Source organism: Protomyctophum parallelum (genome assembly GCF_964188405.1).
Source record: "Protomyctophum parallelum genome assembly, chromosome: 23".
Lineage (NCBI taxonomy): Eukaryota > Metazoa > Chordata > Actinopteri > Myctophiformes > Myctophidae > Protomyctophum > Protomyctophum parallelum.
This window is the reverse complement of record NC_139715.1, coordinates 11,311,888-11,446,723: the sequence shown is the minus strand read 5'-3', so window position 1 is coordinate 11,446,723 and position 134,836 is coordinate 11,311,888. Positions and strand designations below refer to the sequence as shown.

The 134,836-nt window shown below is 43.1% G+C and overlaps 5 protein-coding genes across 19 annotated transcripts; 2 read left to right on the top strand and 3 right to left on the bottom strand.

Moving 5' to 3' along the window:
* Positions 1-2,939: 2,939 nt before the first annotated feature.
* smim11 (small integral membrane protein 11) lies at positions 2,940-9,354 on the bottom strand. Of its 2 annotated transcripts, none has more exons than XM_083758643.1 (3): positions 9,235-9,354; positions 4,998-5,240; positions 2,940-3,576 (listed from the first exon to the last, which is right to left on the bottom strand). In XM_083758643.1, the coding sequence occupies exons 1-2, from the start codon at positions 9,247-9,249 to the stop codon at positions 5,031-5,033; spliced, it is 225 nt and encodes a 74-aa protein (XP_083614769.1). In that variant the 5' UTR covers positions 9,250-9,354; the 3' UTR covers positions 2,940-3,576; positions 4,998-5,030. The 2 variants fall into 2 exon arrangements, with proteins under 2 accessions (XP_083614769.1, XP_083614770.1); XM_083758644.1 differs by lacking the exon at positions 9,235-9,354 and adding an exon at positions 6,564-6,678.
* A 3,944-nt stretch (positions 9,355-13,298) lies between these two features.
* On the bottom strand, positions 13,299-62,429 carry rcan1b (regulator of calcineurin 1b). 5 transcript variants are annotated; one of them, XM_083759013.1, is made up of 7 exons: positions 59,810-59,890; positions 59,344-59,427; positions 46,708-46,961; positions 44,758-44,896; positions 19,503-19,676; positions 17,074-17,233; positions 13,299-16,342 (listed from the first exon to the last, which is right to left on the bottom strand). In XM_083759013.1, exons 3-7 carry the CDS (start codon positions 46,920-46,922, stop codon positions 16,155-16,157), a joined length of 876 nt encoding a protein of 291 aa, XP_083615139.1. In that variant the 5' UTR covers positions 46,923-46,961; positions 59,344-59,427; positions 59,810-59,890; the 3' UTR covers positions 13,299-16,154. The 5 variants fall into 5 exon arrangements, with proteins under 5 accessions (XP_083615139.1, XP_083615141.1, XP_083615142.1 ...); XM_083759015.1 differs by having other exon boundaries at positions 46,522-46,961; positions 59,810-59,887; XM_083759016.1 differs by lacking the exons at positions 46,708-46,961; positions 59,810-59,890 and adding an exon at positions 62,303-62,429.
* On the top strand, positions 59,460-113,619 carry LOC310854396 (chloride intracellular channel protein 4). Of its 2 annotated transcripts, XR_014568906.1 has the most exons (7): positions 59,460-59,989; positions 62,509-62,618; positions 62,920-63,045; positions 64,750-64,856; positions 65,062-65,243; positions 66,054-67,660; positions 113,581-113,619. XR_014568906.1 is itself a non-coding variant. In XM_083759021.1 (6 exons), exons 1-6 carry the CDS (start codon positions 59,927-59,929, stop codon positions 66,213-66,215), a joined length of 750 nt encoding a protein of 249 aa, XP_083615147.1. In that variant the 5' UTR covers positions 59,460-59,926; the 3' UTR covers positions 66,216-69,290. The 2 variants fall into 2 exon arrangements, 1 of the variants encoding a protein (XP_083615147.1); XM_083759021.1 differs by lacking the exon at positions 113,581-113,619 and having other exon boundaries at positions 66,054-69,290.
* Positions 64,779-81,154, bottom strand: LOC310854392 (uncharacterized protein). Of its 9 annotated transcripts, XR_014568902.1 has the most exons (13): positions 80,371-80,577; positions 79,394-79,494; positions 78,623-78,816; positions 77,980-78,124; positions 77,369-77,514; positions 76,776-76,912; positions 76,183-76,262; positions 74,603-74,782; positions 74,158-74,223; positions 70,686-72,857; positions 69,787-69,941; positions 69,587-69,686; positions 64,779-64,870 (listed from the first exon to the last, which is right to left on the bottom strand). XR_014568902.1 is itself a non-coding variant. In XM_083759009.1 (11 exons), the coding sequence occupies exons 3-11, from the start codon at positions 79,452-79,454 to the stop codon at positions 72,739-72,741; spliced, it is 1,128 nt and encodes a 375-aa protein (XP_083615135.1). In that variant the 5' UTR covers positions 79,455-79,494; positions 80,371-80,492; positions 81,073-81,154; the 3' UTR covers positions 70,202-72,738. The 9 variants fall into 9 exon arrangements, 5 of the variants coding, with proteins under 5 accessions (XP_083615135.1, XP_083615134.1, XP_083615138.1 ...); XR_014568903.1 differs by lacking the exon at positions 64,779-64,870 and having other exon boundaries at positions 69,667-69,686; positions 69,845-69,941; XR_014568904.1 differs by lacking the exons at positions 64,779-64,870; positions 69,587-69,686; positions 69,787-69,941 and having other exon boundaries at positions 70,202-71,481; positions 71,522-72,857.
* On the top strand, positions 95,080-122,121 carry LOC310854388 (structural maintenance of chromosomes protein 3-like; the record flags this gene model as incomplete). The annotated part of the gene is made up of 29 exons (XM_083758996.1): positions 95,080-95,112; positions 96,621-96,696; positions 96,831-96,869; positions 97,075-97,142; positions 97,525-97,596; positions 98,702-98,781; positions 98,894-98,972; positions 99,501-99,618; positions 101,376-101,551; positions 102,856-102,936; positions 103,745-103,909; positions 104,607-104,728; positions 105,761-105,974; positions 106,354-106,457; positions 106,941-107,040; positions 107,287-107,447; positions 109,111-109,252; positions 111,565-111,715; positions 112,198-112,350; positions 112,831-112,982; positions 115,425-115,583; positions 115,710-115,817; positions 116,630-116,738; positions 118,305-118,552; positions 119,665-119,877; positions 120,030-120,203; positions 120,405-120,582; positions 121,586-121,692; positions 122,050-122,121. Exons 1-29 carry the CDS (start codon positions 95,098-95,100, stop codon positions 122,119-122,121), a joined length of 3,636 nt encoding a protein of 1,211 aa, XP_083615122.1. The 5' UTR covers positions 95,080-95,097.
* Positions 122,122-134,836: the final 12,715 nt, after the last annotated feature.

Here is a 134,836-nt window from a genome sequence, read left to right as displayed (position 1 = left end):
TAAGATTAGCATATTTACGTACCACAATATGACATAAGAATATTTATAAAATGAACTGTGTAATTTATGGGTGCCGTGGATGAAAAAAATAGTTTTTATATTACTGTAAGACGTTTAAATTTGTACATTGATATGAACGTGCCTGGAAAAAGTGCTGCATTTTTAATTTCCAATGAGTTTTAGCTATATTGACAAAATGTTTCCAGGTGCATTCTTGTTTGACAGTGTAAACAGACACTAGAAAATGAAGCAATTTGGGGGGAAATGGAGGTTTAAATAATGTAAACTATGTGTCGACACAATGACAAATGGTCCTTCCAATGGTTTACCAACCAACAAATTATTATTTGAACAGTTTGCTCTCCATATTAGAAATAGCTACATTTGCATGAACATTTGAACAGTTTGCTCTCCATATTAGAAATATAGCTACATTTGCACGTTACATCCTTTATCAGGTGTTATCAATAACCCTAATGAAGGTTGCATTACATAGCCCATATAATATTATATATCAGACAGACAGACACACTGTCACAACACAGTAGGCTAAATGCTATAGGCTACCTGTGTGCATGCATCGTCCATTCGTCCTCCTCTTCCACAACACACACAACTGACCACTTCATCTTCATGACTTCATCAACGGATTCAACGCTACTACTTCATTCTTCTGTACCACTCTTTATTATTATTATTTGAGCACAGGAGCCATGCTGTAGTGTAAATACACATCCTGACAACAGGAGAGATTCATGTGGCCCGCGCATAAGGTAAAGGTAAACCCCAGAAACAGAGTCGGCAGACGCTGATTAGTGATGATAAATAAAAGCAAAAAAGTCACTCACACAAGTTCTAAAATGAGTAAAATAGGCCCATTTTCTTGTATTCCTCAAGTTGAGGAATTAAAAAAATAACGTTTTTACATGAATAACGCCCCCCCCCCCCTTGCAGAATTATAACTGCCACTTTCGTCAAACGTGTGCGAGGGTCCTGGGCTATCCCTGGTCGGCTGGTCCAGCAGAGCTAACTAGGGCCCATCCCTCCTTTTATTGCGCCCTGGTCCATCCATGATGAGTGTAGTTTTAACTTCCCTACCTGCTGAATGCTGCTCTGCTGCTAGTGGTGAACTCTCCTCTCCTCTTCCTTCATGGGTTGGGTTACGTATATCGACCTACTTTTCTTTTGATTAGAGTTTTCGATATGTTGTTGTCTAATTTAGTTTGGATAACATCGCGAAGCGGGCTCTCTGTCTTTGCTTGACTGCTAGAGGAAAGTTAGCAAATGTGACCAAATCTTGGGCAGTGAGTGGGCACTTGCTGCCACCTAGTGGCGATATGGGCAACAAGCAGCTGGCTTTCATGGAACTTCAACTGTAGGCTACATTATACTTTCCCCATTTTCAACAGTTTTTATTACATTTTGACACTTGCTTTGGTAATGTAAACGAATGCTTTCTCATGCCAATAAAGCCAATTTGAATTTCATTGCAAATTGGAATTACTGGTAGACACAAACCATACATTCATTTTGACTCCTTCATTTTATGATTTAAGACTCCTTATGTTATTATTTAAAGCTTTTTCATTTCATGATTTAAGACTCCTTATTTTATTATTTAAGACTTCCTTCATTTCATGATTTAAACCTCTGCCCGGCTCACACAAAGGAATATAATATAGATTTTACAAGACATAACACATTAGGCTACTCGTTCAGTATGAATAATAAATGTACAATGTACCAAATGCTTGCTGAATCATGATGGGTCGTATCCCAGGGCAAATTAAAAATATTTTATGCAGAATGTATTTCGTTATGATTCTTAGTCCCCAAAATCATGTCAACTCTGCATTGAAACTGGCCAGATGTATGGAAAACCTGGATGACAGGAAGCCACGATGGAGAGCTCATCTGAGGACGACCTAGAGAGTAGAATATTGATCTAGCAGTAGCAGCTGCCATTGTTGTTGTCAGCTTATATTCATTATATTGTGACAATATATACATACAACAAAATACATACATAAATGGATGCACCTGGGACGTATCCTCAGTGATGTATCCCAAGGTCATCAGGGTTTCGGGTCTCGCAACATCATACCCCTCACTCAGGTGACCCAGCCGGGAGTGATCAAGTCCCGACTTACGTCCCAGTAGCTACCCTCGATAAGTCCCATTAGGGAAAAAACCAGGGCCACACAATCCGTTCCTCCTGAACTACTCTGCCGGGACTGGGAGGTACCATTCTGGCACATGGAAGGACTAGGCTCTGTGGTTTGACACCTGTCGGGGCCCCTCCTACGTCTCACCAGGTCCACTCCTGCTCTCACCAGGTCAGGCCCTGTGCGTTGCACCAGACTCCCAGCACCAGGCACTTTATTCAGGAATGGTGGATTCTCAAGCCGCAACGGTTCCGCAGGCTCCACCTTGCCCTTGGTGGTGCCGCAGGCTCCGCTTGAGGCTTGCATGGCCCTCCTAAAGGCCTCACCGTGGGTTTGTTGGGCTTCTTCCTCACGGAAGACTCAGGCTGGGGCGCTAACCCATACTGCTCCCGGGTGCCGTCTAATTTCCGGCTGCCACCCGTCTCTCCGGTGGTCACCAGACTATTCCTGGTTGTCATTGTCACTTAGTCTATTCCTATGAGTCACTATAAATAGAATATATAGTATGGCGATGGCAAACTTTTAAAACAGGACACCACTTACGAGTGCAAAAACACCTTTAAGTACCAGTTGTGTCAGTAGTCTTGCATTACAATATTTAATATAAACATTACAAGAACTGAACCACCCTTTTCCTCAAACTATATAAATTGGAAGAGAAATGTTTCTCATTGTTCAAAAAGGAAATATTTAACTTACTATACATTTGATTTGAGTATCAGACAAAATATAATACCCATTCTGTTCCGTAAGCCAGCGTTTTACTTTTTGTAAAAAAAAAGAAATCTGTTCCTGGCCTCCATTCTCGAAACTAGGTCAAGTAATCCAATCAGACATTTTCCACAATATGAAAGTTTTATTTATTTCACCACCAGTGCGGCAGAACAGACTTGTGACAATATTACTGTAGGATACCCATTTAAAAACAGATAAAAGACTAAACATCATGTGAGCTTGTTTGCCAAGATGCTGTATTACTTGAGCCTAAAAATATATATATTTACAGTACATAGTTAGAGAACTTGTCAGGTGAGGTAGCAAATGATGGCAAATGTGGTTTTACATAACCAGATAAACCATTATCGAACCCTTGACCTTAGCTTTGCTAGATTAACTATTTTCAGGAGCAGCCCCTTGTGTTTTCTTTCAAGACATTCAGTTCTTGTAAAAGCCCTTCTCACCCAAACCCTGTGTTTTGTGCAAAAAAATATCTTTTCAAACCTCACAAAAATAAAAGTGATTCGCCCGACACTTGGGCAGGTAGCAAACATTCATCACAGAACCGTGGACAACTTCCCGAACGCACAGCGCTTCCTCCCGGAGCTTCCTCCCAGAGCGGCCAGTGAGATTTCTTCCTCATCTCTGGAGGGGTGTGTCCTTCCTAGTCCTCAGGGAAATGACCACAGATTACCTGGAAAAAACAGAATCCACCATTGAGAATAGTTATCCAAAGAGAACTTGGATCAGAATCCACTGGTTGAGAATAGTTGTACAAAGATAACTCGGATCATAATCCACTGGTGAGAATAGTAATTATTACTGGTAATGATGATTTTTGGTGGCATTTTCTTAAAGGTATATTCAGTGATTTCACTCAAAAAACCTTAGGTTTCGTTTTTGGCTGTGGGACCCAGCCTTTCGTCCAATCAGGATAGAGAGTCAAAAACGAAACCTAAGGTTTTTTGACCCCCAGGGGTTAACTGGGGACAGGGAGGAACTCCTTATATGGTCAGCACACTCTATAGTAGGGAGGATTATCACAACAAAACAAAAAAATAAGTGATATTTGAATGAAGTGAAATCACTGAATATACCTTTAAAGCCTAGAGAGGATGTGCTCTGGTCAATGTGGTCCTTAACACCTTTTGTAATGGTCAGGAAACGGAAGTGGAGGTGGTCCAAACAGCTGACAGAATAACCATTATTTTGGTCAGCTGTTGCTTCGCAACAATTACATTATAGAAAAAGAACTCACAGGAAACCCCTGGCAGATGGCACCCATTTCATGGCAAATGCCGAGTGTCAGCTCCACAGACCAAGGTGTGTTGCTAAACACACTTCAGCAGCGTGTCACCGCCACAAAAGACAGAGGCGTGTTGCTAAAAACACCTCAGCAGCAAATTCTTTGGCAAAGCACACCTGGCATTTGTTCGTCTCTTGCACCATGTGGTGCGTTTGTTTTGTAGTAGTAGTTAGATGCGCATTCAAGAGAGAGAGAAAGAAATTCCATAAATAAAATAGTAAGAAGTAGTGAAAATAAATGATCTACAAGCTTGTAGTCTAGCCAGACAACTATTCCACAATCTCCGAATGCTATATAGAGTCTGGACCTATAGCCCCCCATGAGCTGAGTAACGGAAGCTGCCATTTCCGTTCACGAAAATATATTTTTTATTTCCTTTTCTGCTAAGCAACAAGCTATATATGCTTAGATGTTTTCCATTTATATTAGGATAAATGTGCGCGACTGTAAAGACGAAACGGAAGTGGCGAGGAGGCTCCAGTTCCGCTTTATCGCGTACTCATGAGACCTCTTCCGTTGGCACAGACCATATGATGGAGCGTTTGGAAATCGCGGAGGCAACAGTCTGGTAACGCCAGACTAACAAGCTTGGAACGCAGCGTGAAGCGAGGCGTTGTGTGTGTAGATCTGCTTTTTTCACTAGTTTGGTTCCCAGGGAGACATAACATTTTCTCTTTTGGGTCACGGGCAACCACTGCTGCTGGAGAAACCTTTTCATGACATACAACTTGCAAGTGTCCCAAGTTCAAAAGGCCGGTGGCTTTGACAATTGTCCACTAAACCCAAACGCACTTCCTCCGCTTCCTCACCTCCTTCACTCCTCTCCTCTCTCCTCCTCGTCGTCAGTCGTCCTTCTTGTTCGCAAGCTCGTCAAAGAGCGTTTGGGTCTGCTCTGCCAGTAGCTTCTTCTCGCGCTCCTTCTCGTCCCGTTCTTTCTTCAAGGCCGCCTCTATCTTCCTGCCCTGGTAGATCTTCACGCCGGCGAACCCCAGACACAGAATCAGTGTCTTCAGGGCCAGGATGTAGAGGAGCAGCGGGACGTTGTCCAGGGCCTGAAGACACACACACACACTGCATTATATACATATAGAGTACACTACACTTTAGGGTCATCCTAGGCTACAGCCGTTTCCTCAGCGATAGGAAGGACCTGTGGTCCGACCGCCCATAACTACATACTGTAGTTAATGGAACAACATTACTCAGATATATTAATAATAATAATTCGAGATAATGATTGTGCACTGACACACCTGTTGACTACTTGCTTAGGTCAGTCTTATGCAGAATTTGGAGCGAAGCATTATGTTCGCTGCAGAGAACACTCCAGAAGCTCACATACCACTGGCACTAACAGGGGAATGTTATGTCCCCATGATCTGTCCAGTAGAGTCTCCTTTTCTAGAAGAATCCATGACAGCTGCTGATATGGTAGAGTGAAGTGTGTGTGTGTGTGTGTGTGTGTGTGTGTGTGTGTGTGTGTGTGTGTGTGGAGGGGGTCTTTCAGTCACAGAGGCTTGTGTTCACGTCACTCACATTGTACTTTTATCTACCCACTAAAGACCCCAAAGTTAAATGCAACAACAATTATATCTCTGATAAGTTGCATTTTGTATTGTGTACGTTCCTCTCTTCCTCTTAAATCTCCATTAAGAAACCCAGGCGTAACCTTTGAAGCATTCACTTTCACAGTCAACACCATCGGAATTGGTTTGATACAAATAATCATGACAGTTGAATGAATGGCATTGGTAGTCTTAAATATATAGATTAGTAGTTATCGAGGTGGGGGACAGTCACAAAATTAGGAAGTTTAACTATTTCAGCAGCGAAAATGTAAACCCAATAAGAGAATAACTATTCAGATTAAAGGTTTCTCTCTCTCTCCGAGAGATAACAACTAAAAAAACCTTCTTATAATATTTTCAAATGAGGGTCGGCAGCCTTAAATATTTACTTAATTTCTGGGTCCTTGACACTGTCTTGACAGACGTGAAAATGTTCTTTCGGAACACCACTGATGATGCTGTGCATTTAGCTCTGTTCCATAGCTCTAATGCCGTTGGCCAAGCTATGGACCAGAGCTACTGTGCATTATAAAACAGTCCGACAACAACAAAGGTGAGACAGAGATCTGTTCAACTTCAAATGTTACATTTAGCAGCAAACGCGTAACATTGGTTTGATTACAAGTCAATTCTGCCTGCGTAGAGAGGCCTTCAACTTCAGTGTGCCAACTTCACAAACCTCGAGAGCAGAGCCAGAGAAGTGTAGTATATGCTACAAGACCTAGAAGTAAAAGTAACTAATACTTAAATAAAATAAACACGCATGCTTTCAACAGTCAATCCATATAGAATCCAGCCATTATTTACCAAATAGTTCATCATGGTTGCGAATTTTGCGATGTATGGTTCTGTAGCAGAGCAGCAGCTGGTTCTGTAGCAGTCAGAGCAGCAGCTGATAGATAACACTACACTGACCAAGGCCAGGAAAGCTTTGAAAGAAGGCGGGACCTAGCAGAATGGACCAATAGCGGTGCGCGTTCACAGAGGCTACGAACTACTTTCTCCATTTATTTATTTACTATAGTAGTATTCATTTGTCACTGAATTAGTTACATTAAAAACCTTCATTCACTGTCTGGTGGCTGGTTTGATTGCTGTTGGGATGTTGCTTGTTTTACGAGGTCAAAACACACTAAGTGTGCTGTTCTCTACCAGAGGCGTAGTGGTGGCAACCGCTGGTATAAATCTCTAAGGCTGACAAAAGCCCTGAGTTCACCATCAACTCACAGCCCATACGTGTGTATGACCTACATGAGTCATACAACTACCTAGGGCATAGATTTAATATCGCAGGGGAATGGAAAGAACAGGTTGAATACATAACATCTGAGTTTACAGCTAGGCTGAACCTGATTGACACTTCACCACTACCACTGCTGATGAAGTTGGAGGCTATTAGGCAGGTTGCCCTGACTAGAGTACAACACCTCTTCTCCAACGTTCATCTAGCATGTAAAACACTTAGTGATTTAAATGATAATGTAGTTCACTTTGTGAGGAAGTGGTTCGGGCTTCACACCCACACCACCAGAGAGATTATTGCCGAACGTGGAGTGGATATATAACGCCACAAGGCTGGCTCACTTGATAAACATGCTAAACAGTGATGACACGACTGTCAGGGAACTTGCTAGATCTTCTCTGTTTCTAGAGGCGTAAAGTGCCACTGGCAGCAGAGGGCCCAACCTTAAAATGGACTCACATGCTACTGGGTTTGGGGTGTCGTCAGATTGGCCTGACCTCAATGACCTCTGTGTGAGAACTGGAGTATCTCTGTGCTGGGTTCGACCTGACTCTGAATCTGTAGCAGTTTCTGAGGACATTATTACCAACGGTTTGATCTCAGTAAGGAGTACTGTAATTGATACGGAACACCATATATCACCAGTCAATGTACGGAGGTACCTTATAATGTTACAACAGCAAAAACAACAACAACACTGGACTGGTTTAAAACTACAGGGGAAGCTAGCTTGCCTTCCCGATGCAGACCACACCATATCATACGATATTTAAAAATGATGCAGTTGATGAGGATATAGTCACCTTTACAGTCAAAGCCAGATTACAGGTCCTTCCAACCAGACTCAATCTCTCTCTGTGGTACCCTAACACGTTTCCTCCTCATTGTCTGCACCATGACCACACTCCAGTTACAGAAACACTGTCACATATTCTTAATGGTTGCTATGTATATAAGGGAATGTACAGGCACGACAGAATTGTTGACCTATTAGCTAAGGACATAAATTCATATGTTTCATCATCTGCCAAAATGTATAAGCACTCACGTGTTTCAACTGCCATGTTCATGCACAATAATGAAAATGATGCCTTTTCAGATGTCACAGCTAATACACCAGATCTTGTTGTTGTTGATGAGGACAGTAGAGAAGTGACCATTTTGGAAGTGGCATGTACATTTGACCAGTCTGGAAGAGGCATTCCTTACCAAGGTGCGTAAGTACCAGCGTCTTAAGGATGCTATAATACAGCTTGGCTACAAATGTAAACTACTTTTGTTCATATTTGGAAGCCTCAGTAATGTCCATAAATCAGTCGTGAGGGGCCTGCAGATTGCAGACATGCCCAAGCCGAGAGCTAAGGCATCGGCAAAATTCTGTTCAGTGTCTGCAATAATTGGCAGTCGCCATATATGGAGAAGGCGATGCTTTCTGTACCCGGGCCGTGATCTGTATCCTGAAGCACTTGTTGTAGAGTTTCTTTCAAGCTTGCGCATCCACTATTGTTTGTGTTCAAGAAATTCCTTGTAAAATGTGAATGCAAATAAAATGTGTGTGTGTGTGTGTGTGTGTGTGTGTGTGGAGGGGGGTCATTCAGTCACAGAGGCTTGTGTTCACGTCACTCACATTGTACTTTTATCTACCCACTAAAGACCCCAAAGTTAAATGCAACAACAATTATATCTCTGATAAGTTGCATTTTGTATTGTGTACGTTCCTCTCTTCCTCTTAAGTCTCCATTAAGAAACCCAGGCGTAACCTTTGAAGCATTCACTTTCACAGTCAACACCATAGGAATTGGTTTGATACAAATAATCATGACAGTTGAATGAATGGCATTGCATTGGTAGTCTTAAATATATAGATTAGTAGTTATCGAGGTCGGGGACAGTGACAAAATTAGGAAGTTTAACTATTCCAGCAGCGAAAATGTGAACCCAATAAGAGAAGGTATAAGAATAACTATTCAAATTATAGGTTTCTCTCTCTCAAGCAAAACGTAACATTGGTTTGATTATAAGTAAATTCTGTGTGCGTAGAGAGGCCTTCAACTTCAACTGTGTGCCAACTTCACGAACCTCGATAGAAGAGCCAGAGAAGTGTAGTATAATGCTACAACCGAAGCATGCACTGCAGTGAGACAAGACCTAGAAGTAAAAGTAACTAAATACCTAAATAAAATAAACACGCATGCTTACAAAAGTCAATCCATATAGAATCCAGCCATTATTTACCTTATAGTTCATCATGGTTGCGAATTTTGCGATGTAAGGACGTTCTTTCTATGGTTCTGAAGCAGAGCAGCAGCTGGTTCTGTAGCAGAGCAGCAGCTGATAGACACACTATAGTAGACTAGTACACTGACCAAGGCTAGGAAAGAATCATGTGAACATGCTTTGAAAGAAGGCGGCACTTAACAGAATGGACCAATAGCGGTGCGCGTTCACAGAGGCTACGAACTACTTTCTCTATTTATTTATTTACTATAGTAGTATTTATTAATTTGTCACTGAACCATTTACATTAAAAACCTTCATGCACTGTCTGGTGGCTGGTTTGATTGCTGTTGGGATGTTGCTTGTTGCTTGGGTCAGTAAATTATTTTAAACTAATTTGGGGGAGGGGCTGATATGCTAATACGTGCATGCAATGCATGATGGGTGCAGGATTCTAATTAAAAAAACCGTATACTAGTCAAAAAATGTAGCATACTTCTTCCAAACGTCAACCAACTGTTATGTTACAACGATGTCGACTATTGAAATTAAAATCGTAGTAGCATTTATGTTGTAGTAACCAACTAACCATCAGTTCTACTGCTACGTCTGTGAATGACTTTCTCCAGACTGGCATGTACAACTCATACTTACCTGGCAGGGGAGACACCATGATCATGAAGGTGGTTCACCTAGGTTGAGGCTTGGCCATTGCACTCCGGTCGAGCTGATATACTTACGAATTCCCCAAATGTGGGAATCTCGACTGCATAATTTGTGGTAGTGGGGGACTGCGTTCGCGCTCTCCCCTGATAAACTGTTAAACGGAAAACCCAAAACTGTATTCCCATATCTCGCCGTCAAACCCTGGTACAACATGTGTTGTGTCGGTGGCCAATCTAAATACAATATCAATCTGGTGGTCCTCGATATGAAAATATTTGATCAATCATAACTCTATGGTTAGGTTATGAGCCTGTATTTTATTCTCGCAGTTTTTTTCTGTTTTCTACTTTAACTGTCACCAAGTTGGTTTTCCATTCACGTGTAGAAATGGAGCGGAGCATTACAGTATGTCCTCTGCAGAGAACACTCCAGAAGCTCACAGACCACAGACGAATGTTATGTCCCCATGTCCTGTCCAGTGGAGTCTCCTTTTCTAGAAGAATCCATGACAGCTGCTGAGATGGTAGAGTGTGTGTGTGTGTGTGTGTGTGTGTGTGTGTGTGTGTGTGTGTGTGTGTGTGTGTGTGTGTGTGTGTGTGTGTGTGTGTGTGTGTGTGTGTGTGTGTGTGTGTGTATTTTACCAATATAACATGACCAAAACAGGATTTTAAAGTTGATGGAAAGCAATCACCTCAAACTAGTCTCTCGAGACAGACTGTTGACCCCTTAAAGTCAAAGAGGGCCCTGTTTTTCCTTTATTGTTTTACGATGGGTTCTCAGATTGCCTCTAAACAGACTAGGCCCCATTCCCAGGAGTGGTCTTTAGTGCCCTCCAGTGGGGAAACTACTGGAGGGCAGGCATCTGCAGCAGCAGCCTGGTTTGGTTTGTCAATACAGAGTGCAACAATGCACTTTAAAAATAAATATAGAATATAATAGATACAATTAAAAGGAGCATATAAATCTGAACAAATACTCCCACATTTGATAAAATAAATAAAAAGTGACAGCACAGACCGGTAAAGAAGCTGTGGCATTTTAGATTTTTAGCTATACTAGACTTGTGCACGGCTGTAGAGTAACGATTGAGAAATGATTTTAAACTAATTTGGGGGAGGGGCTGATATGCTAATACGTGCATGCAATGCATGATGGGTGCAGGATTCTAATTAAAAAAACCGTATACTAGTCAAGAAATGTAGCATACTTCTTACAAACGTCAACCAACTGTTATGTTACAACGATGTCGACTATTGAAATTAAAATCGTAGTAGCAGTTATGTTGTAGTAACCAACTAACCATCAATTCTACTGTTACGTCTGTGAATGACTTTCTCCAGACTGGCATGTACAACTCATACTTACCTGGCAGGGGAGACACCATGATCATGAAGGTGGTTCACCTAGGTTGAGGCTTGGCCATTGCACTCCGGTCGAGCTGATATACTTACGAATTCCCCAAATGTGGGAATCTCGACTGCATAATTTGTGGTAGTGGGGGACTGCGTTCGCGCTCTCCCCTGATAAACTGTTAAACGGAAAACCCAAAACTGTATTCCCATATCTCGCCGTCAAACCCTGGTACAACATGTGGTGTGTCGGTGGCCAATCTAAATACAATATCAATCTGGTGGTCCTCGATATGAAAATATTTGATCAATCATAACTATGGTTAGGTTATGAGCCTGTATTTTATTCTCACAGTTTTTTTCTGTTTTCAACTTTAACTGTCACCAAGTTGGTTTTCCATTCACGTGTAGAAATGGAGCGGAGCATTACAGTATGTCCTCTGCAGAGAACACTCCAGAAGCTCACAGACCACAGACGAATGTTATGTCCCCATGTCCTGTCCAGTGGAGTCTCCTTTTCTAGAAGAATCCATGACAGCTGCTGAGATGGTAGAGTGTGTGTGTGTGTGTGTGTGTGTGTGTGTGTGTGTGTGTGTGTGTGTGTGTGTGTGTGTGTGTGTGTATTTTACCAATATAACATGACCAACACAGGATTTTAAAGTTGATGGAAAGCAACCACCTCAAACTAGTCTCTCGAGACAGACTGTTGACCCCTTAAAGTCAAAGAGGGCCCTGTTTTTCCTTTATTGTTTTACGATGGGTTCTCAGATTGCCTCTAAACAGACTAGGCCCCATTCCCAGGAGTGGTCTTTAGTGCCCTCCAGCGGGGAAACTACTGGAGGGCAGGCATCTGCAGCAGCAGCCTGGTTTGGTTTGTCAATACAGAGTGCAACAATGCACTTTAAAAATAAATATAGAATATAATAGATACAATTAAAAGGAGCATATAAATCTGAACAAATACTCCCACCTTTGATAAAATAAATAAAAAGTGACAGCACAGACCGGTAAAGGAGCTGTGGCATTTTAGATTTTTAGCTATACTAGACTTGTGCACGGCTGTAGAGTAACGATTGAGGTTGGATATCCTGCCCCACTCGGCTACGCAGTACCCGTCGTCAGGTTACATCTGTCCGTGTCACTTCTATACCCATATATGGAGATTTCCTTATGTCTATCTGTGTCCCTTTATTCCTAATATGGAGTTCTGTGTCAGGCATGCCCAAATATGGAGTGTCATGCTGTCAGAACAGGCCAGCTCCCTATATGGAGCCTGGGCGGGGGCCCTGTCCAGATCCCGGGCAGAGGCTTTTTGTGGCGTTTCTGGAACACCGTGGGTCAGATGACTCGACACCGGCCACAGCAGTCCCTGTGGGTGTGTGAATTTGTTGAATTTGAAGTTGTTTATTTGCACTGTTGACTACCCACTTAAACCACACTTTTTTTTACTTGAGCTACATTCAATCAGAAAATATTATCCCATTGCTGCGCTGGCGTTATATAAGACAAATCTTAAAAAAAAAATACAACTTTGTAATGCTAATGATATTTGTGCACAACACTATTAAAACAAAGTATTACATTGTGTTTTTGTGTGTTTTGATGTCAATCAAGTCACCTTAATTCATTAATATTTAAATTATACAGTATATATCTTTAGGGTCATGTGGTCTGCCTGCACAGCCTTTGTGGTCTACTGGTAGATCACAATCTACCTTTGGGCACCCCTGACTTAACCCATTCTGACCTGAGATCAGATTCATACGAGGTTTCCACTGGACACACACTGGGTCTGATGAACCCATTCTGACCTGAGATCAGATTCTAGAAATGTCAGTCGCTCTTCGATTTTTCAAAAATAGCAGACCTACAAGCTCGTATCGCGCCACTCGGTGGCGCGATATGAGCTTGTAGATCTGCTATTTTTCAATAGCTAAAGCATAACATGATGCTGACACCAAAATGGGTGCCAGAGACATTCTGTTCAGCTATAGCTGCGCCAGGGGAAGGGCCTAGGAGGGGCATCGCCTTCATTGCATTTTCCAAGAAATAAAATAAACACATCCGTTGATGGTCAAGTCAAGTTTATTTAATGACAAATTCATGGTTATTGGTTCCAGATATATGAACTTCAAATAACGGGAGTAAAAAACAAAAACAGCTAAAGTTTTCTAAAGCATATGATGCCAACCTCCAGTCATGTAGTGGTGAATAGGTGAGTGCACGCCTTTTCACAGTGCTGCTATGACACAGACCCTCTGGCTCTGAGGACAAGATGGGTCGACAAACCGCCCCAGGGACCACCGACCCCATCCCGCTCGGGTAAGCAACAACACTCCGCCTCTTAAGAGCAAACAACCGTGAAAATAATATCTTTCCTTTCTCGAGCATCTCAGAGCTCTTAAATGTAGGTCGTGATCGGGTGAGGCGTCAAGTGGCAGGTGTCATAGTTTTCCATAGCAGAGATCGATGACAAGACAATACTGGCCAGAGGAGAGGGAAGGAGAGACAGAGAGAGAGCATGCAACATGTCCTGGTTTGCTAGGCAGTGAGGACGCCACAGGTTCTGGGGGGTGGAGGGCAGCGTTGACATAAATGACAATTCAGAAAGTTTCATCCCTGGACACAGATCATAGCTTGTGCTCACAAAAAGACGTGTTCGCTCCTAGAAATAAAACGGACCAGATGAACCCCTTTGACAACAGTTTTCCTTCATGGATTCAACATGAAGTCAGTCGTGTTTCTCTCTCTCACACACACACACACACACACACACACACACACACACACACACACACACACACACACACACGCGCAGTCCTGTGACGGGACTGTGTGCTTGGGCCCGCGACATGCCGAGGCAGCAACATAAACATTAGTCGCAAGTTCGCAACACGACAATGCTGCTACACATACAGAGACCCCGTAACGATGATGTGCTGTATGTCACAGTGGCGCTAAGACAATCTACTGACATCCTGATGTGAATGAAGCACGGAGGCAGTCCCACTGCATGGCTGCTTATTCTCAGTGGCTGTGGAGGGTGAAGTACTGGCAGGGGCACTAGCAGGGCAGGGGCACTAGCAGGGCCATTCGCTCGCACGGGCAAACACGCATACAGTACGTACCTCTCTATGCACAGTGATAGTACTGGTTTCCCTTAAACACAGTGGTGTGTGATACAAACATCTTGTATAAATACAATATACATACAGCTACCGAATAGTTACAGTATTAAGCCGTAGTTGAACTCTGTTGCGTGCAGGTGTCGCACAACGAAAATTGGCATATTTACAAGCTCTCGTCTCAACGTGTTGCTGCTGTGAGCTTGTAAATCTGCCATTTTCGGTATATTCTGCATTTGTTTTGTAGATTAGCTATTTTCTGTGCATGACACCCACGCACAAAATTTTTATAAATCAGCTTTTACATTAGGCTTGTGAAATATTTCAGGCCAATTTAACGAAGTGAATTAGGTCTCGCCTTGCAACAATGAGTGGGTTTTATAAATGTTTTACCCCTCAACCAAAGAACGTTTTGACCTTTTCTCAGTCATAGCTTCTACAATCTGCTTTGAATACTTTGTTGTGAGTAGCCTGAAACACGATCATAAAACTAAAACATTAGCCCTGTTTTACTGAAACTGTGGTTGAGTTAAATCCTATAGTACATTCAAGAATGGAAATAGTGGTAGAATAGATGGAGCATTTCTGTTTGTACTGATTAAGGACACTGCAGCAGGAACGCTACCACAGCTCAGATAAATGGGCGGAAAATATATATTTACATATATTATGAATAAGCTAAATTTACACCAAAAAACTAAAACAACTCTTGTATAGTGCTAATATTGTTGTAATAAACCTAGGTAGAATAGTTTCACTGCAATCAAAATAGACTGACAGAGGATACATCAAGCCACTGCTAGGAGACAATATTATACACTCTTGTGGGTATAACGCTAGCAGTGGAAAATGACACTTTTTAGACAATGTTTCAACTCTTTCTTTGCAACCACCTGGAGTAATTTAAACTGGCAGGTGGCGGTCAAAAATGAATGTGAGGTTTGACTCTCCAAAGTATGCAAGCTATCAATTAAAGTCAGAATGGCTGCTAGACTCCACGAGACACACCAGGGAGTTTGCTGTGACATCAAATCAAAGCACAAGGACAGCAGAAAGAAAGAAAAAAATCCTCTACATTCTGCGCCCCGGAAGAGAAACAGGACAAACGGGAAGTGACGCTACGTGCCCACACAGGAAATGGCTCTGAAACAAAGTACTGTAGTTCTGGTCACAGATGTGAAAAGACCCCAGTGTGACAAGAGTGATCTTCGTACATGATAAAGGCCGGGTTTTAAACCAATATGTTTACAATCCGGAGGATTCCATAACCTTCCATAACCCACTGATATAAATATAGCACCCTAGCAAGACCAGAAAAAAGTAATGTTAAAAATAAAAAATAAAAAAAACATTTAAAGAAAGGGAATCAGCTATTTAACCAACCACTTTCTGCTTTTGCTTTTCATTCGCTCACTTTTCGTCCATCCGAGTCCACGCACTAGATGCGAGGGGCGGAAAGAGAACGCAAACGTGACTATGCCATAATCAGATGTTACGCCCTCCCTCCTCCCCCCACCCACGCGTTTTCTATCCGCTATGAAATGCACGTCTGTGAGACGACGACACAGCCTCCCCCTCTCCAAGTGTTTGACCGGCGTGGGGAGGAGTGGGGGAGGAGGGGTAGTGCTTTTAACAAGTCCCCCCCCCCAAAAAACGTCCTTCCATCGATTAGGTCCAAAGCTTGTTATCTCGCTGTGGAGAGACCGAACCGTTGATAAAATCTTCTTTGTTTTAAACGAGTTGCGAGCGAAGCGGGGGCAGACGTCCCCGTCCCCTCTCTTCTCTCTTCCCCCGTCTCTCACTGCGTGACGTTCGGGGTGAAGTCGGGCCGGCGCGTCTGGATGATTTTGGGACGCGGCGGGCGGGGCGAGTTCTCCTGGTCGCTGTCGTCCGGGCCCGAGCTGTCGCCGGCACGCTCGTCATCGCACACGTGCACGACCACGCTGGGCGTGGTGGGTGTGGCCGTGTGCAGCTCGTACTTGTCGCCTGGGGGGGGGGGGGGGGAGGGGGGGGGGGGGGGGAGCACAGACAAGACACGGAATCACACACACATGCTGTTTTTAAGAAAATTTTTATTAAAGCACAGAAGGTTTGGTGCGGCCGCTTTGGGAATTGGAAGGTTCCCGGCCGGTTCAAGCCCTGGCTCCCCTTTGAGTTTGAGTGGAAGTGTTGTTGTCCTTGAGCAAGGCACTGAAGCCCCAATGGCTCCAAACTATAATGCGGTAGTCAACGGGTGTCAGATCCGGCTGACCATGCCTGATCTACCGGGCTAGTAGAACGTCAGAAATGTGATACTGAGGATAAGCCACATGAAGTCTGAGATCCACAATGTTTAGCTGGGTAAAGTAATTGATACATTTTGGTTAAAACAAACCTTTTTTTTTATTATTATTATTATTATCATTAAAAGGCTAAAGCACTATTTTCATTGTTATTCAGTAACAGGGATCTCCCCATCTCTCCAACTCTTTGATGAACAGAAAATGCATTTCCAGGTGGGTTGCAAGAGTTCTGAAAATGCATTTTTCTGTTTAAGAAGCTCTTTAGCTCTCTATGGAGACTATAGCAATGAGTACTATCAGAATATAGAGCTACTTATTTTAACCAAAGAAAATCACTTACCCTACCTTTAACCTAACTAGTAACATTACAGGTGCAGCATCAAAATGTCCATTGTGTGTGTGTGTGTGTGTGTGTGTGTGTGTGTGGCGCGTTACCTGGTCCCAGCTTAGAGATGGCACACAGCAGGTCATAGTTGATGACGGGCATGGCGTCCGCGGACTGAGACCAGCCCACCGGGGGGGAGGCGGGGGGCGAGATCAGGAACTGTTTGTCGGGCTTGGGAGGCTCCAGGTGGGGACTGCCTATGTGGACGGACTGACCGGAACAACAACAGCAATGTTTCAGTAGTAATTGAGGATATATCACCATCATCATCATCATCATATATCACCATCATCATCATCATCATCATATATCACCATCATCATCATCATCATCATCATCATAAATAATCGAGTTAAAAACGTTTGCTCTGAAAAAAAAAAGAAATATATTTATAAGATTTGCGCCACATTTTCACAATTCCTCAAAAATAGCAGATCTACAAGCTCGAGCTATGAGCTTGTACCGTAGATCTGCTATTTTTCAATAGATAAAGTATAACATAATGCTTAATTCAACAAAAGGGGTTCCCGTCTAGAATGGGTTAAGTAAAAGTACTGGAATATAGAACTACTCTGTTACAAGTAAAAGTCCAGAATTTAAAAGGTACTTGGGTACAAAGTACAAAAATATTGGCATCAAAATGTACCTTAAAGTACCAAAAGTAGAAAAGTACTCACTATGCAGAATGTCCCATTTCAAGTTTCAAATGTATACAAATATTTTGAAATAATTATAGCAGATCTAGCAGAAGCGACGCATTGTGAGCTTGTAGATCGGTGATTTTCAAATGTTCGAAATGTATATAGGGCTGGGGTGTTTAATGTATGTTTTGTAATGATAATCAAATGTAGTAATCTAATGTAAAAGTACAACATTTACCTCTGAGATGTAGTGGAGTATAAGTAAAAGTATTGGAAATTGGAATTACTCAAGTAAAATACAATCACCTCCAAATGTTAAGTACAGTTAAATGATGTACTTAGTCACCTTCCACCACTGGTAGTGGTATTAGTCTTATCAGAATTAGTACATTTACTACTACTACTACTATTGTGTTGAGGCTGTTCTATGTGTGTACAATTTGTCCACCAGAGGGTGCTACAGGCAAGGGTTCCCACACATTTATTTTTTAAACCAAAAACCTTTCCAGATTATTTAACCCAATTTCCATTATTATAACAATCATTCAGCACAATAATGAGTCTCAATGCCCAAAGACACAGGCAGTGGAGCAACAATACAGCATAGCATATAGAATGGTATAATTCCAATCCAAATCCCGGGGCATAGGATCACATCTTGTAGATCTGTTCTTTTTGTCACATCCGGTACACATTGGGCGGCAATCACGCAGCCCATTACATATTTCAAGAAATGTTATTGGATAAAAAATATTTAGATTTTTTTAATATAACCAACTCACTCACTCACAAAATTCCAAACCTTTCCTGGACTGGATTTCTTTTTTTTCCTAATTTCAAAATATTTCCAGGATTTCTTTTTTTTCAGGAAAATGTTCGGCTATAATGAACACTTGAAAAGTGGTTAATATTATTTGTGTCAGTACTATTGGTAGTACTAGTCACCATATGGTGGAAAATGAATGGTGGGGAGAGTGTGCACTTTTGTTCAATTCTTAGAGCGGATGTGTGTGCTTTTAGTATTAGTACCAGCAGCAGGAGTATATAATAAGAGTATGTAGACATTCTATAGTGTTTACTTATAGTTTATTCGTTTCATTGTACAGATATTCTACTTTTTTGTGGTTTTCGCCTTTTATTTTATTTTATTTCGCCTTTTATTTAATATTTTTTATGGAGGGACAGACAGTAGGCTGACAGGAAATGGGGAGAGAGATGGGGGGAGTGACATGCAGTAAAGGCCGTCGGGATCGCGAGTCGAACCCGCGGCACACTGCCAGACCGGATTACCAGCCAAGGTGCCTGGACCGCTGAGCCACGGCCCAGGCCCTTGATGACTATTTCTATGCATTAGCTGTGTTACCATGTGTTGTTCTTGCTTACTGTAAAGGCCAATTCATACTCCAGTTTTAGGTGATAAGGTGACCACCGCTACAACTCACCGCTCACCCAAACACATCTCTCACTAACGACCGTTTAAAACTGTATGTATATAGGTCTTAAATCGCTCTGGATTAAGAGCATCTGCTAAATGCCTAAATTGTAATTGAGTTAACACTAGCCCATTCTGAACAGCAACCCCTTTTGGTGTTTTAAGCATTATGTTATACTTTAGCTATTGGAAAATAGCAGATCTACAAGCTCATAGCGCGGCACTCGGTGCCGCGCTATGAGCTTGTAGATCTGCTATTTTTGGAACAACATACTTTGGAACAACATACTTTGGGGTCCTTGACATGAAATAGTTTGATATACTGATATAGAAACACAGGTTTTTCCTGGAAACATTTGTAGAATCGTTCTCAGGTCTAAATGGACGAGTAGTGTGAAAGTTGTACCTGTGCGAAGTAGAGTCTCATCTCCTTGCCGTTGAAGTCGCTCTTGTGCAGCCTCAGTCTGGCCTCGGCCGCCGCCAGGGCGTCGCTGAAGCTGACTCGCACGCGACGGAACGACTTGAAGTACTGGAACTGCACCTCCGGGTCGAAGGAGCGGAACAGCGACTCGAAACTCCCCTGGACAGACAGACAGAGAGAATGAGAGAGAGGGGGGTGGAGGGAAGAGAGGGGGAGAGATTAATTAATGCAATACAAAATAAACACAATAGGACACTAAACCATTCTGACCTGAGATCAGATTCTAAAAATGTCTTCTACATCCTGACAGTTTTCTGAAAGAGCCATGTTTCTATGTCAGTCGTTCTTCGATTCTTTTTAAAATAGCAGACCTACAAGCTCGTAGCGCGCCACTCGGTGGCACGCTGTGAAGAAATAATATGTCAACATTTTAATGACCTTTTTTGGGGGGTATTCAGACAGCCAGCAATGACTAAAACGCTTCCAAAAGAAAATGTAGAAAAAAGGTTGAGCACCACAGACATAGAAACATAGGTTTTTCAGAAAACTTAGGATTTAGAAGCAATTCTTTATAAATCGCCCTCAGGTCTAAATGGGTTCAAAAAAGAAATCAACAGAATACCGGTAGTCTCCATTAAAATACTGACACAGCTTGCACTATACTATTATAGGTAGGTATCAGTTTAACTGTAAAGTGGACCACTTGGCCCCATTTCACGTTTCTGTGTCATATCTCTGTCTATAAATACCAAGCTCTGCTCTGAATAATACTATGAGCGCCGCATGAGCTACGAATAAAATCGAATGGAAAAAAAAACGGGGATAAAAAAACATCGCCTCCATTAACACAGACTATATCTGTCCCTCTTCTCTTGTCAAGGGAGTCTGCAGCTTGTGTGTGTTGTGTGTGTGTGTTTTCTTACTTGTATTACTATACTAGCGGGGACCAAATGTCCCCACAGTACAGTATAAGTTGAGAAACAGACCTGACCGGATCATCTTGCACCTAAAATAGAAGATCTATAAGCTCACAGTGCATCCTGCGCTGCGACGCGCTGTGAGCTTGAAGATCGGTTATTTTCGGTTTTCGGGGTTATGGTTTAAAACAGTGGTTTTCAACCAGTGGTCCTTGAGGGGGTTAAAGGTGGTCCCCAGCTAAATGGAGAGTTTGTGACCAAATGGACCCTTATTAGTCATTTAAATTTTGAGAGCTCTCAAGAGTTAAATCATTGTTAAACATCGGCATTACTAAATTTACAAGAAGTCTACATAATTGGAGAATTGTGGACAAAATCCTATCCAACGATAACAAAATGTGTTCGACTTGGGCCAGCAAGTCTAAATGTCATCAAATGGTGGTCCGTGGCTCAAAATGCTGAAAAGAATAATGGCTAATGGGCCTTGATATGAAAAAGGTTGAAAACCACTGGTTTAAAATATGAACACTGTAACACTAATGTGTCTACTGTATATGTTGTTCAGTTTAGTGCATATTTCTCTCTTGGTATTTCAGTATTCTTTGCTAACGAGTGTAGAGAGTGTACTGCACTATGCTTCAACACTGTTGTTGTGCTCTATAAATGGGTTGGATAAAAATATCATCCATAAAATCATCATCCCAAAATATTGATGTCCTCGCAAGTATCCTAACGCCAATATGTGTGTGCGTGTGTGTGCGTATGCTGCTTGCGTCAAAGCCGATGAGATCGGTGCCCAACTGGAGATGACAAACTATTATTGGAACAAGCTAATTAACAAATCAAGCAGGGAAGCGACCTTGTGTGTACGTGTTTTGGCTGAGAGCATGCACACAAAAAAACGCTCCCAAACACCAGTGTCTAAACGGCAGGCTATTTAAACACACGCACATCCACAGTTTTAAAATAGCATGCCTCTGAGTGACTCAAGAGGCCGCGCACGCACGCACACACACGCACGCGCACGCACACGCACACAGTCTGCTTGCATATTTTGGTTTGCATTATTATTTTCACCTACTATGACGTGCCCGGAGGGAGACAGAAGGCATGCTTGGGGTTCATGTGGTTCAAAATGAAACAGAGTCTAGCCTCGTTTCTAACGCTTTTTTGGACGATCGCCATGGCAACACGTGATTGGTCTCGCTCTCGTGTAAACGCACGGGCTGGTGGGCTTAAGGAGGCGCACATGACAGAAGAGACACTCGCTCACAGACACCTCGTGTCGCGTTCACGCGACAAACGTTTTAACTCAAATATTTGCTTCTGGGGGGACCCGGGAACTACATTTTGAGATGGGAGTCCGCGGCCAAGTACAGATAATTCTGGGGGTCCTTGACATGAAAAAGGTCGAGCACCGTCATGATTTAGAAGGCATTTGTAGAATCAGTTCTCAGGTCTAAATGGGTTAAACTCAAGCCATCACTGATCATTTGATTTTTTAGCATCTGCCGATACCGACTTTTCCCGATCCAATATTTATATTTTATCCCATTCTGAACGGGAACCCATTTTGGTGTTAGCATCATGTCGTGCTTTAGCTATTTAAAAATAGCAGATCTACAAGCTCATATCGCGCCACCGAGTGGCGCGATACGAGCTTGTAGGTCTGCTATTTTTGAAAAATCGAAGAACGACTGACATTTTTTAGAATCTGATCTCAGGTCAGAATGGGGTAATCAGACCAGTGTGTGTGTCCAGTGGAAACCTCGTATGAATCTGATCTCAGGTCAGAATGGGTTAAAGAACACGTTTATGACATATCACACACAATAGTACAATATCCAAAATCACAGACAATATCATGATATCATGACACTTTGGAGATGCTACGGATGTCCCGATAACGTTTTTTTGGCTACCGATCCGATTCCGATCATTTGAGAATGACGTGATTGACTGGCCCCGCTTTTTCCGATCACCAGATCCAAGTATTTTTTTGGTTTTGCAGGGTTTGAAACCAATTATTCATATGTTGTTACAAATGGAACCAGACGGAGCCACATGATTTCTCCACAACAACCGAGCCATTCTTCAGGCAGCCAAAGCTCTCACAATCCATTTCATTGTTCCTCTGATCCTCATCTCTCTCTCTCTGCCAGTTTGTTTGAACATGTACAATTGTGGTTGTCGGTCGGTGTTACTTTTCAGGAAATGGAAAAAAAATTAATAACCTGTGTTTTCAATGTAGCAGCTTAGTCAGTCACAAGCTCTTGTTAATACTTTTCATCGGTTCCATCATGTATAAAACACACACACACACACACTTAACCACCTTAACCCATTTCGACCCGAGGACGATTCTACAAATGTCTTCTAAATCATGACAGTTCCCTGAAAAACCCCATGTTTCTATGTCAGTCGTTCTCAAACATTTTCATGTCAAGGATCACCAAGATTATATGTAATTGGCCGCCGACCCCCATCTGAAAATATGTTGTTCCATCTGGGGGGAGATCCCCCCCAGGAGCAAAGATTTGAGTTAAAAACTTTGGCTCTGAAAGAATTTATATTCAAAGATTCTTTGCCACATTTTCACCATTTCTCAAAAATAGCAGACCTACAAGCTTGTAGATCTGCTATTTTTCAATAGCTAAAGTATAACATAATGCTTAAAACATCATAAGGGGTTCCCGTTCAGATTGGGGCTACTGTGGCTCAGGAGGTAGAGCGGGTCGGCCAATGATCCGTGGGTCGGCGGTTCGAATCCCGGCTCCTCCTGTCTACATGTCGAAGTGTCCTTGGGCAAAGACACTGAACCCCAAATTGCTCCCGATGTGCTGGTTGGTACCTTGCATGGCTTCCGTCGCAATCGGCGTGTGAATGGGTGAATGTAATGCACAATCTCTGTAAAGCGCCTTGGATAAAAGGCGCTATATAAATGAACCATTTACCATTTAACCCATTCTGACCGGGCACCCATTTTGGTGTCTGCATCATGTCATGCTTTAGCTATTTAAAAATAGCAGATCTACAAGCTCATATCGCGCCACCGAGTGGCGCGCTACGAGCTTGTAGGTCTGCTATTTTTGAAAAATCGAGCGACTGACATTTTTAGGATCTGATCTCAGGTCAGAATGGGTTCATCAGACCAGTGTGTGTCCGGCGGAAACCTCGTATGAATCTGATCTCAGGTCAGAATGGGTTAACCTTCAAAACCCCATCTCTACGTCCCTCCCCGTTTCCATTGTAAAGGTCTAACAACACACACACGCCATGGGGAAAGGTCAAAGGAAAACCCTGCTGGTGGTTGGTTTGAAACGTCAGAGACGGTTCTTATATAAAACACACCAATGTCACACAATGTCAGCGACGTCCTTATATAAAACACCTTCTGTGAACCACCTCCATTCACACAATGTGACACCACTTAGCCCATGATGTCACATTACATCATTCATCATATTTACTGTATAGACATTTTTTTCTTCCTTTCCCGGTGTGAGTGTGTGTGTGTGTGTGTGTGTGCGTGCGTGCGTGTGCGTGTGTGTGTGTGTGTGTGTGACTGTGTGAGAGAGATACTGAGTGACTGAGTGAGTGCGTGTGTGCGTGCGTGAGTGGTGTGCGTGCGTGAGTGGTGTGAGTGTGTGCGTGCTAGAGACCATAGAAGGCTGAAGGACAGCTGGAATCAAACCAGGGAAGTTATACTGGGGCGGCAGTGGTTCAGCGGTTGAGTGGCCGGTAGAGCGGCCGGATGGCAACTACGAGGTTCCCAGTTCACTCTCACAGAGTTATGCTTATTGCTTAAACAATGAACACACACACACACACACACACACACACACACACACACACACACACACACACACACACACACACACACACACACACACACACACACACACACACACACACACACACACAGAGATATTGCTGCAGTCATGCACGTGTAGGCATGAGTGCCGGTGTCATTAGCTTGCCTCAGCCAATCACAGTGCAGGGTCTGAACGAGCTGTGGTATAAATCAGCGTTCGGGATCCAGGAATCCGGAGGAACGGGATCCAACATTGAGGAACCGGAATCAGTTCCATCACATTTTGGAACCGTTTCCAGAACCGATTTCATCACACTGTCAGAGCTGGCTATGTGGACTTCACTTCTGCTATACAAATTACAATACCAGGGGTTCTTCAAGGACCACCAGAACTATAAGGCCATCAAGCAACCCAGAGATACTGTACGTCATAATAATGTATGATTTTTCTTTTTTTTGTAAGATTTTTTTTTGCGGCTTACGCCTTTTATTGATTTTTTAAGGGACAGACAGTAGGCCGACAGGAAACGGGAGAGAGATGGGGGATGACATGCGGTAAAGGCCGTGTCGGGCTCGGGAGTCGAACCCGCGGCACACTGCGACTGGATCACCAGTCCGGTGCCCAGACCGTTACGCTACGGCCTGGGCATAATAATGTATGATTGAATTTGTTTCTAAAATATAATAATGAAGGCCAAAATGTAACATATCTTAACCCATTCCGACCTGAGATCAGATTCATACGAGGTTTCCACTGGACACACACTGGTCTGATTAACCCATTCTGACCTGAGATCAGATTCTAAAAAATGTCAGTCGTTCTTCGATCTTTCGAAAATAGCAGACCTACAAGCTCGTAGCGCGCCACTCGGTGGCGCGCTATGAGCTTGTAGATCTGCTATTTTTCAATAGCTAAAGCATAACATGATGCCAACACCAAAATGTTAAAGAATGGGTTAAAATGGGTTAAAAAATAAAGACATAAAAACATCGTTAAAGGGAAGCGTTCAGGAATGGGACCGTTAAGAGGTAATCGTTAAGGAACAGGAATCGTTAACCCATTTAGGGCCGACGTCGACTTTAAAAAAAAAAGTCTTTAAAATCCAGACCTTATGTTTCTGTATCAGTGGTGCTCAATATTTCATGTCAAGCACCCCAAACAGTATATGTAATATGCCTCCGCCCCCCATCTGAAGATATGTTGTTCCAGAGACACCCCCAGAAGCAAAGATTTGAGTTAAAATGTTCACTCTGTAATAATATATATTTAAAGATTTGAGGCACATTTTCACGACTTTTCTAAAATAGCAGACCTACAAGTTCATAGCACAGCACCGAGCTTGTAGATCTGCTTTTTTTCCAATATCTAAATTATAACATAATGTTTGAAACACCAAAAGGGGTTCCCGCCCAGAATGGGTTAACCCATTCTGAACGGGCACCCATTTTGGTGTTGGCATCATGTTATGCTTTAGCTATTGAAAAATAGCAGATCTACAAGCTCATATCGCGCCACCGAGTGGCGCGATACGAGCTTGTAGGTCTGCTATTTTTTGAAAAATCGAAGAGCGACTGACATTTTTAGAATCTGATCTCAGGTCAGAATGGGTTCATCAGACCAGTGTGTGTCCAGCGGAAACCTCGTATGAATCTGATCTCAGGTCAGAATGGGTTAAGAGGTAATCGTTAAGGAACAGGAATCGTTAAAATCCTAAAGGATCCAAATCCTGGGTATAATTTAGGTAGTATGTTATGCAGACAGATGCCAGGTCATTACTGATCTGGCCTCCTATAGTGTTTATTGCGACGGTAGTTCATAGTAGATCACTATGAAAACCTGCAAAAACCCGTCTGTCAGTCGGTCACACCTTCATATATGGTTGTCAGTCCGTCACGCCTCGTGACACGCTCCATATATGAAGATCACGACATGGAGAAGACTGGATCATCACCTACATATCTGCAGATATGGAGCCAGCCAGCAGAGCTGACCTCACCGACACCAGATTAATAGTTTAACACAGTGCAATCTCAACTGTGCCGCATTAAGAAGCTTCGTTGTTTCAGGCCTGAAAACGTCAATTAAAAATAGGAGGAAAAAAACAAATGGGAAAAAAATATATATGGGCATTCACAGACTAATACAATCCCTGTTATATATGGAGATCCCTGATGTTATCAATGTTAAGCCCATATATGGGAAAGTCAATATATGGCCATATTGTGATAGTCTCATGACAACTCTACCTCGGACATCACTGACACCAGATTAATAGTTTAACACCGTGCTTCTCAACTGTGCCGCATTAAGAAGCTTCGTTGTTTCAGGCCTGAAAACGTCAATAATATATGGGCATTCACAGACTAATACAATCCCTGTTATATATGGAGATCCCTGATGTTATCAATGTTAAGCCCATATATGGGAAAGTCAATATATGGCCATATTGTGACAGTCTCATGACAACTCTACCTCGGACATCACTGACACCAGATTGTTCGTATGTTCTCTCTCTCTCTCTTACCCGTGCATCGGGGCGGTCAAACACTTCCTGGTTGGTGACCGAGGCGACCAGGCAGAAGCGGTTGCACTTGGTGGTCTTGATGTGCATGGTGGCGACGGCGGGCAACAACCAGGGCAGGCAGAGCCTCTTCCACCGGAGCGCGCGAGAGGTCAAAGGGCGGCAGGGGGCGGAGGCGGAGCTCAGCGGCGACGGCGGCAAGGAAGGGGAGGAGGGATGTCGGGGGGCTCGGGGGGGCTTTGCCTTCCCCAGGGTGACGGGTCGACCCGGAAGTACTAGCCACTCCCAAACAGGAAATAGCACAGCAGCTTTTATTAAACCCCCACGACCGGGCGTTTTGCTTCCAGGACGAAGTCACTTCCCTGCTTTCCGTTTCTCTGGAGTCTTCTTGGCGTTCCGGGTTTTCTCGCGACGCTTTTCCTGCGGTTTCCCTCCTTTTTATTTTATCTCTGTTTTGTCAGTCTTTCTCTCGCGTGTATTTCCTCTGCAAGTCACGCAAACCAAACGCCAACAAGCTGGGTCTAAGCGAGCAAGTCTGAGCTCAATGCGAAGCCAGTTTACCCGACTGGGCCGACTCAACTCAAAGACTGAAGAATTCCACACACACACACACACACAACAGTGTTCCTCCCGGGCTACCGTCCGTCCACCACGCGTGGCCGTTTTATTTCTCAATACTTCTCTGCACTCGCCGCTCTAAAAATGCATCAAACTTCCCTGTGTGTGTGTTATACGAGACAGGACTGCGTAATGTAGCCCTCTCTCTCTCTCTCTTGTTCCTGCTGTGTCTCGCTTTCTGCTCCTCCACGGCTGTTTATAAGTGCTAGGCAGCAGCCAGGCACTGAGTGACGCACACCTCCCCTGCCCTCCCCCCTCCCCTCCCCTCTGCCCATTCACTTGTTCATTCACTCCCGGCCAATGGCTCCAGAAAGAGGCGGAGAGTTACTTTATATATTTTTTTCTATCTCTGCCGTCAGACGGTCCATCCCTCCTCCTCTCCTTCTGTGTGTGTGTGTGTGTGTCTGTGCTATCACCCCCTTGCACCAATGCTGACTAATCATCAGAGAAAGACGGAGAGAGAGAGAGAGAGAGAGAGAGAGAGAGAGATGAGACAATGTGAGTGACAGACAGAATGAGACCGAGAGAACGCGACTGGAAAATAGTGACGTTGCTGCTCAGCAAACTGACATGTGAATACCTTTCTCTCTCTCTCTCTCTCTCTTTGGAGCTGTGACAAAGACCCTCTCTCTCTCCTTGAAGCGGTGACCAAGAAAAGACCATCTCTGTTTTTTGAGTGGAAATAATGTGACAACAAACCCGCCATTGCCCTTGACTTGACCCAAGTACACAGGCATGCGTGCACGCAAGCAGACACACAACGCATGCACGCACGCACCCGCGCGCACACACACACACACACACACACACACACACGCAAAGAAAGGCTTATCGAGCGGCACACTTGACTAGTCTCGGGCGGCTGCGCGCACGTCACACGTGCACACAAATATCGACACAATAACGGGAGAGGACAAAAACACGCACACACGCACGCCAGGGGAAACGGAAATAGTCTCGGGAAGAGAGAGAGAGAGAGAGAGAGCTGTAAAAGGGACAATTAACCCATTCTGACCTGAGATCAGATTCATACAAGGTTTCCGCCGGACACACACTGGTCTGATTAACCCATTCTGACCTGAGATCAGATTCTAAAAATGTCAGTCGTTCTTCGATTTTTAAAAAAATAGCAGACCTACAAGCTCGTATCGCGCCACTCGGTGGCGCGATATGAGCTTGTAGATCTGCTATTTTTCAATAGCTAAAGCATAACATGATGCCGACACCAAAATGGGTGCCCGGTCAGAATGGGTTTTAAAGAGAGGGACCAAAAGGAGAGGAGGGGTCGACAGAGAGCTCTGGGTCATAAAACAATGTAGGCTGGAGAGGGAGAGGGTAGGCTAGGACGCATGGAAAGTATGTACTGTGATAACAGCCTTTTATGAGGTATTAATAGCAGAGAGAAGGGTGTGGGGGAACAATGTGTGTGTGTGTGTGTGTGTGTGTGTGTGTGTGTGTGTGTGTGTGCTCGCGCACGCTTTAAGCCTTACAGTTGGAAAAAAACACCCCCAACTCCCCTTCAAGACTAGACTCTGTGCGTGTGTGCGTGCGTGCATACATACATATAGGACAGGTGTGCAGACAACAAAGGCTTGCACAGTGGGACATGGAACCACTCAGGCCCTGCCTGTGTATACTTGCGGAAAACATGCAGGTCTGCATTGTATTAAGCTCACAATGCATCTGTGACTGATGTTGAGAGCTTGTAGATCATGTAATTTATTTTTGCTAAAAAAAAAAAGGTAAATAATTTGAAATATTTAGACTGTAATTAGGCCTGTGCCAATTATTAAATGGCCTAATTACATCACCTAATCGCCATTATTTGAGATTATTGCAATATCGTTTTGCATAAAAATTTATAAAAAATTACTTAAATATAAATATGCAAGCTATTTGTCACAATCTGCACCTTTAGTTTACGAAAGCTAAAAAAAACCAAACAGAAATATAATTTCTATTCAACAGAAACCCACGCACTGACAGAAACCTAGCATCTCTTTCCCTGTCTGTCTACATGCAAGCGTCTGCAAAGCCTCTCTGCCTGTCGTCATGTGTGCAGAAGGAAGGTAGGATGTGGTTTTTCCGAGGAGGAGAGCACAGCATTACGGCATGCTTGGCGGTCAAGCGGAACACACAATACTCAACGCTCAAATGACAGGTCATGGTGGGTAAGCGGGGAAAATGCATCCATGCAGGTCAACGTGAGAGGTGGCGGCATTGAAAGCACATGCTTATTCTGACCTGAGATCAGATTAAAAAAATGTCTTCTGAATCCTGACAGTTTTCTGAAAAAGCTATGTTTCTATGTCAGTCGTTCTTCGATTTAAAAAAAATAGCAGACCTACAAGCTCGTAGCGCGCCACTCGCTCTAGCAGAGATTCTCAACCCGCTTTATTTCAAGGACCCCCCAGTTTGACACACATTAGTCTACGGGCCCCCATTTAATGGCATTTCCATATCTGGGACCCCCAATTTATATTGGAAAATCACTGTTAGTCTGAGAGTGTACAAATGGAACCTAACTAACAAGTCCATTTGGTTCCATTTGTACACTCTCAGAGTTACAGACCCATAAGGGTCTATTTGATTGCAAACTATCATTTAGACTGGGGACCCCCTGGAACTCCCTCAGGGACCCCTGGGGGTCCCAAGACCCCACTTTGGGAACCACTGCTCTAGTCTTAGTCAAATGGAGTTACTATACTGTACATTAAATCTCTTGGCCAAGAATATTAATAACATTAACCCATTCTGTACGGGAACCAATTTTGGTGTCGGCATCATGTTATGCTTTAGCTATTGAAAAATAGCAGATCTACAAGCTCATATCGCGCCACCGAGTGGCGCGATATGAGCTTGTAGGTCTGCTATTTTTGAAAAATCAAAGAACGACTGACATTTTTAGAATCTGATCTCAGGTCAGAATGGGTTAATCAGACCCAGTGTGTGTCCAGTGGAAACCTCGTATGAATCTGATCTCAGGTCAGAATGGATTAAGAAAAAAAGGAACGTTGGTATATGCATCGCCATAAATAATACACCCATCAATATTCCAAACGAGAGGCATGTTGAAGTCAGAAATGAAGACAGAAGTGTGCCCCTCTGGTCACAACCATGGAGATCTCCCTAGATTAGGAGAGACGAGCCATTCTTTCTGAGCCGTAAACAAGGAAGTGAATGGCAGCGCGCATGCGCAAAACAGCAAGGAGTATGGTGCAGAAGGAGAGGCCAACCCCCCAAAAAAAGAACAAAATAAATGTTTTATTTTTCGTTTGACATCAATGAAAAAGCGCTAGGTCTGAATGTGTTAATCGAGCTTAGTTTTTGCACCACGGATGGGTTATAGCCAGGCGTACCAATCATACCAGTGCACCAACCAAACAAGCAACAAACAAAATGTACTGTATATTTTTAATAGTCCCAAAATAAAAGAAACTGAACTGTGTGCGCCTGTTCGCCTGCGGATATAATACCAACACAACTCCCATTAATGATGAACTTGTGTCGGTCGATCAGTACCTCAATGCCGGGCCATTAACTTGTAGGTTACCTACTGCAGGAGCACATTTGAGATTGCATTATGTTTTGCAGCGTTCAGAGCAAATGCTACATATTTTGCAATATGGCAGAGGTCAAAGCAATTGGTGTCCTATAGTTTGTTTGCTGTGGGTCACTGGAAATTGAGCCAAATTATCGTTGATGAACTATTTTGGTGGCGTGTGTGCGTGCGTGCGTGTGTGCGCGTGGTCTAATCCAGCGTTGCTTGCTTTCGTCGTATTTTCACCTCTACTTTGGTAGACTTTGGAGTTACATCATTCTTGCATTTATTTATTTGCAGCGTTTGCATTCATACTACCCGTGTCCACCGCAGCAGTGAACTTTATCAATGTGTTCTATGGTGTTAAAATTGAGTAATAGTTAACCCATTCTGACCTGAGATCAGATTCACACGAGGTTTCCGCCGGACACACACTGGTCTGATGAACCCATTCTGACCCGAGATCAGATTCTAAAAATGTCAGTCGTTCTTTTTTTGATTTTTCAAAAATGGCAGACCTACAAGCTCGTATCGCGCCACTCGGTGGCGCGATATGAGCTTGTAGATCTGCTATTTTTAAATAGCTAAAGCATGGGTGCCCGGTCAGAATGGGTTAATAGGAGTAGCCTACACTTTTATCTGACTCTAGATCAGCGGAACGCCCGTCACGATTCCCGATCCAGGTCTGTACTGCGAGCGCATGCAAAATTGTGCAAATGTGCAATGGAACCCAATCGCCTCCAATATTCTCTCACTATATATATATCCTGTACACTGCATTGTTCTTGTGTGTAACCTTCAGCATATTTGATCGTCTGGCCATATTGCAGTTAGGGCTTCTAGCTCTTCATTAGTCTGTCCATGGGACGTCTTCATGCGTCGCTGCGTAATAATGCCTTCTCCTTCCTCATTGTGTGCCAAATACCAACAAGTATGGCACATTCATCCCCTGTATTTAATGCGATTGCATTCACACCATGTTGTTGATGACCAAAATTATGACTAAATATAATACTGACAATTTCATCAACAAATAAAAACTAGACTAAAATATTAGGGAGGGACTAATGGAGAAGATATCCAGTAGAACTAACAGATACGTCATTTTAGGTTTGGCTGCGCTCGGGCGTTAAGCTCTGAAAATAGCAGATCTACAAGCTCACAACAGGGGGTGTTCCTACAAGTGACCAGGGCACTGGGCCATTAAGGTCACAGTTTTCCACTCATCAAAGTGCATGTTATCAGTAATTATACCCAAACTGTCAAGTCACCGCTGACAAAGGGGAACATTATCATTCTTGTGGCTTGGTCAGCCAATAAAGGTAAATGTTTGAGAACTTGACGTTTGCGAAAATGTGGTTTTACTAATGCAGGCCCGACAGTGAGTTCAGGGTTCAATTCCCAAGCCTGACGACCTTTGCCCTGTCTCTCACTACCCCCATTTCCTGCCACTCTTCACTATACTATCCAACAGTGGTTTAGTTTCTTCCAAAGACTAAATCTCATTAATATTCAAATGTCCTCCTGTCAAAATTCAAACCACCTGAATAATACATGGAAAAACATGAAGCCAGACAGTATGAGAATCTTTGTCCGGAAACCAAAAAGGGATCCCAGAATCATCTCCCTGTTGACAAGTAGTGCTGCCTGGAGCTCATGAGCACATCATCTCCCCTGGATAAGAGGCCGTTCTATCTTAGCTCAGCAGTATAGAAATGTGTTCTCTCATGCAGGAGACCTGGGTTTGAATAAAGATACGTATTTCAGTATTATAAGCATTTCATGTCTCACTTAATATTGTGCAGCGCGGCCTGACCGGGCAAACACACAGCCATCACTTGAGGAGGAGGCTTTAGGGGCTAAAAATAGCAGTTTGTTTTTGCAGAGACGTGTCTGAGAGACGTAGATATTATTGACCCCGGGCGGCGGGGAGGGGGGAGACGCTTGTGGGCAGGATTCTAAGAAGAAGAGCACCATCAGGACGAACCGACCCGACCAGTGACAGCATTTGATCTCGACGGCAAATTTTTATTTAGTTTCAGTCATAGGAATAGAATGCTATTTAGTTTTAACCCATTCTGACCGGGCACCCATTTTGGTGTTGGCATCATGTTATGCTTTAGCTATTGAAAAATAACAGATCTACAAGCTCATATCGCGCCACCGAGTGGTGCGATACGAGCTTGTAGGTCTGCTATTTTTTGAAAAATCGAAGAACGACTGACATTTTTTTAATCTGATCTCAGGTCAGAATGGGTTAATCAGACCAGTGTGTGTCCAGTGGAAAACCTCGTATGAATCTGATCTCAGGTCAGAATGGGTTAAGTCATATTTTAGTCATCCGAGAGGTTTTAGTGTTGTAGATTTCGTCGAGTAAATATCATGAGATTTTAGTCGACTAATTATTATTTATTTTGGCTCTATGTCATAATGATGATGTAGATTTTTACACTTGCATGCTGAAAATATACAATCTTGTAGATAGATCTGCAATTTTCAGAGCTCCACTAGTCCCTCCCGAACATTTGAGTCTAGTTTTTATTTGTTGACGAAATGTTCAATACATTTATTCTCAGTTTTAGCGAACGTGCCCCTGGAGAGGAACGCAGCCATCTGATTGGTCACGTGACTTCTCCTGCATACAGAGAGCAGGTGTTACTGTATACAGAAAATGACTAATGGTATAGCGCTGTTTGTGTGTGTGTGCATGCGCATGTGTCATGTCGTGTGCATGCGCGTGTGTCCTGTTTGTGTGTGTGTGCGTGCTCGTGTGTCACTCTGATGGAAACTTGTGTGTGTGGAAAAATGAGTTGTGTAATAGTGGTGAGCTCTCAACTAAGTGTTGTTTGTTGATGTTAAACATTACCGTGTGTGTGTGCGACAGAGAGAGAGAGAGAGAGAGAGAGAGAGAGGAGGTGCAAATCATCCCCAGACCTCAATCCCATCCCACTGCGGTCTATGTGGGTGGGTGTGAGAGAGAGAGAGAGAGAGAGAGAGAGCACTCAGCCCTGCATTTTTTCCATGCTCATGTTTTGGTTTCATCTTCCCATTTTTTCCATTCTCTCACTTGGTGTACACACACACGCACGCACGCACGGACACACGCACGGACGGACGGACGGACGGACGCACGCACGCACGCACGCACGCACGCACGCACGCACACACACACACACACAGGCCCTGCCACAAGGTACATGATGGAACCATGGGAAGTGGAAGCACTGAGCATTCGAAGGTTCGTGTTAAATAACACCATAAAACTCACGTCACGCTCCCCCTAGAGGGCGTTCGCGCGCCACAGCGTGGGGACCAGAACGTCTCGCTTTTTATTTATTTTTTATTCATTGTTTTTCTTTTACATGAACAATATATATCAGAATGTCCAGCCCGGTCCTGCTAAAGCCCGACAAGGCTCTGCAATACAATAATCCAGAGTCCAACACCATATTAATGCAATATCTCTCTCTGACATTCAATTTCTCTGACGCGTGCACAGTCGCAGCACACAACTATACGGTGCTCTTTCGCGCAGATAGCCAACCCGGCATGCAAACAAACCACGTAGATACATTCTTGTAGTTTGATTAAACATAACGTGCAACCGAAAAAGCTCCATTAATACCTTTTTTCCTGACCTACTGTCCCTCTTCACTATTATATTACAGAGAGACTATACTTGCAGGAATAGATAGAATGAGACATTATTCAGCAGCAAATAATAAACTAGAAAAAGTGCCCTTCTGGGCACAGGTCTCCACCAGGATGAGCAGATGTGAAAAATTCCAGGCAAAGGTTTTTCCTTGGCCTCTAGGGAGTTGGCATACAAAGTTATCCACAGATCCGTGCAGTTAGAGGTAAAAACACTTTTCGGCCAGTTATAGCGCCACCTTGAGGCTGAGTTGAAATTGTTCATGTGGCATTTCGTCCTCGGCCTAGTGGGAATGTGGGTGCACAATTTCACGGAAATCACGCGATGTGTTCATGATTTGCAGCATTTTGTTTGAAACTGAGCACTCCTGTGAACTTTGGAAGCCAATCTTAACCAATCAGGATGGAGTCTGATAAATCTGAAAGACCCGTTTCGTTGAATGGCTCTAGAGAGACTGTGTACCAATTTGCGCGATGTTTGGACAAAATCTGTAGGTGTACTGTGCAAAAACTTGTTTTGCACAAAGCGGCCTCCTGGTGGCGCTATAACAGGCCGTTCTGGAAAGTTTGGGGCAGAGGTTCATCGTTGGCATCCAGGGAGTGTGTGTGCAAAATATGGCATCGACCGGGTTAACGGTGGCCGAGATTAGCTGTTCACGGACACACGGACGGACGGACACACACACGGACGGACGGACCCACGGACGGACGGAGTGCAAAACATACTCTCCCCACATGCCTTCGGCCTGGTGGAGACAATAAGTTGTTGGCAACAACAATGCTGCTGATTTTTGGTCTACCTTGCTTTCTTTGGGGTGAACTGTGAAGAATGATCTTACAAACATTTTCCCCCAAATAAATATCCATGAGACCTAGCTCTCATGTGGGCCTCATAATTAACCGTTTATATTTGCATCTGGAAGCGCTGTGTCGCCTCGTCCAACAAACGTAGATCTCCCAGGGTAAAGCTTGATTTAGTTTGGTCGTACCACGTGTTGCATCATGCTGAAAATAGCATGCCATATCCCATTCTGACCTGAGATCAGATTCATACGAGGTTTTCCACTGGACACACACTGGTCTGATGAACCCATTCTGACCTGAGATCAGATTCTAAAAATGTCAGTCGTTCTTCGATTTTTCAAAAATGGCAGACCTACAAGCTCGTATCGCGCCACTCGGTGGTGGTGTCGACAACAGTGTCTCTTTCTTGTCAATATGTCGACACCAGTGTCTCTTTCTTGTCAATATGTCGACACACCAGTGTCTCTTTCTTGTCAATATGTCGACACCACCAGTGTCTTTTGTTGAGATTCTGTTCTTAACTCCCCCGAGTCCCCATCTTTAAACCACTCCAGTGAATTTGATTGGTGCAGGGCTGAGCAGATAGTATCCATAACCCTCATAATAAACCCTCACATTCAATGAATTCTTTCAATGGACTAAAATTGTTTTATTTGATGGCCTTCCTGCCCTGGCATTTGGCCCTCAAAACACCAAAGGCCGCCTTGCCCCTAAACATGACAAACTTCCAGGCCTGGCAGCATGTGTCAAATATGAGAAGGAAGCGTTCTGTTGAATCCAGTATGAGAACAGCCACATGTCACTGAAAACACCACGAGACTCTTATTCAACATTCTTACTAAATATGTTATGTGAATGTGAATTACTCCTAAATGGATAGTCATTTATTTAAATCTACACAGTAAACCGTTTAAATGTTCCAACCAGGATAATGGAGGAACCTACAGTAGGTGAAAACATGACACTAATATAGTATTAGGTTAGGTCAGTGGTTCCCAAAGTGGGGTCCGGGGACCCCTATCTGGGTCCTTGAGAGTTCCAGGGGGTACCCAGCTAAATGATAATTAGGAAACAAATGGACACTTATAGTCAGGGAATATTAACAGTATAATCAGTCTAATCTGGGAATACATTTCTTACAAAGACTTTTCTTCACCAATGTGTTGGTAAGGGTGTCTACTAACATATCCCACATTGGTTTATATTCAACCACCCTAGGGGAATTTTTGACAACTGCTGAAAGTTGGGGTACCATCAACAGCCAATATATGGCTGGCAAAATGTTCTAAATTTCATTATGCTTTAAATATCATGTCAAACTAGGGGGTTTTCATCATTCTGAATCCAGGCCAAAAATCGGCCATAGACACTTGCCCAAATGTGCTGACCTAATCACATTTGTGATGACGGCTATGGCCTTTTTAAGCCCAAGGAGTGTTTTTGTGCAAAACTAATGCTTGGAATGGATTCAGAATCATGAAAACCCCCTAGTTTGACCCCTAGTTTGGCCATAGACCCCCTAGTTTGGCCATAGACCCCCTAGTTTGGCCATAGACCCCCTAGTTTGGCCATAGACCCCCTAGTTTGGCCATAGCCACTTGCCCAAATATGCCCAAATGTTCTGACTTCATCACATTTGTCATGACGGCTATGGCCATGTTTATCCCAAGGAGTGTTTTTGATGCAAAACTAATGCTTGGAACGGATTCAGAATCATGAAAACACACTAGTTTGACACGTCACATGCTACTTAACCCATTTAGGCCTGACATCGAAATAAATAGTCTGAAAGAATATATATTCAAAGATTTGTGCCACATTTTCACGATTTATCAAAAATAGCAGACCTACAAGCTTGTAGCACTAGATCTGCTATTTTTCAATAGCTAAAGTATAACATAATGCTTATTTAAACACCAAAAGGGGTTCCCGCCCAAAATGGGTTAAAGCATAATGAAATTTAGAACATTTTGCCTTATAATGGTTGTATGGTACCCCATAAATTCCCATAGGAATGTGGAATGTGGGATATGTTAGTAGACGCCTTTACGAAACACATTGGTGAAGAAAATTCTTGGTAAGAAATGTATTCCCAGATTTTATTATATACCCTGACTATTATGGGTCTGTAACTCCGAGAGTGTACAAATGGAACCAAATGGACCCGCTCTCAGAGTTAAATTAAAGGTATATTCAGTGATTTCACTTAATTCAAATATCACTTATGTTTTTTGTTTTGTTGTGATAATCCTCCCTACTATAGAGTGTGCTGACCATATAAGGAGTTCCTTCCTGTCCCCAGTTAACCCCTGGGGGTCAAAAAACCTTAGGTTTCGTTTTTGACTCTCTATCCTGATTGGACGAAAGGCTGGGTCCCACAGCCAAAAACGAAACCTAAGGTTTTTTGAGTGAAATCACTGAATATACCTTTAACTATGATTTATACGTTGGGGTCCCAGAGATAGAAATGCCATTACATGGGGGACTGTACTGTAGCCTAATTCATGTCAAACTGGGGGTCTATTAAACTTCTTCTCTCATGGGGGTCCTTGACATATCTTTTCAAATGGGGGTCTGCAGGCTAGTATCATTTTGGGGGTCCTTGCCATGAAAACGTTTGGGAACCACAGACCACTGGGTTAGGTACAATGAATATCAGTATTTTCATTTTCATATTTTCCATATCCATGAATCCATTGAATACCACGATAATAGTCTGCCACTGCAATGGCATTGCAACACATTGTGAGCTGGTACTGTACATTGGCTCCATAGAGTGTCGCAGTCCCGCCCCCTTTCATGACGACGCCAGGCCCAGGAAATGAATCCGATTCCCAATGCATTTTTCCCATAGACATTTCAAAAAGTATTTATTTAAAGACATTTTAAGCGTCGTATGAAGCCAACTCGAGTCGTGACAAATCATGACAACAAACACAATATTTTAGACCAAACAAATAATTACAAACAACAAAAAAGTGTTTTTTTCTACTTTCTTTGGCCCAAAACATTGTGTTTATTGTCATGAGAGTTGGCTTTGTCCGCGGCGTAAACGTCTTTAAATAAATACTTTCTGAAAAGTCTATGAGGAAAATGAACGGGGATTTCTTTTCGAGGGGGGTGGGACTGCGACGCTCTATACTTTCTCGTACAACGGATAGTGACATTCCCTGAATGTTCGTGCTCAAAAGAGCACGAACTAAGAACTAAGAAAGAGACTAAGAACTGGAAACGAGGCAAACAGGACATGGTGAATGAAACCTCATAGTGTCAGACTGTTGATCTGTGCAGGCGTGACGGCGGCGTGCACGTCGTCAGAATGAGGAACAGTGAATGGTTCCCATCCAGCGTGTGTACAGTAGTCAGCAATGACTCAGTGGATACAGTGTGTATCGACAGGTCACACTTTCCATTGGCCCACGCTATGGCCGAGTCTCTGTGTGTGTGTGTGTGTGTGTGTGTGTGTGTGTGTGTGTGTGTGTGTGTGACAATGACTGGTCATTTTACTGGGAGAGCTGGGTTTAAGAGATAAACGTCCAACTTCATGAAGCAGGTGCTGGTCACTCTCTCACTCTCTCCACTGTGCTTAGTAATAAAACAGGAATGCACTGACTGTCTCATAAATAATTCACAGAATGTCCAATACTGTATGTATGTATGTATGTATGATGTACAAGGGCTTGCATGCTGAGTGTATTGATGTGGTACTATAGGAGGTAACAGGAAAACGATCAAAATAACAATTCTGCTACATTCTCTAATTGCCTAGACTTCTTGTAAATTAAGTAATGCAGATGCTTGACAATATTGCAACTCTTGAGAGCGTAAAATGAAACCAAATGGACCCCCCACATTGATTTCAATTGCGCTCTCAAGAGTTGAAGCTCTACAAGGGTCCATTTAGTTTCCATTACCAACTCTCCATCATTTAGTTGGGGACCACCTGGAACCCACTCAAGGACCAAAATACAGACAATCTTCTATGACTTCAGTTTAACTGAGTCAGCAACTCAGCATCTACCAACACCTTATCAGAATGAAAACAGGTGCTCATGTGAACACTTGCTGCACACGCACGCGCACACACACACACACACACACACACAGTGGAATTTTTGGTCATTTGATCTCGTCAGCTGACCCACCAGAATTCCTTGCAGACGAGCGGTGGAAAAACAGTAGGATGAATGGGAGGAGGGCGAGAGAGAAAACAAGTCATCTTTTCACCCAGGGAGTCTCTTTGTCTCTTGGCTGTTTTCTATTCCACTGTCGTCAGCAGCCTGGCCGCTACAGCACGCCCCCAAACACTGACTGCTTTGTCCGTTTGTTTGCTTGTCTCTCTCTCTCTGTGTGTGTGTGTGTGTGTGTGTGTGTGTGTCATTGTTGAATTGACAATTTTTTTTTATTTACTTTGTCAGTGTTTTGAATAAAAAATTATTTAGATTTAGTCATATTTTAGTCAAGTAAAACTAGTGTTAGTCTAGTTTAGGTTTCTTTTGTATCACCTGACATGGGGGAGTTTCCCCGGTTGGACGTAGCGCGTGGAAGGAACACGTTATTCCAACCAGTTCCTTTCCCCTCCATCAGGTGCCCTCGGCTGACCAAGGGGAGGCAGTATAGATACCAGGATTACAGGTTTTTGTGAGGTTACCTACCCTAGGGGACACGTGGAAAACATGCCAACTCGACACAGAAAGGCCCTTTCGACTATAGTTGTAGTCTGATGCTACATTTTCCGATGGCGAATTCGTCACAAAATATAACCTCACGACTCAAAGTCCAATTATGAGATTTCATGCAGCCTGGAGAGTGACAAGCTGCAGTTTGAAATACGTTTTCAACGAGGGCGGTGCAAACATCAGCACTTTTAGGCACGTGTGCAACATGACAACTGTTCATTATTAACTATTGTACAGTGACACAACATAGAAGACATGCTGACTTCTATGGAATCCAAAGGACTGAAATCAGTTTGTGGCGTCTGATAACTTTAATCCATGCATCCATGCACCAGCTACCATTTAGGACTATATACTCTATTTGCTAATTTATTTAGAGAATTCTTGCTTCTGGAGTGAACGAGTGAATCAGCCTTTCCCTACATATATATATACACACATATTCACTGCACTTACTGGTAGACATTGTCTCACCCAACTCTTTTGTTTCCGATGTTGCTGATGGTATGAATGGATTGTAACACCCAGTCCAATTCAGGTATGGGGCACAAGTTTGGCTCAGGGAGGACGACGCCCCTGCCAAGGCACTTTGGAGAATAACATCATATCCTGTGTTTGTAAAACTATTTGCAGATATATTTAGAGAATTCTTGCTTCTGGAGTGAACGAGTGGATCAGCCTTTCCCTACATCATTATGAGTTTACGAGTGAATCACTGATCTAATCTTGGCTGTTATTGACTGCATGCGTTCAGATTCAGAATAGACTGGAAAGCAGCACAGCGCAGATGGACGGTACAGAAACGGTACAGAAAACACTACACTACAGATGGATGGTAGTCTTCATAAACAACTACAACCTCTTAAGACCCATATACTTTGTCATAAGTCAAATAATAACAAAAACTGTCTGATCGAACTCATAACATGTGTGACGCCACGTATAGCTTTTTAGTAGAAGGCTAGTGACAGGTCCGTAGGGCAATAAAGCATACTTAAAAAGGTTATCTTTGAAAAACAAAGAAGGGGGGCACGGTGGCACAGTTGGTAGTGCTGTCGCCTCACAGCTAGAAGGTCCTGGGTTCGATTCCCGCTCGGGGCGCTGTGGGTGCTGGCGGCGTGTTTCCTCCTCCGCGTCATCAGTGCCCATACCCGAAGGCGGGGTTGGCGAAAGGGACTTTCTGTGTGGAGTTTGCATGTTCTCCCCGTGTCCCCTAGGGTAGGTACCCTCACAAAAACATGCAGTAATCCTGGTCTCTAAACTGCCTCCCCCTGGCCAGCCGGGACGCCTGATGGAGGGGAAAGGAACTGGTTGTGCTCCTTCCACGCGCTACGTCCAACCAGGAAAACTCCCCCCTGTCAGGTGTAAAGGAGCAACTTGGACACTCAAGCATGAAGGAAGCATGAGTTAAGTCCGTTGCACTGCCAGAAACTTGCCAAAAATGTTGCTCTTTATTGGTCAACGTTTCGGTCTATTCGACCTTCATCAGGACAGACAATACAGGGCACAATAGCCACCAAACATTTATAGACCACACCCCCAGTGTTTGTATTTATCTTCTTTTTTTACCATTTCCCACCAATAATAACCAATGCCCAAAATAAGGACTCCAACGTGGCTGAAATCTGATCAAACTCACCACACGTGTGACGCGTAGATGGGCTATTGGATTGAATGGTAGCTGAAACCCTTGTTCCTGCAAAACTTTTGAAATGCAATGAAAATTGAAAATGGCCACAGATCTCAGAGTAAAATGGGTTATTCGTCGTGTAAAATGTCATTAATTCGTCTTTGTGGTCCCATAGCTGTGACAGAAAATGAAGTCACACAAAGACGAACTGGAAGTTACAGTGTGAGGTCAGACTGGAGTCAACAACACTGGTGGCATGGTATTCCTCCACAAATTAACCTGAACCAGCCCCGCCACCCAAACCACCAATTCCTTTTAATGACCTTAATGGGTTTTTACTAGAGCGAAGAGCTTTGTCAGCATCTGACAAATGACAAACTCTTTTCCATCCAGTCTGTCTTTTCCACTGCAGAAACACCTGCACAAGACTCCCCATCACATTGCACACGCACGCACGCAGTACGCACGCAGTACGCACGAACACACACATAATGACAGGGCTGTAATGAATGATTGCTAGGCTAGCGGTCCCATTCTGCCACACCCGTTTGGTGAGGAGACAGTCTGACTCAAGTCTTCCACTGTGGAATTCCACTGCTTTTTCCACTCAAAAACACACTCTCATTGCTTATCAGTGTTGATTTTGTCAACTAAAACTAGGGTATGATGAAAAATGTTCATCGACTACCTTTTTTTTATTACGAAAACGAAACTAAAACTAGATAAAAACTAACCTATGGTGACTAAAGTTGAGAATAGTTGAGAAAGTAGAATAAAATGTTAGGGGACTACTAGTGGAGAAGAGATCCAGTAGAACATTTTATGTTTGGTTGCGCTCCAGTGTTGCACTCTGAAAATAGCAGATCTATAACCTCACAACACATCGCAGTGCAACACGTTGTGAGCTTGTAGATCGGCTATTTTCAGCATGCAACCAAGTCAAAAATCAGGCATTGCAATGCCATCAAGGCCTGCCAAAATACATTTTTGCTGACAAAACTGTAGATTTACCTTACAGGTCTGTAACTCTGAGAGTGTACAACCAAATAAGACCCTTACAGGTCTGTAACTCCAAGAGTGTACAAATGGAACAAAATGGACCCTTACAGGTCCGTGACTTTGAGACTGTTACAAATGGAACCAACTCTGAGAGTTGAACCACTCATCTAGAATACATAAAAATGCCATCAACAAGTTAAAGTGCAGCTGCAAGTTAGTAAAATAATAATATATAAATAGTGCAGTAAGAGTACAAAACATCAGTCGTGCAACATCAACTGAAGCATTCAAAAGTATTACTGTATGCTAAATGAAAAATCATGGGACAAAGTACGTGGTCGTGGTATAGGATCGGCATACTGGCATATTGGAATGTGCTAATAAATCAAAACACATTCAACATCATCAACTTGTGACAGCAGTTGTCACTATTTTTTTTTTTTTTCCAAGATATTTTTTTGCGGCTTACGCCTTTTATTGATTCTTGAAGGGACAGACAGTAGGCTGACAGGAAACGGGAGAGAGATGGGGGGATGACATGCAGTAAAGGCCGTGTCGGGTCCGGGAGTCGAACCCGCGGCACACTGCGACTGGATTACCAGTCCGGTGCCCAGACCGTTACGCTACGGCCTGGGCCAGCAGTTGTCACTATTGAGTGAAAGATGTGAAAAATACAAATATTTAAGGTGTTTTTATTGTGTTTTTTTTTTATTGGTGTTTTATTTTGAATGTGTTCAAGTACTCAAGTATAAGTTTACAGATATAGAACACAAGGTTCAAACGGAGGTGTCGAGGGTTGTTGAGCATAGAGATGCTCATTATCTAAATGACCCTCTAGACACAGATGAAATTTTATGGCCATTTGGAAGGTTTGAAATTGAATGACCCAGTAATGACTATGGAATGAGTGTGTGTGTGTGTGTGTGTGTGTGTGTGTGTGTGTGTGTGTGTGTGTGTGTGTGTGTGTGTGTGTGTGTGTGATTTGCTCTAGATCAGCTGTGTTGTGTAATTGGGTCAGACTTGCATAACCTTTGTGTCACAGGGTTGAGTTTGACTCCATGAATCATGGAATTTTTACACGATACATACAGTAGTAGTTACTTCACAAACACAGGCTGTGCGGACAAATGCACGTTGGTATTACTGGCCTTGTGCGGACAGCAACAATTTAGGATAGATATGCCATTTTTAACTTTTTCTTGCAATTTCCTAAACTAATACCCTAACTGATTCGAAAACCTAAAACTAGCCTAAAAAATAATCAGACCTGTCTGAAGTGAGTGGACAGACAGACAGACATAGGGATGGACGGACGGACAATCGGACATTGCTGGTTCTAGGAGTGGTTGCACCACTCAAAAGGCCCCTCCTTTTCAAACAAATAAACTGGAATGCAGTTTTTTCCATGTTTGGAACTCAAAAGTATAGGAATACCTTTACCTAGCGTCACCAGACTTTCCACCTCAGAGGAAAGCCTGGTATTTGTTCCAAACTGGCCCATATGATCTGGTCTAGGCCACCGATACTGAAAAAGATCACAACCGTGTGAACCGAGTGGTGCAACTCCGTGTGGGATCCCCTCTCAATTAGCAGGCAACAGTGCAACACTATCTCTCTGTTTCTAGCACAACAGCGCCACTTTTGCCTCTATTGGTACCCTAAACATAGGGACATACGGACATATACAGGGAGGGACGGACATTGCTGTTCCTTGGAGTGGCTGCACCACTCAGAAAACAAACAACACAACACAACACAGTGGTTTAATATTTTCGGCGCCGCTTTGTTCCCCAAACTACTAGTTTAGTCTCGCCAGTCGCTACACGTTGAAATAAAAGATGGAAATGCCAAACAAACTATTCCTATATTTGTGATGCCCTTGATCGCAGGGAATTATTTGGGGTAATTCTGGTTCCGCCTTGATGGTTCCGGCCTGGTGACTACAACATGACGCAAGTTAATTTGTATTTCCGCTCAGAAATCCTAAAATTATCCCAGGCTAGAAATACCTTGTATACTACACACGCGCACGCACGCACACAGACACAAACACACAGAGGCCTACCTTCAGAGTGGCATCATTGAACAGGTGCTCAGCCACTTTGCAGGCGATGAGGGCGTTGGGCAGCTCAGTGAACTGGACGTTGACTGTGGCCTCTTGTCCTTGGCTCTTCTCTGACCGCTGCATGGCTACTGGGACTCGACTGGGTCACAACCAAACGGGAGGAAAAAGAACAGAGCCAGAGTCAGAGAAGGCTGCGCGCGGCAGGAAATGAAATATGAAAAAAAATGAACGAAATATGAAAAATAATTATGTATACTGTATATCAGGGGTCGGCAACCTTTTTGACATTAAGTGCCACGTTTTCATTTTCTTGATTATCAGTGTGCCGTTATCAACATAAAGTTTAATTATGTCACCACATGAAAAATTATGTCACCACCCCTCAATGTCTTAATATTTCCATCTGATTTTATTTTTTATTGTCCATAGGCTGTACATAACATGTTTATGTGGACTTTTTTCTTTCACACAGACTCAGAGCCCAGAGTTTGAGTGAATGTAGAATTATGTGCAGTGAGTAAATTATATATAGATGTGAGGGGACTTCATTTCACAGACTAAACTTTTTTGGATACTTCTTAATATTAAAATAAAATATCTCTTATGCCAGTGACCACCCTCCCCTGTGCCAATGTTGGCACCCGTGCCCGAGGTTGCCTACCCCTGCTGTATATGTATGTACCAGCTTTACCGTAATTATGCCAATTACATTTAATTAATAAATAAAAAATAAACACACATCTCAACTCCACATCTCTTTAATAAGTAAATACATTTACAGGTGGGATGCCAATTTCATCCAATCAGGAGAGAGGTCCCATGTCAGCTTCTGTTTTATAGACAGACTACTAGTCCCAGTTCCAATTTTGTCTGCTGATTTGTCATCAATTCACCACATCCAATTTCACTTGATTATCCAAGTACCCTTATGAGTTGAATTGAGTACATGCGGACAGCGGACCCCAATGGAAACAAGCCAATAGGCTTTCCTTTTAGCAGACCTTGTATTGTTCAGTACATCAGTACTTCCATGTCCATGCAAACTTTTAATGAACTGAATTCAATCAAAATTCTCTCTCCTGTTTGGATAAAATTGCTGTCCCGATCTAAAACAATTTATATGTTGTTTAATAAAGAGCTCTGGACAGGGATATCCCAGTTACTGAATATTCTAAACCAATATGGGAATATAAAGCTATTTAGCAGCTCTTGCTCTCTCTACATAGTTCATAGTGTACAGTAGCCCTCCAAGCAGAACCCAATGGTACTGAAGTTTCTGACATTTTTGACGACCCAGACCATGAGGTCCTGTTCCAGCAGTACCATGCCACCTGGTACGCGGACATAAATACAACATAAACAACGTGGATAACGCCTGTCTGCGCTCTTTGACGACTAGTTTTCGTGTGAGGGCTTCTGAATCTGTGAACTATAAGTACCTATACATGCCGCTGCGAATATCTCCTGTGGCGCGGAAGCCGTAACGGCTTCCGCGCCACAGGAGATATTCGCAGCGGGATGTATAGGTACTTATAGTTCACGAATTCAGAATAACTCAAACAAAAAAAGGCCGTCAAACGCAGAAGATACGATTTACAGAGCATATTTATGTCCGCGTTCCAAAATTCCCATACGAAAATATAAATATGGACAGGGACCCTACAATTAAGCGACATCCAAATTTCAGAAAAGCTTTATGGAGGGTTCCAAGAGGGGCTAAGTGTACATTATATGCATTGTGTACAGGACAGCACAGATACATACCTGCAATAAGCCCGTAACCATTAATTCATGACAGTCCGTGTTGGAACTGGTCAGTTTGCGCCGTACTATTACAGCTTTAAAAGCAGCGTATTAGAGCTTTAAACAGAGCTCCCTACAACAATGACGTTATACTGCAGATAGCTTGCGCCTAGTAGCATCTCATGCTACCCTAATGTTCCTACTTACAAAACAAAACCGCCTAGTACAAAACACACAGTGAAATCCGCCGGTTTCTTCATCAACACAGTTCTGGGGTTTGTGTGGGTGGTTGTCTTCTCAGAGAGATCAAGGTATCGTTTTACAAATGAAGTATGAATGAAATAAATAAGAGAGATGGATGTTGTGATGATGAAGCTGCTGCTGCTGCTGCTGCTAGCTAGGGCCCGAGATGAGAAGATCATTGCTGTTGCCAGTTTTTGATAGAAGTAAGCCAACGAGGTCTATGAAAACAAGGCCAAAAGAAGCGACACATGATCAGTGAAGTAGTGAACACTGAACACTATTTGAAAATAGTAGATCTACATATATATCATACATACATACCGTATATATCATACATATATTATATATATGTATGGTATATGATATATATCATACATATAGTATTAAATATATGTATGATCACAGACATTCTAGGGCTAATCTATACAAGCAATGTGACGCCTGAACTAAAGGACCCAAATCAATGGAAACAAAGGCCATAGCTTTCTTCGGTTATGAATCATCTTAGCAGAACTTGTATTGAACTGTACCTTTCTGTGCTTTTCTGCAAACTGTTAATGTATTCAATCAATCAATCAATCAATTGATCAATGACGGGGCCAGGGGTCCCTGGCACAACATAACTTTTTCAGATGGACAAATACATATTAATTTCGTGGTCCTTGACAATGAAAATGTTTGAGAACCACAAAACAACATTTAGGAAACAAAGCCAAAATAAGCAACTATAGAAGACTTTAGAATCAAGACCCAAAAAAACAAGCCGGCTGTCGCTTATAATAAGCAGACATGGCATGGCAATGAGAATAATATGACGTCACGTCAAGTTCAACAGCTGATGTGTGCATCCGGTTGAGGAGAATTTCCATTCCCATCCTTCCTCCTCTCCATACGGAGAGAGGAGGAAGGATGGGAATGGAAACGCAGATGTTTTGTAGATCAGTTATATTATAACTGATCTACAAAACATCTGCGTCCGTCAGCGTCACTGTGGTGATTTATAAAACATGAATACTTACATGTTAATCTTCATCGTTTTATTTTTATTTTAATGGGTAAATTCAAGAACATTCCTCAAACTGAGGCATTGCTTAACAATATATATTATTAATAGAACGTAAATTTAATACAATATTATTATCACGCATTTATTAACGCCCAACCGCAAACACATTGACATTAGCATACGAATTTAACTTGCTTTGCATTGCCCTCTTGTGGACAATAACCAATAGACAAGGCATCTAATTTTTTTTTAAATATCTATGGGCTATATAACATTACATTATTTTGGGGGGTCACGCAGCCTGAAAAGCTTTAGAACCCCACTGGTCTAATTAATGCATACTAAACTGGAGGTCCTTGAAATTAAAATTAAATTTTTGAGAACCATCGACTCAGAAGGTTAGAGAGGCCTACAGTACATCATTTATATCTAAGCACTTAGAGCATCCTAACTCGTATCATGTACATCTTTTATTTGTACACAGTCAAATCATATCAGTGTTTATAAAACTCAGAGGGTGAACGAATTGAACCAAATGGATGTATGTATGTATGGATGTATTCTGAATTTCTGAGATGCTTCATAGGGAGCTTATTATATGGTTATATGGTTCTGAATGGATACAGGATTCGTGGGCACTATAGGGACATCTGGGCACCTCGATGTAAAATTGCCTTTTTTCCCCAAAATGTTGAAAAATAAAATATTTGAAAAGAATATCTTAACCCATTTTGACCTGAGATCAGATTCTAAAAATGTCTTCTACATCCTGACAGTTTTCTGAAAAAGCTATGTTTCTATGTCAGTCGTTCTTGGATTTTTCAAAAATAGCAGACCTACAAGCTTGTTGTAGATCTGCTATTTTTCAATACACCAAAAGGCCTTAAGTAAAGTATACATGATATGAACGTGCACGGTACATCATTATCCTTCAACTTCTTGTTTATGCCCCAAAATGACTGAATAACAGGTTTTATTGCAATTTGGAGCAATTGTAGAAATATTAGACCTTAATTGTCGAATGTTTAAGCATGTTGTAAGCAGACTTATAGCTCGACAGACTTATAGCTCGTTACGTAGACAGCACTAGAATTGCATTTTATGTAGTTATAGCACTTTATAGTACACATGTATATTGTATAATATATAATATAGTATAGTATGTATAGTTGACATAGATACTCCACTATTACGTTCTTAGTTTATACACGATTCATGATAACAATATATGTGATGTATGACATGCTTTTGTTTTTGCTTAAATGTAAGTCGCTCTGGATCAAGAGCGTCTGCTAAATGCCTGAATTGTAAATTGTATGTATACTTTACTTTACCTGAAAGCATTATCCATATATATTTTTACATTTTGGACAAAATAGCCAATTTAGTCAAGGTGCCCAGATGCCCAGTGCTGACCTATCCTGTTACCATTGGTTCAAATCTGGCCAACCATTGAGAGCCGATATACTTTCGACACCATTTGCTTTTAGTTTTAAGTAACCCAACCACAAGTCAGGGGAAAAGCTCCATATCTATTTTACACTCTGTGCATGTTCCTTTGTATAATTTTACAATAGCCTACTTTATTATTCAGAAACGTAAAGCATGTGGTATTGTCAGATATTTATGCTGAAAGTATAACACTAACCCTATGTATTTAATGCATCAACATATGAAACAAATAACACAATGGTACATGACATGTCATCAACAAATACAAGACACAATATGTAGGCTACAAATGTGAAAAAGGAAAAACTGCAGCAGTGAATGACACCTCCTTTTGATGGGAATTTACATTTACCTCCTCTATCTCTTTGATAGATTTTTATTTTATTTTTTTCAGGCCAGTTTTGAAAGAAACCCTATATTGGTGTCAGGTCATTCCACATGTTGGTGGCAGAGTTCTATAGAATTTGTTTTAAATTCTCTCTCTCTCTCTCGTTTTAAATTTGGTACCAGATCGTGGCCGCTCCCTCTGGTGTTGTGGGAAGCCCTCTGTGCTGAAGGCAATACGACAACAGCTCCTGTACTGCACGGTGTGAAAACCTTTTCAGATACATGTTTCTTATATAAGGTGCACAGTCAGACCCAGCAGAGTGTGCGTGCGGTCGTGCAGAACTTAAGGAACTTTAACCCGAGTGGTGCCGGTCACTGGGTGGCATAGCAGTTTAAGCCCTTGGTCATGTGGGGATCAGCCACAACTTAATCCTCTCGGGGGGGAGAGGGAGAGAGAGAGAGAGGAAATGTGCATATTATTGGCCAACTGTGCCTATAGCGCAATATGCACTTCCAGCCCTCATAGCCTTAAGTGAAAGTGGCAGCAGTTTGTGTGTTTTACTTGACACAGAGTTCCCTGCGACATCCAAACTCTACACCTAGATGCACTCCATTCTTCTTGGCACTTGAGACCCACAGACCTGGAGCTCCACCTCCACCTCTCCCTGGAACCTCAGACACACTCCAGACGTGTCGGACCTATTCAGTATAATCTCACATCTTGGAATACTGCTCCGGACTCGGCGACGTCTCTCTCTCTCTCCCCTAAGCTCTGTTTGGACCCGTGACCTTCCCAGGAATCTTGGCATCTTTTTTTAGAACCTCTGACCCAGTAAGTGTTATCATTTTCTCTAACACTTGCCGACCCTCCCCCCGCCCCAACCACATGGCACAGTCGGACTGCCAACCGAGCGCGGACCTATCGAGCAGCGCCGTGGTCCACCATCCCGTGGGACCCTGCGCCGAGCTCCCGTCTGAGAGAGGGGGAGAGGAGGGGGAAGAGGGGCAGGGCGAGGAGGTGGAGGTAGAACTGGCAGAGGAGGTAGGGGAGGATGCTTTGATAATGGGTGAGCGGGGAGAGAGGGATGAACGGACAGCGGGAGAAACTGGGCGGGCTCCGGATGGCGTCGAGGAGCGGGCGGAGGGCCGGGAGGACGGAGAGGCGAAACGAAACGACGGACGTGTGGAAGGAGAAAGCGGAGGAGAGGAGGAGAAGTCGAAAGGATCGGAGAGAGACACTGACAGTTTGTGTGGCTTAGAAACAGATTTTGGGGAAGAGACGGACAGAGAGAATGTAGATGACACCATGAGAGATGGAGAGACATGGCTGCCGGTGGTATCAGATGTGGATAGTGAGAGTACAGGTGACACGGGGGATGGAGGTGAAGAAAAGGAGGAACAGGCATTGAAGGAGAAGAGCACAGAATCACCTGTCAATGGCACAGAAACAATGGAGGCTGAACCACATGCTTTAACAGAGTGCACAGAGTCGCCTGTTGATGGCAAAGAAAAGATGGAGGCTGTTATTCCCTCCACAAGTGAGTCAAAACAAAGCGCAGAGTCTGAAGGAGTCACGGCCATGTCACCGGTCTTAGCCGCAGCGTCTGTCACAACAACAGGACAGGTCAAAGTTCAGGAGGATTCCCAGCAGTGCTCCGTTGCCGGTGATGATGTCACCGGTGAAGAAGTGGAGGACAATGAACCAATCAGCCAGTCAGCACATGAAGACGAAGTTACAGGACTCGACAAGACGGGTAACGCTGTCGACGCCACAAAGACAGACAATGACAACGAAGAGGGGAAAGCGAGCGACGAACCCGTACATGATATCCCGTCCATTTCTAATGACATCACCGTAAACAACGTGAGCCAAGAGACAGAGCAGCCTGCAGAATCGCCATCTGGGCCCAACGAGGTCGGAGAGGCAGGACGGTGTCTGGACTGTCCAGAGGCGGAGTTGACCAGGCCTGGTGCTACAGAAGAGGAGTTGAGAAGGCCCTGTGCTATAGAAGAGGAGTTGACCAGGCCTTGTGCTACAGAAGAGGAGTTGACCAGGCCTTGTGCTACAGAAGAGGAGTTGACCAGGCCCTGTGCTACAGAAGAGGAGTTGACCAGGCCTGGTGCTACAGAAGAGGAGTTGACCAGGCCTTGTGCTACAGAAGAGGAGTTGACCAGGCCTTGTGCTACAGAAGAGGAGTTGACCAGGCCCTGTGCTATAGAAGAGGAGTTGACCAGGCCTTGTGCTACAGAAGAGGAGTTGACCAGGCCCTGTGCTACAGAAGAGGAGTTGACCAGGCCTGGTGCTACAGAAGAGGAGTTGACCAGGCCCTGTGCTACAGAAGAGGAGTTGACCAGGCCTGGTGCTACAGAAGAGGAGTTGACCAGGCCTGGTGCTACAGAAGAGGAGTTGACCAGGCCCTGTGCTACAGAAGAGGAGTTGACCAGGCCTCGTGCTACAGAAGAGGAGTTGACCAGGCCTTGTGCTATAGAAGAGGAGTTGACCAGGCCCTGTGCTACAGAAGAGGAGTTGACCAGGCCTTGTGCTATAGAAGAGGAGTTGACCAGGCCTTGTGCTATAGAAGAGGAGTTGACCAGGCCTTGTGCTACAGAAGAGGAGTTGACCAGGCCTCGTGCTACAGAAGAGGAGTTGACCAGGCCTTGTGCTATAGAAGAGGAGTTGACCAGGCCTTGTGCTACAGCAGAGGAGTTGACCAGGCCCTGTGCTACAGAAGAGGAGTTGACCAGGCCTGGTGCTACAGAAGAGGAGTTGACCAGGCCCTGTGCTACAGCAGAGGAGTTGACCAGGCCTGGTGCTACAGAAGAGGAGTTGACCAGGCCTTGTGCTACAGAACAGGAGTTGAGAAGGCCTGGTGGTACAGAAGAAGGAAGCGGCAACCCAGCAGATCAGCCACTGACGAGTGAGGGAGAGGTAGAGAGAACAGGACAGGGAGGGGACGGAGATAAGGCAAAGGAGGATCAAATGCTACAGATTGGGGATAATGCTGTCACCGGGACAGACGAGACAGAGGAGGAGGGTTGTGTAGAGAACAGAAGCGAGGGCGATAACGGAGCTATGAAAGCCACACATGCAGAGGAGCACCAGGGAGACGTTAAAGCGGGAGATGGCGTAGAAACAGAGAGAGAGCCAGTGTCCGAGGCTATCGAGGCCGACAGCAGCCTATCACAGCCGCCGCCGGTGCCTCCCAGTTCAGAGGACCTTACTTTGGACTCGCAGCACGGCGCCGACAATCTGGAGGTGATGGAAGCCATCGAGATGCAGGAGGAGGGTGGAATCGAACCGGAGGGGTCAGGAGAACATATCGCCTCGGAAGAGACCCAGTCAACATCGGTCGGGGCATGCGAGTTGCGAGAGACGCTGCCCAACCATGAATCACAGTCAGAAGTTAGTTCTGAAGTGACCGCGGAGGACTTAAGCAGAGGTGGAGCAGTGGAGGACGAGGGGACGGCAGAAGAGCCCGTGACTGTTTTGGATGATGTGTTCGAGGTGTCGCAGGACGGAGGGAGTCCTGAATCCGAGATACCGAGGGCACCTGAACCTACCACCACAGAAGCTCAGGTAGGCCTGTCACAAGTATTACGTAATAATCACAATTATGTTTTCATAATAGTCAATCGTTTCCATGTTGAAAAATGTGCATAATTTTTAAAAACGTTTTCAAAAATAGCAGAAAAAGCAATCTACAAGCTTTGTAAGATTTTAGATCAACTATTTCCACTATTTTGTAAATTCTTTGGAAAGAAAAAAATATAAAACATTATTAAATGTCTCAGTGATTTTTCTATATTTAAGTCATCTGCACTGTTTGTAATTTGTGATTACAAAGCTTAAAGCCCAAACCACACCAAAGGGTTGGGTCAAAACTGTTTAAGGTAAACCACACCGGCCCAGGCGGTGGCGTAACCGTCTGGGCACCCGACTGGTAATCCAGTCACAGTGTGCCGCGGGTTCGACTCCCAAGCCCGACACAGCCTTTACTGCATGTCATCCCCCCATCTCTCTCCCGTTTCCTGTCTCTGTCCCTACTACTGTCCCTTCAAAAAACCAATAAAAGGCGTAAGCAGCAAAAAATATCTTAAAAGAAAAGTAAAATTGTCCTGACCCGTGGTGTGGTTTTGGCTTAATAGGCAAACAGAAATACAAATTGCAATGTTCCAATGTTCCATGCAAAAAACTAGTAATAGTTCATCGTAATTATTCGTGTGACAATTAATCGTCAACTTCAATGTGTAATCGTGACAGCCTTACGCTCAGGACGACGGAGGCGAGGCGAAGGACGGACATGGAGAGGGCGAGACGCCAGAAGGCCAGGACGTCAAACCAAGGGGAGAGGGCAAGGACGGAGTGAGCGAGGTCAACGGGCGAGTGAGGGAACTGAGGGACGCCATGGAGAACGGGATCACGGGGCCAGAGCCGCCGCCGTCCTCAAACGGGGGCGAGGGAGGAGGGCTGACGACGAAGCCGGAGCGCGTGACGTCCGTGAGGAGACAAGACACCGACTGGATCAAGAAAGACATAGAGGAGGAGGAGGAGGAGGAGGAGGAGGAGACGAGAGACTGGAGGAGAGACCTGAAGATGGTGAAGAAAGAGGCGCCGCCACCACCGGAGGAGAGGAGCCCTGCAGCGCCGAAGGAAGACTGGATGACGGAGCTGAAGTCCCTGATGAAGGACCAGTCTCGGATGAAACGGCGGGGCGAGCCGGGGAAGAAGAAGCGAGTGGTGCTGATGGAGGACGGCCAGTCCTACTACCCTCGCCGCGACCAGGAGAGGAGGGAGGAGGTGACGCTGCTGTCTCACAAGACGGTGCACCGCGAGGCGCGACGCAGTCCGGTGCTTCCCAGGGCGAGGAGGGGCAGCGGCGGGGGCGCCGACGACCAGGACCTCGTTGTCTCACTCTACGTCAAGGTACTTCGTCACGCATGCGCAAGTACACACACACACACACACACACACACACACACACACAGGTTATACAAGCTTGTGCATACTCAAAAGTGTGCAGAGCTCACGCTTAAGTTGGGTTTTCGCTGAAATTGTTTTTGTTTTTGAGCGGTGCATTCTGCTCAATCATTTGGGTTTGTGTGTCTAATTTGTCTATAGCAGCACGAGTGTGTGTCTATTTGTCTCAGTGACGTCATCGTCATTTCTTGGCCCCTATGTGAGATCATGTGGTTCTGTACATCATCATCATCATCATCATCATACATCATCATCATGATCCAGGAAAAATATAGACAAGCTACTTTACATATTTCAACAAAAGCTTGGACAAATCTTTACAAACCGTCTCTTATATGGGGCTCAGATGACTGCTGCTGCGGATCATAGACATTATTAAAAAAATACTTCTACAGAGCCTGGTCTGTGTCGGAGATATCAAACACTGTATGGGGTGTCAAGCTGATGTCAGCAACATCCCCAAACACATCATATGCACTCCACCTGTGCTCAAACGGTTTGTTGCATTATTAATCAGTTAAACTAAGTGAAACAAACACGCCTGATCAAGCACGAGAATCGGCATAGAGCGAGAATCTGTCACGCTCCGAGAAAAGACCCCGGAGTGGAAATAGGGGGCGTGGACAGGAATACCAGCTGTCTAGTCTATACAGTATGTATTATGCAAATCTGCACCCACTGCATTCAGGAACTTCTCAAGACTGTCCTCGAGCTGAGCGCTACAAGGGTGTTACATCATTGAGGTAGACAGACAGAGACAGAGACAGACAGACAGACAGACAGACACAGACATTAGGCTGCTGAAACTATACTTGGCAGTATATTCCGGCCATACAGTATGTATGTTAGAACTAACAGTATACTTACATACACCATATCATGCATGCAATGTGCAATACTTTAGTTTAAAATGTTCTCTCAGCATGAAGACTCTGAGGGTAAACAGTGATACCGATGTGGGTTTTCAGGACTGGAGATGGCTTTTAAAAGTCAAATAAGCCTGCATGAGCACAACAGTGACATGATCTGTTCCAAGTACATAACAATACAGACATACATACACCCATCTACAGTAATCTCTCTGTGTGTGTGTGTGTGTGTGTGTGTGTGTGCTGTAATCCACTTAGAGATTAGCCTTGGCAGGCAGGGAGATGGCGACAACATTCCAACCGTCCTTATTCTACAGTGAATTAAAGTAATTACTCAGACTCTGATGCATTCTTTACCTTGATTAAAAAAGGGCAGGATTGAAATGACACATACGCTCTAATTTAAAAACAAAAATGCATAAATAACAGATCTACAAGCCCACCGTGCATTGCATCTTCTATTTCTATAAACTTTAACTCTTGAGAGTTTAAAATGAAACCAAATGGACCCACAATATCACAGATCAAAACTAGACTAAAATGATGTTAGGGACAGACTGGTGGAGAAGAGTTCCAGACAGTTTGGTTGCACTCTGAGAATAGCTGCTCTATACTAGCTCACAATGCGGACAAACATCTCATTTCTCTTTTGAGTCATGAGCTAAAAACGTTAAGGAACCACAGCCTACCCACACAGATTGGACTTGGACAAAATAAAAATGTATTCATTAAACAAAATTATATAGGCCAACAGAGCATTAACACTCAGGATTCTGTACATGCAATACAATAACAATTTGACATAAAGTTGTCAGTTCATAAACTTTAAAGCTGTCTGTTCTCTGCTTTGTGATGAAATTCCTGACTGAATGAAGGCAACACACTGACTGAGGAGTGACCAGCTGAGACGTTTAATCCCTGGGACAAAATGTGCTAATATGTGAGAGCAACTGCATTTGCACATACATGCACGTCGCACGCACACACGCACACATGCAAACGCAAGCACGCACACATGAACGCACGCGCAAGCACACTAAACAATGCCTTCCTTTGTTGTCAAACTCTTTTGGTAGACAGACCAATATAGATGTAATTATTAGGAAAATGTTGTCCATCACTGTCTGTATGTTGTGTTTCAACACGTTGTGAGTTTATATAGATCTACTGAATTCAAATTAACCCAGATTCTAAAAACGCCGTCTAAATCCTACCTACACTTAAGTTTGCTATATATCGTCTCTGTCGGGTGGAAACCTCACTGTATGTCCAAAACCTTTCAGGATTAAAATAATAGCAGAAGTAGCAGAGCTTGTGGACCATATGCATTTTCACCCCACGAAGGAGAGAAACAGAGGGTAGAATACACAGTAGAAATCCTGAATATCAATGTAGCCTAAGTCTGAGAGTGTACGAAAGAAACTATAAGGTTTAGGTTCTGTCTGTATATACTCTCGGAGTTACATTAACACTTAAGATTGTAGATTCTTAGAGAATCCGGTGACACCCACACTGCTGACCCTGAAACAGATTGCACTGTGTTCTGACCCTCCCACACCACGCACGCACACACACACACACACACACACACACACACACACACACACACACACACACACACACACACACACACACTTGCGTTGAGTTATATTTCTGGGTTATTTTTCTGAGGGTAACCCCATTGTTGGGTCGGATAGGTCACACCCCATGGGAGTGGTTAGAGGAAGTCCATTTCCCAGCATACACTGGGGTGCCAAGGACCGTGTGTTGTTGTTCTTATATGTGTTATTATTTGAATATTAGAATGTGTATGTTATGGGTCGTTGTGTTTAGTGTTTTGTTATGGTATTAATTGGTGATATGTTGTTTTGTGATGTTTATGTGATTTGTTAGTTTGTTTGGTCAGTCTCTCTCCCCTTTTCCCATTCATATGATGTGCCAAACGGATCATTTCAGTGTGTGAGCGATTCGGTTCACGCCCACGGCAATGATCCGATTCACTGAATCGGTTCACGGTTCACGGTTCAGTGGCACTTCCCGAGTCCCTGCAAGAGCGTCAAACTTGTTCAATTCATCATAACATTTAGAGACATAACAAATATAGACTTATATATAAGTACTCATCATCATAAAGGAGGTAAAAAGGGGAAAGCAAGTAGTGTAGTGTACACTTCCATTTGTATAAAAATTTGTGGTTATATTTTTTGCACTAGTAGGCTTACTACTAACATGTAAATGTTGGATGACACACAGCCACTCGACTTAGCATACCAAGTGATCAATTGCAGCATTCGAGGCTACACCCCAGCACTATTATTAATATTTATTGTCATAGCCTATTCATACTGTTGTAGTAGGCTAGCTATTCATTCAGTTTCTCAGAAGAAACGTGTCAGCTCAGCTGAGCTACCGATCGACGATATCCGTTGTGTGTGTGTGTGTGTGTGTGTGTGTGCGTGCGTGCTGGGGGATGGGGGGGGGGGGGCGTGACCGTGAACCGACTCACTGCAAGACGTGAGCGATCCGATTCACGCACACGGCAATGAATCGGCTCTTATGAACGAGTCGCTCGTGACCGACACATCACCATATGTATAGTATCTGTTGGAAAGGGTTTGTTGTTGATGGTTGCTCCAACAAAGAGTTTTCTCATGCCTCTTGCAGGCAACTATACACAGTAAAAAACACTTGAGGTATTTATGTAACCCATCCCAGCCATATCCATTTCCTGGGATATAGAGACCCAATTCATGGGTTATAAGATTTCTGAGTTATTTTTCTGAGAGTAACCTTATTGTTGGGTCACAGAGTTGGGATTGATTGATTGATTAATTGATTGATTGATTGAACCAAAAATGCTCCATTCATAACCGACATTATGGGTAAAAATAACTTGGAAGTTGGGTTCTGAATGGGTTATTTTTATAACCCAAGTTATAACCCAAGTTATGGGCCAAAATGAATAACCCATTTTGTTGCGTCAAAATAACCCAGGGGTTGAATAGGACCCTTTGTAACCCAGGAGGGGGGTTAAAAATAACCCAAGATGGGTTATTTTGACCCAGCCATTTTTTTAGTGTGCACACACACACACACACACACACACACACACACACACACACACACACACACACACACACACACACACACACACACACACACACACACACACACACACACATCGCTACAGCTTGTTAGTGGAGGTCTTTGACAGGTCTCAAATGTTTTGGATCCTATCTGACACAAAATCGTTTTATGGAAATTGTCCAATAACAGAAATCAAAGATCTCAGGGGCAGGCATATTATGAAAAGACTGTTGTTGAGCAACACATGCCCCTCCCAGGCAAAAGAAAAAAGAAAACCTTTTCTCCCCTTCATGTCCCAATTTAATAAGTTAGCCAATTCCCAAATCCCCAGCCTCTCTACGAGCACTCCATCTTTGCTAACCCCCACAAACGACGATACAGTAAGTCATTGGGAGGGTGAAGATGTGTGTTGCTTTTCAATACAACCAATGTAAATGTATGGTCACATTTTATGGCAACTTCCAATGTTTCCACACATAATGTGTGTTAATGTGAAACCTTTTAATTCTCCCAACACAGGCTATTGCATTTCTATTGGATCAAGCCTGTCTACTTTGCATGAATATTGTCCTTGTTTTAAATCTCGTGTATATTCAGGCTACTACCACAACATCCATTGTTACTATCAAGGACAAACATGTGTCTGTGTACGGTGTACCCATGCACATGCGCATGCACACGCGCATGCACACACTCACGCACACACTCGCGCACACACGCGCGCACACACACACACACACACACACACACACACACACACACACACACACACACACACACACACACACACACTAGAACCCACATACACTGTGTTTATTGATAGTTTGATATTTAGCTTAATATTTGCTTGGACAAAGAGTGATTGTGTGGTGAAGGCATACCCATGGCTCTCTGCCCCCAGGCCCCCCCTCTCTGTCTCTCTCTCTCTCTCTCTCTCTCTCTGTGTGTGTGTGTCTCTCTGCCAGCTGCATAACATAGGACAAACAGACAAAAAGAAAATATTGGACAGACATTCAGACAGACACACCTTATGGAAAGCCGATTTTGCCATGAAGAGCAGAATGTTTTGTGTGGATTTAAACTGATACCGTAGTAACTAAAGCTGTTTGTAATGCCTTTTTAATACCTTTGACAGATTAGTCTTACAAAGATATACCCTCACAGAGTCCAACTTTGTGAGAGTAGCTGGGCCATTAGGCCCATATAGTCCCTTTTTCTCTGGGACGATTTTGACCACACTGCAGGAACTTAAACAAGGATTGTTTTCTTTGGAGATCACTTTTATCACTGGACAAATCGGGACAAATATACACTTATTAGGATTTGTTTATTGCTAACTAAACTTACCCATGGCAGTCATAACTTTAGGCTGCAGTACGTGCTCTCTGCGAACGGTAACGACGTCTCCAGCAAAGTAACGTCCTTTTTGGGGGAATAAGGGGACTTTTCTCTGGATCTCTCACCATGGCCTGGTTCGACGTTGCGGCCAAGAAGCTCGGCTTCCCGACCATTGAGTTATATGTCAAGGTAATAATGAATAATATGGCTGGCTTGAGGAGGCTATATAGGGCATACTGGCATAGCAGTGGCGGACATTTTCTGGTTCCATCGTTCCAGACACCATTCATTTTTCCCATAGAGATTTCCTGAAAAAGGAAAAAAAAACCCACACACAAAAGTTTATTAACCCATTTTGGACTGAGGTCGATTAAAGGTATGTGATTTCACTTAATTCAAATATCACTTATTTTTTTGTTTTGTTGTGATAATCCCCCCTACTATAGAGTGTGCTGGCCATATAAGGAGTTCCTCCCTGTCCCCAGTTAACCCCTGGGGGTCAAAAAACCTTAGGTTTCGTTTTTAACTCTCTATCCTGATTGGACGAAAGGCTGGGTCCCACAGCCAAAAACGAAACCTAAGGTTTTTTGAGTGAAATCACTGAATATACCTTTAAAAAAAAGGCTTCTAAAAAAACATTTTTCTGAAAAACCTATGTTTCTATGTCAGTGGTCCTCAACCTTTTTCATGTCAAGGACCCCCAGAAATATCTCTATTGGGCCACGGACCCCCATCTCAAAATATGTAGTTACAGGGACCCCCCAGAAGCCAATATTTTAGTTAAAAACTTTCGCTCTGAAATATATATTCAAAGATTTGCGCCACATTTTCACGACTTAAAAAAAATAGCAGACCTACAAGCTATGAGCTTGTAGATCTGCTATTTTCAATGTTTCGGTCTATTCGACCTTCATCAGGCTATCTTTATGTGCAGGAGTTTTTTCCTTTTTCAGTATGGGCACTTTCAGCATGCACCTGTCGCCTTTAGGTGTGCAAAAGCCTTGCTATCTATTCCATAGAGATTTCAACAAATATTTATATAAATTATTTTAAGCCTAGAATCAAGCCATCAGGATCCTGGGGATTCATTAGCCTAAACCTTTGACTCTCTAGAATAAGACAAAATCACACTTGTGTGAAGTGAGGGGCGCAGCGAGGGCAGTATTTATTATCGGCCAGATGACGTCTTACTTACGTTGTCATTTACTGCCCTAAACAAACATTAAAGTCCAAGTTCACAGAATCAAATGATGCCAAAAGGTAGATCGGAAAGGCTGTTCAGGTAAACGCCCCTAAAAATATATAATTTAAAGGTATATTCAGTGATTTCACTCAAAAAACCGTAGGTTTCGTTTTTGGCCTGGGACCCAGCCTTTCGTCCAATCAGGATAGAGAGTCAAAAACGAAACCTAAGGTTTTTTGACCCCCAGGGGTTAACTGGGGACAGGGAGGAACTCCTTATATGGTCAGCACACTTTATAGTAGGGAGGATTATCACAACAAAACAAAAAAATAAGTGATATTTGAATTAAGTGAAATCACTGAATATACCTTTAAATACGGTATGAAAAAAAATCAAAAAGGGTCTGTCAGCTCAAACCCATAATGCAATACAATTTACAATTTAGGCATTTTGCAGACGCTCTTGATCCAGAGCGACTTACATTTAAGCAAAAACAAAAGCATGTCATACATCACATATATAAAAAGTACTTATCATGAATCATGTATAAACTAAGAACGTAACAGTGGAGTATCTATGTCAACTATACATACTATACTATATTATATATTATACAATATACATGTGTACTATAAAGTGCTATGACTACATAAAATGCAATTCTAGTGCTGTCTACGTAACAAGCTATAAATCTGTCTAAAATACTATCTAAGTCGACATAAAATGCTATCTAAGGGGCTAGGCTGTGAAGTGTATGCAGAGTTTCAAAGTTGAAACAGCTGTGCAGCTGTCTCTGCAACCGTGAGTGATATACTGCCTGAGGGTTTAATTAAACCCTTGATCAGTCCAGCAGGGGTCTCAGTGAGCAGCAGTGAGTGGTCTATTTGTTTCTGCCTGATGGCCGATTAAAAATTCAGATCAAAAGAGTCACTCCCACCAGGTCTTAAAAAGTACCCACAGAGTAAAGGGCAGTCCATACTCTCTCTCCGACCACCGAACTTTTCGTCGGAAAGCTCCGGTACAACTACAACATGACGTCACTTGCAACTTCTGAAATGCATTGCTCCGAATTTTTGTTCTGAAAGCTGCAGTCCAAGATGTTGTGACTCTCCGAACTCTACTTCGGAGAAAAAATTAAAGTCTGATCTTTCCGAAGAAAGGTTCGGTGGTCGGAGAGAGTATGGACTGCCCTTAAGAAAGACAAACAGAGAAAAAACAAACAATGCAGACAAACAGAAAAAAGGAGTGAGAATGAAAGAGATAGTTTTTAAGGGGTTAAGAATAGAATAAGTGCAAAGTAACAGAGTGTGTTTCTCTACCTGTGAAGTGTATGCAGAGTTTCAAAGTTTAAACAGCTGTGCAGCTGTCTCTGCGACCGTGGAATACTTTGTTTTCCAGAGTGCTGCACACAAACATTAGTAGCATTACAAAGTTATATACAATCCCCCCCACACACATTTCCCATTCCAAGTGCGTTTGTCTTATATGTGTGTGTGTGTGTGTGTGTGTGTGTGTGTGCTTGTAGGCGGGCAGCGATGGGGAGAGCATCGGGAACTGTCCGTTCTCCCAGAGACTGTTCATGATACTGTGGCTGAAAGGAGTCATCTTCAATGTGACCACCGTGGACCTGAAGAGGTGACACACGCGCGTGCGTGCGCGCACACACACACACACACACACACACACACACACACACACACAGTTCAGGGGCCTACCATCAGAATAGTCACACCAGGGGCTTGAATCGCTGCATGCCCTCCACACTCCTATTATATTATAGGAGGACATGTCTAGCATCAGGGTCTTGACCGTCCACATGACACCTATAGTGCCATTCATAGTATTCTTGTGTAGACTGACTCCATGTGTAGATTGTAAATGTATGTGTGTGTGTGTGTGTGTGTGTGTGTGTGTGTGTGTGTGTGTTGATCTGTAGGAAGCCCGCTGACCTGCAGGACCTGGCCCCGGGGACGAACCCGCCGTTCATGACCTTCAATGGCGAAGTCAAGGTCGACGTCAACAACATAGAAGAGTTCCTGGAAGAGAAACTCTCACCACCGCGGTAGGCGTGCGCACGCGTACACACACACACACACACACACACACACACACACACACACACACACACACACACACACACACACACACACGTATGTATTTATATTAGTCAGTCAGGTCTGCATGCTCATGAGGGGCGCAACTCGCGTATCGTAAAAAAAAAGAAGCTCTGGGTAGCTGATGGTAGGTACGGCGCTCCACCTCCGCATCCATCGCCCAAGGGTCTAGTGTATTGTAGCGGAGTAAGAGTCCCGTCCAGATACCGTACTTAAACCCATAAACTCAGGTGTAACCAGTTGGCCTAACGGCCAGGCCTGCACCTCTGCCAATCACTGAAGACTGCCGGCTAGCCAACATTGAGGCAGAGGGGCAGGGCCACCCCGCCCCCGCCATGCCCGCCACAACAGGTTCATGGGTTCGGTATCTTATCTTACAATAAATGCACCACGTCTCTGTATGTGTATGTACAGTACGTACGTCTGCTGTCATCCACGTAGCTCGAGAACCGTCTGCCCCACTGACTTCAAATTTGACACAGGTGTTCCACACCAGCACAGGCCCTGGGGCTGTATTTTGCGTGTCTTAAGTACCAGGTCTTATTCCCTAACTTGAGTAAACTAAAGACCTGGAGGCGTGGTCAATGCCATTTGGCTTTTCTGAGTGGCCAAAGAGCATTGACCACGCCTCCAGGTCTTTAGTTTACTCAAGTTAGGGAATAAGCATAGACTGTAAAAAATATGGACAAAGCGTTCGCCGGGTCTAACATGAACGTAAAATGAAGCCTGTAATAATATGGTAATTCCTGATGTAAGTCACCATCTTTCTAGATCCGTTTGGTACCAGCTGGCCATTGGCTGGCTCCGTTTTGGACCAGCTGGCCATTGGCTGCCCAGACAACGAGGCGGGACTTCCCCCCTTCTTCTCCGTTGGTTTTTATTTTGACTCGAGTGGGAGGGGAATCCCGATCATAGACTGTAACGGTAGCCACGCCCCTCAGAACATACGCGATGGTTTTTTTTCTTTATGGTCATTTTTTTAATTAATGGGACCATAATTTTCCAAAAAGAATATTATGACATTAGAAATGAGACTTTAAACTAGTGACTGGAAGAAGAAAGTATTCATGACCATGTTTATTAAGGTAATACAGTCTAGGTGAAGTTGGGCCAAAATACATGGGCCTCTATGGAGCTATGGGGCTTTTTGGGTCCAGTCCAGCGCCACAACAGGCCATTATATGAACTACCGGTTTCAAATGAGGCTTCACAAAATATCTGGCTGACTGCCCCCCTGGGAATAAGACCTGGTACTTAAGACACGCAAAATACAGCCCCCAGGGAGTGCAGTGCCCAGCCTTGGCAAAAGATTGTGTTAAAGCATTCCTAAGGTGGCGCCTTATCCCTTATGCCTAAGCCCCATTTTATTAGGCTTTCTTTCTTTCATTTATTTTTGTAAAGTGAAAATAGCTTATCTACAAGCTCATAGATGTAGATTAGAACAACTATTTTGGCTAGTTTAAAATATTTTTCAAAATACAACAAATGCGTAGGATTAAGCCCCTGGTCTCAAACACAAACACTTTCCATGATTTTACTACCTTTTTGTACTACCTTTAAGTGAGCTGTAAGTAACCAACATAGTATACATGTGATGTTCTTAGTATCCAGAGGTGACATGACATGTTCTGTGGTTTGTGTTCTGACCTCAGGTACCCCCGTCTGGCTCCCAAACACGCCGAATCCAACACAGCTGGTATCGACGTCTTCGCAAAGTTCTCCGCTTACATCAAAAACCCCAAAAAAGACGTCAATGATGGTGTGTGAGGTTTTCTGTCGATAGATAGATAGATATAGATAGAGTGAGTGAACATTCACCAGGTGTATAGTATATCAGTATATTAATATACAATACTACAGTATATACTATAATATTTTAGCCCAGTTCTAATAGATAATGAATAAATATGAATGTTTGTACACCTTTTGGTTATGTGTGTGTGTGTGTGTGTGCGTGCGTGCAGTGCTAGAGAAGGCTCTGCTGAAGTCTTTGAGGAGGCTGGATGACTTCCTGAGGACTCCTCTGTCAGAGGAGATCGATGCCGACGCAGCAGGAGACCTGCCGGAGTCCAGCAGGAGCTTCTTAGACGGACCTGAACTCACTCTGGCAGACTGTAACCTCCTGCCCAAACTACACATCCTCAAGGTCGGTCTGTCTGCCTGTCTGTCTGCCTGGTGCATGACAGGCATGAGTCCAACACTCTACCCAAAACCCAAACCTTAACCTCACAGAAAGCCACGGGTTAGTTCTACCTGGCCACGGCTTAGTTTTAACCTGTCACGCATGTCGGGAGATGTCTAACCAACGTATGCACCCCCTGCCTGCCTGTCTGTCTATCATACTGCCCTTTTTGGGGATTTTTTTTAACCCATTCTGACCTGAGATCAGATTCTAAAAATGTCTGTTACATCCTGACAGTTTCATTATTAACCCATTCTGACCTGAGATCAGATTCTAAAAGTGTCTTCGATTTTTCAAAAATAGCAGACCTACAAGCTCGTATCGCGCCACTCGGTGGCGCGATATGAGCTTGTAGATCTGCTATTTTTCAATAGCTAAAGCACAACGTAATGCTTAACACCAAAATGGGTTCCCGTCTAGAATGGGTTTTAATGGGTCTTTTTCTTTCTTTTTCCCCTCTCCAAAATAATAAAATAAAAAAATGTAATAGAAAAAACACAGACCCTCACGTATTAGTAGCTACAACATCGGCGACCAGAACCAAGGACTGGTGTTTTTGACGAATCTAAAAATGGAAGTCACGACGGGTTTGTATAAGAAGGGAGGCGGCGGGGCAGCTAAAATACATATCAAATACTGAAGCAACTTAAAAAAACTGTCTGGAGTGCACACAAAAAGCCCGAGTAGACGACGGACGAACTGACCCAAACATTTTTCTGAAAGTGAAATATCCCTTCAGCGTTTCTCTTCTCTTCCGTCTCTTCTCCCCTCCAGGTGGTCGCCAGGAAGTACCGTGGTTTTGAGATTCCGTCGGAGATGGTGGGGGTGTGGCGATACCTAAACCACGCCTACCAGAAGGAGGAGTTTACCAACACCTGCCCCGCGGAGAGAGAGATTGAGTTTGCGTACCTGGATGTTGCTAAACGAATAAAATAGAAATATATATATATGTATATATTCAATCATTCAGAGTATTTGAAGATGTGACAGAGGGAGGCAGCGGTAAAACGAAGGTATACAATGAGTATGGAGATTATGGAAATTCTCCAGTGAAAGATGTTGTCATTTTGTAATAATAATATCCTTATTATCCTTATTTGTTTTTGGACAAATGGTAACATGATTAAGGGTGTACACTGTACAGAGAATGTTTCTGGCTACATATCCGAATGCTAAGTTACAGTATGCATTTTTTTGTTGAGGTATGTTGTGGTTGGTTGGTTGTTCACATTACTTAAGCTTGGCCTGTCTTGACCCATTTTGGGCGGGAACCCCTTTCGGTGTTAGCATTATGTTATGCTTTAGCTATTGAAAAATAGCAGATCTACAAGCTCATAGCGCGCCACCGAGTGGCGCGCTATGAGCTATTTAAATGAGCTATTTTTGAAAAATCGAAGAAGGACTGACGTAGAAACGTAGCTTTTCCAGAAAACTGTCAGGATGTAGAAGACATTTTTAGAATCTGATCTCAGGTCAGAATGGGTTAAGCTTAGCTTGTCTTTCTTGATCTGACCTCATACTTCATGCGACGTCTCTTAGCTTATACAACATAACATAACATCCCGGCCGTGCCATGTGTTATACAACATAACATAACATCCCGGCCGTGCCATGTGTTATTGCCTAATAGTCCACATTATGTTGAGGACTGACTAGTTTGTAAATGGGATCCAAAAACCCTGGTGATTTTCTCTAGGCGAAATATATGAAGGAGTTAGAGATGCAAAACGCACTGTATGGCTAAACAGTTAACCCATTTTGACCTGAGACCAGATTCTATAAATGTCTTCTACATCCTGACAGTTTTCTGAAAAAGCTGTTTCTATGTCAGTCGTTCTTCGTTTTTTCAATAGCTAAAGCATAATGTAATGCTAACACCAAAAGGGGTTCCTGACCAAAAGAAGAAAGAGGGATAAAGACGAAGACATTGAGATGAAAAGAAGAGGAGATGGAATGGAAAGAGAGATACAGAAATGAAGAGAAAAGATGGTGAATTTAGAGAGAGGAGGGAACAAAGCTAAATAGATTGAGAGTTAACGACGGAGAGAATAAAAGAGCAATGACCGACACAAGAGTGTACCAGATCCAGTTTCAAACCAGTACTGACCAGCTCTGTGTTCACTTCTTTTAAGAAAATATTTCGTTTTTTCTTAACAAAGCAGGATGTATGTTTTGTTTTTGTTTGTTTTTTTACTCCCGAGTTCATGGTCAACATTTCATTGTATGCAGTAAAGTCAGTCAGTACTTGTTCTGCAACCTTAGCTAGTTGAAATGTTTTGCATTCCTGTGTGAAACGGAACCAGTAGATAACCACACATGGACATGGACTTGGAACTGAATTTACTAAGTATAAAGCGACAAGCGTGGGTGTGTGTGTGTGTGTGTGTCTGTGTGTGTGTGTGTGTGCTCTCACAGGTTGGGTGGCACATTGATTTATCTATGCTAATCATCTGGCGTTTAAAACAGCGAGGTCTATATGTACTGTATGAAAGTCAGAATGTATTCATTATTCCGTCATACACAGCAGAACTGCAGGGCCAGTTCACTATATTACCTCTCTCAATATAGTATTACCACTTCAGTTCAAAATCCATTTAGCCTTCTGTTTGTTTCATTTTGTGTGCCACTGCAATGGTCCACTAACTGTATTCTACTGTAGCACTGCAGTGGAAGCTCACACTAATGCAGCCTGTGTGATTTGTTAAAGACATAATTGATAATTATGTAAGCTGATGATATATGTAAAAACTGTGCCTGTCTTACTTGGAGGCACCACAGGTAGACATTACTATATTGTAATCCTGAAATGACAAATCTATGGCCTTGACCATTAATCTATTGTTTGTACCTTTGATTCTCCAACAATCTGTGGGGACCTTTAAGGGCCAGTTCATTCAGTGTGTATCTCTGTCAATACTAATGACAACAACACTATACTCATTATTTTAGTCTCCGGCAGGCCGAAGGCATAGCCGACCGAGGCTATATGGATCTGAATTATTTGACACCAAAGTTCAAGTTGTTGTTCCTTGACACTCAAAAACACTTGAACCCTATAGCGTCCACATTCTGGGGACAACAGTCAGCGGAAATAGCAGATCTACAAGCTCACATCATGTCGCAAACCAGGGGTCATCAACATGTCCTACAGGGGTCAGGTCAGGGGTCATCAATATGTCCGTACATGGACAAATGTGTCCGTAGCAACACTTATCCGTGGCAAATTCTACATTTAGTTTTGCACATAGCATCATAATATTCTTACTTTTATCAAAAGACCCAGTTACTGAATGTCTCCAGGTTTTCTTCAGAATATGTCTGACACTGATGGTGCAGCTACTATGACACTATGGCATATTCCAATAGAGTCCACTAATGACTAGTACAATTAACTTTTTATTTGGGACCCTTCCATTAGTACGCTCTCCTAGCCTGGCTCCAGCGCTGAATCGCTATCATTAAAGAAATGACCTGTAATGGTCATTTTGGCCTAGCTCCTTGTGTTTCTGGTAATATTATTGTCCGCTCATTTGCATGTCCATGGCAACATTTTTATTTTGACAAAAATGTCCACGACAAGCCAGCATGGCAATGACCCCTGGTCGTAACACGACACTTTGTGAGTGACCAGCTTGTGTTTCTGCCATTTTGGGGCGAAGAGATTTAAGGGGAAATACTAGCGGACCTAGCGTAGAGCCCTGGGGCCTAGGGGACACAAGTCAACTCAGTATTCAGGGTTTAAGTGTTTTTAAGTATGGCAGAAGGGAAGAGCTCTATGTATGAAATAACTGTATTGGTCATGATGGAAACTATTGCACCAAAGCAATCATGATACCAGTTTAATGTGTTCTGGCCTTATAATCCTCTCCAGGGAACTCTTTATTAAAACTAATTTCACAACTAGACGAGTCTGTGTGGCTTTGTTTTTGTGTTTGGAATATATTAATCTCTATAAACCAGATATCTGCATTTGAACACAGGATCTGTAGTTAACAGACTCACTGCCAAGAACATCTTGTGATGTCTTTTTTCCAATGTTTCCAAGAGCGTAATCTATTGATTCAGAATGGTCTCGCCGATATCCACCGTTAAGCAGCATCCCAGGAACGTCCTAGAATGGCTGTGATATTACATTCATGCCATGTATTCCATATGCAGTACACACCAATAGATCACTCCTATGCCCTCCTGACACTGTCGGTGAAATGTATGCAATATGACAGCATTTTAGGCCTATAAAGGTCCTATACCTATACTTTAACTAAAAGTCCATGTCATTACACTTCTCAGATAGCATCCATACTCACTCAGAAACTTGTTGGAACGTCTCTCACACTCTCTTCTGCTCCATGCTAGTGTGTTAGTTAGTTGACCAGCCACAGTCCATCTTGTTGTCATTCATGTCAGCTGATTATGGTAGAAATACAAAGGTGAAAACCAGCTCTCGTCCAAACACACAAGCATACTGATATGAATTCCTGGCTGTTCATTTGGCGACAACATTTACCAGATTAATTTAACCTGTTTCTCTCACTCCCAGACTCTCTTCCTTCCTCCTTTTCCACCCCATCTTGTACATGCTATAGGTTGATGTTGACTAGAGTTGGATGTCAAATGACACTGCTTCCATGAGCTTGGTCTGTCTGCTCCCTAGTGGGCCAACTGGTTAAAAAGGACAAAGGTGCATTTATCCAAAGTGCGGATGTGACTTTGAATGGCATATAAATACAATAGATAAATAAATCAAAGCAAGGTCTGACATGTTGGAACTTGGCAGAAACCGAGTGAAAAGTCCACATGAGGGCGACAAAAGACTGTTGAATACAAACCAGATGAAGTAGTCAGATCATGTAAAGTGCAGTAAACATTTCTTCATTCATTAAATATGTTTGTATTTGATATTTTATTGTATATTGTTTTACTCATAGAACGCACTAGGATGTTACCAAACACATTTACAGTATATGACATAGTGTGTTTACTGTTTAGTCTGCATATTTTTATATTATATTATGTCATCTTAATCTTGGGGAAGTAGCCTAGGTGGTTGAAATAGGTTGCCAGGTAGAGTAACATTTTTAAATTGATAGTTTCTAGTCTAAGGAACAGCAGGATATCTGCTAATATAAATGCTGACAAACTGCAATTCCGTACAACTATAGCCTACTAGAAACACCCACATTTTTAATACATCTCACGAAAAGCACAAAAAGTTAAAATATGAAGATAAGAGGTTTCTGCTCCACCAGCAACGCCATTCTTTCTTATTTGTAAAATCCCGTGTTCATGGCACCTTCTCTGCAGTGGTCTTATCACACCCACCTATCACTTTCTCAGACATTCAGAGCTGTGGGGTGTGGAGGGAGTGTATAACATTACAACATACTATTAATATATAAAGCTCACTACATTCTGAAGTTCATCCAAGGTTGTCTGTTCCCAGTCTGCATGCCACATCAATGACATCATGCCGGTTTCTATGGGTCACAACGGGATCAAATATTTTTTCAATCAGTGTGAGGTAATCAACTTTATTTTCATATCACAGTCTACAGGTGTAATCAATAGAGGGTATGCGCATGCTTAAAGTGAATGGCACGTCGAGTGGCAAAGCAACATGCAAAGTGAGTTTAACATTGTTTAACGTTGTTTAATGCAATCAAATGTGACTTTTCTGTTCGGATGTATGGGCTGTCAAGGCCAGAAAGTAGTTTTTTTTTGCCACTCAGCAGGCGTTACTGCATAACTTCCGGGTTTGATGATGATGTCACGCGCATACCCTCTATTACAAATACAAAGTACAAAAGAATCTAGGAAGAAAAAAGTAGGCTAGCTGAAAATAGCAGATCTACAAGCTCACGATAGATTGTCTATTTTCAATAGTTTGTGTCCCGGGGCTTAGCCTATATACACAGAAACTCCACCACTGGATCTCACTTTATTTATTTATTTAATTTCAAGGACCCCCCATAACTCAGAGAGCATAGACATTTTCATTTGCATACTCTCAGAGTTACAGACCTGTATCTGGGTCCATTTAACAAGTTTCAGAGTTACAGACCTGTATCTGGGTCCATTTAACAAGTTTATACTCTCAGAGTTACAGACCTGTATCTGGGTCCATTTAACAAGTTTATACTCTCAGAGTTACAGACCTTTATCTGGGTCCATTTAACAAGTTTATACTCTCAGAGTTACAGACCTGTATCTGGGTACATTTAACAAGTTTCAGAGTTACAGACCTGTATCTGGGTCCATTTAACAAGTTTCCAGAGTGAAATGATGTAGAACAGCTCCCCTCCCAATCACGAGTTCCACAAGTTATGTTTTCATTGTTTAATTTGCGTTTTCAATACGTTTTTTTTTTTTATACCTAGAGTGGGATAGGTGAAGCGTTCGGATGGCGTCACTGGAAAAAGATCAGTCCCACTGGCTTGCTAAGGCTTCTGGGAAACTGAGGCCCAATGCATTCCTATTGCAATGGCGGAGCAGTATGGGTGGCTCTCTCCTACGCTCTCAATTGTTATTGATCGACAGTTTGGATTATTTTTCAACATGACGACAAAGGATCACACCATTTTTAGGCAGACTTTCATGAAACGGAACAATGATGTCGGCGGGGTGGAACCACTGAGGAATCCACAGGGTTTCCACAGCGCTTATACAGGACGACCCAAACCCTGAGCTTTGGCTCAAACACAAGAAAATGCATCGTTGATTTATACTAAGGAACAGCAGGCTCAGCGCATCGCGTTGGTGAGCTTGCGCAACATGACGCGCAGCCAAGTATAAATCAGGCGTCACTGTCAAGTGTCTATAAATGTAACACTTGTGATAGCCAAACTGTCTCTGTCCCCGACAGCCATGTGAAGCACTGAGGTGTTGAAGTCCAAATAACAGCACTTTATAATCCTCAAACGCAGCGGTAGAAACTTAAAGTAACCTTAAACAAACACACAACAACACTGTTCCCTCCAGTCAAGTTTACCTGGTAAATGGTAAATGGTGCATTTATATAGCGCCTTTATCCAAGGCGCTTTACAGAGATTGTGCATTACATTCACCCATTCACACACACATTCATACACCGATGGCAGCGAAAACCATGCAAGGCACCAACTAGCACATTGGGAGCAATTAGGGGTTCAGTGTCTTGCTCAAGGACACTTCAACAGTAACTCTGGGGGAGCCCAGGTTCGAACTGGCAACCTTACGGTTACCATCCAGGCACTCTACCCCTGAGCCACGGCCACCCCTGTACCTGTACATGTCTGTGCTGAAATCCCCTCAAGTATTTCAACGACACAGAGTCCTTACCTCCTCGCTTCGTTAACCGACTGAAATCTTTTCCAATACTGTCTCGTAAGTCTTTATTACCCGGCTGAGCAGTGAAAAGTCACTGTCGCTCCTTCGTTCTCGGTGTGGCTGTGAGGGAGCTTGTCGGAGTTGGGAGGGGGGGTTAGATTTTGCGCAGGCTTCCCAGGACACATACAGTGACAGCGGTGACCACCAGCACCCCGCCAATCAGCCCGATGCGAACCCAGGGCAGGCTGTCAAGGGGTAGGTTCGGTAGTGAACCTGAGAGAGAGGGACAAAGAGAGGGAGAGAGAGAGAGGTTCAATGATATAACAGAACAACTGGAATATATTAACCAACAACTTACTTTGTTGACCACTCTAACCGTTCTGTATACTTACTAAGGGTCCATACTTTAACCATACTGTATACTTACTAAGGATAAGTGTCCACACTTTAACCATACTGTATACTTACTAAGGGTCCATACTTTAATGACTTACTAAGGGTCCATACTTTAACCATACTGTATACTTACTAAGGATAAGGGTCCACACTTTAACCATACTGTATACTTACTAAGGGTCCATACTTTAATGACTTACTAAGGGTCCATACTTTAATTACTTACTAAGGGTCCATACTTTAATTACTTACTAAGGGTCCATACTTTAATTACTTACTAAGGGTCCATACTTTAACCATACTGTATACTTACTAAGGATAAGGGTCCACACTTTAACCATACTGTATACTTACTAAGGATAAGGGTCCACACTTTAACCATACTGTATACTTACTAAGGATAAGTGTCCACACTTTAACCATACTGTATACTTACTAAGGGTCCATACTTTAATTACTTACTAAGGGTCCATACTTTAATTACTTACTAAGGGTCCATACTTTAATTACTTACTAAGGGTCCATACTTTAACCATACTGTATACTTACTTTGTTGTCCACTTTTCATTTACATCAAATCTCTTCCCTGAATATAGCTGAACTACAAGCTCAGACAACAAGACAGTTCTGAGCTAGATCTGTTATTTTTTTAGGGGCGCTAGCCCCTCCAATACATGGCTTTTGAAGATTATGTCATATGTCTATGGGATTTGTAGTGTATGCTTAGAGCGCTTATGACGTAAATCGTTTGCCAGCCAAGTCTGTGGACTTTGTTTAGGGCACTAAATGATGACATAAGACGTCTTGTGCCAGATATAAATACCGGGGGGCGGCGCTGCTCACTCCCCACACGAGTAATTTTACATCTCTGGGACACCAATCTACAATGTAAAATCCTCAGTGTTTAGTAAACTCTGGGAGTGTACAAATGGAACCTGTACAGGTCCAGTTGGTTCCATTTGTTACACTCCCAGAGTTACAACCCCATTAAGAGTCCTTTTGGACCCCTGGTGGTCCCGGGACCTGGACGGCTTTTGAGACCCAACGCTTTACGTAATCTTGGAAACAGAAGGTGTGCATTAGAACTAAATGATTGCATCCAAATTCCTCCCACAACAAATGATGCTGCATGACGTTAATTTCTGTTCCACTCAAACATGAGGTCAAAAGTAGGCACCTTCTTCCTCAGGAAATGATGTTACGGTCTCCTCCTGTGCTTCCATTGGCTGTGGCGTAGTGCCCACTGTGAAAGGAACACAACATGGTGCATAGTGTAGCAGGGTTTTATGGTTAACTCAAAGTAACAAAATAACAAAAGGTTAAAAAACTAACATTTTAGTTAACCGATTTGTTTTTAAATAAATACAAATAAAATAATGAGGCCTTAAAATAGTAATAAAAAAATGCAGATCAACTTAAACTTCTGCAATCTGCACAATGACTACTTTCTACTTTTGGTACGTTATTAAGTACATTTTGATACCAATACTTTCGTACTTTTAGTCAAGTACATTTTGAATTCCGGACTTTTACTCAATTGCAAGAGAGTATTTCTACATTGCAGTATTGTTGACACTTTTACTTAAGTAAAACATTTGAGTACATTTCCCGCCACTGGTCACCTTGTTCTGCGTGCGTCAAGTGGTCCAGAAACACTGGAGTGGGATGAGCCGTGCTTTCTGTGGTCCCGACCGTTGTCTGTCCCTCTGTCGCCGTTCCTGTCGAAGTGGACATGTCTGCCCAGGCGTCTGTCTCCGTTGTCTGTCCCTCTGTCGCCGCTCCCGTCGAGGTGGACATGTCTTCTGGACGACAGAAGAAAGACCATGGCGTGAAATGTATTTGTTCAGGACGGACAGGAACGTACAGAGGCCTATATTCTGTAAATGTTGCTTTTCACCATGTAATGTACTGTACACTCACGGGAGAGCATTATGTGGGGTTTGCATTTGCATACAGTTTATGTCACGTGTGTGAGGTTGATATATCAGAGGAGGATGTAACGCAGCAGCTGCAGTGGGAAATACATTTAAACAGCCAGACACTAAGACACAATCTTAAAGTCAGCCTGCGGTCACCTAAAAAACATAGCACAGGTTAAATAAGGTTGGGATCCGCAACTGCAGGAATCGGTTCCATCACATTTGGAACCTTTTCTGGAACCAGTTTTAACATCACACTGCCAAAGCTGCTATGTGGACTTCACTTCTGCTATACAATTACAATACTAGTGATTCTCAAACGTTAACATTTCAAGGACCACCATAACTCCAACCAAATGGAACCAAATCTACAGATCTTGAACCAGATATTGCACGACATCATGAACCATCCACCAGACCTGTCATGTCATCTGGGAAAGGATCTGCTTGCTGTCCCTGCTAAGACCAAAAATAAAGGTAAGTAAGTAAGTAGCCTTGCAGAGGCATGAGGCCCATAGGGCAGGAGCCTATCTCCTGTTTCTGTAGCTTGAGGCAGCTTGATGTACAAGTACACCCCCTGGACATGACACTAGTATGTCGCAGGGACTTACACCAATTCCAAGTGTCAAGCAGGGAGGGTCCCATAGAGTCTTTGGTATGACCCGGCCAGGGATTGAACCCCGAACCCCCAGTCTCAGGGCGGACACTCTAACCACAAGGCCACTGAGATGGTTATAAAAAATAAAAGTGGGGAAAAATAATTTAGTTTTATGCACCACATAAACTCATCACGTGTCATATGAAGACAGTCTCTACAGTACATAGACACACTGCAGGTCAATTTCAGTCTGTGTAATGACAATGATACGACTGCAACAACTAGGCTACCAATATTCCAATAACAATGTTAATTGTCACGCATCGTGTCAGTCAGTCCGCCACGCCTCGTGACACGCTCCATATATGGCCAATACAGAATTCATTCCATATGTTGATCTGACCTCATCAAACCCTGTAAACACAAGAAACTGCCCCCGCTGCCACCCTTAGATCTCCATATATGGACTGTTCTGACATTCCATATGTTGATCTGACCTCATCAAACCCTGTAAACACAAGAAACTGCCCCCGCTGCCACCCTTAGATCTCCATATATGGACTGTTCTGACATTCCATATGTTGATCTGACCTCATCAAACCCTGTACACTCAAGGCACGCTCCATATATGGCCAGTACAGAATTCATTCCATCTTACTGGTAATAATTATAATAGATGAAATACCAGCAGCAGTGGACTCCTCCTGTCCCAGTACAGCCACAGTGGTGATCTCTGGGAATCCAGGCTTGGCATTTTCTTTCACACTAAAAATAAGAAAACAACAATAACACTTGAATGTATAATGGCAGGTATTAACAGCTGTTTCCATTTTCCTGAATAATATTGTATACTGTAATGAGAATGCACAGTACTTCAGTTAATAATAATTAACAATATTACCCACTCCTTTGTCACAGTAGGGCTTTCACTTCTAGTGACTAGTTGAATAGTTGCTTAGTTTACTAGTCGACTAGTTAAAAACTGTGTACATTGGTGACTATAATCTAGCATTCTAGATGATTTTGAGGCCTACAAAAACGAGAGAGAAAACTCAACTACTCAACTAGTACCAACGAGGTCAACTAGTGGCTTTACTAGTAGTTGAATAGCCGACTAGTTGCTTAAAGCCCTATGTCATTGTACATAATGTGAACTTTTAGGAGTTTTATTGGAGCACCCGGGGAGCAGTTAGAGGTTAAAGTCTCGCTATGTAACTTAAATTGGAGAGTTCAGCTTCAAACAATAATAATAAAATAAAGAGTTCAGCTAGTACTCACCTGGTCTTGTAAAAGCAGCGGTACTGTCCCTGGTCTTCGTACAGCACAGGGTCGACGTACAGGACAAACTCTTCCCCAGTCCTGCCCATGTCTACGGTGAACCGAGACATGTCCTCGTCTTCAATCGTCACGTAGGACTGGGGCGAACAAACAACATTTAACAGATAATCATAATGCACTGCAGTTATTGAAATAACATGACTACGACATGGCACGATGCAGCATTTGAATTAGGGCTCGACTGTCAGTCTATTGACCTGCCTGATATCAAATTAATCCAGCTTTGTTTTATACACCTCTCTAAAAAATAAAAACGTTGAAGGAAAGTGCTGTACACTGTAAAAATAAGAACATGACAAGCCTATTCTTTGTGTTCTTCTTCATCATTAAGGCATACTTGTTGCTGATGAAGAGCACTAATGGTCACCAATCTACGTTTAACTCCAATTCTCCATTGACACCAGGGTGACATCTCTCTCTCTCTACTTATTTAAATAAGTCTGGTCTTGGTCTGCATTTGTCTAGCTGCGCACCATTGTTTAACCAGAGACTGTAGCACCATGTGACCTCAAGATGCAGCAAGTGCATCATACCTGGTTGTAGGAGACCAGAAGGTGGTCATTTCGGAGCCACCAGACACTCAGCTCCTTGGAGGACTGCGATCTCTGCACGGACAGGACGCAGGGCAAGTGCAGCATGTCGCCCAGCCACGCCGTCACAGATGTTTCCACACTCAGTTCTGACGGAGAGGAGGGAGAGAGGCTGAGAGGGGGACTGTGTGTTAGTTAATAGAGTTAGACCACCGGTTACCAAACGTTTTAGCCTGTGACCCCTAAACAGAAATCTGATGTCTCCCCGGGACACAAACTAGTGAAAATAACAGATATCTCACCCCTTTATCTCTCTCTCTCTCTCTCACACACACACACACACACACACACGCAATTATCTTTTTATTTTAATTCCAAGGAGCTCTATTGGCATGAGAAAATCAAAACACGATCAAAACAAAATGTATGTGCAATATAATGGGAATACAGAACTTAAAGGGAAGAACTATCTAAGAAATTTAAAACAGTTGACAGCGGTGTTTCAATGTTTTGAATTCACTTGATTGTGGTTAGACATCCTTCTCCTGTCACAACAGCTCATGAATCTTGCTGCTGAGTTTGCACATTGTTATCCCTCCCTCCCTCTCTCTCACCATTGACTTTGAGCCACACTGTTGACACGGTGCGTCTCCCTCTGAGACACTCATACATGTCAGCATCAGTCATTCTGACTCTGGACAGAAACAGAGACCAGTCTCCTTCCTTCCGCCTGTATCCTGGGGCCAGCGCTACCCGACCCTGCAAGGAACAGAGCTCAGTTAAGCATCCCAAATACCCAAATACTTTTCAAATACGTTTTTAAAGATATATATTTTTAAAGATTTCAGTCTTTAGATGTGAGTGAGACGCCTCTTAGCCAGCATGATATTGCACATGGATTCTGCAGCTGCACTGAGACACTCCCATACAGAATGAACTAGCACTCTGTCGAGGTTCCAACTTACTGCCGACGTCTACAAACTTACGATCTGCCAATGTTTACGTCACTGTACTCAATCAGACCCGGTCCCGACCTGTTTGATATGATCGGAAACAGAATCTGAGTTCCATGTTGGGGTGAAGATCGGGTCAAACTACTGTGTATACAAGTCCGTCTGTACAGCCAAACAGAGCGCTCTAAACCACTGGTTCTCAATGTCTGTTGACGTCTAACGTGAAACGCTTGGTCTACCATTTGTACACCCTCAGAGTTACCATAGTTACAGCACCTTATTATTAACAGGAAGCAGACAGTACCTCGTATCCCGGACCCTGAACTAGCTCTCCGTCTGATTGGATGAAGGCCACGTCTGCTCCCACTGCCTCCCAGCGGAACTCGCTCTCCTCTCCCTCCTCCAGCTCTTCCTCCAGGAACGCTGAGCCGTTGCACGGCAAAGTGACAGAGGAGCCATAATCCACCGACAGAGACTCAACCTGGGGCAGATGAGAGACTGGAGAGAGAGAGACACAGAGACAGAGACAGGGAGAGAGAGAGAGACACACCCAGAGACAGACAGACAGAGACAGGGAGAGAGAGACACAGAGACAGAGACAGGGGGAGAGAGAGAGAGAGAGAGAGAGAGAGAGAGAGAGAGAGAGAGAGAGAGAGAGAGAGAGAGAGAGAGAGAGAGAGAGAGAGACACACACACACAGAGACAGAGACAGTGAGAGAGAGAGAGAGAGAGATGAGCAGTGAAGGATCGGTGAGGAAACATGGGGACAGATGGATGGGAGGGTGGTGATTAGAAGAAGAGGAGAAGGAGACAGGATGAGAGAGGAGAGGTAAAGTGATTATGATAAAACAAGAATGACGAGTCATAACTGCCATGTGCAGAAAGCTCTTGTTGATGAACATCTATACAGTATCAGTATCAGCGGCGTTCAGAGTATGGGTTTTATTATACCATTCAGACTATGGGTTTCATGGTTAAATTCCACATGATGTAATCTTCAAAAAACATCCATTGGCCCCTCACAAAGCCCCTAAAAAAAGATGAAAAGAAAGTAAAAAATGCCTGCAGGACTCACCGCTGCAGACCCGTCCAAACTGAAGAAAAGCCAACGTCACCAAGATGCCAAGAGAAATCATCTTTTACGTCTCTCTGCAGCATAAAACGTAAGATTTCGGTCTGAAGACCACAAAATGACAATGTTTAATTAATCCATGGCTGACAGCATGCCATCGCCGCAAAGGGTGGTGTCATTCACGCTGCATGCGTGCGTAAAATGTCCAAAGCGTGCATCCATCGCTGAGTCAACAATCAATGAGATCGTTTCTGGCAGTGGAAAGTAAAGGCCTATTCATAGTCTGGATTTTCGGTGGTGAGCTCACCACCGCTCTGGTGCTGAGCTCACCACCGGAGCTGAAATAACGTTGAGCGGTGGCGAGTAAAAACAAGAGAGAAGGGCTGGAGCGGTGGCGGTGGTTTGCTCTTCACCGCGGCTCGTGACTCGTGATGTTGTAGTTCGGTGGTCACCCCACCACCGTAAATCCAGACTATGTATGAGCCTTAACTAAGTACATTTACTCAAGTACTGCACTTAAGTACAAGTATTTCCAATTTGCTTTACTTTTACTTCTACTCCACTACATCTTGGAGGCAAATATTGCACTTTTTACTCCTCACCATTTGAAATTTAATTATTAGTTACTTTGTAGATTATTATTACAAAACATTAGCCACTTCAACCTGACAGTATACATATGGGTCATTTGAAAATGGCCAATCTACAAGCCGAGTTTGTAGATCTGCAGTTTAGAATATTTCTTTATACATTTGAAAACTTGTGAAATGGGACATTCTGCATAATGTGTACTACTTTTGGCACATAAAGTACATTTTGATGCCAATACTTTTGTACATTTACTCAAGTACATTTTGAATTCCAGACTTTAACTTGTAACAGAGTACTTCTACACTGCAATATTGATAGCCTACTTTTACTTATGCAAAACATGTTGAGTTCTTCTTCTTCCACGACTCGTTTTCTAATCTGGTCCTTACCAAAAAAACAACCACCGTCAGATGATAGATCAGCCCAATCAACGTGGTGTGTCAAGTGACGTCACGGGTCCTCCACAGCAGACGATACGCCAGGTCTCTATCTTTCCCTCTTTTTTAGACTTCTGCAAGCAAGTCAAAGTGTCCTTTGTCACTTGTCGCGGTTCCAGCCGTGGGGCATGCATTACAGTATGAATATTACAGCGTACGAGCTCGTGTCCTGTTTTGTGCTAATTCAGCATGCAGCCCAGCGCACAGGGTTTTGGCAGAGGACACACACACGGCACGTCTCGGGTATCCATACAGGGGGATTTGGCACTGGCAGCGCGTCAGAAGGTGGTTTCATTTTAACATAGGCCTATTAGCTTATATATAGACGAGGAGGGATGGATTTGCAGCACGCGCGCGCACACACACACACACACACACACACACACACACACACACACACACACACACACACACACATCATATCGTGAACCTAATATCGTGATTAAAATCGAATCGTGAGTTGAGTGAATCTTTACATGCCTACGTAATACGTATACATGAAACAACCCAAATTAATTAACACTATCAACTTCAGCTGTGTCGATGGCTGTTGAGAAAGGGTCCATATTGTAATCCTCCTCTCTGAAGTCACACACAATTTATGAGGGAAACAAAAGGATGTGTAAAACCCCATCAGAACCAGAGCTAACCTACCGTTCCACACCCAAGTCACATCTGCCACCCCAGGTGGGGTAGAGGGGCCGGAGTTCGATCCCCGGCTCCCCCAGAGTCAGTGTTGAAGTGTCCTTAGGACGAGTAAGACACTGAACCCCTAAATTGCTCTCGGTGATCAGGTTGGGGACCTTGCATGGTTTCCTCCACCATCGGTGTGTGAATGGGTGAATGTAATGCACAATCTATGTAAAGCGCTTTGGATAAAAGCGCTATATATAAATTAGGGATGTCCCTTCCGATCCGATCCCGATATGTATTTCTGTGTTAGCCGATACCGATAGCGAATACCGATACCAGTGTCGTGATCTCATGTTGTGTTTATAGGCAGCTACTGTATCTAGCTATATATCTCGTGTTGTGTTTATGGCAGACTCCTAACTCAAATATGCACTTGCTGTTTGGGCAACTCCAAAGCAAACATCCAACATCATACCTGTCACAGTGTCAACCCCTTACCCGTGTCGGATCGGTGGTTAGACTGGCATATTCACCGATACCAATTTGATCCGATATGACAAATAAATAAGGGCCGATCCGATTCCTGATACCGATACAGTATCGGGACATCTCTAATATAAATGCACCATTATACCATTTATCTATATTCAGGATCAGCCTTTGTTAGCAAGGATCCCAGTACTGACACCTCCCTCACTTACATACATGCTCAGACCCAGTGTTGGAAAAGGTACCCCATGTATTACAAAACATTTAAGTATCAATACTGCAATGTGATACTCTGTTAGTAAAGTATTGGTATAAAAATGTACTTGAACTTGTACTTGTGTCAAAAACTATTTCGAAAATAGTAGATCTACAAGCATTGTGAGGTTTTACATCGGCTATTTTCAATTGGCCGAAATGTACAGTATAGGGCTGAAGTGGGTAATGACAGACAGACAGACACCATATTGCTCAGACCTTGGATTCACTTTCATATACGCTTAATCTGTCTGGTATGGAAACATAGCACACGTGCACGCACACACGTGCACGCACGCACACACACACACACACACACACACACACACACACACACACACACACAGTTCTGTTTAGTGTAGTCGCCGTGGCTACTTAAAAGCGTGCAGTGAGTCAGGTGCTGTCAAGTCATGTTTATCCATGTGCGTGCGTGGCTGGCATGTCTCATGTTAGCAACAGCTGCCATTTAAATATTATTTTTCTTATTCATGAAAAACAATATTTGTTGGGAATGTTTCTTTTAAAGGTTTTGAAATAATAATTAAAAACAAAACACAGGAAACCAAAAATAAATAAACCAGTGCTATAAACAAGGTTTAAATGGAAGCAGCATATGGAGTTTGTCCTCTGCTGCATATGGGAGCTTAAATGTACAAGCAGAATGAACTCAGTGTCCGACACTAAGCTAAGGTTTTTGGTAACATGAGCACAGAGACAGATGTTTCTTTGGGGGAAGCACTGATTTAGTAGCAACTATCAGCAGAACAAACTTAGCCTTATCGTACATATGTCATGCTCACATTGTTGCACTTTTCTCGGGTCCTACTCCTTATAGGCTTTGGGGAAACACCCTGTGATAAAAAAAAACTTATTCACATTTTATTCACTGATTCAGCTCGGGAGGATTTTGCAAGACCACTGTGGCTTAGTTAACACAGAAGCTGTTTCTGACTAACAGAGAGAGCGAGCAGGAGTGAGGTGTGAGTTACTGGGTGGCGGGTGCCTCGATCATGTGTACGGTGTATCCCAATTTACACCTTCACACACACACACACACACACACACACACACACACACACACACACACACACACACACACACACACACACACACACACACACACAGCACACAGCACACACACCATTAATACTGCTACGACGCAATATGAGAATTGAGAAGGTGTCTTGGATGCTATTGACACATGGGACACTTTGGTATTCACATGTCCTTATCCTGGTATGTCTCTGTTTCAGATGCACACACGTACTTGCGTGTGCACGCACGCACGCACGCACGCATGCACGCACACACACACACACACACACACACACACACACACACACACACACACACACACACACACACACTCTCTCTTCAGGGAGGTAGTGACAGGCCACAGTACTCAATTATCCTTTGATGCTTGCTGCCTGCAGTGACTCTGTCCATCCCTCCTTCATCCTCCTATACTGGGCTGCCATTAAAAATAGCCCCTAAAACATGCGCGTAGCCGCATACAACAGGATTCAAATGTCGGTTGTTTGGCACCCAGCAAGTTAAATGAGAAATGGTGCATTTATCCAAGGCGCTTTACATAGATTGAATTCATTCATACACCAACGGCGGAGGAAACTATGCAACGCACCAACCATCATGGGGAGCAATTAGGGGTTCAGAGTCTGACTCTTGCTCAAACGTATACCTCGACACTGATTCTGGGGAAGCCCGGGATCCTTCCGGTTACCAAGCGGCCACTCTGACTCTACCCCTGAGCCACTGCCGCCCCTGTGTATAATCTCATCTCCGAGACCCCCCCCCCCCCGCCCCTCCTTGACCCCCTTTTCAGATAAGAGGGGCTTCAGAGAGATGTGGCAAACAGAGTGGCCCCACCTAGTGGCGTTCAGCCCGCACTGGCACTGCAGCAGCCATTGATTATATGCACACGGCTGCCATCTTGCCAGCAAGGTGCTACCTAGGTGCAACTTCCCTGCAGAGTCTTAGGCCTGACTCACACCTTTCGATCTAGCATACAACATTGATGCATGCTAGATGTATGAGACTTGTTTACTGATGCAAGCTCCCAATGCATTTCCAATGGAAGTCACGTGGGTTTTTTTTTTTAAGATATTTTTTTTTGCGGCTTACGCCTTTTATTGATTTTTGAAGGGACAGATAGTAGGCTGACAGGAAACGGGAGAGAGATGGGGGGATGACATGCAGTAAAGGCCGTGTCGGGTCCGGGAGTCGAACCCGCGGCACACTGCGACTGGATTACCAGTCCGGTGCCCAGACCGTTACGCTACGGCCTGGGCGAAGTCACGTGGTTTGACACAACATTTTTGTTGTACGGCTTTCGGCTGTGTTTCGACTGCCCCCCTCCCCCTCATACAACAAAAATGTTGTGTAAAACCATGTGACTCCCATTGGAAATGCATTGCGAGCTTGCATTGATTGATTGAAATATTTATTAACAGTTTGCAGGATTACAGTACATTTCAAGCACAAACTCAATACAAAGACTGTCAACTGTGAGTGGACGACCCAATTAAGCATTACACTTTACACAGGGTCCACCATGTTCAATTCATCAAAACATTTAGAGACGTACAAATAGACACTTCTATATACCGTAGTTAACCCATTCTGACTGGGCACCCATTTTGGTGTCGGCATCATGTTATGCTTTAGCTATTGAAAAATAGCAGATCTACAAGCTCATAGCGCGCCACCGAGTGGCGCGCTAAGAGCTTGTAGGTCTGCTATTTTTTTTAAATCGAAGAGCGACTGACATTTTTAGAATCTGATCTCAGGTCAGAATGGGTTCATCAGACTGTGTGTGTCCGGCGGAAACCTCGTGTGAATCTGATCTCAGGTCAGAATGGGTTCATCAGACCAGTGTGTGTCCAGTGGAAACCTCGTATGAATCTGATCTCAGGTCAGAATGGGTTAAAGAACAGAATCTGAAATATCGGACAGATCCGTCTTGAGCACATGCCTATAGACACTTGGCTAATTATTTTGCATTTACAAACTTTTGTATTGACCTTTACTTACTGTGTGCCTGTGTGTGCTGAAGACTTTCATCAAAGGCTTGGAGTTCCCACATCCCCTCCTAGCAGCCACTTAGCAGTTCTGTTGGACACCATGCAGGACAGCCATCTGCTGGACATATCAAGTACATGCAGCTCTAAGACAAATTCATATTCCACTTGGAGACTGTGGTGACAATGGTTTGGTTATGTTGACTATACATTCGGTCAATGAAATGAGTAGGCTGTCACTGGTGTTGATGTGGATGATTGACGGGCATAGGGGCGGACCCAAGGTTACCTTTAACATCACCTGTTCACCTGCTGTGGACACAGAGAGAGAGGGGGTGTGTGGGACGCCATACCTTTTGTTGACCGCTTTATTTCATTTACTTTATTTACTTTGTAGCTGTGGTCATTTTGCTTTACGTTTGAGCACCATTATGAGTTATCTACATTGCTTTAATAAAACCCTTAAAATGCATCATTTGGATCCAGCGAATTCCTTTTGTTTGCGGCGGAGCGCGTCTGACAACATGGCCCATCCCATCGCCTATCAGCGACTTTAAGTTTACAAGTTTATTTTTCATGTCGCTATCACACTGGTTAATATTGGAAATTAAACCGCAAAGCTACTTAGTACCAAAACCAATACATTATAATGTATTTGTATAATGTACAAAAATGTATTTAGCAAAGTAAGGTCTAATAACGGCATGGCTTCACTGTGGATCTGTGTGTAATCCACACCAAAATAAATTATTTAGCAATATAAAAAAATATTCCGATATGTACTACTTTGTTGGCCTACTGTCAGCATGCACAAAACATTTGACACTGATCAGTCCAGTGGTTTGCAAGTAGTCGCGGAGGTGCAGACACACAAACTATAATGTGCAAATCTAGATGGCTCGCTCCTTGGTGCCACGCCACGCTCACATGTTGCAATGCGACGTATTGTGAGCTTGTAGATCAGCTATTAATTACTATTATTGCACACCACAATTGTACAACTAAGTATAATACAGGGCTTATGTGTTTAATCGATTTAGTTGATGAGACTAATGGGTAGATTTTGAAGGTGCGTTTTACCAATGGAAATACATAAATTGGCCTCGCTCTGCGCACATTCGTATTATGAAAGGCATATCGGCCCGTGTTGAACGCACACACATTATGGCTTACCGCGTTCCTGAATATTTTAGCATTGTGGGAGTGTCCATATGTTAATTATTTTCGCTTTGCGCAATTTGCTATTAAGCCCCTTGACCTAAAGACACTCAGCGCATAACGATTAGACGTGGGTCTGACCACCTCATAAACGCAAAAAGCACTGTTTGATTTGACACTTGAGCGGCTCTGAGAGGCTGCTAGAGTGTTGCCATGTCTGTTTATTATAAGCGGCTTATTTTTTTTCTGTGTGGTTGCTTTTCTTGTTTCTAAAGTGGTTATTTGGGCTTTTCTCCTAATGTTGTTTAAACCAGTGATCCTCACACAGCACATTCCCATGTCAAGGATCCCCAGATGAATGCATTTTCCCAACTAAGGACGGCTAATCCAAAAATTAAATAAAATGATTACTTTTGAAAATAGCAGATCTATACCAGCTCACAATGCATCACATTCATTCATTAAAACTATGAACTCTGACTGCAGGGGGATATATAATGATCAGTATAACAATGTGCAAGAACATATTTAAAAAGAAGGAAGAACTTTATATTTGTGGACAATCAAAATATGTTTTTTTATTTTAATGTGGTGTCATTCAAATTAATCTGGATATGGCAGACTCACTATTTAGAAAATAAAAACATGGCACTTCATTTAAAATAGGTTACAGACCCCTGTTATATGCGCTTCTTTTGGGATTATTTTTATAGACCTATTTAGTTGTTTCTATGGGACATGGCAACATGGCTGCTCTCTGCTGGCAAAGAGAGAGGCTTTCTTTGGTAAAAATGTTGAGATTAGAAACGGCCATAATTCTTACATTTCTCAACCTTTAAAAAAAATAAAAACATCTCCATAATCCTTGGGAACTTTGCTTTCATACGCTGTATCACACCCGATTCAAGTCTTCTTAAATAAAATGCTACGAGCGAACTCAGCGAAGACCATACCATCGGGGCCACAGCATTAAGCAGCACGCATTCAACTCATTCCTTCCTCGTGATTTGAATGAAATAAAATATAATAAACGTTATTTTACTGTTTTTTTTTCAATAGAAACAAATAAAGAGCGTGTGTAGGCTACTGTGTGCAAGTGCAACAGTGCATATACATGCATGCACTAGGCTATATTTCTTCCGTGTCGGGATGGTGATTGAGCTCTTCAAGTTCACAGCCCGTTTGTCTTTCATAAAAAAACGTTGATATTAGCCTATAAACACTCATGGTTCTCTCATTTCTCAACCGTTTTATTAAATGTAAAAATCTCCATATTCCTTAGGAATCTTGCTTTCATTCGCTGTATGGTACATGGTTCTATCGTTATCGAATTAAACAATATCAAACGAACTTGCATGTTCGGGGGTTAGACGATTCTGGGAACATTACGCATGGATTGCCAATTTGCAAATATGCTGCTATCTACTCGCAGTTCCATTCCGATCTGAAAGGTATAGGTGGGTCTGTTCTTTTGAGGCATAAAGGTGATAGCATGCAGTGCAATAGGAATAATTAACCCAAATGTGACAAAGTCATGTCATGTCTTCTATGGTGCCAGCCTGAAGAAATGTATTACCACGATCCCCAAAGTGCGCATTCCGTATGTGACATCAGCTGACTGGTAAATAGAATAGTACAGACATGTTGATTGGGTACGTCTCAAACACGCCTTAAACACACCCATGACTAATTCAAGGCCGTTTTGCGCACTCCGCGGGGTGTCAAAAGCGCTTCTTAACATGCCCAAAATTGCAATATGACATACCACACGCCCCCAGATCATAATACTGTAATTAGATTAGTAATATAGAAGTAAGTAAAATAGAAGTCCTAAATCAACCCCTAAGTCTAAATATGGGTTGTGATATATTTCCTGTCAATGTCCCAGCCCAGCAGGGTAGCTCTTCAGAGCAATGAGGCCCGTCTGGGCTCAATCATTTTCCTCTACCTCTGCTGCACTCAAATATGGCCAAATTAATGGGCACATAATAGCCTACCTACACACAGTTCCAACATATTGTCGCTGTCGGGTGGAATTAAACCTTGCATGTTCAAAACAGTTACTATTCATGAAATGGAAAAGAATGTTACAATGGATCCTGAAGTTATTTTAGTCACAACAAACTCTTAATACTTATTCATTGGTTAAAAATGTATAAAACACACACATACAGAGCCACTCTCAACTGGCTGGTGACCATATTTTGTGCATGATGCAAATACAATAGATGGCCAATATGTCAGTACTCAGTACTTAATGTGCAACATAACCAGTCCATCACGAATTCACAATGATACATAAAGCCGAAAGTTAGCCAATGTTTTTTCTGTTCTCCAGTCTCCAGAGTTTGGTTTCAGCTGGACTTGAGCAATTTCAATGCATAATTATAATCTAGCTAGCTGCATGGTTAGTTAGCAAACGTCTACAAACAAACGGACAGTGTTATATAATATTAGTTAGAAAATGCATGATTTTAAAGTTCACCTCTCCGTTCTGATTGGTTGTTGTTGATGTCAGCACCTGCAACTTGAAAATAATAAAAAATCAAATCATAACGTGATGCCACGGCCTGATGGCCCGCCCGGTACATCAAGTGGCAAGCCAGTCCAATAGCAGCCAATAGACAACATTAGCCGTGTTTGCGCTCATATCATAATAGTTTAGGTTTCGTTTAGTTGAGTTGATGACGTTGCCGCACGCGAGCTTCCGGCGCAACAATTGGTGGAGCGACCGACGCTCCCACCAATCAGAGCTCGCCTCACTACAGGTCACAGGTTAAGCAGCTGAGAGTGGGACTGTGGGAGATTTGAAGCCATTCGCTGCACAGACATTAGTCGCATCTCTCTCAACGATACCTGATCACACACTAACCGAACGCACCCGGTGAAAACTAAATGACATTCATCATCATGGAGAACAACAACAACAAGGAGCGGAGGACAGACAGTTTACTGATGAGGTTAGTTGTGTTTTAACTGATTAGATTCGATTCCCCTCTGGTCTGTCGTCTGTAAGCACCGCCTGGCTGGTGCTAATGGACGCCCGCTGGTCTGTCGTCTCTGCACGTCCGTAGGCGTCCGTGTGCTTACAGACGCCTACACGTGCAGACACTGTCTGTCGTCTGTAACTTTAGCACACACACACTTGTGTGCTAAAGTGTGCAAACACACACACTGTGTGTCTGTCAGTGTCAGCACCACGTACGGTGCTTAGGCTACAGACGACAGACCAGCGTTTTTAATGGTTGGTAAATGTACCTGAAGTGAGTTGCGATGAAGAAGTGAGCAAATTAAGTTAGGCCAGGTGCTACGCCGTGCAGATTTCTGCAATGGGTGTCATCACTTACCTGATGTTTTCTGAGGCTGATTTGAGAACTGTCAAGTGGCATTTCTTCCTCAGCCTATAGTGGGAATAAGCATGGGCTTGGGATAACCGTGGATATGCACTGCACGGCTTGGGATACACTGCCGCCATGTCTTTCCTTCTCAGAATGCATTTCTTTCATGTGGATTCCAACGCGTTCAAAGAACTATCGTTCACGAACGCGCTCATTTTTTGGCTGAACGTGAACTGAACGTACTGTATTTCTGTTTGATGAACGTCATTGTGAACGCGTTCATTTCTGTCGTGTGTGAACGTCACTTTCTCACGTTCAACTTCGTTCAAGATTGAGTGAGCCTTCCAGGCGAAACCTCCGCTAAAACACACCCTAACCACTCCTTAATATCTAGCGGAAAACCCACCAATAAGTTCTTATCCGACACAAATTAACTAATCTTTCTCAGCCGTACAATTTCACTGGAGCGCACAGAGCGCATAGGCCTATGCACGTAGACAGCAGACACATGTCCCGACCCAAACACTGAGGAGGTAAAGTGAAGTTGTTGTGATTAAACATAATGTGCCACGAAAAATAGCTGTCCATAGATGTCCAAGTGTGCATACATGATCGCCTCGTTCGGCCAACAAAATATATCTCCCTCCCTCCACAGAAGCGCAGTGATGCCTGATTTATTCTTCGTCGTACACATGTCCCATTCCATGCTGAAAATCTACAATCTTTCAGCTGATCTACAAGCGTTGCGGACGCAACGCGTTGTGAGCTTGTCGATCAGCTATTTTCAGCACGTGGAAATATGCAGGCTGTGAGAACTGAGACCCTTCACAATAAAAGCATGCAGCTTTCACAGACAGAAAAATGCCAGCAAAATTGTGGGGGCAGAATTCAGCTGCCTGAGTTTTATATAAGATGAGCAGGTGCTAAAAAAAGCATCATGTATTAGAGCCATAGCCAGCAGACAGCTCTCACCCCCCTATACCGGGAATATGAATTCCTGCCATCCGGCCAATGGTTAAAGACCCCTGTTACTAAAACCAACAGGTACAAATTCTCATTCATACCTACCTCCATCCGAGCCATCAACAAGGAAGCAGGAGGAGGTAGATGTAGTTACACTCGGTGCACTTTAGCCCTGGTTGCACTTTATAGTTAATGTAACATCTGTATCTTGTGATAATGTATTGTATACGTATGTCTGTTGTTATGTATGTACTGTTTGTAATGTCTTTGAGAGCTTTTATTATCTGCTGTAAAAATATATAATAGGAATTAATTTGGATAATGGTAATGGAGATATTGTAAAAGTTGTCACTTTATTAATCCCCCAAGGTTTTTTTATTCAATAAAGTCTGAGGTTCTATATGGCTGCTGTGGTAATAATAATCATAATAATTTAAAAAAAAAGAACGATAATGAACTAAAATATTTTTTGGAACCATGAACTTTAGTTCAAAATGTTTAATGATGAACTAAGAACTGAACTAGTTCCTTTTTAAATTTCTGAACTGTGAACTGAACTAGTTCGTAAAATAAATGAACTTTCCCAACACGGAATGCACACTGTGCGTTAATATTCTATCTATCTCTCTCTCTATTACAGGCTGAAGAAGTGCTGCTTTGGCGAATCAAACATCATCAGGTATAATCTGAGTTCCCAGACGTTTTCGACACTAGATAGGCACACCAGGTATGTTCTTCTAGTCCTTTCACAATGATAATAATGTAAGAATGATAGCATTATTTAAACATGCTAGGTTCTGTTTAAGCCTATACCTGCATGGTATAGTTCTTCAGGAATTTGTCTCTCTGCATTCTATGTCTATAAAATAATAACGTATGTTATGTTACATGTATGTATATAGGCTAGTAAGGGTACAGTAGTAATATGTTACCTTGATTATTGTAAGTCACTCTGCATAAAAGCGCATGCTAAATACCTTCATTGTAATGGTAATTTGTACATTTTTGTCATCATCAGATTCAGCACTCCACCACCACCAGCCTCTAAGTTCGAGGAGGAGGATGTAATTGGACAGCAGGTTGAGGAAGCAGGTATGCTGGCTGTCACAATTATTAATTACGTAATCGCAATTATTTGAGATAGTCATAATTACTTTGCATAATCAGAAATTCAGAACCATTTGCATTCTATAAGTTATTCTGTTGTAAAATGTTCAATGCTCAGTGCGCTATTTCCGAAGGCGCCCTATGTTGGCCTGTTTTGGTCACAGTAAATTATTAATTTATTTGTGCATTTGAGTTATTTTATTTGTCATATCTTCCCTGTGCAAATCTTCAATGTCAAAAACATAATTAACCCATTCTGACCGGGCACCCATTTTGGTGTTGGCATCATGTTATGCTTTAGCTATTGAAAAATAGCAGATCTACAAGCTCATATCGCGCCACCGAGTGGCGCGATACGAGCTTGTAGGTCTGCTATTTTTGAAAAATCGAAGAGCGACTGACATTTTTAGAATCTGATCTCAGGTCAGAATGGGTTAATCAGACCAGTGTGTGTCAAGTGGAAACCTCGTATGAATCTGATCTCAGGTCAGAATGGGTTAAATCGTTAATCACAATTATTTTCATGACAATAATCTTCAACTTCAATTTCATGTGACAGCCCTAGATGCAGGGAGCGTCTTCACCTCAGAGCAAACTTCTAAGAAGAAGAAATTCTGCTTCAAAGTGAGGAAGAGCAGGCATGATGCTGGAAGGACAGCGAGCGTTGCAGAAGACAATTTACAGTAAGTACACTATCTGACATGCTTACTGTGTGTTCTCTTATTTATTTTATCTTGCACTATGAAAGCACCGTTAAGGGTTTATACTATAGTGTTTTAATTGTATATTTTGTTAATTATTGGTGGTGTGATATCGTTTACTCTGCTGTTTTTTACAGTACTTTTCTTACCCTTTAACTTCATCTTAACTGCTGTGCTGCCCTGGTATCTGAATTTCCCTGGTAAGATCAATGAAGGTCTCATTTAAATCTTAATGTGTTCAGGTCCAGGCTCCTCTCACAAGAAATGAAGATCGAAAACATGGAGGAAGAGAGGAAGAACATGGTGATTTTGGTCGACATGATGAGGACTAAGATTGCAGCCATGGAGATCAAGGAAATTAGAAATTTCCAGCTCCTGGAAATGGCAAGGAGGTTGGTTGAAATGGAGATGACAGCTGTTCAATCTTATCCAACGACAACAAAATATTCTTTATACGTTTGGGTCTGAGAGGCTAAATGTCATCAAATGGTCCGTAGCTCAAATGGGTCTGAGAGGCTAAATGTCATCAAATGGTGGTCCGTGGCTCAAATGCTGAAAAAATAATGGACCTTTATGTGAAAAGGGTGGAAATCCTGCACTGGACTGGAGCAGTGGTTCCCAAAGTGGGGTCCGGGGGTTCCAGAGATAGAAATGCCATTCAATGGGGGTCTCTTATGGGGGTGGACCTGTGGCATATGTTTTCAAATGGGCGTCTGCGGGCTAAATTAGTGACAATTTGGGGGTCCTTGGACATGAAAAAGTTTGGGAACCACTGACTGCACTACTTATTGCTTCACCATCACATGTTTTGTTTCACGTGTGAATCAATAGCACCCCCATCTGGCGGAGTCAGGTATTAGAGTTCCCTGGCAAGATCAATGAAGGTCTCATTTTAATCTTAATGTGTTCAGGTCCAGGGTCCTCTCAGAAATGAAGATCAAAAACATGGAGGAAGAGAGGAAGAACATGGTGATTTTGGTCGACATGACGAGGACTAAGATTGCAGCCATGGAGAAGGACGAGGGAATTAGACATTTCCAGCTCCTGGGCATGGCAAGGAGGTTGGTTGAAATGGAGATGGCAGCTGTTCTGGAGAGGCCAAAAGACTGCAAAAGAGACGGTTAGAGAAATGGGCGGAGGAGAGACTCGAAGAAAAGGACACTTTGTCACAAACGTGATTCCATTTTGTTATTTTTGTATATAAGAACAAAGCGTATTATATTATTTTGGTGCTAAGTGGCTTGTTTGAATGTTGAATGCGTATAAGAACAAAGCGTATTATATTATTTTGGTGCTAAGTGGCTTGTTTGAATGCGTTAGCAATCTGTTTTATCTGGTGGGAAGCTGTGTAGTGGTGCTCAGTTCGGGGAATTACTGTATGTGCTTTATGGATGTTGGATGCACTAATAAGCTGTAGAGTGTAGATGTAGAGATGTTAACGTTTTGGTACTGAGTGACACAAGCAATTTGTGATCCATGGAAATGTAAGACTTTCTTTTCAAAAATGTAGGGTTGGTTGTAAATGTTGGTATATTTTGCTGCTTTTCTCATTTAGGCAAAATAAATATGGATCACATTCTCACTTTGTGACTATTTTTTGTTTGTTTTATTTTTTCTGTCATAGAACTTGCCACTTTCTTTGGAGAATAGGTTTCTTGTCGACGCTGGGTAGTAATTGGGTAATATTACTACAGTTGTAATATACAAAGAAAACTATATGAACATTGAAATATTGTTGTCATATTATGACAATAAAGGAAATGTAAAAAAAAAACTGTTATTGTGTTTCACAACTTCATATTCTCCAAATAATGTGCCTTTATAGATGGCAGATAATTTTCGCATTCTGTTTCCGTGCGGGTAACAGGAAATACAATATTGAAATAATAGAATATGCCTTTATGGCCATTAGCTTTTAATCCATTTTAGACTGAGGCTGATTCTAAAAACGGCCTCAGTCTAACTACGTTTTCTGAAAACTTCAAATATTTATATAGCAGCATCAAAAAGTGGTTCCCGCCCAGAATGGGTTAAATGATGCAGAGTTGATAACCAAATGGACCCTGGTAGGTAGATCTTAAACTGTAAAGTGTAAAGTAAAAATTAAACCAAATGAACCCGTATGGGTACTCTCAGGTACATTATTGTTAAACATCTGCATTAATTAATTTACAAGCAGTCTAATTAGAGAATGTAGAAGAAATTGTCATTTTGATCAACGTTTGCCTGTTATCTCTCCTAATGGTACCAACATCAATACAGCATGGAATTGTGGACAAAATCTTATCCAACGACAACAAAATATTCTTTATACGCTAAATGTCATCAAATGGTCCGTGGCTCAAAGGGTCTGAGAAGCTATATATGTCATCAATGGTGGTCCGTGGCTCAAATGCTGAATAAATAATGGACCTTTATGTGAAAAGGGTTGAAATCCTGCACTGGACTGGAGTAGTGGTTCCCAAAGTGGGGTCCGGGGAGTCGGGACCCCCAGGGGTCCTTGAGGGAGTTCCAGGGGGTCCCCCAGCTAGATGATAGTTTGGTACCAACTTAAAAACACGGGGGTGTAACAAGGCTTAATAAATACAATAACGTAGTGAACTACATATATATCATCATTTTATCAGGTCATTATATATAAAAACAACATTTTGGTTCTACAATACAATCCGAGTTCATGTATCAGTACAAGTAATGTAATACTACTACATGGCATATCATTTCATATGGTCATACAATTGAAACCCCCCCCTGTTAACTTAATGGTATAATCCAATTCCATTCTCCCCTCCCTTTCACGCCCATCATTAATTTGGCATCATTTCCACGCTGTGAACTATAGTGTGAAGTGTTTTGTTTGGTCCAATACATTTTAACGCAATTTAACTTAAGTTTATACCCGTTGTTATTCTGGACTAAATTCCCATCTTTTCCCAACCGAGAGCAGCATAGTTTACCGTCGGCACAAGGAAATAAGTCCCCAATTTAAGCAGCATTATGTACATCAAACAGGTAAGCTGACAGCACATGTTTAGTTTAGTTATATTTAGCACTAGTTTTCATTAATGCATCGTGCATGTATGTGCTAATTCAAAGCCGGTGCGTGTATGCAGCATTGGTACACATTCAGTGACTTATTCTGATGAATTGAACATAAGGAGCATTGACTTGTGCTTCCAAACTCCTAATGTAGTACCAGGATTGTGCTCGGTTATACCCGTGTATAATGGCATCATACCTGTTTAATTCTACCTGAGAAGTTCATGTCATGTCTCGTCTGTAAAATAAAGTAATATTAAGTATTGTGTTCACAGTATACCTGGCTGTGATATATTACTATTAGAGGTGTTATACATCCATGGTTTCCACCACCTGCCAATAGGTGGCAGTGCTAGTTCACAGTGGCGCATGCCTTGTGTGGGGTCACGACACATGCCATGATTATTTAATGAAACAAACACTTTTCGTACAGCTCCCAATGTTGGATGATTGGAACTTTTGTATTTGGATGAATGGGCTATCTTATGGGTCTGTAACTTAGTGTGTACAAATGGAACCTAACTGGTCCTTTTGGTTCTATATTTGTTTTACAATACAAATTGGAGTCCCAGAGATAGAAATGACATTAAAACATGGGGGTCTGTACACTATGCTTAACCTGGGGGGGTCCTTGAAATTAAATAGGTTGAGAATCACTGCTGGAGCCGTAAAAATCTTCTCTTATGAGGGTCCCTGGCATACCTTTTCAAATGGGGGTCCGCGGGCAAATTAGTGTCAATGTGGTGGTCCTAGCTTCCGAGAGGGGCTATGGCGGTCCTTGACATGAAAAGGTTTGGGAACAACTGATTTAGCAGACTCTCTTACTGAGCCACTTACAATAAGCATCAGTCTAAAAACAATGTCAAACATAATCATCTGTACATTGAAACTGTAGGATACCATTTCCAGGTATTAAACTATATAGCATTTGGTTCCTAACTATATTCATTTAGCTATAGGGACCCCCTGGAACTCCCTCAAGGACCCCTAGGGGTGCCCGGACCCCACTTTGAGAACCAATGAACTGTAGGATACCAGAGGTGAACAATGATGTATCATTTGGGAATCACCCCAGAGTAGGAGGGAATTACTTTTTGGACTGTTATGCACAGGGACGTGCAGAGAGTGGTACAGAGGCAGGGATGAAATATCGTAAAGGGGCCTCGTTTGGACAAAAAATAGCAGATCTACAAGCTCTATACGCGACGCGTTCTATTTTTGGGGCACAACCCAGCACTCGTGAGCTAGTGGAGATATGGTGTACGACATGGATTTAGAAAAATGCTTAAAAAAAAATTGTGTTCAAGTTCAGGAGCATTCGGAGAAAAAGCATTTGCATTTCTTCCACCATAGTAAATTCTGCATTCGTGGTCTGGAGAGCAGGAGAGGACAGTTGTTTTACAGACGGTGTGGTGTGGTGTGGTGTGGTGTGTCCTGGTGTGTCCTGTGGCTGCCAAATCATTGTTCTGTTTATTCTCCAGGTCATCATCCAGGGGTTCCGAAGTTACAGGGACCAAACTGTTGTAGACCCGTTTAGCCCAAAGCATAATGTCATTGGTGAGTACTGTTTAATCGAAAGCATAATGTCTGTTTATTTATATGAATTGTAGTAATCAATTTTCATTTCGCACACTTTCACACATCCCTACCAGATACAGTAATGTTTGTTATGCTTTTCCTGTCGATTACAGTAGGACGAAATGGCTCAGGAAAAAGTAACTTTTTCTATGGTAGGTACTCCCAACATACCGGTAACTATACCGGGAACTAACATTTTTGCACTTTTTGTTTTGTGGAGTTTTGTTGATTGAACAGCACAGCAAAAACATTACCAACTTGACGAAAGACTTGATTTAAAAGACGGCAAGGTACATTTTTGACTTGAAGCATTGATTGACTAGGCTGACCTCTCTGGTTCTTGTTTCTCCTCTTTAGCCATTCAGTTTGTGCTCAGTGACGAGTTCAGTCACCTTCGTCCGGAGCAGCGACTGGCCTTGCTCCATGTAAGTAATAGACAAAATGTCAAACTCCCACAGAATCCTTTTGATGGTTAACCAACTTTTATGCTGTCTCGTGCATTATTTGCACAAGATGCATTAAGGGCTTTTCAAACGTGAAGCGAGGAACACAGACCTCCAGGTCTGCTCATGAGGGGCAAAGACGCAAGCGTAAAAAAAAAGCTAAACAGAATCCAGGTCTGGTGAGTCGCGGGCGTGTGCATGTAACGAGCACGCGCGCAACACTGCGACTGCTCCCCAGTGCCCCATGCAAAAACGCACCTCTATATCGCTTCATGTTTGAAATGTCCTTTTAGACAGAAAGTTTGTGTTAGGATCGTTCATAAAAACAATTAATAATGTGTGAAAAAGTTTGTTTGTTTTCTAGGAGGGAACTGGGCCTCGTGTCATTTCGGCTTTTGTGGAGATTATGTTTGACAATTGTGACAACAGGCTGCCGGTAAGACCTTTCATTTTATCTACTTAAATCTTCTGACATGATCTCATAATAATGCCCATTTTAATACTCATGCATGCATCTTGCATTTTTAACATCCATGTCTGAAGTGCAAGAGTTACTCATGGATGGAATAACTTGATGTACTTACTTATCTATCCTACTCTTGCACTTCAGAAAAAGAAAAATAAGTGTCTGTCGATTGAACTCCATTCGACATGATGATATTTTATAGAACTGTCTTTTCCTATTCTATTTACTTTTTTTGTGCTTCCTACATGTGTTTGCACCGACAGTAATCTTTGACAGTGCTAGTACTACGTGCTTTGATCCTAAAAGCTTGTTCTTTTTTTTTTAATTATTATTGATTCCACGATTTTGTAACAAATTTTCACCCCTGTGTCAATTATCTAATGTGATCCTGGGCTCTACACACCCTCCGCCAACTTGGGGAGAGCAACGGACTTTAACTCATTATGCTTCCTTCATGCATGAGTGTCCAAGTTGCTCCTTTACACCTGACAGGGGGGGGGGGGGAGTTTCCCTGGTTGGACGTAGCACGTGGAAGGAAAAAGGAACACGTTATTCCAACCAGTTATTCCCCTCCATCAGGTGCCCTGGCTGGCCAGGGGAGGCAGTTTAGAGACCAGGATTACTGCATGTTTTTTGTGAGGGTACCTACCTTAGGGGACATGGGGAGAACATGCAAACTACACACAGAAAGCCCTTTCGCATATATATTTGTTACATTTAAATTTGTACATTTAAAAACTGTACATTGGTGACTTTAATCTAGCATTTTGGGCTGATCTTGAGGCCTACAAAAACGGATTTTCATTTTTTCCCCCTTATCAACTAGTACCAACGAGGTCAACTAGTAGATTTACTAGTTGCTTAAAGCCCTAATTCTAGTTCCATTATTTGCAGTCAGATTGCATGCACTCTTCATTATGTCTGAACTCTGAACGCAACATGATAGTTACATTTTGTGACAGAAAAGGCTGATTTCACCTGGATTATTGTGCAACGACAATCACCATTATTTAAGTCTGACATAATAGCCTGCTGTGTTTCCCATTGACACGTGGTGAAAAATGCCTCCCCTCAGATCGACAAAGAGGAGGTGGCCCTCCGCCGTGTCATTGGTGCCAAGAAGGACCAGTATTTCTTGGACAAAAAGATGGTGACGTAAGTGCTGCTGTCAGCCAAGCTGCTTGTCCGTCATCGCTGTAACACCATCAATGTTGTTGAATGCACATTGGATTACTTCTGTGGTTCTGCTTTTCTTTTGTAACGACAGTAAGAACGATGTCATGAACCTGTTGGAAAGTGCTGGCTTCTCTCGCAGTAACCCGTACTACATTGTCAAACAGGGAAAGGTGAGCGGTACCTTCACACGATTACTACCACTCTGTTGTATTATTACTCGTGCACTTTTATTATAAACCAATTCCAATTTCTTCTAAACTGAGAATATTCTCCTAATATTCAAACATGTATTCACCAAAACCAACGATTTAAAATGTATTTGTGTGAGCTCGTGCTCCGGACAAGTGACTTTTGTGCCTCGACAAGGGAATGGGAAATATTTAAATTAAAAAGTTAATGTCAAGCTCTTGAGTTTATATAATCTGAACATAACAGTTTTATTTTATTTATTGTAGTGTGCGCATTGTCACAATATCTTGGGGGATGTAATCCTTATTTCATACATTGTGATTGTTGTCTGACTTTATGACAACTTTGCATTCAAAAATGGCTACAAGCTTCAAACGCGGTGTGTTGCGATCATGTAGGTAGGGATGCTAGCGAATTAAGTAGGGATCAAGTGACACAGAGCCTGGCAGATCATCCGTGAAGATGCACTTAACTCATCAGCGTGTATTTTGATATTTGTTTTGTTGCAGATCAACCAAATGGCAACGGCTCCTGATTCTCAGCGTCTGAAACTGTTGAGAGAAGTGGCGGGGACCCGCGTGTACGATGAACGCAAAGAGGAAAGCATTTCCCTCATGAAGGAGACGGGTAACGGACACATCTTTTAACCCATTGTAAGATAGATACACGGATTCCTTATTTTTGTGTCGTGCACCAGAGGTGACCAGCCCACATGGATTTAAATGGCCTTGTTTCTGTACATTTCTGTACATTTTGAGAAGTTTAGAATTGGGGACATGTTATGTCCCCAAGTGACATGACAGGAGGAGCGTCATTGTCATTTCACACCTACCCGGTTTGCATTTAACCCCCCCTTCGGAATTCCAATAACTTCTTCATATCGCGTCAAATAAGAACTGTGTTCCAAAAATAAACAAATGATCACAGCGGTTTGACTCATATGGATATAAATAATCAACTGACTGAGAGAGAATCAGAAAACGCTAATGTTACTGCCGCCGAATTATTAACATTTTCGCTAGAAACGGACTGTATCAAATATGAGTGACTGACGTAACGATACAGAGCCTCCCCGACAATATCGCTTTGACAGTTTATTTATTTTTGAACCACCATGCTTATATGAGACGATTTAAAATGAAACTTCTGCGGTGTCCGCTCTCCGCTGTAGTGCTGACATAATGAAGTGACATTATTCCTATAAAACAAACGTGTGTTGCACTATTGTTTTCTCTCTTTTCTTTTGCTCTCGTTTGGTTGTTTTTCTCTCTCGTGTTTGTTTACTTAAATTAAAATACTTGCGCTCTTTAATGATGTCACGTCAGTAGCGCTGCGGGTGACGTTTGGACAGTTTGATGTGTGACTCAGGTCACTTCATGTGGACGTTGCATTCACACTGAGCCAGATCTCCTCAGATCGGATTTTAATCAGATTTGAGCTGGGGACCCCCTGGAACTCCCTCAAGGACCCCTGGGGGTCTCCCTCGGACGCCACTTTGGGGAACCACTGGTATAGAGTTTAGAATGAGGCTTCCGTACCCTCTGTTCACTGACAAACTAAATAAACTAAGCTACGATGACTAAAGCTAAGACAAATATACCGGTATTGACAATTTTGTCAACAGCTAAAAACTAAATGGAAACTACATGAAAACTAAGCTATGATGACTAAAACTAAGACTAAAGATCTACAAGATTTGAGAATAAGTCACATTTGAAAAAATTTAATTCCATGAGTCTAAATTGCATTTAGACTTATTCTATCTTTAAGTGACACAGATCTGATTCAGGCTACATTCAGGCTGTAAATCAGGCCTTAGAGGACAGGACACACCATACAAATCATTGCATCAATATTGCATAGGTTTTTTTCTTTCCTTTTCCATTTCACACAAACAAAACATTGTGCCCCCCCCCCCCCCCCCCCCCCCAAGCTTTACATAAGAAATCTGCTTAAACGAAAATACATTTCCTAAAACAAAAGTTTTTCATAATCGTCTAACTAGAAAAAGTTACCACAAATAGTTGTCGTTTTACTATTTGTGCTAACTTTTTCTGGTTAGATGATTATGAAAAAGACCTGAGAGGATCATGTCTTCTAAATCAGTGGTTCCCAAACTTTTTCATGTCAAGGACACCCAAACATATCTCTGCCGTCGGGAGGAAACCTCATAACTCAAAGATTTTCATTTTTCAGGAAATGAAAAATATAATTTTTTCAGGAAATGGCGAAAAATTTCCCGACAGCAACGATATGTAATTGCCACGACCCTCATCTGAAAATATGTTGTTCCAGCCAGGGACTCCGCAGAAGCAAAGATATGAGTTCCACCACTGCTAATAAAAATGTGTCCTGTGCGTCCCTCCTGTCCACTGTGTGTCCAGAGGGTAAACGAGAGAAGATCTTCGAGCTGCTCCAGTACATCGAGGAGCGCCTCACCACCCTGGCGGACGAGAAGGAGGAGCTGGTTCAGTACCAGAAGTGGGACAAGATGAGGAGAGCCCTGGAGTACACCATCTACCAGCTGGAGCTCAACGAGGCCCGCGCCAAACTGGACCAGGTAATGACGTACAGGTGTTGTTGACACTAAGGGTTGCCCACCTGCCCTTGGGTGTCAATTTATATACTGTACCTGCCCTTGGCCTCTGATTGGAGAACCAATATTCTCCAGTGCTTGCTCCAAGCGTGCCTGCCACTCTAGACCAGAAGGCACGCTGGCTGGGCCAGGCCAGAACCATCTAATAGAAGAGTTGCGATAGTGAGGGGGCAGAAACCGAGCGCTGTTCATGCAGCCTCAACTGAGACAAGCTGGAGTTGGAAAAGCATTATTTTCAACAAGGGCGGCGCAAATAAGAGCTATATTAAGCATGTGTGCAACATGTTTTAAAGTATTGTACAGTAACAACTGAAGTCTCTTTAATGTTTATGTTGTACTATTACTACAAAACAATTTAAATTGCCTGAGCCAAATGCATTTCTGCCTACTTCCGGTCCAGGACTTGTCCCAGTTGGTTGTCCCCATTCTTGATAGAAGTCTATGTAGGAGAGCCGCCATTGGACTGGCCCCATGAAGTGAACACAGTTTGCGTAACTCTGTCTATATCCAAGGCTCTGCGCCAGGCTAGCTTTCAGGTTGCCTGAGCGGGCAAGTGCTCGTTTTTCATGGGGATGCAACGAGTCTATAAACGCAACACGAGATATCTGTCTAAAAAACCTGAAAGTGGACAGAGCGCTCCGTCTGCTGGTCTGTGGAATGTCAAATAAAACCACTGCCAGCGTTTACCTATAATGTGCTATTTTCACTGTAGCTACACAATATGAAATTAGTGTCGATCCATAGTCTTATTCATAGCAATTTAGGTATTTGGCATGAAAATTGACATTTATCGCACAGCCCCAGAAAGCAAAACAATGTTACTTTTCGGGCAAGTGGGAAGGACCTTATTAGGGCAAGTACAGCATGACCTGATGGGCAAGTGCCTCTGAGACCTTAGTGTCAACCCCTGAAGTACAAAGAACCTTTTCAATCTGGGGAGATTTATGAAATGTTAAACGAAATGAATGAATGAACTGGCTTTTCACACATTTGGTAATATGCTTCTGTAAATTAGGAAATTAATGCTGGCCACCAGCCAAATGCTGTTAAATGCCTGCTGTGGCCGTTCTAAGAATTGCTCTTTTTTGCATTCCAAAATATCCTCAGGCGACTATAACCCTAAACGGCTTCCCTTTTTGAGCGCTACTTCCATATAGACAGTCTCTGTGATGACAATGGAGCTGCATGAAAGAAGACTCTACTAAAAATGAATGTTGCACAGTATGACTGTAAGACTGCAGTGCTTTTTAATGTCTGTTGTTTTTCAGTTGTCTTCAAAGAGAGAGAGCTGTGGAGACAAATCCAGACAGCTGCGTGATGCTCAGCAGGATGCCATGGACAAAGTGGAGGTAAAGGAGTCAATGAACTGTTATGATCCAGGATGTTCAAACCTTTTGGCACAATGTGGGCTGGAAAGGGGGCTTCGGACCAAAAAAGGCTTAATCAGAGCAGAGATCTAGTTTAGACTTGTATAATAAAAAACTGATGTCCAAACGTTAATTTCGTTTTAAATGAAAGGATATTTATTTACCGTCACTTCAGCAGGTTAACGAGTACAACAGTCAGCGTAAATCGACAGTCTTTGTTCTCACAATACAGTCAACAAACTGTTTGCCTCTTTAACCTCAGCAACACCTGTGCATTGTAACCCACCCAAGATTCATGACATTTGAGCAAGAATCATGCAACACTAGTTGGCTGTCGCTTTCATTTTATACTTTTAGACTAAGAGGTTTAAGTCGAGCACTTTGATGTCTGTTTAAAGCTACAGTGAATGCAGTAATGTTCAGCAACTACAGACTAAAAGACAATAAATATTTTCATAGGGAAAAAAAAATATGGAATCGTGCGAGAATCGTGATCTCAATTCTTGTGGAGGAAAAATCGAGATTCACATTTGAGCTAGAATCGTGCAGCCTTATGCCACCAGCATAGCCGCTATGGTCTATTTTCAATCATACATAAATAAACGTTTTTCAGGCCTATTCATAGTCTGGATTTTCGGTGGCGAGTAAAAACGGAGAAGGGCTGGGGAGAGCGGTGGTTTGCTCTTCACCGCGGCTCGTCATGTTGTAGTTGCGGTGGTCACCTCGCCACCGATAAATCGGACTACAGTACTGTATGAATAACGCTTTAGACCTCTCCCCCGATTTGCAGGAGACGGAGCGCGTGGTGCGAGAGATGAAGGCGAAGATCTCGGCCATGAAGGAGGAGAGGGAGCAGCTCGGGGCCGAGCGCCAGGAGCAGATCAAGCAGAGGACCAAGCTGGAGCTGAAGGCCAAAGACCTGCAGGATGAGCTGACGGGCAACAGTGAACAGAATGTAACGGAACAGTGTTGTTTTTGGCAGGCCTTGATGCCGTCGTAATGATTGATTTTACACTTGCTGAAAATAGCCGATCTTGTAGCTATTTTCAGCATGCAACAAACTACAAAGTATAAAATGACATATTGGATCTCTTTGTCCACTAGTCCCTTCCTAACATTTTAGTCTAGTTTTTGTTTGTTGACGAAATCGTCAGTATATTTAGTCTTAGTTTTAGTCATTATAGCTTAGTTTTCATGTAGTTTCCTTTTAGTTTTTAGCTGTTGACAAAATTGTCAATATATTTAGTCTTAGCTTTAGTCATCGTAGCTTAGTTTTAATTTAGTTTTCCTTTTTTAGTTTTCGTCAGTGAACAGAGGGTACGGAAGCCTCATTCTAAACTCTATACCAGTGGTTCCCCAAAGTGGCGTCCGAGGGGGACCCCCAGGGGTCCTGAGGGAGTTCCAGGGGGTCCCCAGCTAAATGATAGTTTGAGAGTGTAAAAAATGGAACCAAAAAAGGGCCCATTTGGTTCCAGAGTTAAATTAACATAGATTTTACAATATAAATTGTACAATTGTTATTGAACTATATAAAGACTATTTGCCATTCACAGTCATCCATTTTGCTTGCTGCAAGACTTTCAAGTTTTCTCTGACCTTTCTCTACATAACTTGTCCAACTTCTTGACATCCTCTTTACGTTCTCCGTCCAGAAACGCCTGTTGAATGAGCGTAAGAAGCTGTTGGAAAAGATTGAGGAGAAGCAGACGGAGCTACAGAAGACAGAGCCCAAGTTCAGCGAAGTGAAGGGGGATGAGGAGCGGAGCATCGCAAGGTAGGGATGACCCGCATCAGTCGCTTTTACCCTGTGGCAAAGGGAGACTAAAGACCTATAGAGCACCGAAGTCCTGACGTAACTCGTTCATCCCTTCGATTCCCCTGGTTCGCGGAAGTAATTTCTCTATGGAGAATAACATGGGGTGATCTTAATATCGTCTACTATAAGCGTTGTGGTCCAAAAATAAACAAGCTGTCTCAGCGTTATTGTCAGGGAGGTGTCTCTGTATCGTTTGCAACAGTCAGTCACTCATATATGATACAGTCTGCTTCTAGCGATAATGTAATTAATTCAGTAGCAGTAACATTAGCGTTTTCTCTCAGTCAGTTCATTCTTCATATCCATATGAGTGAAGTGGCCGGGATGACATGTTTATTTTTCAAACACAGTTCTTATATGAAGCAATCTAAAAATCCTCCTATGGCGATTTCAATGCAACTAAAAAAATACATGAACCTGGGGACTGACGCCCTCTACTGAAAGTGACGTCAGACTTCGGTGCTCTATTCATACTCTTGTTTTTGACAGCAAGTTTAGATTTTTAGTTTTAGTCGTAGTCCCTTGAATAGTTTACCTTTAGTTTGAGTCACATTTTAGTCACCTGGAAGGTTTCAGTGTTGGTCTAGATTTAGTCGACTATAAATATCATACGATTTTAGTCTACTAAATCTACGGTTGATTTAATCGAGTGAAATGTGTTTTGGCGGGCCTTGAAAAATGGCTGATTTACAAGCCCACAACACTTCGCCGCGCGAAGCGTTGTGGGCTTGTAAATCAGCTATTTTCAGCATGCAGTGTAAAATGACTTGTACTGTATCTCTTGTCCATTAGTCCCTAACATTTTAGTCTAGTTTTTATTTGTTGACGATCGTCAATATATTTTGTCTCCGTTTTAGTTTTCATTTAGTTTCCATTTAGTTTTCGTCAGTGAAAAAAAAAGGTAGTCGACGAACATTTTTCATCTTGTTTTTAGTCGATGAAATCAACACTGGTCTCAGGTGGCTTTCTTTCCCACTGCATCCCCACCAGACTAGCCCAGGCCACACAGGAGAGAACTGACCTCTATGCCAAGCAGGGTCGAGGCAGCCAGTTCACCTCCAAGGAGCTGAGGGACCAGTGGATCAAGAAGGAGCTGAAGTCCCTGGACCACGCCATCCACGACAAGAAGAGACAGATCGAGACCATCAACAAAGATCTGAAGGACACGGAGACCAACAAGGAGAGGATGGTGGAGCAGTACAATGTATGTGTTAGAAATGATAGTAATGATACTTAAGGGATGTCTCGATCACGTTTGTTTTTGCTCCCGGTCATTTGATTTTGAGTACCGATTTTTCCCGATCCGATATTTATATTTTTATAGAACACTTATAGTACAATATCCAAAATCGCAGACAATATCCAGTCTAATATTCATGATATGGATATAATATTGATACTAGGGATGTCCCGATCACGTTTATTTGCTCCCTGGTCCGATTCTGAAACGCCAAAAGGGGTTCCCGCCCAAAATGGGTTAATGATATGAGTATGATATAAGTATATTGTGTATAAAATATAAGATCATGAAATTATTCAAAGCCTGACTTGGATTTGTCCTAATGCTTTCTTTGCCTCTGTAGAGACTCGATCAAGATCTCAACGAAGTCAAGACTCGCATTGAGGAGCTCGACAAGAAATACTATGAAGTGAAGAACAAAAAAGATGAGTTGCAAAGTGAAAGAAAGTAAGAAACACTTCTCTCCCCCATCTCTTTGAAACATCTTCCTCCCAATATAATTAGAATCTTGGGCATGACTTATGGTCCCTACACATTGTAGGACTTTTAAAGTTGTCGTCGTGTCATCTGATTGTTATGTATTGTCCTTTTCTTTGTGTCTGTGGTTTTCACACTAAACGATTGATCGCCGACTAGGGATCACAAGCTGCAAGACGATGCGATCCAGACCCGATACATATATAGGCTACATCTGTTTTTTGATTTCAATACATTTTGACGTCTCGCGTATGGGTGCAGGATCCCGTGATAAATGCACGATACCGACAGGACGTAGCCTGCGTCTCTCCCTGTCTCTCTCTCCACACACGCTTGTAGATTGGCTATTTTAACTGTTCAAGAAAGTTTTTCAAAATGGTAAAAAAGGGAAAAGTAGTTTAGGCATAAGGGGTTTACCATGGACAGTGCGTGATAACGTCTCTGTCCGTCCAGCCACCTGTGGCGCGAGGAGAACGCAGAGCAGCAGGCCCTGACGGCCAAACGGGACGAGCTGGAGAAGAAACAGCAGCTCCTCAGAGCTGCCACTGGCAAGGTCTGTCTCGTTCACCTCTAGGGCGGCTGTCACCATCACACATTTAACCCAGTCAGCATTTATATTAGGAGGATTGTACTACTCAAGTAGGAGCTTTCTGATTCAGTCGCTAACTATTTGGTCTTACATTTCATTCTCTCTTAGTTCTTCTTTTTTTTAAATGATATTGAGGCATTTAAAAAAAATCACAAATGGACATAAAAAACGAGGAATATCGTTTGTTCTCTTCCTTCCGGTCTCTTTTAGGGTATTCTGAATGGTATCGACAGCATCAACAAGGTCCTGGAGAATTTCCGCCGGAACACAAACAACCAGCATATCGTCAATGGATACCACGGCATCGTCATGAACAACTTTGAGTGCGAGCCTGCTTTTTACACCTGTGTGGAGGTGACTGCTGGTACTAGGTAAGCTCTTTAAAACGCCCAATGCTCTACTGCTACACAAAACAAAAGTCGTGGCTACTAAGAAATGCTCTTAACGTGCTACGAGCTTGTAGATCTATTTTTGAAATATGCTGAAAATGTGTGCAAATCTTTGAATATATGTATTCTTACACAGCAAACGTTTTTAACTCAAATAATTGATTCTGGGGCGTCCCTGTAACAACATATTTTCAGATGGGGGTCAGCGGCCAAATACAAAAGTTTGAGGGTCCTTGGCATGAAATTGTTTGAGAACCACTGATATAGAAACATAGGTTTTTCAGGAAACTTTAGAAGACATTATGTCGGGCGGCTGTGGCTCAGGAGGTAGAGCAGGTCGTCCAATGATCCATGGGTCGGCGGTTCGAATCCCGGCTCCTCCTGTCTACATGTCGAAGTGTCCTTGGGCAAGACACTGAACCCTAGGCCCTTTCTGAAACCAGTCCCTTGACTTGAAGTGCTCTCGGGAGGTTCCCTCGTCAGGAAGTGCCCCTCCAGCTGAATCAAATTCCCTTGATTAGGGTGCTGGGTATAAAAAACTGTTTGGAAATACACTCGCCCTCCTTGTGCAGAAACAGGAAACAGACACCATTCGTTGCCATGGTGGTTACCATCATGCAATTGTGTTACCTGTTATTTTGTTTGTACAGTTATATTGCATTGCATCGTGTATGTTTGTGTGACATGTGGATTTCATTAATATGAAAAAAGGAAATACAGCGTGACTGTCAAAAATGACATGTCACATACATCCATGGTGTTTATAAATTGTTAAAAGTTGTTTTGTTTGTGTGGTTTCATTTATAGTTTTTCACGGTGGGGTAAATAAAGAGCCCTTGTGAACATCAGTTGGAGCGTTGTCTATTCTGCATCAGATGAAGATTGTTTAGGAGGAGTTTATTTATCATTTATTTGTGGTGGTACTTACATTTGTAGGTCACGGTTTCCATGCGGACAGAGAGCAGGGCTGCACAAGGCAATCAAGTCTAGATCGGCACAGACTCGCTCTTGAGGGCTTTATAAGCCACTTCACTCAAGGCTGCTTGGTTTCGGACGACACTTAATATGGCGCAGCCTCGTGTGAACGCGCATATCGAGGGCAAGTGTGTAGAGCGAGTGGCGAGGAGCTGGTTTCAGAAAGGGCGCTACACTGCCTCAAATGAGTTGGTCGGTGTGAGCTCGCCACCATTGGTGTTGGAAGTGAGGACACTGGCGTCGCCGCTTCACCTCCCAATGTATGAATGAATGAACCATTGTAAAGCGATATAAAAATGCAATTCATTGTAGACTCTGGTCTTCTAAAGACCAAAGCTGGCAGCCTTAAGGCTCATACATAGTCTGGATTTTCGGTGGTGAGGTGACCACCGAACTACAACATGATGTCACAAGCCACGGTGGAGAGCACACCACCGCCACCACTCCAGCCCTTCTCTCTGTTTTTACTCACCACCGGTCCACCGCTCAACGTTATTTCAGCTCCGGTGGTGGTCACCTCACCACCGAAAATTCAGACTATGAATGAGCCTTTAATCTCTACTGAATGTGGCTGACTTCTTTCGTTCATGTCCTCCGGGTCTTTCTCTCTTTTCCTCCGTCCTACTGCCATGGTGGTGTAACTTCTCTCCTCCCTCCGTCGTCCTCCCAGGCTGTTCTACCACATCGTAGAGACGGACGAGGTGAGCACCAAGATCCTCACTGAGTTCAACCAGATGAGGCTGCCTGGAGAGGTCACCTTCCTGCCCCTCAGCAAGCTGGACGTCCGGGACACGGCCTACCCAGAGACCAACGTATGAGCTGCCCATTTCTTCCCCTTTTACGAAGCCATGAGTGGAACATGTTAGGGCTGTAACCTATCCATCAGGGTTTTTTTGGACTGATCCTGTATTCCTGATCACTGATTGTCTTTCACATAGGGGTGTAACGATATAGTAACTGCATCGAAAAACCCCATTTTAATTGGAAGAATCGAGGTATATCGAAATGAAAACTGCAACATTGACTATGTATCGAATTGTATCGTTTTGCAATGCAAATAATTGGTATCGAATCGTTTTGCTATATGCAAATCGATTATATCAACACTACATTTTTGTGCATGGTATTTAGCAATTTTTGGATGAAAAAATAAAGGGTTTAATTACTTGGCTTAAAATAATGTCAATGCATAGTTACTGTATCTATTTCAAATCATTGAATCGTATCGCCATAATGAACCGGTATCGTATTGTCAAACATGTACCGTGATACGTATCGTATGGCTGTTAAAATGTATCGTTGCACCCCTACTTTCACACGATGGGCAAGGGGAAACTTTTAATATTTCCAAAATTATTGTCAAAACGCAGGTCAAAACTGTTCCCGTGTGTATGTGTGTGTGTGTGTGTGTGGAGTAAGGGGAGAATATTTAGGCCTGTCACAAAGATTCAAAACGACATTATACTAATCTGATTGACTTTTATACCACTTTATTCAATTCGAGAATCGAGTTATTTTTCTGTTATTCTAATCCATATCCATATTTGCTGCAAATGTTGACCTATTTTCACCATATGTTGGCCCATTATGGTGACATTACGTGCAGAATAGGTATGTGTTCATGTGGTTAACCCATTCTGGGCGGGAACTAGGGATGTCAGTAACGGATAGTTTCCCAACCGGTTACCCGTTAGGATTAACCGGTTCATTAACGGATAGTGGTTGATTTTTTTCTTTTTTTAATAGGCTACCCCAAATGTAATATGCATGTATAGCAGGCTACATAATTAAAGTTGGTAGACGAATGGCATACATTTATTTATGCTCCTTTTATAAAAGACAAACAAAAAAGCAACATTTAACAATATAAATAAATTGTTGTAGGCTTCTGGCTTAATCATCAATAAACAACGCATCGCATCTGCATGATGCATGCATCTGCGCGTCTACAGTACAGAGGTCCGCCGGTTCTAGTCCAACAAAACATAAATAAATCCAGTCCAGATCCGAGCAACCTATACCTATAAAGCCACTGGACGCATGGGCTAAGCCTTTTTTATTATTAAGGAAGATCAGCAAGCATGTCACCGTGTTCCGTTTGTTGACTTTTCGCTGACGAGAAAACCCTCAAACATCGATAGCACATGGCTAACTTTTGATAGCCGTAAGCCGTGCCAGTGTGGAGACGGATAGGAGGAGAAGGAGGAGGAAGCGGCAGCGGCGGCTGTAAACGTTCTCCCTCCAGGCCAAATGGCCAATAATGGATTTAATAATGTAGGTCTCTGCATTGATACGGTCGACATGTGTTCATCTCGTCTCGCTGTCACTCGCTTACATTTTGACTACCGCAAAGCTACCGTTGTAACTTGTAGCCAACTAGCCATTGAAGTACAACAGAGAACGGGGACATTGAGGGGGCAGAAAACAGAGCCCGAGCGCTGTTCATGCAGCCTGGAGTGCGACAAGCTGGGCGGCGCAAATAGCAATTTTAGGCATGTGTGCAACATGACAACTGTTTTAAAGTATTGTACAGTGACAACTACAGTCTCTGTAATGTTTATGTTGTACTATTACTAAAAACGATCTAAAATAAAGGGATTTAAGATCAGAACACGCATTTATTATTATGCAAATTAACCGTTAAAGCTGATAAAAATATCCGGATGTTTCTTAACGGTCGGCTAACCGGTTAACCCCTGACATCCCTAGCGGGAACCCCTTTTGGTGTTTTACTTTAGCTATTGAAAAATAGCAGATCTACAAGCTCATAGTGTGGCACCGAGTGCTGCGCCAAGAGCTTGTAGATCTGCTTTTTTTTTTTTTATCGTGAAAATGTGGCGCAAATCTTTGAAGAAAAAAAATAATAATTAAAAAAAATCAGAGCGAACGCTTTTAACTCAAATCTTTGCTTCTGGGGTGAGGTCACTGGAAAAACATATTTTCAGATGGGCCAATTACATATAATTCCTGGGGATCCATGACTTATTTCTTGTCTGAATCACAGACAGGTTATTCTGAAAACTGTCAGGATTTATAGAAGGCATTTGTAGAATCTTGCTATACCCTGGTATACAGTAGCCTCATCATGCACATCCAAACCTCTCTCTTCGTTTTGTCCTTTCAGGATGCCCTTCCTATGATCAGCAAGCTGCGCTACAGTCCCCAGTTTGAGAAGGCCTTCAAACACGTGTTTGGAAGGACCCTGATCTGCCGCAGCATGGAGGTTTCCACGCAGCTCGCCAGAGCCTTTGGCATGGACTGCATCACTCTGGAGGGTATGTGTTGATCATCAGTGTTGATTTCGTCAACTAACGACAAATATTTGTTTACCTTTTTTTTCCACTGAAAAAAGCTACTGCTTTTACAATAGTAATGGGGGTCTCATCATGTAACTCAGAGACAGCGTATACAATTGACCCATTTACACTCTCACATTTAACAGACATACAAATGCCATTCAATGGGGGGCTCCACAGGCATCTTCACCTTTCAAATGTCTCCATGTATATTTGTTACATCTGTGTGTATACAAATATATTATACAAGTTAAAATGAAGAGCAATTAAATATATTTATAGGGGGAAATTGTCCATACAACGGGTAAGGACTAGTATTGACAATTTTGTCAACAAATGCAAACTAGACAAATGTTAGGAAGGGACTAGTGGACAAGAGATCTTATATTCTTGCCAATCTTGTATTCTCGTTATCAATAGATTAACGAGCTCCATCCCTACCGTCCCCTCCCCCCATTCAGGCGACCAGGTGAGCTGCCGTGGAGCTCTGACGGGAGGCTACTACGACGCCAGGAAGTCCCGCCTGGAGCTCCAGAAGGACATGAGGAAGGCCCAGGAGGAGCTGGGCCAGCTGGAGGCCAAGCTGAACGAGAACCTGCGCAGAAACATCGAACATATCCTTAACCTTTTGGTTAACCGGGCCTTTAGCGCGCCGGGCCTTTTCATTTTCAAGCAAATATTTTTCAATTTGACCATCCCATTTGCATGTTCAAACTATAATTCAACTTTCCTAGGGTTAGTGAGCATGTTTTGAGCTTTTTACAAGTGTAAAAATAGGCCCTGGAGGGTTAAATGGAATGGTGTCTTCTTTTCTAAGTGCCACCCACGTGCACTTTTGGATAAAGACGCAAAAAATTGTTGAATGTTTTTAGTTGAATTGGCCGTGGTCCTCATTAGGACTGTCAAAATTGGCCAAGAAAGTCATTTGAATATTCGTTCTAAACAATCTGCAGTGAAATGTTGGTAGGTATAGCAGTTATTTGTATGATAATTAATCGGCAGCTAAAGTTTCATGATCTTGTGCCCTACCCCCCACACACACACACACGCACACACTTTGCCCTATTGTGCTTCCTTAACGTGGGGCTGTGCACGCATCAACAACGAGATCGACCAGCAGATGAACCAGCTGCAGCAGATGGAGACGCAGCAGAGGAAGTTCAAAGCCTCCAGAGACGCCATCCTGTCGGAGATGAAGATGAGCAAGGAGAAGACGCAGCAGTCTGAGAAGACCTACATGCCCAAGGTAACGGGCTCTGGGCAGGGAAGCTTACGAGGAGAGATGTCCCGATACTGTATCGGAAAAGTATCTGTATCGGCCCTTTTTGGTCATATCGGGACGTATCGGCAAATATTCCAGTCTAACCACCGATCCGACACAGGGGTAAGGGGTTGACACTATGGCAGGTAAATAAAATGTGCTTTCGAGTTGCCCAAACTGCAAGTACACGTTTGAGTGAGGAGTCTGCAATTAACAACACGAGATAAAATAAGTAATGTTTTTTGTATTATAAATATCTGGTATCTGTATTCGGTATCGGCTAACAGCAATTGTGTGATCGGATCGGGAACGAAAAAAAGTCGGGAACAGCCGTACTTATGAGGAAAGGTTGCTAACGTCATATTCTCCACCCTGCAATTCCAGCCGGCAGATTCGTCACACTGGGTGGCAAACTGCTGACGAAACTCTGGTGGAATCCATTGGAGTCAATGGAGCTGAGTGGACAAGCATAATGAACAAACACTATTTCTGAATGATTGAGACCATTGTAAAATAACCGCTTCCAAGCTGTAATTACCATAATATTGTATTATTTATGGCATGCTCCAAGTGCATTAAACAGGTGTGTGTGTGTGTGTGTGTGTGTGTGTGTCTGTGTGTGGCAGCAATACGTAAAAACTGGTTCATTTACTACACGAAAGCCTCTTACGATATATGTGTTTGATCAGCAGTCCTACTGCTCAACAAGGAAGAAACATGGTTTCCCTGGATTTAAAACAATTCATTTGTCATGCAAAACACATCACTGTAGCAAAATCCAATATAGTCTATTGGCATGTTTGTTTTGATAAACGATACAAATGTATTCTTTAGTTTTGAGAGGCTAAATCTCATCAAATGGTGGTCCGTGGATCAAATGCTGAATAACTAATGAGGCATTGATATGAAAACGGTTGAAAAAAAACACATTTTTACTAGCATGTCTTCACTGCAGGAATAACAAGACAGCCTATACACTTCAAATTACTTTTATTTGAGGCTGACAAACAAACTACGTCCTTATTCTCACACGACCAAACGATGAAGAAACATGGTGGTGTGATTCATGGAGTTAAAGACTATGATGTTCCTCTGAGTGTCATCCCGTGGTGGAGCTGTGTGGAAGAAGCACACACACACACATTGATATCGGTGTTGATTTTGTCGACTAAGACAAAATACCTTTTTTCACAGATAAAAATTACTCTTATAGGCTTATAGACTCTTATAGTTTTAAGGTGACGAAATTATATACTGACTCGCACCTTTTATGTCGATGATTCCGTTTGCATTGCTGTTCATGTGTCTTCATTACTCATAGCATTAGAAATGATGAACATTGGCTTTTTTCCCTTCATTGTTGCTCTAATACAGTGGTTCTCAACCAGGTGGTCCCCAGCTAAATGATGGAGAGTTGGTAATCAAATGGACCCTTATAGATCCTAGTACAAAGACTGCTGGGTTTACAGTACTGGCATTTTCATCTACTAGAACTGCACTGAACGGTTTCATCAATTCATTGTTTAATCAATGAATGCCCGCATTGACTATTTAACACGTTTAAGTTAACTTAGCAGGTTTTCTGTCCTCACCTTTGACCTGTAAAAGATTTAACCGCGACGACCGGGACCGCCCCTTGGATCGCTAGCCATCATTGGATCAGCAATTTCATCGTCTCCTGAATATGTCTCGGCCACTTCATCCTCTAGCTGCTCATCAGCCATCTCATCCTGTCCAGGCTCGGCTACATGCAGCAACACAATGAGAATGAACAGAGTTGTGTGTCAGTTTTACACAGAATACAATATAGTCATTTCTATACACTATACACTATACACTTTTTTTTTTTTTTTTTTTTAATACACAGCTAGCTAGCTTTCAAACATGCCATGCCTTGTCAGTCGACTCAATTCCCTTATTGGCTTATGTTAACCCGGTCGATGCCAAATCTTGCACACACACTCCCTGGATGCGATGAACCTCTGCCCCAAATATTCCAGAACAGCCTGTTATAGCGCCACTAGGAGGCAGACTATTGTAAAACATTTTATTTTATATTACTCCTCCAGATTCTGTCCAATCCCACAAATGGTTACACACCATCTCTATAGTCATGTGTTCAAGCCGGTTCTGTCCGATATTTCATATTCCATCCTAATTGGCTAACATTGGCTCGTTTTGAACAAAAAGCCTCAAATCATCCAATTGCCAAATAAATACAGATAATTCTGGAGGTCCTTGAAATGAAATATTGAGCACCACTGATATAGAAACGCAGGATTTAGAAGACTTATCTTTTTTTTTTGGTGCAACCACTCCAAGGATCAGCAATGTCCCTATGTCCTAACCCATGTGACCATGTCCCGATGTTTAGAGTTAGGTTAAAGTGTAATAGTTTTTCTCCCCTGACGTCTCTCTGTCCTCCAGCAACGCAGCCTGCAGAGTCTGGAGGCCAGCCTGCACGCCATGGAGTCCACCAGGGAGTCCCTGAAGGCCGAGCTGGGCACAGAGCTGCTGTCTCAGCTCAGCCTGGACGACCAGAGGCACGTCGACGAGCTCAACGACGAGATCCGCCAGCTGCAGCAGGTACTGTATGGCATGGCCACGCACAGAGCCGTTGAAATACGACCGAGTATTCGGTTCAGTCTATCCTTTTATTACTCTATGGCTATGCTCTCAACCCTGTGTGTGTGTGTGTGTGTGTCTCCACAGGACAACAGGAAGTTTCTGACTGAGAGGATTAGGCTGGAAAGCATTATGACCAGGGTGGAAACGTACCTTAATGAGAACCTGCGGAAACGCCTCGACCAGGTGGAACAGGTAACTGGACCAATAGTGTGGCAACGTTGTGACATTGACCAGGTGGAACAGGTAACTGGACCAACAGTGTGGCAACGTTGTGACATTGACCAGGTGGAACAGGTAACTGGACCAACAGTGTGGCAACGTTGTGACATTGTCACAGAGTGTGATCCATTTCACTCATTTTATTTTTTTAAGACCCGAGACCAGATTCTACAAAATGTCAGTGCGGCACTGGTGCTCAAACCTTTTGACCTGTCAAGGACACACAGAATTAGCTGTATGTTGTTCCAGGGACCCCCCACTGCCCCACAACAAATTAATTTAGTTAAAAATGTGATGTGTGCAAGATGATTTGCACACATTTCATTATTTTTTCAGCTAAAGTTTAAAATAATGGTGAAAGTGGTTGAAGGCTATAAGGTGACGCAGATGCGTCCTCAGGTCTACACATTTTACACTATGGTAACATCAATTCAGCATGGAATTGTGGAAAAACTTTATCCAATGATAACCAAACATCCCTTCGTTTTGGGTCTGCAAGGGCCTAAATGCCCTTGATATGAAAAGGGTTGAAAACCACTGATCTGGTTATAGTATAATTGGATTGAGTGATTCCCGCGTGGTCTTTTTGAGCTCCTATATTCGGCTATTGGTGTAGATTTTTGTCCTACATAAACATTAAATTCCCATCGACACTGAATGGACAATTGTACGTCAGTGTCTGAGCACATGGGCATAGTGTCTATTTTACGTCATGATGATGTACGATTATAAGAGCGCCCCTCACTTCACACGGGTGTGATTTTTGGTTTTCCCCCTCTGTGCAGGAGTTGAATGAGCTCCGAGAGACTGAGGGAGGCACGGTGCTCACCGCCACCACCACTGAGCTGGACGGCATCAACAAACGAGTCAAAGACACGTTGGCGCGCTCTGAAGGTAAGCGAGGCTTGCCCGTTTTTGGGCTGGGGGGGGTGGCAAGGCAAGAGACGTGTGTCAGATAGCGTCAGATAAACCCCACATTGCGTTCACCAACTTCGTGAACCGAATTCACTGTAGCCTTTTCATTCAATATATTTGTACATTTGTTCATTCATTGAAAGTTTATAATTGTTAGAGAAATTCAAAGTTTCAACACAAAAAAAGTGTGTGGGAGTAGTTGTTGTGAATTTATCCTCGTGTTGTTTTCAGTTTTTATCTCTTGTTTCTCATAAGCACACATCCGTCCGTTACACACAGCCATCTGCCTTGACTTCTGTGTGCGCTGACTGTGCGCCCTCCCGCTCCTTCCCAGCCCCTCCCATCCCTCACTGGGAAAACTTCCGGGAGAATAAATGGGAGAATAAGGGCGCTTTCACACCGGACATGTTTGGTTAGTTTAAAACGAACCATGGTCCGCTTACCCCTTTGGTTCGGTTGGTGTGAACGTGCATCCGAACTCTGGTGCGGATCAAAGAAACGAACCATGGTCCGCTAAAAAAGGCCGGACTCGGTTCACTTCCAAACGAACCACGGTGCGGTTCGTTACTGGTGTGAATGCATTCGGACTTTATAGAGGACTAAATACAGGATGGTAGCCAAAATAGCCGTCTGGCGTCGGCAGTTATGAGGCTGCATTAATAATTAGTTCTAAAGGCATGTACCCATTTTTTACGGGGATCACTATCGATATGACAGCTAGCTATTTGGTTCGCTTAACATGTCCACGTGTCACTTGTTTACATATTTGGTACGCTTTACAAAGTCCTGTGTGAACACCAAACGGACCAAAATAAATAATGCAAATATTTGGTCTGAGCGAACTTTGGGTGTGAAAGCGCCCTAAATGGGCAAGCGTGGTGACACACTTCCAATTTGTTTCTCAAAATCCAGTGATGGAAAAAAAAAGGAGTTACGTGTTTTACTTAACGCTTTGACTATTCTAGATATGCCCAAGTTAATTAATTGTAGAACACTTTTGCTGCAATTTGCGAGTTGACGAGTTATGTTTTCATTGTTTAATCCACGTTTTTAATCGGCTTTAACCCATTCTGACCGGGCACCCATTTTGGTGTCAGCATCATGTTATGCTTTAGCAGATCTACAAGCTCATATCGCGCCACCGAGTGGCGCGATACGAGCTTGTAGGTCTGCTATTTTTGAAAAAAATCGAAGAACAACTGACATTTTTAGAATCTGATCTCAGGTCAGAATGGGTTTGTCAGACCAGCGTGTGTCCAGTGGAAACCTCGTATGAATCTGATCTCAGGTCAGAATGGGTTGCATTTTGATGACGTCATCGCAAAAAGGTCCGTCGGGCCGACGTGCAAAGGGTTCTAGGGAAATGGAGTCCCATTGTTTACACTGGGAAAGTTGCATAGCAGCGCACGGCTGCCCCACATCTCAATGCATTGTGAGGCTTTTAAGTGGTTAAACTTTAAGTGGTCATTTCAAAACAGTTGTCAGTGTGCGAGACTGTGAAAAAACTGTTTCCCGCCCCCTTATTCTCACAACATTCATTCCCAGAGCTGGATGTTCTGGTCGACAAAGCGGAGAGTGATATCAAGGAGCTGGTGAAGACGATGGACCGCTGGAAGAACGTGGAGAAGGAACACAACGACGTCATCAACCAGGACACCAAGGAGCTGGAGAAGATGACCAACCGACAGGGCATGCTGCTCAAAAAGAAGGACGAGTGCATGAAGAAGATCCGAGAGCTCGGCTCGCTGCCGCAGGAAGCCTTCGAAAAGTATCAGAATATGACACTTAAACAGGTACCAATGATTTCATCTTTTATTACCGGTAAAGGTACCAGACCCTGACACTCGCGGGACATGGTCAAAGCATTTCTGGGGTCCCCCAGCCAGAAACAAGTGGAAGAGAGGCCAAAATGGGAGTCAGGAGTTGCTGTTGACGTTGAGTGTTTTGATCCAAATAAATTAAGTTAAAGGACAACTTTAGTTTTTTTCAACCAAGGTTCATGTTTTAGGTTGTTAGAGAAACTAAAAGGTGAGTGTTAATTTTTTCTTATTTGCTGTTTTCTTTTGTTTTAGGGATTTTAGCTCATTTTGACAGGGGGGCGGGGGCGTTCGAGCATGGGGCTAAATATGTATTCTTTTACCAAATTTGATGGTGATTTATTTATTTATTATTTACTATAGTCCTAATAAACCCCAGGAAATTACATCTGGCCACAGAAGATCACAGGATCTACTGAATGTGAAGGTAGCCTACTGGGGGAAGGCTTATACTGTGTGTCATAGGCTCAATATGTCAGTTTGTCACATTCAATAGATCCTGTGGTCTTTTGTGGCCAGATGTAATTTCTTGGGGATTATTATGACTATAGTAAATAATAAAAAAATAAATCGCCATAATATTTTGTAAAAAAATACATATTTAGCCCCATGCTCGAATGCCCCCGCCCCAAAACGAAAGAAAGCAGCAAATGAAAGAAAATTAACACTCACCTTTTAGTTTCTCTAATAACAACCTACAACATGAACCTTGGTTGAAAAAAACTAAAGTTGTCCTTTAAGTTCATGTCCTTTGGTATATAATGATTTTGGTCTACCTATGATCTAAAATGTGATACAGAATCTAGGAAGAGGCGTTACATATCCAACCAGCATCTCTAACCCTGCTTTCTTATCGCTTCATTATCGTTACCTTTCAAATGTCATCAATGTGATTAATACTATAGACGAATAACAGTTTAAGTCTACACTAATTATCCATAATGTATAAATGATGGATAAGGGGTGAGGACAACGAGGCCTTTTCGTAGAGGAGGTCAGAATAAAATTTGGACTTAAACTGTTATTCGTCTATAGTACTCAATTCACGTTTTTACTTTTTTGGGCGTTTTTTTTTTGCCGTCCTCCAGCTGTTCCAGAAGTTGGAGCAGTGCCAAGCGGAGCTGAAGAAATACAGCCACGTGAACAAGAAGGCCCTGGACCAGTTTGTGGACTTCACGGAGCAGAAGGAGAAGCTGATCAGGCGTCAGGCGGAGCTGGACCGCGGCCACACCTCCATCATGGAGCTGATGAACGTCCTGGAGCAGCGCAAGTACGAGGCCATCCAGCTCACCTTCAAGCAGGTACGTAACATCAAGTTTGGCACGACACAACAGGATACATGTCGGATGATTTGCTCTCTTGCTATTCTAAGTTGTTCCGTATCACAGATTTTCAGGTGCAACACTATGTACTGTAGTTTAATTTTGAGTTTTTGTTTTTGTCCTTCTCCCAGGTGTCTAAGAACTTCAGCGAGGTATTCCGGAAGCTGGTTCCTGTGGGCAAAGCCACACTAGTGATGAAGAAGGGGGAGGCAGAGGCAAGCCAGCCCCAGGAGGAGGGTGAAAGTGCTGCCGAGAGCCAGACCACTGTTCCCACAGTGGACCAGTTCACTGGAGTCGGCATCAGGGTAAGACTGGGCCTATATGTGCTTCTGAACTTTTTCTTAAACACATTTTCTGTTGGAACTAGTCTTTCGACTAGTTCCAACAGAAAATGTGTTTAAGAAAAAAATCTCTGTAGTGTTTAAATACTTGCCCATAAGAAGTTGCACCTTGTGCAAACATCTTATAATTCCAGGGCTGAGATGTTGTTACTGTGTGCTGTTCAGGTGTCGTTCACAGGACAGCAGGCTGAGATGAGGGAGATGCAACAGCTGTCTGGCGGTCAGAAGTCTCTGGTGGCCTTGACGCTCATCTTCGCCATTCAGAAGTGTGACCCCGCCCCCTTCTACCTGTTTGACGAGATCGACCAGGCCCTCGACGCCCAGCACAGGAAGGCCGTCTCGGGTAAAGAACCAGACAGACATTTCATTGTGGTGGTGACTGGTCATTTCTTGGGCTGTTAACGTAGGGATGGAGCTTGTTAAAACAGTTTAAGGGCCCATGACGTAGATGTCCGTCATGGTACTTGGTACGGTCATGTGCCCGAGATGGAGATTGATTCATCTCCGTCAAATTAGTGATATCAAAACCGGTCGCATCGCTCCACAGCCTAGATGCGCTTGTTGCGCAATCCTCTGTGTTGCACGCCAGTGACACGTCATCAAAAATGTTCCCTGCCTGTTTAGCCGACGACAACGAAAATCTTAAAACGTTAATAACTCTCGATCTAAATAATCCCGCCTAATTATAAAAAAGGTTATGTGTTTGACGGGCCCCCGCTGTCCAGTCGCTAGTCTCGTTAGATTACCTCCCGTTGTCGATCGCATCGATAGTGTTGTGGCTATTGTTAGTGGTCTGGGTGCTATAAACGATGGGCACATTTTATGAATGGATTAAATAGCCCCAGGCCCTTAAAGTGTTGGAATGTATGCCAAGAACACAGGAGCTTGTTGTTCTCTCCACAAATGAGGGAACACGTCTTTCTTTAATTTCATTTAATCCAGCAATTTTCTTTGCTTTTACTCACATGTTAACACATTTTGTGCCCAAAATGTCCAGACGTCCTAGGAATTACCGCATGTAGACCGGAGAAAAGTCAAAAAGTGGGTCTAAAAGTGGGCACCTTGGGTCGCCATTTTGAAAGAATGAAAGGGCACATAATGTGTTAGGACAGCCTCCACACGGATGCGACGCACACGTGGCCTTGTGCGAATTTGCACCATTCAATTAATTTAGGGCTTATGGTAGGGGAAATAGCCAATAAGGAGGTTTTGCACAAAATAACACCTGGACCTCTTTGGTGGGGAGGTAACGACTACAAATAAATGTAATGTCGGAAAAGAGAAATTGATCTTTCTGTTGTGTGTGTGTGTGTGTGTGTGTGTGTGTTTTTTTTCTTTCTTTTTAGATATGATGGTGGAACTGTCAGCCAACGCCCAGTTTATCACCACCACCTTTAGGCCTGAGCTGTTGGAATCAGCCAACAAGTTCTATGGAGTCAAGTTCAGAAACAAGGTGAGCCTTAGGATTTAGAAGGCATTTGTATCTGAAATACCTATGTTTCTGTATCAATGGTGCTCCATATTTCATGTCAAGGACCCCAAAAATGAAATGTAATTGGCCGCCTACCCCCATCTGAAAATATGTTGTTCCAGGGACACCCCAGAAGCAAAGAGTTGACTTAAAAACGTTTGCTCTGAAAGAATATATATTCAAAGATTTGTGCCACAAATTCAAGATTTTTCAAAAATAGCAGACCTATGAGCTTGTAGATCTGCTATTTTCCAATAGCTAAAGTATAACATAATGCTTAAAACACCAAAAGGGTGTTCCCGTCCAGAATGGGTTGTTAATGGAGTGTTTTGTTTTCAGGTGAGTCACATCGACGTGATCTCAGCTGAGCAGGCCAAAGACTTCGTGGAGGACGACGCCACTCATGGTTAAGACCTCTGACCTTGTTCGAGACAGGAATGTTAAAAAAAACAAATCTAAAAAGGTGTGTAGTGTTAGTGTAGTGTTGTTCCTACTTCCTACTCCTCCCCCTCTATCGTTCCATCGAATTGTAAACTCCAAAAAGTGAAGACAGAAAAGTGAGGATGCAAATTGTGATTGGCCGGAATTACATTTGTGATTATTTGTTTGAGCATGGAATGTGATGTTTGATAACGGTGCCCTTGTAAATTAAAAACCTTTCTACAGAAAGAGTGAATGATTTTATTTATTGTCTTATAGCATTTTGATTTGGTTTGTTAATATTTAATACTGTACATTGCATGGAAATGATGTTTGCTGCATACAATAACAGATTTTATATTTTGCAATAATTTGGCCTATTGCCAGTTGTTAGATATAATTCCCATAAAATCGTAAATAATATAGTAGTCAAAATGTAAAAGAAAATACCTAAAACTCATTATTTTGTCATCTCATGATGTTTCATTGTAATAGGATTTATTTGTATGTGTCTTGACATGAATTGTATGTTTATTTATTTTATACAATAAATCCTATAATTTGTTTTCACTGATGGTTGCCCAACTCATACGTTTGACAACACACAATTACTAAGGACTTTGTATGTGGATTCGCATGTAGTTATAAGTTACAAAATTATGTAAGTTTGACTTTACACAAATCTACTATGGCTCTTTTATCTGCTTTGACTGTCATATATATATATATAGTTCTTATAAATGATAAAAATTATATACGTTTCACTTTACACATTTACTATGGCTCTTATATCTGCTTTGACTGTCATACATAGTTTTTATAAATGATAAAAAAAATTATACGTTTCACTTTACACAAATTTACTATGGCTCTTATATTTGCTTTGACTGTCATACATAGTTTTTATAAATGACAAAATTATATACGTTTCACTTTACAAAAAAACTATGGATCTTATATCTGCGTTGACTGTCATATATTCTGTTTTACCAGTAATATGCCTACTACTAAATAATACTATTAATAATATAGTTTTTATTATGTACCAAAACCGAACGAAAACAAACTTCAATTATTTTATTTTGTATTTATACAGAATCTAAATTCTTGGTAAAGGCTGTAGTTTTACCTCCTAACCAGTGGAGGGCATTGTTGTACTGTCTGTGTCGTTGAAGACGACAGACCGTCAGTCAGCTGACTGGACACAGTGCACTGCACAGGGCTCCGTCTTTTGAGCTAATTTAGAACTTCCTGTCTGAGAGCTAGCTAATTTAAGACATCCGGTTGCCTTCAGAATAAAATAAGGTTATTTAATTAATAATTATTACATTACATTATTAGTATTATTATTACATTACAGTTATTGTAAAGACACACATTATGTTTCTGTGTAAAAATAAGTAATTAAATAACATCAAAAAGTTATCTAAATGGATAAATGCTATTCACTGGAGTGAATATTCTATTATATTCTAAAAACGACTTATAAATCCTAAAGCCTTGTCTATACTTCACTGTGCAACGGTCCTATGCTGGACAATAGCAGATATGCAAACTCACAGCACATCTCATTCAAGACACTGAACTTGCAGACTTGCCATTTTTGAACACACTATAAAGTTAACCATTTATCATGCTGCTCTACGTGGCACTGCATTCTGTGACATTAAACCAAATGGCATTTTCCACTCTATGACACTACTGTTCTACATTTTTGTCTAATAAAATAGGCTATTAATTGAATCAATCAAACTGCATTAACTAACAGAGATACTACTAACCAAGCTATCCATGTCAACATGCTCTATAGGAGTCTCAATAACAGGTATAAGTAACGTTTAATGTTTAGTAATTTTAATGTAGCAGAAGAGGCCATTCATTGAACAGAGTTTTGCACAATTTTAACATCCCAGATCGATTGAAATATGAATCTACTGTGCTGTGCTACACCATGATATATTAAGAGTACAATAACATTCCATTGTGAATAAAAACGTATTAACCACAGTGTAATGCTAAAGGTTTCATCACAGGGCTGTCTGCTTCATGTAATATCATTAAAAGTGTTGTTGGTGACAGTTATATGAGTTGGAAGCATTAAGACCCATTTTAACCCTCAATGGCTTCCTTTCTGACAAATAACGTTATTGTAAAAAAAAAAAAAAAAAGTTTCACGCGTTCATATGTAGCTATTTTGCATTAGAAGCGGATGGGACCAAGGGACCCGGATGTAACGTAGGGGCAATATGACTACAATATGACTACAATAGATTTGCGGTTAAATCTCGCGGGCGTGGCCTCACACCGGAAGGAAGTGCCGCCGCCCTCAAATACGGAAGAGACGCGTGGAGGTAGGTTTGGTCAGTGTTTGTTTGGAAGTGCCACGTCACCATCGGTCTTCGGAGCAAGTAAGTGATAAATGTTATTTAATACTTAACGCTGTTGTTGTTTGTGTGTTCAAACGTCTATCACTTGAAGTTACTTGTTATGATGTTTATATATGATGTTTGTACGAAACTGTAAAACAGTGTTTCAGTAGCCGAATGGTTAGTGTCGAAGGTTTATAAACAACTAGCCTATGCCCGGCCTCAATGTTTACTAACCGTCGACAGTACCCACTCGACTACCGAAACACGGCTTTAAAGAGTAGTATTTACATATCTAAACACAACAAGTAACTTCAAAAGTGATAACATGTTTGAGCCACGGACCACCATTTCACATTAATAGACTCTCACAATGGTGGTCAGTGGCTCAAATGGGTCTGAGAGACTAGATGGCCTCAAATGTTGGTCCGTGGCTCAAACGCTGAATAAATAATCGACTAGAGGTGAGAAGAGTATTGTCTGGTAGGTAAAAGGACAAACATTCTGTGAAAATTGGCACGAAGCAACAAACATTCTTTGAAATTGGTGGGAAACGATCCCGGGCACTCATGTTAACAAAGCTCAGTCACTAACCACTATCGCTATGCTACAATCAGCATTATAAAATCCAAGGATCAAAAGTAGCAATCTTCTACATTCTCTAATTGTGTAGTTTTTTGGAAATTAAGCAGATGCTTAACAACAATTGAACTATTGAGAGTGTAAAGATCTACTATTGGGGTCAATTTGGTTACCTAAATTAAATTGCTCTGTATTGTGACAGTAATCATTGCTATAGAGTGTGTGTTCAGTAACAGTGTTAAATAGCTCTATAGTGTGACAGTAATCATTGCTATAGTGTGTGTTCAGTAACAGTGTTAAATAGCTCTATAGTGTGACAGTAATCATTGCTATAGTGTGTGTTCAGTAACAGTGTTAAATAGCTCTATAGTGTGACAGTAATCATTGCTATAGTGTGTGTTCAGTAACAGTGTTAAATAGCTCTATAGTGTGACAGTAATCATTGCTATAGTGTGTGTTCAGTAACAGTGTTAAATAGCTCTATATTGTGACAAAATCATTGCTATAGTGTTTGTTCAGTAACAGAGGTCTCCCGGTCTCTCCAGTTTTTTGTTAAACACAGTCCCATAGTAACAGTACCTCCCATTCACTCCCTTTCACTCTGAATGGGAGTGACAGTCCCATAGTAACGGTACCTCTCATTCAGTCCCATTCACTCCCATTCACTTTTATTCACTCCCATTCAGTCACATAGTAACAGTACACCCCATTCAGTCCCATTCACTCTCATCGTATCAGTCCCATAGTAACAGTACCTCCCATTCACTCCCATTCACTCAAATAGTATCAGTCCCATAGTAACAATACCTCCCATTCACTCCCATGCACTCCCATAGTATCAGTCCCATAGTAACAGTACCTCCCTTTCACTCCCATTCACTCCCATAGTATCAGTAACTCCCCTTATCTTGCAACACAGCAGCCAAGTATATGCAGAACACATATACACGCATTTGACACAAACAACAAGACAATTTACATACATAAAGACATGAAGACAAGAGCAATATCCACCGCTTAGATTATCCTGTGGCTACTACAACTCCTGATTAAACCCTTTTCTATTTATTAAAGAGCTGGAGAGACAGGAATATTCCTGTTACTGAACACACACTATAGAGCACCGAAGTCTGACGTCACTTTCAGTAGAGGGCGTCAGTCCCCAGGTTCATGTATTTGTTTAGTTGCATTGAAATCACCATAGGAGGAGTTTTAGATTGATTCATATAAGAACTGTGTTTGAAAAATAAACATGTCATCCCGGCCGCTTCACTCACATGGATATGAAGAATCAACTGACTGAGAGAAAACGCTAATGTTACTGCTGCTGAATTAGTTAGATTTTCGCTAGAAGCAGACTGTATCATATATGAGTGACTGACTGTTGCAAACGATACAGAGACACCTCCCTGACAATAACGCCGAGACAGCTTGTTTATTTTTGGACCACAACGCTTATAGTAGACGATATTAAGATCACCCCATGTTATTCTCCATAGAGAAACTACTTCCGTGAACCAGGGGAATCGTCGGGATGAGCGAGTTACGTCAGGACTTCGGTGCTCTATAGCAATTATTACTGTCACAATAACTTTGTACTTTTGCTACTGATGTTTGTGTGCAACATTTGAGCTGGTGTCAAGTCACCTTAATTCAAGTGATAGATTATATACAGGGGCATGCCATATGGTCTACCTGCACAGCCTTTGTGATTACTGGTAGATCACGATGTACCTTTTGGGCACCCCTGCAATACAGGATTCCTGTCCAGAATTGTTTTTTATTAAATATAGAGGGTTTAAGTGTAGGGTTTGTCATGTTGGTGTTCTCTATAACTTTTCGTCCTGGGCATGACGTTAAACTGTCCAGTGTAACTCCAAGTTACATGGGGTGGGTATGGTTTGAGAGTTTGTGATGCTCAGTTCTTTTTTTGCGTCTCGGTTCCTCAGGTGGAAGCTGCATAGTTGGGTTTTTGATGGGTTGGGTTTCAAGTGGCTGGTCGTTTGTTTAGATATTGAAAAGGAGGGGGGCGAGCGCGCTACCTTGTGGGAGGCCGTTCTTTTCGGCTTTCCATTTACTCCTCTGGTCATTTAACTGAACATAGAAGCGCCTGTTGTTGAGGAGGCTTTTCCTGACCATTGTGCGGTGTTGGACAGTGTCGTAGGCAGCAGAGAGATCTCTGAATGCTGCTCCAGTTATTTGTTTCCCCTCAAACCCATCCTCAATGTGTTGGGTGAGGTTGAGCTCTGTCCAGCACAGGAGCGGCTGGGACGGAAACCAGCTTGGTCTTTAGTCAGCTTGGTATCTATGAGTGGCAACAAGGCGTTGGAGTAGCAGCTTCTCATATAGCCTTGTAGGTGATGCAGAGGGAAATGGGTCGGTAGCTCTTTGTGGATAATGGGTCTATGCCAGGTTTAGGGATTGCAACCACGTTGGCCTTTTCCCAGACAGAAGGGATGGTTTTCTGTGCTATGCATGTGTTCAGCATCCCCACAAGCCAGGTCTTTGCGTTGGGTCCCAGGTGCTGTAACATTTCTGCCAGTAGGTCATCAATCCCTGCTGCTTTTCCGGGTTTCAACTTTCCCATTGCAGTTTCAAGTTCTTCTAGGTCGAAGGGTTTGGTTTGAGGGCTGGCTGATTGTGGTTGGTCTGATACCACTGTGCGATGGTATTCTCCTGTGGGTCGGTGGCGGTCTTGGTCACAACTGGTGGCCAACAGTTGTAACCAACACCGCCACCGACCCACATAGAATACCATCGCACAGTGGTATCAGACCAACCACAATCAGCCAGCCCTCAAACCAAACCCTTCGTCTTAGAAGAACGTGAAACTGCAATGGGAAAGTTGAAACCCGGAAAAGCAGCAGGGATTGATGGCATACTGGCAGAAATGATACAGCACCTGGGACCTATCGCAAGGACCTGGCTTGTGGGGATGCTGAACACATGCATAGCACAGAAAACCATCCCTTCTGTTTGGAAAAAGGCTGGAGTAGTTGCAATCCCTAAACCTGGCAAAGACCCATTATCCCCGAAGAGCTACCGACCCATTTCCCTCCTCTGCATCACCTACAAGCTCTATGAGAGGCACTACAATTTCTGAACAGACTATATTTACATCAATATGTCTGGGTCCCCACCTACTCACTCAGGGTTGACGTGTCACACCTGCAGTGATGGGAGGGGCACCAAAATGTGGTATTTTGATTGTTTAATGGGGGCACTCCCTTAGTATAAAAGTGTATGTTTTGTGTACACATGACCTGATGAAGATCAAATGGATCGAAACGCTGTCAGTATTTCAACAAAGAACGTCTTTCTTATACCTGTGGTGTGCGGGCTCCATCCAATACCTACACCAGTTGTGATGCAACAGAGTTTGCTGTGACCGTTGTGAATTATGGGTGGTGTGGTTTTTGCCAAGACGGTGGATTGTGGCCCATGCCTTCCTGCTGTTATTTGACATGTTGGTGTTCTCTATATCTTTTCGTCCTGGGCATGACGTTAAACTGTTCCGTTCGAGAGGACCAGCGACCCTCGAATGTAAACGGCCACGAAAGGAAATTATGTGTGTGTGAGGTGTTCTCTATAGGTTGGGTTTCAGGTGGTTGTATTGTAGTAGCTTGACATTTCTTGGAGGGCACTTTCAAGGACAGACTCAATCTTCTGGAAGTCTGCTTGTTGGGTCGTAATGCAGAGGTTGTCGGCGTAGATGAAACGCTGGCATTAGGCATTGGGTAGTGGCTGGTCGTTTGTGTAGATATTGAAAAGGAGGGGGGCGAGCACGCTACCTTGTTGGAGGCCGTTCTTTTGGGCTTTCCATTTACTCCTCTGGTCATTTAACTGGACATAGAAGCGCCTGTTGTTGAGGAGGCTTTTCCTGACCATTGTGCGGTGTTGGACAGTGTCGTAGGCAGCAGAGAGATCTCTGAATGCTGCTCCAGTTATTTGTTTCCCCTCAAACCCATCCTCAATGTGTTGGGTGAGGTTGAGCTCTGTCCAGCACAGGAGCGGCTGGGACGGAAACCAGCTTGGTCTTTAGTCAGCTTGGTATCTATGAGTGGCAACAAGGCGTTGGAGTAGCAGCTTCTCATATAGCCTTGTAGGTGATGCAGAGGGAAATGGGTCGGTAGCTCTTTGTGGATAATGGGTCTGCCAGGTTTAGGGATTGCAACCACTTTGGCCTTTTCCCAGACAGAAGGGATGGTTTTCTGTGCTATGCATGTGTTCAGCATCCCCACAAGCCAGGTCTTTGCGTTGGGTCCCAGGTGCTGTAACATTTCTGCCAGTAGGTCATCAATCCCTGCTGCTTTTCCGGGTTTCAACTTTCCCATTGCAGTTTCAAATTCTTCTAGGTCGAAGGGTTTGGTTTGAGGGCTGGCTGATTGTGGTTGGTCTGATACCACTGTGCGATGGTATTCTCCTGTGGGTCGGTGGCGGTCTTGGTCACAACTGGTGGCCAACAGTTGTAACCAACACTGCCACCGACCCACATAGAATACCATCGCACAGTGGTATCAGACCAACCACAATCAGCCAGCCCTCAAACCAAACCCTTCGACTTAGAAGAACGTGAAACTGCAATGGGAAAGTTGAAACCCCGAAAAGCAGCAGGGATTGATGGCATACTGGCAGAAATGATACAGCACCTGGGACCTATCGCAAGGACCTGGCTTGTGGGGATGCTGAACACATGCATAGCACAGAAAACCATCCCTTCTGTTTGGAAAAAGGCTGGAGTAGTTGCAATCCCTAAACCTGGCAAAGACCCATTATCCCCGAAGAGCTACCGACCCATTTCCCTCCTCTGCATCACCTACAAGCTCTATGAGAGGCACTACAATTTCTGAACAGACTATATTTACATCAATATGTCTGGGTCCCCACCTACTCACTCAGGGTTGACGTGTCACACCTGCAGTGATGGGAGGGGCACCAAAATGTGGTATTTTGATTGTTTAATGGGGGCACTCCCTTAGTATAAAAGTGTATGTTTTGTGTACACATGACCTGATGAAGATCAAATGGATCGAAACGCTGTCAGTATTTCAACAAAGAACGTCTTTCTTATACCTGTGGTGTGCAGGCTCCATCCAATACCTACACCAGTTGTGATGCAACAGAGTTTGCTGTGACCGTTGTGAATTATGGGTGGTGTGGTTTTTGCCAAGACGGTGGATTGTGGCCCATGCCTTCCTGCTGTTATTTGACATGTTGGTGTTCTCTATATCTTTTCGTCCTGGGCATGACGTTAAACTGTTCCGTTCGAGAGGACCAGCGACCCTCGAATGTAAACGGCCACGAAAGGAAATTATGTGTGTGTGAGGTGTTCTCTATAGGTTGGGTTTCAGGTGGTTGTATTGTAGTAGCTTGACATTTCTTGGAGGGCACTTTCAAGGACAGACTCAATCTTCTGGAAGTCTGCTTGTTGGGTCGTAATGCAGAGGTTGTCGGCGTAGATGAAACGCTGGCATTAGGCATTGGGTAGTGGCTGGTCGTTTGTGTAGATATTGAAAAGGAGGGGGGCGAGCACGCTACCTTGTTGGAGGCCGTTCTTTTGGGCTTTCCATTTACTCCTCTGGTCATTTAACTGGACATAGAAGCGCCTGTTGTTGAGGAGGCTTTTCCTGACCATTGTGCGGTGTTGGACAGTGTCGTAGGCAGCAGAGAGATCTCTGAATGCTGCTCCAGTTATTTGTTTCCCCTCAAACCCATCCTCAATGTGTTGGGTGAGGTTGAGCTCTGTACAGCACAGGAGCGGCTGGGACGGAAACCAGCTTGGTCTTTAGTCAGCTTGGTATCTATGAGTGGCAACAAGGCGTTGGAGTAGCAGCTTCTCATATAGCCTTGTAGGTGATGCAGAGGGAAATGGGTTGGTAGCTCTTTGTGGATAATGGGTCTTTGCCAGGTTTAGGGATTGCAACCACTTTGGCCTTTTCCCAGACAGAAGGGATGGTTTTCTGTGCTATGCATGTGTTCAGCATCCCCACAAGCCAGGTCTTTGCGTTGGGTCCCAGGTGCTGTAACATTTCTGCCAGTAGGTCATCAATCCCTGCTGCTTTTCCGGGTTTCAACTTTCCCATTGCAGTTTCAAGTTCTTCTAGGTCGAAGGGTTTGGTTTGAGGGCTGGCTGATTGTGGTTGGTCTGATACCACTGTGCGATGGTATTCTCCTGTGGGTCGTGGCGGTGTTGGTTACGACTGTTGGCCACCAGTTGTGATGCAACAGAGTTCGCTGTGACTGTTGTGAATTATGGGTGGCTCCCTGAGGTCCTTGATCGCCATTGGGTCCAACAGTGGTCATTGAAGCGTGCACACACATGCACACATGCACCTACACACACAGGGGCACATGCGTATGCACACCTGGACCTTTAAATGAACAACAACACAAAAACTATGGCACTGGTGTCGGACTTCTGGTTTACCGGAACGGGGTTCAACTCCCTGCAGTGCCCTGCTCAATGTGTTGTATTTCATTCATTGGTCCATGGTCTCAGGTCATTGAGCGGCGCGCTATAGTGTGCGATTCTTCATCATTGTTGAGGATTTTTTAAAGGTGAAAATCAAGGAAAAGCAAAAGGCTATAGTCCATGGTCACGGACCGCATACTGGTCAAGGTCATTTATACTGGTGAAGATCATTTACTAGTCTTCTAAAGGTCATTTATACTGGTGAAGATCATTTACTAGTCTTCTAAAGGTCATTTATACTGGTCAAGGTCAATTACTAGTCTCATGAAGGTAATTTATACTGGTCACAGTCATATACTGGTCACGGTCATTTCTACTGGTGAAGGTCATTTATACTGGTCAAGGTCATTTGTACTTGTCAAGGTCATTTATACTGGTCAAGGTCATTTACTAGTCTTATTGAAGGTAATTTATACTGCTCAAGGTCATTGATATTGGTCAAGGTCATTAAGTGGCACGCTATAGTGCGCGATTCTTCATCATTGTTGAGGATTTGAAAAAAGGTTAAATTGCAGAAAAGCGAAAGGCTAAAGTCCATGGTCACGGAGGGCATACGTATGTTGTTTTTCTTTTTTTTGGTGGTGTGCGGGCTCCATCCAATAACTACACCAGTTGTGATGCAATAGAGTTTGCTGTGACCGTTGTGAATTATGGGTGGTGTGGTCTTTGCCAAGACGGTGGATTGTGGCCCATGCCTTCCTGCTGTTATTTGTCATGTTGGTGTTCTCTATATCTTTTCGTCCTGGGCATGACGTTAAACTGTTCCGTTCGAGAGGACCGGCGACCCTCGAATGTAAACAGGTGTTGGGACAGGGTCAGGTGTTGTCTTGATGCATCCTATGATGATGCCACAGGTGTCATTTAGGGCTGTGTCGACCAATTTGGTGTGACGGGATAGGCTTGTAGGTGATGCAGAGGAGGGAAATGGGTCGGTAGCTCTTTGGGGATAATGGGTCTTTGCCAGGTTTAGGGATTGCAACCACTTTGGCCTTTTTCCAGACAGAAGGGATGGTTTTCTGTGCTATGCATGTGTTCAGCATCCCCACAAGCCAGGTCTTTCCGTTAGGTCCCAGGTGCTGTATCATTTCTGCTAGTAGGTCATCAATCCCTGCTGCTTTTCCGGGTTTCAACTTTCCCATTGCAGTTTCACGTTCTTCTAGGTCGAAGGGTTTGGTTTGAAGGCTGGCTGATTGTGGTTGGTCTGATACCACTGTGCGGTATTCTCCTGTGGGTTGGTGGCGGTCTTGGTCACAACTGGTGGCCAACAGTTGTAACCAACACCGCCACCGACCCACATAGAATACCATCGCACAGTGGTATCAGACCAACCATAATCAGCCATCACTCAAACCAAACCCTTCGACCTAGAAGAACTTGAAACTGCAATGGGAAAGTTGAAACCCGGAAAAGCAGCAGGGATTGATGACCTACTGGCAGAAATGATACAGCACCTGGGACCTAACTCAAGGCCCTGGCTTGTGGGGATGCTGAACACATGCACAGCACAGAAAACCACCCCTTCTGTCTGGAAAAAGGCCAAAGTGGTTGCAATCCCTAAACCTGGCAAAGACCCATTATCCCCGAAGAGCTACCGACCCATTTCCCTCCTCTGCATCACGTCTTTCTTATACCTGTGGTGTGCGGGCTCCATCCAATACCTACACTAGTTGTGATGCAACAGAATTTGCTGTGACCGTTGTGAATTATCGGTGGTGTGGTCTTTGCCAAGACGGTGGATTGTGGCCCATGCCTTCCTGCTGTTATTTGTCATTTGTCATTATGGTGTTCTCTATATCTTTTCGTCCTGGGCATGACGTTAAACTGTTCCGTTTGAGAGGACCGGCGACCCTTGAATGTAAACAGCCACGAAAGGAAACTGTGTGTGTGAGGTGTTCTCTATCATTTCATTCCAGACTTCACTGTCTATCTCCTGTGTTTTCCATTCACCTTGAGCGTTACACAGTCGTCTGATGTGCGGGGGGAGGTGCCGGCTAGCGCATAAAGGCACGGATGGGACAGGTGTTTTCTTGACCCATCCCGTGATGATGCGACAGGTGTCATTTAGGGCTGTGTCGACCAATTTGGTGTGACGTGATCGGCTCCAGCTTGAGCAGGAATACTCTGCTGTAGAGAAAGACAGGGCCATGGCAGTTGCACGGATTGTTTGTGGGTCTGCGCCCCACTTGGGAGTTCACTAGTTTTCACAGGATGTTATTGTGGGTGTTGACCGTGGCTTTTGTGTTCTCCAGGTGTTTTTTTGAAGAAGAGTGTCCTGTCCAGTGTAACTCCAAGATACATGGGGTGGGTATGGTTGGAGAGTTTGTGACCATCCCAAGTGACGCTCAGTTCTTTTCTTGCGTCTCGGTTCCTCAGGTGGAAGCTGCATAGTTGGGTTTGTGTGTGTCTTTCTTTTTCTGTCTTTCTTTCTTAGGATGGAGATCAAGGTAGACGCCATAGGAAGGCTCAACACTAGCCGATGCCCCTAGAGATCCATCCCAAAGCTTCCCTCAGGGAGCACAGCAAGCCAGCTAGCCAGCAAGCCTGCCCAGTCAGCCAACGCAGCCAGTCAGCTCCGCCAGTCAGCCAGTGTAGAAAGTCAGGCTGCCAAGCCAGAGCATATCAGCCCTTGCAGTAAGCCATTGCAGCCATACCAGCCTTGCTCAGTCAGCTCAGCCAGGCCTCTCTTGAGGCCTGGCTCTCTGTCTGCCTGGCCCGGTCTGCCCTGCCCTGCCTTGCAGCAACAGAACCAGCCTTTCTGGAAAGCCAGCCAGCTCAGAATGCGAGCTGAGCAAGCCAGTGCAGCAGCAAGCCCAGACTAGGTTACCGCAGCCTTACTGTGCAGCCACAGCCACTCAGTCTAGACCAGCAGGAGCTGGCCAGGCTCCAACCCTTGCAGCGCAGCCTTAGGCCGGACAGTCCCCCTGCCTGCACTTTGTTGCCTTCCTGGCCTGTCTGCCTGCCTAGGCGCCTCGGTCTTCCTGTCTGTCTGCCTTGGCCTGCCAGTCTGAAACTGGTTTAGACTAACTGCGTGCTTGCCAGCTGCGCTGGCTTGCTGAGCTCGTATTCTGAGCTGGCTGGCTTGCCAGCAAGGCTGGTTCTGTTGCTGCAAGGCAGGGCGGGGCAGACCGGGCCAGGCAGACAGAGAGCCAGGCCTCGAGAGAGGCCTGGCTGAGCTGACTGAGCAAGGCTGGTATGGCTACAATGGTTGACTGCAAGGGCTGATGTGCGCTGGCTTGGCAGCCTGACTTTCTACACTGGCTGACTGGCGGAGCTGGCTGGCTGCGTT

What these genes read in the sequence shown, in the direction of transcription:
- LOC310854392 (XM_083759009.1), bottom strand. Translation starts at nt 79,454, where the DNA reads ATGATTTCTCTTGGCATCTTGGTGACGTTGGCTTTTCTTCAGTTTGGA. An exon ending in GTTTGGACGGGTCTGCAGCG is followed by an intron (nt 78,817 to 79,393) that starts GTGAGTCCTGCA and finishes CTCTCTCTCCAG; the next exon opens with TCTCTCATCTGCCCCAGGTT. An exon ending in TTCAGGGTCCGGGATACGAG is followed by an intron (nt 78,125 to 78,622) that starts GTACTGTCTGCT and finishes TGTTCCTTGCAG; the next exon opens with GGTCGGGTAGCGCTGGCCCC.
- rcan1b (XM_083759013.1), bottom strand. Translation starts at nt 46,922, where the DNA reads ATGATCTTCTCATCTCGGGCCCTAGCTAGCAGCAGCAGCAGCAGCAGC. An exon ending in GTACTAGGCGGTTTTGTTTT is followed by an intron (nt 44,897 to 46,707) that starts GTAAGTAGGAAC and finishes GTTGTGACCCAG; the next exon opens with TCGAGTCCCAGTAGCCATGC. An exon ending in TGAGACTCTACTTCGCACAG is followed by an intron (nt 17,234 to 19,502) that starts GTACAACTTTCA and finishes TGTTCCGGTCAG; the next exon opens with TCCGTCCACATAGGCAGTCC.
- LOC310854396 (XM_083759021.1), top strand. Translation starts at nt 59,927, where the DNA reads ATGGCCTGGTTCGACGTTGCGGCCAAGAAGCTCGGCTTCCCGACCATT. An exon ending in ACCACCGTGGACCTGAAGAG is followed by an intron (nt 62,619 to 62,919) that starts GTGACACACGCG and finishes GTTGATCTGTAG; the next exon opens with GAAGCCCGCTGACCTGCAGG. An exon ending in CCAAACTACACATCCTCAAG is followed by an intron (nt 65,244 to 66,053) that starts GTCGGTCTGTCT and finishes TCTCCCCTCCAG; the next exon opens with GTGGTCGCCAGGAAGTACCG.